At 53.6% G+C, this 111,705-nt stretch overlaps 6 protein-coding genes across 19 annotated transcripts; 3 read left to right on the top strand and 3 right to left on the bottom strand.

Moving 5' to 3' along the window:
* Positions 1-6,313: 6,313 nt before the first annotated feature.
* On the bottom strand, positions 6,314-8,597 carry MFSD5 (major facilitator superfamily domain containing 5). The gene is made up of 2 exons (XM_055337064.1): positions 8,435-8,597; positions 6,314-7,928 (listed from the first exon to the last, which is right to left on the bottom strand). The coding sequence occupies exon 2, from the start codon at positions 7,908-7,910 to the stop codon at positions 6,558-6,560; it is 1,353 nt and encodes a 450-aa protein (XP_055193039.1). The 5' UTR covers positions 7,911-7,928; positions 8,435-8,597; the 3' UTR covers positions 6,314-6,557.
* A 3,374-nt stretch (positions 8,598-11,971) lies between these two features.
* On the bottom strand, positions 11,972-15,801 carry LOC129517402 (sperm mitochondrial-associated cysteine-rich protein). 2 transcript variants are annotated; one of them, XM_055337211.1, is made up of 3 exons: positions 15,185-15,801; positions 15,029-15,101; positions 11,972-12,408 (listed from the first exon to the last, which is right to left on the bottom strand). In XM_055337211.1, exon 1 carries the CDS (start codon positions 15,799-15,801, stop codon positions 15,283-15,285), a length of 519 nt encoding a protein of 172 aa, XP_055193186.1. In that variant the 3' UTR covers positions 11,972-12,408; positions 15,029-15,101; positions 15,185-15,282. The 2 variants fall into 2 exon arrangements, with proteins under 2 accessions (XP_055193186.1, XP_055193185.1); XM_055337210.1 differs by having other exon boundaries at positions 15,029-15,801.
* Positions 15,802-22,271: 6,470 nt separating this feature from the next.
* RARG (retinoic acid receptor gamma) lies at positions 22,272-42,868 on the top strand. 6 transcript variants are annotated; one of them, XM_055336981.1, is made up of 11 exons: positions 22,272-22,503; positions 22,911-23,108; positions 23,514-23,580; positions 27,099-27,430; positions 37,881-38,029; positions 38,241-38,382; positions 39,001-39,161; positions 39,313-39,489; positions 39,837-40,041; positions 40,453-40,611; positions 41,578-42,868. In XM_055336981.1, exons 4-11 carry the CDS (start codon positions 27,247-27,249, stop codon positions 41,775-41,777), a joined length of 1,377 nt encoding a protein of 458 aa, XP_055192956.1. In that variant the 5' UTR covers positions 22,272-22,503; positions 22,911-23,108; positions 23,514-23,580; positions 27,099-27,246; the 3' UTR covers positions 41,778-42,868. The 6 variants fall into 6 exon arrangements, with proteins under 6 accessions (XP_055192956.1, XP_055192957.1, XP_055192954.1 ...); XM_055336979.1 differs by lacking the exon at positions 22,272-22,503 and adding an exon at positions 23,725-23,772; XM_055336982.1 differs by lacking the exon at positions 22,911-23,108.
* Positions 42,869-44,702: 1,834 nt separating this feature from the next.
* Positions 44,703-59,039, top strand: ITGB7 (integrin subunit beta 7). Of its 2 annotated transcripts, XM_055336855.1 has the most exons (16): positions 44,703-44,741; positions 49,642-49,772; positions 50,418-50,621; positions 52,361-52,562; positions 52,821-52,991; positions 53,642-53,883; positions 54,462-54,620; positions 54,880-54,975; positions 55,136-55,225; positions 56,126-56,272; positions 56,590-56,783; positions 57,083-57,306; positions 57,533-57,752; positions 57,900-58,108; positions 58,422-58,582; positions 58,818-59,039. In XM_055336855.1, exons 3-16 carry the CDS (start codon positions 50,421-50,423, stop codon positions 58,896-58,898), a joined length of 2,397 nt encoding a protein of 798 aa, XP_055192830.1. In that variant the 5' UTR covers positions 44,703-44,741; positions 49,642-49,772; positions 50,418-50,420; the 3' UTR covers positions 58,899-59,039. The 2 variants fall into 2 exon arrangements, with proteins under 2 accessions (XP_055192830.1, XP_055192829.1); XM_055336854.1 differs by lacking the exons at positions 44,703-44,741; positions 49,642-49,772 and adding an exon at positions 49,887-49,895.
* A 472-nt stretch (positions 59,040-59,511) lies between these two features.
* On the bottom strand, positions 59,512-69,662 carry ZNF740 (zinc finger protein 740). 3 transcript variants are annotated; one of them, XM_055336863.1, is made up of 7 exons: positions 69,528-69,662; positions 67,986-68,512; positions 65,216-65,365; positions 64,785-64,874; positions 64,187-64,310; positions 63,741-63,859; positions 59,512-62,794 (listed from the first exon to the last, which is right to left on the bottom strand). In XM_055336863.1, the coding sequence occupies exons 2-7, from the start codon at positions 67,992-67,994 to the stop codon at positions 62,705-62,707; spliced, it is 582 nt and encodes a 193-aa protein (XP_055192838.1). In that variant the 5' UTR covers positions 67,995-68,512; positions 69,528-69,662; the 3' UTR covers positions 59,512-62,704. The 3 variants fall into 3 exon arrangements, with proteins under 3 accessions (XP_055192838.1, XP_055192839.1, XP_055192837.1); XM_055336864.1 differs by having other exon boundaries at positions 65,216-65,397; positions 68,186-68,512; XM_055336862.1 differs by having other exon boundaries at positions 68,186-68,512.
* Positions 68,808-103,987, top strand: CSAD (cysteine sulfinic acid decarboxylase). 5 transcript variants are annotated; one of them, XM_055336857.1, is made up of 15 exons: positions 89,711-89,860; positions 90,114-90,250; positions 90,512-90,638; positions 90,708-90,798; positions 91,078-91,184; positions 91,586-91,701; positions 92,157-92,236; positions 93,158-93,212; positions 100,498-100,614; positions 100,691-100,755; positions 101,023-101,104; positions 101,494-101,693; positions 101,847-101,898; positions 102,170-102,259; positions 103,143-103,987. In XM_055336857.1, exons 2-15 carry the CDS (start codon positions 90,125-90,127, stop codon positions 103,314-103,316), a joined length of 1,482 nt encoding a protein of 493 aa, XP_055192832.1. In that variant the 5' UTR covers positions 89,711-89,860; positions 90,114-90,124; the 3' UTR covers positions 103,317-103,987. The 5 variants fall into 5 exon arrangements, with proteins under 5 accessions (XP_055192833.1, XP_055192835.1, XP_055192834.1 ...); XM_055336858.1 differs by lacking the exon at positions 89,711-89,860 and adding an exon at positions 68,808-69,037 and having other exon boundaries at positions 90,512-90,798; XM_055336860.1 differs by lacking the exon at positions 89,711-89,860 and adding an exon at positions 69,066-69,086 and having other exon boundaries at positions 90,512-90,798.
* The last annotated feature ends 7,718 nt before the right edge of the window (positions 103,988-111,705 follow it).

Below are 111,705 nucleotides of genomic sequence, written 5' to 3'. Positions count from 1 at the left end.
CATTATATGGTCTCATTCATTTGGGGAATATAAAAATTAGTGAAAGGGAATAAAGGGGAAAGGAGAGAAAATGAGTGAAAATATCAGTGAGGGAGACAAAACATAAGAGCCACCTAACTCCGGGAAATGAACAAGGGGTGGTGGAAAGGGAGGTGGGCGGGGGGTGGGGGTGACTGGGTGACGGGCACTGAGGGGGGCACTTGGCGGGATAAGCACTGGGTGTTATGCTATATGCTGGCAAATTGAACTTCAATTTAAAAAAAAAAAAAGGAGTTCTAGGGCTGCTTCCAGCTCTCTGCCTTCCGGCCTTGCTCTTTACATCAATTCCATCAGATGGATTGTGTGAGGATCCAGTGCTCCTTGGTGGGGGAGGAAGGGGGGAGGGTTAAGGGAAAACGTATTCACTGGGGTATTTCACCGTCTTTAATAGCTCACGTTTTTTGTTTTTTTTTTTTTTTTATTTATGATAGTCACACAGAGAGAGAGAGAGGGGGGCAGAGACACAGGCAGAGGGAGAAGCAGGCTCCACGCACCGGAAGCCCGATGTGGGATTCGATCCCGGGTCTCCAGGATCACGCCCTGGGCCAAAGGCAGGCGCCAAACCGCTGCGCCACCCAGGGATCCCTAGCTCACGTTTGTTAAGTAGTACTTCTCCAAACGTGCAGATTCGCTTGGCCCTCCGCCAAAGAACTCATTTCTAAACTCTGGTCTTCCAATTCACTTTTTCCTGATGGCCTCTACTGAATAACTTGTCCTTATCTATCATCATCTGGCTTGCTTGCTTGCTTGAAAGTTTTATTTAAGTGATCTCTACACCCAAGGTGAGGCTTGAACCCAGGACCCCGAGATCAAGATCGGCATGTTCTTCTGACTGAGCCAGCCGTGCACCCCAATCATCGTCTTGATTCATCATCATCTTCGTCATCATCAACCTCTTTTAGGGGCTCAGAATCTAGCAGAGAAGACTATTCTAAAAAACAGGGATCCCTGGGTGGCGCAGCGGTTTGGTGCCTGCCTTTGGCCCAGGGCGCGATCCTGGAGACCCGGGATCGAATCCCACATCGGGCTTCCGGTGCGTGGAGCCTGCTTCTCCCTCAGCCTATGTCTCTGCCTCTCTCTGTCTGTGACTATCATAAAAAATAATAATAATAAAAAAAATAAAAATAATAATAAAAAAATAAAAAACAAAGACAAGGACATCACCAAAGAATCTCAGTGTTGACTAATAATACTAATGTTGGTGCAAAATTACGTTATAGGCATTACATACCTATCTCCATAGGGTGAGGGACCCAACAGAAGTCTTGTCTTCCTAAATGACCAGTGAATACATCAATTCTCACACTACCTCATTTCTTCTTGTTTACACCTTAGCAATCAGTGCCTATTTACATGTGTGTAGGGAGTGTTCTAGGCCTTTCTTCCTATGTATTTATTACATCTACTTGATTCTACACTCCTTGAGGGAGGGCAGAAAATTTATCCTTTTTTATTCCTCTTCTTAAAGAGGTAGGAAGTTCCTTAAGTATTAAGATATTGATAATTATATTTTTTAAAGATTTTATTTATTTATTCGTGATAGACTCACACATACAGAGGAAGAGACACAGGCAGAGGGAGAAGCAGGCTTCATGCAGGGAGCCCAACGTGGGACTCAATCCCAGGACCCCAGAATCACGCCCCAAGCCAAAGGCAGACGGTCAACTGCTGAGCCACCCAGGTGTCCCTGATAAATATCTTAGATAAATATCTCAAGATATTGATAAATATCTGTGATAAATACTGACCAGTATGAACATGAGTCACAAAATTCAATCCCTCACCTGAGGCCCTAGCCTATAGAGACAGCACAGCATGATGGAAAGAACTTAGAATTTGAGTCTGGAGAGACGAGGGGGATTCTAGTCCCAGTTCCATTTTATGTGTCTGGGAAATGGGGATAGTAACATTACTACTTCCCAGGGCTTCTGCGGGCCTCCAATAGAATAGCCTGGAAATGCTTTCCACAGGCTGTAACAATGTTTTGCAGCCACTAAAGAAGTATGCCTTGTATGTACTGACAAATAAAGATGTCAGGTGCATGAATGACTCTATTGTCTTCCGGAGGATTTTAATTGTTTTAACAGAAAAAACGAGATACATTGTTATGTAAAAAAAGTTGCAGATGAGCATGATTCAACACTTTGATTCAATTTTTAAAAAAGATTTATTTTAGAGAGAGAGAAAGAGCACACACAGGAGCACAGGAGCACATGAGAGCACAAGGGGAGCACACAAGAGCACGTGGCAGAGAGGGGCAGAGGGAGAGGGCCTTAAGCAGACTCTGCACTAAGCATGGAGGCCAATATGGGGCTTGATCTCAGGACCCTGAGATCACAACCTGAGCTGAAACCGAGTCAGGCACTTAACTGATTGTGCCACCCAGGTGCCCCCGATTCAATTTTTATTAAAAACAGAAACAGGGATGCCTGCGGGGCTCAGTGGTTGAGTGTCTGCCTTCAGCTCAGGGCATGACCCTGGAGGCCTGGGATCGAATCCCACATCGGGCTCCCGGCATGGAGCCTGCTTCTCCCTCTGCCTGTGTCTCTCATGAATAAATAATAAAATCTTAAAAAATAAACCAACTGGCACACCTGGCTGGTTCAATCATTAGAGCATGGGACTCTTGATCTTGGGGTCATGAGTTTGAGCCTGGGACTCTTGATCTTGGGGTCATGAGTTTGAGCCCTATGTTGGGTATAGAGTTTACTAAAAAAAAAAAAAAAACTAATGTTAAATCTGTGGATTAGACTCCAAACATTTATTTTTTTAAAAGATTTATTTTTATTTATTTATGATAGACATAGAGAGAGAGAGAGGCAGAGACACAGGCAGAGGGAGAAGCAGGCTCCATGCTGGGAGCCCGACTCAGGACTCAATCCCGGGACTCCAGGATCATGCCCTGGGCCAAAGGCAGGCGCAAAACCGCGGAGCCACCCAGGGATCCCCGACTCCAAACATTTAATAGTCGTATGTAGAGTGAGGTTAAGGGAGCCTGTTGTTTTTTTACATTTTTTATATAAATCGTATAAATTTTTTTTTAAGATTTTATTTATTTATCCATGAGAGACACAGAGAGAGAGGCAAATACACAGGAAGAGGGAGAAGCAGGCTCCACGCAGGGAGCCCGATGTGGGACTTGATCCTGGGACTCTAGGATCATACCCTGGGCCGAACGAAGGCAGGCACTCAACTGCTGAGCCACGCAGGGATTCCTATTCTTTATATTAAACATATATTTCTGTATTTCATTTGATCATTTTACAATGAGTTCATATAACTTTATTGTAAAAAAAACTGTAAAGCAAATGTGAAGTATTTTTATGGCATTAGATCTAATCCCAAGCATGACAAATTTTTGTTTTATAATTCTATTCTGTGCTTCTGTGAGGAACCAGTGGCAAAAAATAATAATAAAAGAGACAGAGAACCACAGGGTTGGGGTGGGAGGAACAGTGATGGAGAGTAGAACCTCGACCTAGCCAAAGGGCTATGGCCATTAGCGGGGCATAGCCCCTCCTCTTCCTGAGCAGGGACTAAATTTCCAGGAAGAGATAGTCCTCCAGGTCTCAGAACCCAGCACCGTCCTCATGACCCAACCCTCCTGCCTTCTTGTCCACTGGCTCCTGGTTCCTCGGGATGTTTCTGCTCTCCTCAGGATCTCTTAAAAGTTCCAAATCAAATAATCATGCATCCAGCTGGATGGGAAGTCAGAGAATCAGGAGCCTCTTAGTGAAAGATGGTGGTGTGTATCAAGTCTGACACCACGCTGACCTTCCCACTTGAGGAAGAGGAAATGAGTTCAAGTGGAACATACTGACACCCTACTCAGCTGCTCACATACCCTGGAGTCGAATAGCTTGAGACTTCTATCTGGGCCAGGACCAAGGATAAACACTTCTGGGAATCACCCCACCACCAGGATGTGTTGGAAAGTTCTATACCCCATGACAGCCCCATCCGTTCACTCTCATATTCTGATCTAGTTAGGCTCAGCTGGACTGAAAAAGTTTTATTTATTTTGTTTGAAAAAGTTTTAAAATAAAATATAAAAGCAAACACTTATGTGGTGCTTACACTGTGGGCCAAGTGGTGTTCTGAGCACTTAAATACAATAATGCTTTTAGTCCTCAACAGAGCCCTATGAGGTAGAGACTATATTATCATCCTATTTCACAGATGAGGAAACTAAGGCACAAATTTGAACCCAGGTAGTCAGGCTCTGGTTCCCGGCTCTTAACCAGTTGCCGATACTGCCTCTTGGCAGAGCATCATAAGCGGTGTTTTGCAGGCAGTGTGCTCCTGGTGAATCAGTCTCACCTTTGACCTATATGGGCAGATACGAAAATGTGGACCAGATGGCTGAGGCCAAACACTCCTGGTCTCTTGCCCTTGTGCCAGGACAGGGCTTGGGATAAGGGAGCAAGGCTAGAGGGGAAAAGGCAGGTCGGCAAAGACCCAGGGGACACAGGCAGTACATGTCATAGAAGGAGCACTAGGTAGGCAGCAAGGAGCCCAGTTTAGCTTTGGCTTTGCCATTCACTTGCTTCATGCTCTTTATGAAAAAAAAAAAAAAATCAGCACCTACTAGTACACTGCATGGCAAACAGTAGGTGCTTAATAAAAATATATTTAAGACTGAATGGACAATGTGCAAGATGCCTTGGAGCTCCTAACACCCTGTGCATCTGACAGGAGAGAGCCTTCCCCACTCTTTATCTGCCACCAGCCCCTTTGGGGAAAGGTCAGCGGGGACAAAACTAAAGGAACGCCATTGGTCTGTCTCTTCTTCCTATTTCATTATCACTTAGAAATGTAGGGCCCCCTCATGCTTCCATCAGTAAGTAATCACTGTCACCCAAAAAACAAATCACTAACTAGGCTCTGGACTCTAGTCAAGACTCCCCAGATAGGCAGCTCTTGGAAAGCCAGGTGTGAGCTCACCCCTCTCCTTCCAGGTATTTATTGAGCACAGCCACGGGCAAAGCACCCACTACGGGTATATATCGGGGACACAGAGGCAGGAAGACAGCACTGGCTCCTGCCCTCAGACCACACTATAGAGAGAGATGGAAAGTCTACAAATAACTCTAAAATATGACTCGGTCCAGCTCAATGGGGCAGAAAAAGGAAGTGGGGTTTTGAAAGAGCCTCTCAGTCTCAAGATGGGGGGGGGGAGGTATCTGTTTTTCTGTACTTAACCTCAACTTCTATTCCCTGCAGTCTGGGTGGGGGAACTTTTTTTTTTCCCTTTCTTCACCGAATAGGGACTTGAGCCCCCTGCCCGTTCCTCCTCCTCCTCTGCCTCCCTGTCAGAACCGCATCCACGCTGCATTCCTGCAGCACCAGCTGATATTATCTCTCTGCACATGTTGAAACTCGCAGATTCCGGTACATCTTGCATCTTCCTGTCTGGAAGGTAGACTGGGACCTGGGGAAATAGTGTCAATCCCTTTCCAAAACGGGTGGATCCCCCATGCCAGCTCAAGCACATTCCAGGACATACCCTTGAGCCTACCCTCCCTTCATCCCCACCTTTCTTAAGACTGGCTCTCCTTCCCCTGAGAAGCCTGGGTTTTGGTGGGAGGAGGAAAGGGAGATAAAATCAGGTGAGGCAGGGAGGGGCCCACAGAACTGGTGTTCCCACTGGTACTGTTTCCTGCCCTGATGGCTTCCTCACCCTCATTCAGGCTGGGTGGGGAAGAATCAGGTCCAGACAAAGTGTCCCAGTCCCTCAGCCATTCACTGTTCTCTCCCCTTGGTAGTCCTTCACTTAGGTTTCATGGAAGGATACAGGACACAGGACCTGGTGGGAGCACGTGGTGTGGGACAAACGGTCCCTTCTGCCACAGAGGCAGAAGGCAGGTAGCATACGTGTGCTGAGCTGCAAGCTTGTTTCTGCAGGAAGGTTTCAGATTTGCCCCAAGGGGTGGTCACAGAGGCAACTCAAGCCCCTGGAATCTCTGTTCACCCCACCTGCTCCAGAGACTGTCTCACCCTGATTGTGGAGCAAGGGTCTTGCTGGGCAACTGGAGAGGGTACCTGTCCCCAGGGCAACAAGATATAGAAGATCCAGGAGCCTCAGGCAGTCCCCACCCATTTCAGCAAAGGGGCAATGCAACTGCTCTCGGTTTAAACTGGAGACAGTCTTGGAGACTAGAACTACAAATGCCTTTTGCTAATAAGCCCACCTCCAGCCTCAAACTCTCCGGCTGCCCACTCACCAGAAACTACTGAGGTGGGTGCAGGTGAGGATGAGCAACTCCAATCAATGGCCAGTTAAAAGTGTTTATTTTTAAATGGAAAGGGGAGAGGGAGTAACACAGAGGCAACTTGTGGCATCTTCTTTCCAGGCCATCACCCCCATGTACTCTCCAACCCAAAGCACTGGCAGGAGGGGCCCCAGGACAGGCTGAGGGCCCAGACAGTTGCAAAGTCTGTCACGGAGAGATCTGTATACCACCCCGGAGAGGTGGGATTCAAGAGTCCTTCCCAGTCCCCCTTGTCCTGGAACCGGGCTAGAGCTCAGGGGCATAGGGCTCCCCGGTGGGTGAGGGTACCCGCAGCTCAGCATTGTGCCTGACCACGGTGAAGAGTCCCACCACCGCCAGCAGAGCCATCACCATGACGGCAGAGCAGATGCTGAACATGTTCCGAGTGCCCGTTTTGTGATCACTGTCATGGAGAACTAGGAGCCCCAGGCAGGCCAGCAAGTGCAGGGGCACCCGGAACCAGTTGAGTACACCAGCTTGCTCTGTCTCGGGGATCACCTTTCTCCGCAGGAAGCTCATGCTGGGAAAGTACAGCCCACAGGCCAATTCGATAAGGAGAAAGGCTATGAAGGACTCCACTGGACTCTCCTGGCCTGGGCTGGTGGAGAAAGTCAACATGAAAAGGGAGAAGACAACGATGAGGACAGCAAGGGAGAGTAGGTGCATGGGCTGAAGGTGGTACCTCTTGGAGGTAGCAATGCGGTACAGGGAAGAGCCAAGCAGGCTGGCTGCCATGAAACTGGAGAAGACAATGCCCAGCGGAGCCCCATGTGGGTCCAGCACAGGCGTCCAGAGGAAGACAAAAATGAAGATGACGCTCTCAAACAGGGCTTGTATGGTGCCTAGCAGCAGCACGCGGCGGTCCGACAGGAGGCAGCGTAGGCCTCCAGCACAAGTCCTTGAGAAGGCACGCTGCCGATCATAGTTCTCTCCCCAGTTATGAAGGGCCAAGGCCCCAGCCAGAGCCAAGAGAGGGATGGCAGCCACAAAGGGCGCCACGGGCCCCAGCCCCATCCAGCAGGCCACCGCTTCAGCTGCCACACCTGCCGCTACAGCCAGCACATGGTTCCAGAAGGCAGCTCGGGCAAAGGTAGCTGGGATCCACTCAGCAGGGAAGTCGTGACGCTCCACGTGTTCATGGACGTACCAGGCCTCGAAGGCGGAGAAGAGCAGCGCTGTGGACAGCCCTCCGAGGGCTCGGCCCATCAGCAGCACAAAGTAATCCCAAGAGAGTTTGGTTAAGCAGCAGAGAGAGTAAGTGAGGGAGAAGAGGACACAGGACTTCTTGCGACCCAGCCAATCCACAAGGGAGGAGGCCACCAGTCCAAAAAGGACTGTGGAGGCAAGGCCGCAGACATAGAGGATGGCAATCTGCCCCTCCAGGAAGTGGTAATGCTGATAGAGTTTGTAGAGGTAGGGGGCCTGGAGCCAGTCAGCCGCCAGGGCCAGGAAGTAGACCTGATAGAAGTCCAGTTGAAACCGGAGGAAGGAGGGGTTGCTGCAGGCCCTTCCAGGGGGCTTAGCCCGGCATCTTGACAGCTCCAACCCCAGGCAGGAGGCCAGGAGGACCACAAAAGCAAGATAGGCAGTCACCAGCATGGCGGGCCCCCGGACGACCTAGGGGAGGAAGGGGGGTGGGAGTTACATCCATTGCCCGGGTAGCACTGCCAAGGGGCGGATGCCCACGCAGAAGCAGCTGCACCCGCCCCCCCGCCCCCCCCCCCCCCGCCACCTGCACTTCCCCGCCGCTCAGCTCCACTCCCCCGGAGCTCGGACCGGAGGGACCAGTTGGGTGGGTGGGAGGAGCGGCCCGCCAGGCCGGGTCTCCCGGGACACTGCGGGGCAGGGCGGGGCGAGGGGAGAAGGAGCATCCGCCCCACCCTTGCCCGGCGCAGCAAAGAGGGGGTCCCCTCGCCCAGCTCGGCCTCCGCAGGCGCGTCACCCCCACGCTCTCCGGGCCGCTCCACTGGGCCCCCGAGCGTCCCGCCCGCGCCGGCCTCCAGAGCCGCTCCAGGGTCACGCGCGCGCACCCCGGGCCCGGCCCCCCCCCCGCGCCCCCGAGCCCCAGCCCGGCGCCCCCGCAGCGCCACGCCTGCTCGCGCCTCGCCCCAACCGCGGCTCACCTGCTGCCCCGGGCTGCGGGGACGCCGCGGACGCGTCCGGCTCCAGGCCGCCCCGCCGCCCAGCCCGCTCGACGTCCGGCTCCGGCTCGGGCTCGGGTTCCAGCAGCGCGCCCGCCCCTCACAGCCCGCTTCCGGGAGCCGGGGAGGCCTCTGGCCGCCGCCATGATGGCCCCGTCACGTGACGGGGTGAGGCGCCCAAGCCCCGCCCCCAGGCCCGCCCAGGCCCCGCCCCCGCGCTCCAGGCCCCGCCCCCGGCTCCCGGAGGCCGCCGAGCTGGGTGGGGGCGGCGGCAGCTGGCCCTCCCCGCGGCCTTTCCGTGACAGCCGCTCCGACGACTCCCGGGTACCTGCGGCGCCGCCTCCAAATAAAGACCCACTTCCTCTCTCTCCTCCGTCACACGGGCAGTGCCGCAGCCCTGCAGACGCGCGGGCTGCCCTCCGCGGGCCGGTCCGCTGTAGCGCCCTGGGCCCCGACGTGGTGCGGCCCGGACACCTGGGGGAGGCGGTGTGGGCCAAGGACTTGGACTGCGGCCTGGGGACGCAGCCGGCCGAGGCCCCAATCCCCGAGCCGTCACTTACTGTCCCAATTTCTTTGCCTGCTGTCAGGGGGGAGCAGTGCCCGAGGAAAAAGGGCGAAGGGTCAGCCCGGTTGCTGCATGCCCACCTCTCGCCCCTTACCAGCTGTGCTCCCCTGGAAAGGTTCTTTCCCTTGTGCTCCAGATTTAAGAGTGGCTCGACGGCTTCTCACCTCACTGAGCCTGGAAGCCTAGACCTTCGTGATGACCTAGAAACCCTCTGTGTCGGGTTCTTCTGCCACTTCTCTGACTTTATCTACAATTCTCCCTCCAGACTTTTTTTTTTTTTTAAGATTTTATTTGCTTTATTCATGAGAGACAGAGAGAAAGGCAGAGACACAGGCAGAGGGAGAAGCAGGCTCCATGCAGGGAGCCCAACGTGGGACCTGATCCTGGATCCCCCGATCATGGCCTGAGCCAAAAGCAGGCGCCCAACCACTGAGCAACCCAGGCATTCCTCTCTCCAGACTCTTCCTACTCCATCTGTATTGGGGACCTCCAGGGCCTTTGCACACTGTGCCCTGCAAGGTTCTTCTCCCAAAGACCCACATGATTCCCTCCTTCAGCCCCTCGGGTTTCCTGTTCCAAGGTTGCCTTATCAGAGAGGCCTTCCCGGGCCATCCTGTTGAAAACAGCAACACGGCCACCTCCACTAGAGATGTACCTGCTGTCCTTCCAGCCTCATTCCCCTTTGCTGCCTTTTCTCCATAGCACTTAACACCATCTGGCACATTATGTATTTTATTTATTTATTATCTCTTCTCCCTAAAGATTTTTATCTATTTGTTCACTTGTGTTTCCAGTACTTAAAACAGTTACTGGGGTGGGGAGTGGGGTGGGGGGATGCACCTCGTTGGCTCAGTCAGAAGAGCACTTGCCTCTTGGTCTTGGGGGTGGGGTGGAAGTGGGCGTTCTAACCCCATTTGGGTGTAGACATCACTAAAAAAAAGAAATAAAGTTGAAGAAAAAACCCCAACAGTTATTGGTAAGTAAAAAGCATTCAATAAACATTTGATGAAGAAATGAATAAATTAATCTAGATAAATTAGTCTAAAAAGTGCTGGCCCCTATTAGCTGGTAATTCTCATCACTTATCTATATGCAGCTAAGCTCCGTTTTAAGAATTCCTGGGCTAGGACAGCCCCAGTGGCTCAGCAGTTTAGTACTGCCTTCAGCCCAGGGCGTGATCCTGGAGACCCAGGATCGAGGCCCAAGATCAAGTCCCATATCGGGCTCCGTGCATGGAGCCTGCTTCTCCCTCTACCTGTGTGTCTGCCTCTCTCTGTGTGTGTGTGTCTCTCATGAATAAATAAATAAAATCTTAAAAAAAAAAAAGAATTCCTGGGCTATCTGCTATAGATCAATTAACTGTCACAACAACCCATAAGGTAGGTACTATTATTATCCTTGAGAGTTGGAAAGGTTATATAATATGCCCAGAATCTCATGGTAAGAGGCAGAATTAGAACTGGGACCCAGATCTTTCCAGTTCCACTCTCATGTGGTTTCTGAGAAGATTAAATGAGTTTACTCATTTGCACAGGCGATTAGTAAATGTTGGTTTCCTTTATACTAAAGCTTAGAAGGCAGAGGGATTACATCTTGAGAAATACTTTTTTTTTTTTTTTTTTTAAGTAAGCTCCACCTGGGCGTGGAGCTTAACACAGGGCTTGAACTCACCACCCTGAGATCAAGGCCTGAGCTGAGTAAGATCAAGAGTCTGATGCTTAACTGACTGAGCTACCCAGACACTTGGAGGAATACTTTCTTGTAATAAACAACCAAGATAACCTACAAGTTCCAGAGTTTATTCCCAACTGGCAAACTCCTACAGAGTAGTAAGGGGCAATGGTAATGGTTCCATGGTTCCCATGCATTCATCTAGAAACACAAAGATTAAAAACCATGTTTCCCCAAGGTAATTCAGTGAATGAGAGGATAAGCAACCCAAATACTCTCCATCCTAGTCCTGGACTAAAGCTTCTTCGAACTCATGACACCTGTTTCTTTTGGGGAGGAGGTCATCCTGAATGAAGGCAAGAGTGGGGCAGGATGGCCTTACATTCCTGGCCTCTTTTCCAGGAGGGAGGCCAATTTTCTCCCATTGTTGAGCTGCATTTTGCTCAGAAGCACTTGGCAAAGAGACTTACAGCAAGATTACATTATTTTGGATTTTTTTTTTTTTGTCTTTGGCCTATTGTGGGACCTATTAAAAATGTGTTTAGTCTTAAGTCTCCCCTGTCCCCTACAGAACTGTGAAGCACAGCTGGGAAACATCCTAACATGGGAAATGTGCCAGCAGAAGACTGGAAAGGATAAAAGGCAGCCTGTGAGCACAACCCATCTCTAGGACATACTTCTAGTAGAGGGCAAGGAGGGCTGAGGTCTGTGTATTGGGGAGCCACAGGGGAAGTTCTGTTTTCAGGGAAGGTGGGAGAGTGCTCTGGGGATAACTAGGAACCCTGCTCACCAGAGGAGCATCATTTAAAACTTGTATTATGAAAGTGTTCAAACATACACAAGGGTAGAGAGTGTAGTTCTACAAACCCCTATATAAATGTAATAATATTAATTTTGTCACTTTGTTCGTTCTACTCCTTTCAGTCCCTTTTTATTTGCCAAAAATTTTTAAAGTAAGTATGTCACTTCACTCCATACTTTGACATACATCTCTAGGAAATAAGGCCCTTTTCTTACATAACCCCAAAGCCATTTTATATCCAACAAAATCAATACTGATTTCTTGGCATTGTAAATAACCAGTCCATAATTAAAAGGCTCTAAAATGCTCTTTTTACAATTGGATTGTCCAAATCAGGAACCAAACAAGATCCACATGCTCCATATAATAGTTGTCCTTTAATTATTCTTTATTATTATCCCCCCCCCCCCAGCCATTGACTAGTTGAAGAAGTTGGGTCATATTTCCTTGAAAAGTTTCCACATTCTGAATGTGTCTTCCTACTTTCTCACTGTGTCATTTAAATTGTTCCTCCATCCCTGATATTTCCTTTTAAATGGAGGTTAGTTCTAGAAGTTTGATTTGAATCACATTCAGGTTTTTTGTGTGTTTATTCCTTATTGTTTGGCAAGAGTCTTTCTTGGTGGTGCTTAGTGCTTCAGATTATATCACATCAGGATGTACGAAGTGGGTGGTTGTGCCCCTTTCAGTGGTGGTAAGATTCATCAGTGGGGTCAGGTGGTGACAGCTTGATTCCTCCATTGTAAAGTTCCCCATCAACCATCATCTTTGGTTTCCTCCATTCATGATTCTCCCTTTGATTAATTATTTCACTAAGAGTTGCAAAATGGTTTTTCTAATTCCATATTCCTTCCACATTAGCTGGAATTCTGCCGTAAATGAGAAGTTCTCTCCACCACTTAGAGCTATTTGGCTACCCTGGAATATAGTTTATATAGGACAAGCAACATAAATACTTAATTCTTTTTTTCCCCCAAAAAATCGTTTTATTTATTTATTTATTTATGATAATCAGAGAGACAGAGAGAGAGGCAGAGACACAGGCAGAGGGAGAAGCAGGCTCCATGCACCGGGAGCCGACGTGGGATTCGATCCCGGGTCTCCAGGATCGCGCCCTGGGCCAAAGGCAGGCGCTAAACCGCTGCGCCACCCAGGGATCCCAAAAATCGCTTTTTTAAAGTAATCTCTACACCCAGTGTGGGGCTTGAACCTACAAGCCCAAGACCAAGACTTGCATGCTCCACTGACTGAGCCAGCCAGATGCCCCAGTTCTTTTGCTTTTTAATTGCTAATATTCAGAATAAGAAGTTGGAAGAAGGGCAGCCGGGTGTCTCAGCAGTTTAGCGCCCCCTTCAGCCCAGAGCCTGATCCTGGAGTCCCAGGATCGAGTCCGATGTTGGGCTCCCTGCATGGAGCTTGCTTCTCCCTCTGCCTGTGTCTCTGCCTTTCTCTCTGTCTCTCATGAATAAATAAATAAAATCTTAAAAAAAAAAGAAGAAGAAATTGGAAGAAGCACCATTTTTAGAACGTTTGAGCTGGGCAGCCCCTGTGGTGCAGCGGTTTAGTGCCACCTGCAGCCTGGGGTGTGATCCTGGAGGCTCAGGATTGAGTCCCATGTCGGGCTCCCTACATGGAGCCTGCTTCTCCCTCTGCCTGTGTCTCTTCCTCTCTCTGTGTGTGTGTCTCTATGAATAAAAAAATAAAAATCTAAAAAAATAAAATAAAAAAAAATAAAAAATAAAAATCTTTAAAAATAAAAATAAAAAAATAAAACGTTTGAGCTTAGACCTGAGTAGGGATGGACGGCCTGGATCATGGATGGGGAAAGGAAGGACTATTCTGGTAGCTGTGTCCAGCCCTTGCTCACATCAGTGCTTAGGGCATGTGGGGACAGACAGACATTGGAGGACTCACTGTCCTGAATTTCATGTTGCAGTGAGATGGGCATGACACAGGCATGGTGTGCGGGTACCTCTAGGACCCCAAAAAGAGAGAGAGAAAAAGCCAGATATGGGGAGGCGAGAGAGATAAGAAGTGAAAGAAAAACAGCTAGATGCAGAAGACAGGGGGAGACAAGGACAAAAAGGAAAATAGAAATGAAAGAGATCCGGCAGTCCGGATGGCCCAGCGTTTGGCGCCACCTTCGGCCCAGGGCGTGATCCTGGGGTCCCCAGGGTCGAGTCCTGTGCCCCGCAGGGAGCCTGCTTCTCCCTCTGCCCCTCTCTCTGTGTGTCTCATGAATAAATAAATAAAATCTTAAGAAAAGAATCTTCAGGGCAGCCCGGGGGGCTCAGTGGTTTAGTGCTGCCTTCAGCCCAGGGCGTGATCCTGGAGTCCCGGGATCGAGTCCAGCGTCGGCCTCCCGGCATGAAGCCTGCTTCTCCCTCTGCCTGTGTCTCTGTGTCCCTCAAGAATAAATAAGTAGGGGGAATCCCTGGGTGGCGCAGCGGTTTGGCGCCTGCCTTTGGCTCAGGGCGCGATCCTGGAGACCCAGGATTGAATCCCACGTCGGGCTCCCGGTGCATGGAGCCTGCTTCTCCCTCTGCCTGTGTCTCTGCGCCTCTCTCTCTCTCTCTGTGTGTGTGACTATCATAAATAAATAAAAATTAAGAAAAAAAAAGAATAAATAAGTAGGTAGAATCTTTAAAAAATAAAATAAAATTAAAAATAAATCAGATGGGGAAATGGAGGGAGAAATAGAGAGATAGAGAAGAGGGAAAACTGACATAGAAACAAAGTTAGCTGAAGGCAGAATGTCCCAGGGACGCAAGGAGGAAGTAGGAATGGAGAGAGAATTGTAGGAAGACGGAGGAAGGGTAGAGAGAAGGCTACCCAGGGGTAGAAAGGAAAGAACAAGGGGCCCCAGAGGAGGAGGCTGAGGGAGAGAACACTGGAACAGACTAGTATCTGAGGACTTGAGGAATGAGGGGGGGCACTTGGGGGCTCTCGGCTTAGGGTTCAGTCCTGGGCAGCTTCCCCTGGTGGCTTCTCCAAACCCCCAGCCCCACCCCTAGGGACAGGGATTCTGAGCAGCCAAGTGGATGGGATCACTGGGAGCCTGGGTCTAGGGTTCCCAACCGCCCTTGTCCCCATACCGGAGGAGCATGGGTGTCACAGGTGGGGTTATTTGCTGGAAGGCTGAGGTCATGAAAGACGACATCCAAAAAAAAAAGAAAGAAAGAAAAGAAAGACAAGATATTCAGGCAGAGAACACCAGGTTCCTAGTAGCAAAGGACCATGAAGGGTGTCATAATATCCGGGGGGGCAAGAGCCAGGAACCCCCTGGTCAGCCTTCTCTTCTGGTCCAAGAGCCACTGACCGTCTTGGCCTGACTGAAGGTGAGAGGTAAGGGGTCCAGGGCCTCTTGGTCAGCAGGGACATGGGTGGAGGTCCACGGGGCAAAAAGGTGGCCTCTGGACCAGAATCCCCTCCTGCCCGTAGAGGAGGAAGGCACCTTGTCCATGCACACTAGAGGGGAGCCAAGAAGGCCCTCCTCCGGCAGACGCCGGCTAGAGAAGAAGCTGTCCAACGTGCTCACCTTCCGCTGCCGCGAGGGAGACTCTGAGAAGCGCTTTCCGTTCCAGAAGTCGCGGAAGAGGAGGCCCTGGAGCCTGCGGGACCAGAACCAGAAGCAGAGAGGAACACCGAAGCACATGGCCTGCTCTCAGGGCTGAGCGGGAGCCCCCGCCTCTACCTGTCCGGCCTCTCCTCCCTTCAGAGCTTCTGCGTCCCCAGGAAGCAGGTGGCAGGGAAGCTGGGGAGACGGACCACCTCTCAGGGGCCCAGAGCCCCCTAGACTATCAGACAGTGCCTCTGGGTGCTGCGCTGTCCCCTGAAGCGGGCGGCTGGGCCCTCGGAGCAGGGGTGGACGGGGCGGGGGCCCTGGCAGGCTGCCGGGCCCTCGGAGCATGGGTAGGGGGGGCAGGGGCCCTGGCAGGCTGCTGGGCCCTTGGAGCAGGGGTAGACCGGGCAGGGCGAGGCGCAGCAGCAGCTCAAGTGCGGACCAGAGCCCAGGACGCAGGAGCTGTGGGGACAAGTCCAGGGAGGACAGGCGGGGCAGGGGGGGCAGGAGCAGGTACAGGGGGGTCCGGGGAGGCCGGGACAGGAGGGGCAGGTAGCTGCATAGGAGGGATAAGCCGGGCAGGAGCAGGCGGGAGGAGGACAGCCAGGGCAGGGGCAAACACAGGCGGAGGGCGGCCCGGGCGGCCAGGGCGGGGCAGCTGGGGGGCCGTGCCTGGGGGGGCTCGGCGGCCGTGGGTGGGTGGCCTTCTGGTTCCGAGGCCCCAGGCGCAGGCCCAGGGAGAAGTCCATTCCCCTGCGGGAGCGGCCGGGCTGGGGCTTGGGGGAAGGGCAGGGGTGAAGTAGGCGGGGCGGGCGAGAGAGGCAGGGGTGGGGGCAGGATTAGACCTAAGACCCTGCTGAGCCTCTGCGGATCCTGCCGGGAGCTCCGACCTCCCCGGGCAGCCCTCCCCCTCCGGCGGCCCAGAGCAGAACCCTCCCGCCAGGTCTCCAGTCCTTTCTTCCCACTGTTCTTCTGCTGGGCTCCCGATGCTCTTTTTCTTTTCCCCGCCTGGTGACGGTCTCTCATCCCTGAAGTCTTCCCTTTTATTCAATCAAAAGGTTTCTCCTGAGTGCCAGGCACCTGACACCTGCCTCGGTGAGGCCCCCTGCCCGGATGCTCCTCCGGCCCTGACGGCCAGAAAGGCTGCCTCCAGCTCCCAGATAGCCAGCCCCCTAGGGATTTAGGGGGGCAGCGGGGGCAGCAGCAGAGCTGTCTGAGACCCTGAGCCAGGGATGTTGGCGAGAGCGGACGGTGGAAGGAGGATGCCCAGGTTCTGGGGATTTCCAGACAGGGCAAATCCCAGGTGTTTGCGGGGTGTGGGGTGGGGTGGGGGGAGCAATGCCCGGCTGTCTCTGGAAGACTGACAACCAGCCTGGACAATTATTATTTGAGGCCTTATCATGTATCAGGTAGTGAATAAGGCAGCTAAGTTTCCTCTTTTATAGAGCTCCCACAAAAGCGAGGGGTGGGGCAGGGTGGAGACCGAAATGAAACAGGTAAATAAACAAATAGGTGAGCTGATTTCAGAGCATGAGAATGGCTGTGAGAAATGCGGGGCAGACCTGATGAAAGGTGGCTCCCAGAGGTAGGTCCAGCAGGGGCGGCTAGCGGGCCCCCAGACAGTCAGGTATGACAATGCTTAAAGGTTCGGTGGGAAATAGCAGTCTGTCAAAGCCCAGCAGACCAGGGGAGAGCTGCCTGAGGCTGAATGGATCCCTGGTGGTTGGGCTGTGGAGAAAAACAAGACGGGGAGGGGATAAGGAATGTGGGAGGTTGCAATCTAATATTCGGTGGTCAGGGAAGGTGTCACCACGGAGAGGGGATATGTTAGCAAAGACCTGAAGGAAATGAGGGAGAGAGCCCTGGGTAGACCTAGTGGGAGGGCATTCAGCGGAAGGTTGAGCGAGGGAGCAGAAGGGGCAACCCTCAACCCTGGGGGGGGGGCAAAGGGGAGAGTCCTAAGGCACAGGTGGAAAGTAAGGCAGGGGCCCCCCACGCCAGGCCCCGGCTGGGGTTTGGACCTTACTCCAATAAAAGGGAAAATAGGGGAGGGTCTTAAGCAAGAAAGTCTATTGGTCTTCTTGGTCTCCCGCCTGCCCCTGGTTAGAAGGTTCTGCTTCCCTTGTAATTGGTGTAACCACTTTGGAAAACAGTCGGGCATTATCTGATAAATTGAGATGGCCCATAGGAACACTTCGACTCTTAGGTTTTGTCTTTGAAGTAAGCTTTACGCCCAATGTGGGGCTTGAACTCATGAACCCCAAGATCAAGAGTTGCATGCTTTCAGGACTGAGCCAGCCAGGCCCCCCTACCCGACTCTCAGTTTTACAGCCTGGAAGATCTCTTGCACGTATGTTCTGGGAAACGTGTACGAGAATGTTCTTAGCATTGTTTATGACAGGCATACTGAAAACAACTCAAACATCTACCAACAGGAGGATAACAACATAAATTGTGATATATTCTTTTTTTTATTTTATTAAAAAAATTATTCATTCATGAGAGACACAGAGAGAGAGAGAGAGAGAGGCAGAGACACGGGCAGAAGGAGAAGCAGGCTCCATGCAGGGAGCCCGATGCCGGACTCAGTCCTGGGACCCCGGGATCACACCCTGAGCTGAAGGCAGATGCTCAACCACTGAGCCACCTGGGTGTCCCTAAAAATCTTTAAAAAACAAATAAAAATTTAAAAATTTAAAAAATAGAGAAAAATAATTACCACGAAAGTCAGGATGGTGGTTACTTCTTAGGGGAGGGAAGGCATTATGGGAAGAATACATGGGAGCTTCTGGAGTGCAGGAAACACTATTTCTTGACTTGGATGGCAGTTAAGTAGGCACTTGCTTTATCTCAATTTATCTGTACCCTATTCATAATGTATTTATATATTGTGTACGGAAAGAGAAGATAAAGTACCATTTTATTTTCTCTGGTCCATGCCACCTTGTTCAGATCATGACGCCGAAGTCAGATACTTGCTGGTCCACACACCTATCTTTCCCACCAGATCTCAAGGAGAGGCAGCAACCTTCCCTTTATTTCTGATACCTATCAGTGCCTGGCATGAGGCGGATAATAAATGTTTGAATTGCACTGCATTGACGTTCCCGTCTCTCGTCCCATGGAGAGAGGGGCCGCTGCAGAAGAGGAGGCCTGCTGCGGTGAAGAGCGCCAAGACCCGGGTTCCCAGCTTAGCTTTGCCACTTCCTAGCTGTGTGATTTGGGCAAGCCGCTTAACCTCTCTGGTTCTTGGCTCCCTCTTTCGTGAAATAACTGCTCCCTTCCCGGCCTGCTGTGTGGATTAAGGTACATGCCGAGCACAGTGCTTGGAACACCGTGCTCAACAACGGATAGCTTCTAGACGCCCTGGCCCTAGCTCCGCATCTTTTCTTCAAAAGAATCTCCTAGAAGGGGCACCAGCCAGACATCAAAGATGGCCCCAGAGAGTGGGGCAACACCTTTGGGGGCGGCCCCTGGGGCCAAGGTGGAGCTGTCCTCTGGAAGAGTTGGCAGACTGGGGAGAGCCCGCTGAAGCTAAACTGATCCCGGGCAGTCGATGGGAGTTGGCAGAGGAGATAGGACACCAGGGTTCTGGGAGTTTCCATCCAGGGGAAGTCCCAGGTGTGGGTGCGGGGGTGCCAGGCTGGCCCTACCCAACACCCTGGCTCCAGGGTATGTGGGCCTGGGGAGGAGGAGGAAAGTGGGTCAGAGCAGGGCTGGAATTTAACCCCATTGGTCCCATGACCTCTTTGCCAGCTCCAGGGACTGCGCAGCCACAAAGAAGCCTGCTCCCTCCTCCAAAAGGCCTTCATTCCTTTTCCCTAGAAAGGAAGAACCTTGGCACCTCGGTGTCTGGGCATGAGGCACTGGAAGCCCCCCGGTGGATGGAGGACAGCTAACCCTGGAACCCCTGGATTGAGGCTCTGTACAAAACTGCTACGCCCACAGCCGCCCAGGACAGGCAGACCCCTGCAGCTCTCGCCTCTCGCCTCACCCTACTCCAGGCAACTGAACATGCTCGGGGTTCCAGGGAGGGGGCTGGTCAGGGCCAGACCCCGAGGGGGAAGGGCGCAAGGCAGAGCAGCTTGGAGGAGGAGGCTTTTCTGCCTGGTGAGGCTGTGGCTAGGCAAGCACAGGAATCCCTCATTCTGGGGGATTTGCCAACGGTGTGGGGCCTTGTTTTCTGTGTATAATCTGAGGCCTAAGCCTGTGGTTTCCTCTTCCCTATCTGTGCCTCTATTTCCCTTTCCAGAGGAGGAAATGAAGGAGTGGGTGGAATCACTCCAGGGTGGGGTCACCAGGTGTCCGCCCCCCCCCCCCACTTTGGCCATTAGGAGGTACTTATCGTCTGTCCCTTGAAGCATCTCCAAATCTGGGTGAGGAACAGGAATGGAGGGGCCCTCTTCTTTCCCGGGGAGGGGGCAGGGTGACTGGGAGCCGGGACCCTGTCCCAGGGCCTTTGCATATATTCTTTTGCTGCCTTCCTTTCTCTCCACTCTCTTCCTCAGTTTTGCCCAGAAGCCCCTCCTGATCTCCTTGGCTGGGGGAGAAATCCGTCTAATATTCACTCCCATCATACCTTACGCCTCTGCACGCTGGTTTATCACCTGCAATTTTGTGGATTTTTTGGTTGACATCTGACTCCTCCACCAGAATATGAGCCCACGGCAGCCAGAACCATACCTGGGTACTCCCAAGGTCTAGTACAGTACTAGACACGCAGTGGATAGTCAAGAGAGAAAAAAAAAAAGTTGTTGAATTAATGAAGGGCGCATGCTCAAGGAAGAAATCGCTAGAGTTGTTAGGCCAGTCCCCAGATCCTGTGTTTCAGACTCAAAGCCTTATTCTGTGTGGGGATCTGGGTGGCACTGAGGATGGTAAGGGCCTTCCACCCACAGCTTCATTCACCAAGAAAGCCAACAAACTGGCCATCGCCATCGGGAGAAGAGGCCTGGCCAAAGGGAGGGCATTGGGGAAGCACCTGGGGCAACGCCGGGGCCCCAGCCTCAGGCTGGCCGAGCGGGAGGAGGTGGGAAGGGAGGGCAGGAAGGGAAAAGAGAAGACACGTGTTGTACAAAACATGTTTTCATCACACCCTCCCTGGGTGCCCTGGCCTCCGAGCTCCGATGGCACTTCCATGCCTTAATGATGTCCCTGGGGGCTGTAGCGTAGCTCCCCCACCGCCCACAGACATCTGCCAGCCACCTCTGAGCCTGGCACAGGACGGCCCCCCCAGCACCAGAGTAAGCATGGGATGCTCACCCATTCAACAGTCCACTGGCTGGTGGGGAGAGGGGAGGGTGCTACTTGGGGGTCATGAGGCAAAGAAGCACAGTCAGGGCAGGTGGGTCAGGTGTCCTGTCCTCACAGTGTCCCCTTCTGGTCTTTGTGATGAGGGAAGCAACGGAAGCCTGGTCCTGCGGCCCCCAAGACATCATTTCTCCAAGTTGCCAGGGTGACCCAGTGGAACAACCACAAACAGAGCACAGGCTAGAAATAGGGATGACAGAAGGGAAGAAGAAATGAGGGGAGTTCTCTCCACGGCCTCCAGCGTAGGAGGCCCCCTTCCCAAGTCTCACCCCGGAATCCCTGGGCAGAACACCGGCTGCCTTTGCCTCGCAAGAGGGACAGAGGAGGAAGTTTGACCCCCTCACAATGCCCCACTTCCCAGATCCCCAGTCTGCTGGCTTTTTGTTTTGACTTCGGAACAGACCCCAGTCACTGGGTCCCGGGGAGGGCGGGGGCGGAGGCGCGGCGATCCCGAGGGGAGGGACGGCTCAGGGCGGGTCTTCCTGGGCATCGCCCCCTGGCCGGCGTCCTTGGCTGGGGACGGAGCAGGCCACCAGAAGGGAGGAGCCAGTTACCAAAGACGGATGGATGGACAAACACCCACCAGAGACAAAGACAGAGGCAGACAGACAGACAAACCAAAACAAAGAGAAGGGCAGACACAGATGGAATTTTGGAGCTGCTGACCCTTTCCAGCCCCTACAAGTGTTCAGCCCCCCCTTTAGCTTCCCTGTCTCCATCTGCTGCCCCAGCTGCACAGTCCTAGAGCTCTAGCTCTTGACCTCGACCAGCCCCTGAGCCCCTTTAAGAAGGAGAGGGGGAAAGTGCAGGGAGAGGAGATACCCAGCGGGAAGAGTGTCGGGGGTGGTGCCTGGGTGTGTGTCAGGATGCCCGGCCCAGGGCCAGGGAGGGAGTGGTGCCCTCGCCCGGTCATGAGGACAGGAGACTCATTCACTGTAAACCAAGTACAGATGTGCTGGGACGGGGAGGGGGAATTAGGGCCACTTTCGCAGACCGCGGTTGGGCTGGCCCTCCTCCCGCCAGCCACCAGGGCAGGAGGGGTTAACTTTGCAGCCTCCTGGCAAGATCCCTGCCACACAGGCGGGCGCCATCCCACCCCAGCCTGGATGCCTGGGTCCAACTCCCCGACACTTGCCCCTCCCACGCTGCTGAGTGCTGCTCCCAGGGTAACCAAGCAAAGTCAACAGCAGCCAGGCCACCTGGGGACGGGACCCTGGAGTACCTATTCCCAGCTCTTTCCACCCCTGGAGTGAAAGGGAGGGCCTTGTCTGCACCCCCATTGACGTCTCCTGTTCTCCTGAGATGGCCGCAGCAGCGCGCCCCTTCTCTCCCCCTCTCCATCACCTGACTCTGGCTACCAAAGGCGGCCTTTCCTAGGGGGGAGGACACCTGGCCCCCAGAGGGGTGGTGAGGACAGAGCAGAGTAATTTCGGTACGGAAAATGTGATGACGTGATCAGGAGCCCACGTCCCAGTGCTGGCCACCCTGGGAGTGTTACTGGGGAAAGGTCCTTGGGGTGCGTCTCTCCGGCCCAGCTGGGCCCCCTTTACTGCTCTCCTTCTCTCCTTTCTCACCCCCACCTTCGATCCCCGTGGGAGTGTTTGGGGTCCAGGCACAGAGCGTGGACTTCAGACCCCTCTTTGCCCCTCACTCTGCGGTAGAACGGAGACAAACCCCTGGGTTCCCAGGGTCCGGCTGAGAGTCTTGGTGGCCGGCGTCCCCGTGTCCCACACTGGCGCTGACCCTGGGCAAGCTCGCTCACGCACACCCCGAGTCAACAACACTCGTGGCGCATCTACCAGGCAAGCAGGCGCTGGTTGAGGCCGACACACACCCTCAGCTCGGGCTTTCTCCCTCACACCCAGCCCAAGGCTCCTCCCACCCGCAGCCACAGTTCCTCCTGCCCTCCTCACCAGCCTCTCCCTCTCCAGATCCAAGCCCCAAGGTGGAGACGACACTGGCAGCCAGGGACCCCGGCCCCCTCAGCGGGTGAGAGGAGGAGGTCGCCCAGCCCGGGAGCCTCAGCACCCGCACCCCCCATCCCACTAGTTAGAGCAGTTTGCTCCTGGCACCGAGGACCACCTGGGACAGGCCGGCGGAAGTGGAGCCCCCCAGGGCCTGCGGGGGAGGCTAAGCGAAGGGTAAAGACGGTGGCACCGGGGTCATGCCCTGGGGCATCACTGCGGCGCCTTGGCCTCCCCTCGGGAGGCAGCAGAGCCCGGCCTCGCTCAACCACGCAGCCGCGGACAACCCGGCCAGTGCCCTCGATGGCAGGAAGGGGAGAGGTGCCAGGGCAGGGTGGCATCCCGGGCCACGCCGAGCGCTTGGGCCTGCCTGGCCCGGCCTCCGGGGGGGGGGGGCGAGCCGGGAGGGCAGAGACCCAGGCGTCCCGGGCCGCCCCGCCCCGCCCCCGGCCCCGGGGCACCGAGGAGGGAGCCGGGCAGGGGCAGGCGGCAGGGGAGGGAGGAGCGAGGGCGGGAGGGGGAGGAGGGAGGGGGGTGGGGAGGGAGAAAAAGAAAGAAAATATTTTCCGTGTCCCCGCCTGCAGAGTCAGTGTGCGGTTTGGGAGAAAATGTGTCGGATATTTTGGGGCGGTCACGTGGGCGGGCGGGCTCCGAGAGGCCCCGGGACTGTCCCAGCCTAGAGCCCGCGCCCCCCCGGCCCCGCCGCCGCGGCCGCGACCCCCGCCGCATCCCGGGGCGCCCGACGCGACCGGGCCCGGGCTCGGCCCCCGCCTCCCGTGCAGGTGAGCCGGGCGGGGAGCAGGCCGGGGGCGGCGGGCGGCGGGGTCGGGCCCACGCGGGAGCTGCCGGGCGTGGAAGGGCCGCCCTAGCCGTCGGCGGGGTCCCCGAGCCCGAGCGGCCCCAGCGCCTCCTCCCGGCCGGGCCGTCGGAAGGGCCGGAGCCCGCCAGGCCCGGGGCGCCGCGGCCCGGAGGCCGGTGGACTGGGCGGGAGGGAGGGCTGGGGGCCCCCAAGGCGCGGCTCTGCATCCCGCCCACTCGTCCCGGCCGTGTGAGTCTTGGCCCCCTCGGGCCGGGGAGGGGGGTCCTCGGGAGTCCTCGCCCTCCCGGGGAGCCCAAAGCAAAGCGGGGAAGAGCAGGAGGGCGGGCAGCGACCTGGGCGCCCCCCTGACCGGCCTCTCTGTCTTCAGCGGTGACAGCCCAGGTCCCTCGGCCTGACCCAGAATGTAGGAGGGCATCTCTGCAGGTGGCCGGAGGGTAAGAGAACCGACGCCTGGTTGGGGGGGGACAGGGGAGCCCCAGGAGGAGGAGGGGTCTCTAGGGCGAGAAGCTGAGATGAGTGAGTCCAGGGAGGTGCAGTCCCTCAGGTCTGAGGCTCCTGCCCTTGCTGTCACTCCTCAGATGCTGCGTTGGAGTTGAGGACCACAGGAAGTGTCCCGTATCCTTGAGGCAAGGAGAGAAAGGAACGGGCTGGGGGGCAGGGGGCAGTGTGTGCAGGGTGCCTGGAGCTTGGGTATCCCAAATAGACACACACACACACACACACACACACACACACACACGCACATACACACACACACACACACACACAGGCGCATGCATGCTGTAGCTTAAAGCCTGGTAGGAGTACAGGGCACACACCCCCGCCCCGGCACACCCCCACCCCTGGCTCAGAAAGCCACCTAACTGGCACCTCCAGTTCCCCCCTCGGCCCCACCCTGCCCGTGCCCTCCATTGCCCACACACATTCCACTGGCATTGCCTGCCTGCCTGCCTCCTGGGCACTGCCCCTCCCTGGGGCCAGTGGGGTGGAGGGAGGGCACCTGGGGATGAGAGGTGGAGACTCAAGGGTCTGGACTCCCCCAAGGGTGGCACAAGGCCAGGGAAACCCAGGCCACCGCTGCCTCCTGGGGAGCAGGCTGGGGGCCCAGGCTAGAGCAGAGGATGCCTGGGTTCTCCGCCCAGGCTGGGGATGGGGTCATGGAAAAAGGTGGTCGTGTTTATACAGAGGGGAGGGGGGCAGCGGGTGGAGAGCAGCCGACAAGAGCAGCTTTGTTCCGGGCTCTAGAGCGGGCAGGGCGGCCAGGAGACGCGCCCCCCCCCCATCCGGCAGCCCCCTTCATCCATGCCCTCCCTCAGCTCCACCTCAGCCCTAAGAGAAGCAGCTTTGTAAGGGCCCCTTTACCCGAGTCAGCCCCACCTCCATCCGAGGTGGCATCTCTCCCTTCCACAGGTTCCCCAAAGAGCCAAGGCTTCTGGGGCCCTAGCGTAGGATTCCCTTTTACTCTGTACCACTGTCTTCCATCCCTTGGTGCCTTCCTCCACCCTGGACCTAAGACCTTTCCTTCCCCTCCCAGCCAGGGCAGGGGAGCCCGGGCTCAGAAACGGAGGACTCTGTCTCCTTCCCCTCTGCATCAACACTCAGCTCCCTTCTCTGAGGCAAAAGAGAAGCAAGCCCAGGGAGAGCTGGGCTGGCCTTCACTCATTGCAGCCTCACTCCTCAGTAAGGACCAGGAAGGAGACTGAGCATCCCTCTCTGGGACCCCGAGGTCCTCTTGCCCCACACCTGGAAGTGAGAAGCAAAGACGCTGGGTGCCGGAACCAGAGCCCGGGGGCCTAGTCGAAGGCAGTCTGAAGAAGATGGGGGGGCTCCAGTAGCTTCTCATCCTTGGCATCGGAGGGGTTAATCTACCTGGAATGTGGCCCAGCCTGTTGAGCTATGGCCCAGGGGCCTCTGGGGCCGGGACTCCTGGCTCCACCTGGGCTTAACTAGGGATGAGGACTTGAGGGACCAGGGGAAGGAAAAGGAGAAGGACCCTGGGGGCGTGGGACTCAGCCTTTTAAGCCTGGGGAGACACCGGGCTGAGGAGTTTGAGGGTACCAGGGGTACGCATGATGCCTCGTGAGGAGCAGGGGTTGCTTCACGCATCAGGCCTGAGTGAAGGGTGGTGATGTTGGGGTCTGAGTTTCTGTAACCTCCACGACAGCCTACCTTCAGGAGTTTGAAGGCCAAGGTAGATGAGAGATAGGAAAGAAAAAAAGGAAGGAAGGGAGGAAGGCAGGCAGACAGGCGAGCTGAGGTACAAAGATGGAGAGATACGGATCCTAGAAGCAAGGACGGCTGGAAAGAGATGCAGAAACGCCTGCACGACCCCTGGGCCTGCCCACCCCACGGTCTATATCTGTTCCACTCCCAGTCCTCTGCCCCTCTGTCCTTCAGTCCCTCAATCCGTGACGGTTCTGGCTGCTAGAGGAGGTGCCTAGGCTGGGGTGACTCCTTCCAACTCCCCTAGAGTGGGTGGTTCTGGGCCTCCTGGGAAAGTCAAACTTTCCCTTGTCCGAGGAGCATCGGGAGAGAAGGCACCTGCCCAGCCCTGGTGCTTTCCCGTTTCCTCTCTCCCTCCTTCATCTCTCCCTTCTCTGGCCTCCCTCTGGTTAAAAATCTCCTGGGGCAGGCTACCCTTGAGGGAGGGGAGACTGTCTGGGAGGGCTTCCTGGAAGCAGAGGGTTCAGAGAAGACGGAGAAAAGGAGATGGGGAAGTTAAGTAAGGTGAGGACCAGGAGAGGAGCTGCTCCCTGGCATCACACCTGGCACACAGCGGGGCCTCCATTCATACCTGTGGGTTTGAAGGAGAGTATGCAGGGCAGGTTAGGATGTGAGGGACACCTGGAGACAGAGATAGAACTGGGAGGGGAAACTGGAAGAGGGGCTATTGAGGAAGACGGAGCCAGAAGGAAAGGGCGAATACAAGAGAGCTATGGAGGAAGAGAAGGTACAGAGAGAAATAACACGAGACACACGTAGCATTTAATACGTGCCCTATATTATTTTAAACACCTTACATATGTGAAATCATTAAATCCTCACAACCACCTTATGCAGCAGGCCCTGTTATTCCCAACTGACTAATGAGGAAACTCAACTCTGCAAAGGGAGATTAAGTAACACGCCGAAGGCCCGACGTCCAGCTAGGGAGTGGTGGGGGTCGATTCAGGTAGCCCGGCTCGAGTCCATGATCCTCATCACTGGACCACAACTCCTCTCCAGAGACACGTAGGGCCTCAAAGTTACTTCAGAGATATGTTAGCTTTCCCCAGAGTGGTGGGGAGTTTAAATAGCTTTCTTCTTTTCTTTTCTTTTCTTTTCTTTTCTTTCTTCTTTCTTTTCTTTCTTTCTTTCTTTCTTTCTTTCTTTCTTTCTTTCTTTCTTTCTTTCTTTCTTTCTTTCTTTTTCTTTCTTCTTCTTCTTTTTTTTTTTTTTTTAAATTAAGTAAGCTCTACGCCCAACATGGGGTTTGAACTCCCAACCCTGAGATCAAGAGTTTCACGCTCTACCGACTGAACCAGCCAGGCCTCCCCAGAGTTTGAATCCTGGCTTCACCACTTAGGGCCTCGTGACCTTGAGCCAGTGACTCAACTTCGGTTTCCTCCTCTGTGAAATGGGAATCATAATTCCTACTTCACATTTCACAGGAATGACGTGAAGGTTAAGCCGAGTGTCTAGCACTGATGTGTTCAAGGGTCCCTTCTCAGCTTAGGGGTCCTCCCCCCCCCCTGGAGTCCTAAGACCTGAACTACTTTCCCCTTCCCTGGAGAGTTTTTCTCAACCTGCCTAAGCTCCTTCCCCTTCCTGCCATGTGGTGGAGGCCCCGGACCAGGGCAGCACAGATCTTAGAAACCTGGAGGGAAAAGGCTCCAAGGGGGGAGAGGGCCGCCGGCTTGGGGCTTTAGGGTGACCGGTCTCTTATCCCTCCCTTTCGTCTCTTTCTCCCTAGGACTCTTGGAGGCCCAGTGGGCAGGCCAGGAAGGGCGGGCACGGAGCCTCCCAGGCTGGGGCAGTGGGCATGGGCGGGGGCTGTGGCTGAAGACCTCCCCCGCCCGCTGCAGACCCCCGGGGATTCGGCCTCCCTCACCGCAGCTGCCATGGCCACCAATAAGGAGCGACTCTTTGCGGCTGGTGCCCTGGGGCCCGGATCTGGCTACCCAGGGGCTGGCTTCCCCTTTGCCTTCCCAGGGGCTCTCAGGGGGTCTCCACCTTTCGAGATGCTGAGTCCCAGCTTCCGGGGCCTGGGCCAGCCTGACCTCCCCAAGGAGATGGCCTCTCTGTGTGAGTCTCAGGGTCCTTGGGGGATGAGGGCAGGTGGAAACAGTAGGCCATTGTAGAAGGTGGGTGCTATAGAAAAGTTGGTGGTACCCCGGTTAGCACGGCTGGCGGGGTCGGGGGTCTGATCTAACGGAGTAGGTGACAGGGGTTGCAGGAGGGGGTTTGGACTGGTTTGCAAATGAGAGTTCTCCCGCCCAACATGCCTACAGTGTCGTGGCCACAGTGGCCTCCTGAGTCAATGGCAGGGGGAAGGCTTTGTATGGGCAGCCAAGGGTGGGCCTGGTGAAGTCTGAGGCTGCGTGCCGCCGTGAGTCTAGGGAAGCAGCCCGGGCAGTGGAGGAGTCTGGGAGGCCAGTCAGCCACCTGACATCGAGAGGTGAAATTGCTCTGAGTTAGAGACAGGCAGCACAAGAAGCAAATGAAATAGTGCCAGGTGCCCAAAGACGTGTGGGGTCAGGGACCCTCCTGCTGGTGCCGGGGAGGGTGGACGCGGCTGCAGAGAAGGTAGTAGCTCTTGCACCAGTAGTCTGGGGGAGGTGCAGGGGGTGTTCCAGAAGCATCCTCTCCTCCAGCCATGTGGGTTTTCGACTCCTCCCCTCCCTCTGGGTCTGGCATGGTGCCCACGTGCTGTGCAGATCCCTACTTGTTCCTCAGGCCTGCCCTCTCCGGGTTAAGCCTTTGAGTGCTGACAGCAGACAAGCCTTAGGCCTCTCCTCTTCCCTCTGGATCCCCTTTCCTCCTACTTCGTAGTTGGTCTTCTTGATCCAGCCATTCCAGGCCTGGGTGCCCATGACCTAGAGGGCCGGGCCGCTGGGTCCTGCGGGGCAAAGGGGCAGCATGTGAGCAGGTGTAGAGAGTCCTCACCTGGAAAGAAGGGGAGGTGATAAAAGGAGAGGCACAGAGAAGGGCAGAAAACCAGAGGCGTAGAGACAGGGAGAAAAAAAGAAAGACATCCTTTAGAGCTCAGGGAGAAAGAGGTGGGAGAAAGGGGGCCGTGCCTTTGGGGGGCATCCAGGGGGCTGTGTGGGTGTGTGAGGGGGTGACCAGATGGGGCTGGCCGTTCTGCTGGAAAGGGTGTGCTCGTCTGGAGAAGGTGTGTGTGCGCACCCGCGTGTGCAGACCATGTGCAGTTGCGTACGTCCAGCATGTCCTCGAGACTCTCCCCGCACGCACGGAATTCCAGTGCGCGCAACAAAGAGTCAGTGTGAGGAGGCGACATTTAATAGGGCTGCTGACGGTGTGTCTGGTGCTCCGTGAGACCGGCCCGTGGCGCGTCTGTAGACCAACAGGGGATATCTGGGTGGCACGCAGGTGAACAAGCGAGCACAAAGCCCCCCTTTCTGGAAACCTCAGCCCAGCCGGGCTTCCCCTACCTCATTTACACCCCATGAATCTGTCCCTGAGCCTGGGGAGGTAGGAAGAAACCACCCTCCCCCGTGAAAGTACTGCTTGCAGAGAACCCTTCAACTTGGTCCCTTGGGACTTGGTTTTCGCAGGTTTGGGAGCAAGGAGGGAGAGGAGGAAAAGGATGGTGGTGGGGGAATGCTGAGAGCCAGCAGCCAAGTCCCCAGGGAAGTTCTCCTCTGCCCTGGACACACTGGGATCAAGGGCAGGGATGGAAGTAGTAAGGTCAAGGCAGGGGAAGGGGTCACCCTGGGCTCTATCCCCTGGAGGCCACCCTGAAGGAGGGGGACTGAAAGGAGAGATCCAAGGGAGGAGCCAGAAGGGGCAGGTAGCTGGGGAGGGTGCGGCTGCTGGCAGTGGGGACAGGCCTGGGCAAAGAGGTGCTGGTGGGGTGGGGAGAAGGGGAAGGCTTGGGTCCAGACAGCCTGCATGGGAGTGGGGCATGCAGCACCCAGTGGTAAATGAGAGGGAGGAAGAGGGGAGAGGAGGGGATCCTAGAGGCTGGGAGACCTCCCACAGCGGGAGAGCCGCCGAGGGGTGAGAGTATAGTCTCTCATTTCTCTGACCCCGCTGTCCCTCTGTGCCTGGGGCCACCCAATGGAGAGGGCTTGGAGGCCTGTCTGATGCCAAAGCTGCACTCACCTTGAGTCTGTGTCTCTCTCTTCACCCCCCCTCCCTTAGTCTATGGGAGGGAGGGTGGTCCATGAAGGAGTCTGGAACTTCTCCCTGAGGCTGCCTCCTGGATCCTACTGCTGGGTCCCTAGCACCTTGGAGACATCCACGTTGAGAAGGGAAAGCTTGCTTCACCTCTTGGGGTTCTCCAGGGGCCTGAGTGGGTAAGGCAGGCATCTCAGAACCGTGTGGTGGGAGGGGAGGGGGACGACGGGGAGGGGGGCATGTGCTGTGGGGGCAAGCGCAGGCCTGTTTGCACGGGAAAGCAGAGGGGGTGTGTGTGTGTGTGTGCACGTGTGCCGCTGGGTGTACGAGCTCACACGTGTCCGCGAAAGCCCCGAGTCTGTGTCTCTCTGCGTCTCTGTGTTTAGGAACACTGGTGTGCTCTGTTTGCTTTGTCAAGACTGCAGGGAACAGAGTGGGATGGGAGGGAAGGGAAGCCTGGCCCTCTTCCCCCTCTTAAGGAGGCTGTCTGTGGCACTGAGGACCTAGCCCTGTTCATCCTCTGAGCTTGGTGGTGACAGTGTCCCTGGGGCAAGGAGCCCAGGCTGCACCAGGCTAAGTCACATGGAGAAACTGAGGGCAGGCTGGCACAGGAAGAAAAAGAGTTCTACTTGAAAGAAACTGAAAAAGACAGACTCCGAGACCTAAAGGAGGTGACGGAGAACTACCCAGGCGGTCGGTCGGCACAGCCAACAGAGGGAACCCAGACGCTGGGAGAGGAGGCGGCAGAAGGAGCAGGCGAGGGTAAGGGTGGCGAGCGGGAGCGGGCGGCAGCGAGGCCTCCTCCAGGAAAAAACCCCAGCCGACCGCCTCCTTCCCCTCCCCTCCGGTCTCCTCGCTCGGGCTCCAGCTCCAGGCCTACACAAACGGGGCTTTGATTGCAACAGGAAACCTCTCCGGCGGGGGGAGCCGGGCAAGCCGCCGCGGCTGGGGCCCAGGCTGCACCCCCCTCTCCCGGCCCCCTACCCAGTCCCAGCCCCCATCCTGCCCAGCGATGCCTGCACCCCTGCTTTGGGCCCCGTCCCTCATTCGCACCTCCCTTCTCTCTTTGGCAGCCCCTTCCTCCAGGGACCCCTCCCCGCTGCCCTTCAGGTGGGACTCTGAGTTAGGACTTACCCTTGGGGTGGGGCTTCTTGCTTTGACAAGCCCCCTCTTCACCTTTCTGAGGGAAGGTTTTGGAAGGAAAGGAGAATTTAGCATGAGGAATTCAGAGCCAGTGATCCTCCACCCCATCCAGAAGGTGGCAGGAGGGGGAAAGGGGGGGTGCGGAGGGGTTAGCTGTTCCTCCCTCCCCAGCCCCTCGTTGGCCAAACTCATCCTTTGCCAGGGTGGTCGAGGCTCTGAGGGGTGACCTGCAGGACTCTGGGCGCTAAGGGCCTTGTTAGAGGGGGAGGGGTGCGCTTCTCTTTGCCTCTGGGGTCTTGCCTTTTTGGGGCTCTGGCTGGGAGGGGTGAACCCTGGTGGTGGGGATCACAGATTGGGGGGGTGAGTCAGGCAGCAGCCCCCCCTCATACTCCCACCAGGCTGGTGGAGAACATCTGGTTCCCATGAAATGCTAGAAGGCTAATGGGTCTAATTGCTGCAATAAGGGCTGGGGGGACTTTGGGGATAAGAGGGGGCACTAGGTTCCCCCATCCCCTTACCTTCTCCTCAAGGCTGTACTAAGACCGGCTAGAATGGGGGGGTTGGGGTTGTCGGGAAGGGCGGGCCTGGCACTGTCCTGCCTCCTCCCTTCTAGGGCCCCCTCTCCCTGCAGTGCCTGGGAAACACACAGATGGGGTGACGAGGAGTGGGGTGCATCTGGTGAAGAGAAAGGGGGGCTACTGAAGACTCATGACTTCCTGGAGCCCTCCACCCCCCCCCTCCTGTGCCCCATTCCCAACCCCCCTCTCTGTGGCCTGGCCACTTCTGGTTCTAATTACCAACCAGGCAGGCCTGACTTAATTGGGACCTTTCAGATTTCGGAGGAGGAAGGGGGTGGTGGTGGTGGGGGGGGGGCCTGAGAGCCTGGAGTTGACTAATCAGAGCTCTTTCCCCCTGGTTTTGGGGGTACTTCCCATTTTATAGTTAATTGATTTTTTTTTTTAACGCTGCCCAGATTCTGATTCAGAAATCTATCCTCGCCCTCCCTTTTTTGGTGTGTGGGGGTGCTGGACTCGAACTGGGCATTCGAGGAGGCAGGGAAGCTCTCGCTGGGTCACAAGGCACAGCCCTTCCCACCTGGGCCGCACTTCGCCCCCCCACCCGGTCGGCCCAGCCCCCACTCCGCCCCTCCCCTCCCCTCCCCGCGCCCGCCTGCCCCTCCCTGCCCGCTCTGGCACCCCTTCCTGCTCTTTATTCTTCCAAACTGGCGCCCCCCGCCCGCGGCACCCCAGTGCGCCCCCCTCCCGGTACAGGAGATTCTTAGAAGAGCGCGCCCCGCCCTGGCGCAGCCGCGGGCGGGGGGCGGGGGGGGGCGGGCGCCGCTCCCGCTCCCCCTCCCCGCCGCTCCCGCTCCCCGCCGCTCCCCCTCCCCGCTCCCGGGCGCTCCCCGGGGGAGCCGCGCTGACCGGGCCGGGCCGGGCCGGGCGGGGGCGGGGCGGGGGCGCGGGGAGGGGGCGGTTTCCGGGAGTCGCGGCCGCGGGCGCTGTCCCGGGGCCAGGGTCCCCGATTCGGCCGGCGGCGAGGGCGAGCTCTTGACGTGGCCCGGCCCCCGCCCCCCTCACCCCTTCTCCGCCGGGCGAGGGCGCTCAGTGCCCGGAAGGGGCCACCGAGGGGGAGGGGAGGGCGCCGCGGCCGCGGGGGGTGCAGTGGCCCCAGGACCCCGGGCGGCCGACCCGCAGTGGCGGCCGAGGGGCCCCGGCGCTCGGGGGCAGCGGGCGCGGTGCGCGGCCTGGGGAGGGCGCGCTCGCCGGGGCAGGCCCGCGGTGGCACCGTGGGGGCGGCCGGGGGGCTTCGTGCTCCCGAAGCGCGGCGGGCTCGAGGAAGGGGACCCGCGGGGAGGCGGCCCGGGACGCGGCCGGGAGGGAGACTCGGCGGCGCAGGAGGGGGCGGGGGACGCGGCGGCGGCGCTGGCGACGGCCTGGGCGGGGCGGGGCGGGGCGGGGCCGGGTCAGGGGGAGGTGAGCGCGCCCGGCCCCCCGCCCCGAGGGGGGTTCCCGGAGAGTTCACGGCGGGAGCGCGCCCCGGCCCCGCGACCGGGGGCGGGGAGGACGGGAAGGAAGGAGGCGGCGGCGCGCGCCGAGCCGCAGGAATGTACGCTGCGGCCCCGGAGCGCGCGCGGAGGGGAGCGGAGCGGAGGGAGGGGAGGGAGGGGAGGGAGGAGCCAGGCCTGGGAATGAGGGGGCGGAGGCGGTGCAGGTCCCCGAGCTCCGGAGCGCGGCGCGCGGGGAACCTCCATGTTGCCCTCTCCGCCGTCTCCCCGACACCCCTGCCTGCACCGACTTGTGTGCAAAGAGTGGAGTGCGGGGGGGGGGGGGGGAGAAAACGCAAAAGGAAATGCGTGTGCTCGGTTCCTCCATTGCCCCCCCCCCACTCCCGACCAGGGCACGCGCCCAAGTGCAAATGCGTGCAAAGCCCCGGGGCTGTGGAGCCGGAACGCCTGCTAGCATTCCCCCGAGCTGGATGTGCCTGCACAAGCGTTTGTGCATCTGTGCGTCTGTGCATCTGTGCGTCTGTGCAGCTGCATGCACGCGCACTGTTGCATACTTGCAAATACGTGGTGCCTGCCTCCATCGATGCATGCACGGGTGTGCGTCTCGGCCGGCGCGCGCGCCGGGCGCGAGTGTGTGTAAGTGTGCGCTCCACTCCCAGCTCGGCTCCTCTCGGTGCCCGGCCCCCTTCGCGCTCCAAGCCCCACCCCCCACCCCTCCGGGCTCCGCTTTTACAAAAGGTCTCCCCAGTGTTCGCCGCCGAGGCGCCCAGAGTGAGCCGGACCGCGGCCGCTGCGGCAGCCCTGGCTTTGCGCCCCGCCCAGTCCCTTTCCCCTGCCGGGGATCCCCCTCTTCCCCGCCCACCCCTTACCCCCCATGCAGCCTGGCGCCCTATGCTAGCCCTCCCCCTCCCCCCCTCCAGGAGCGGGGCGCCGCCGGGGGAGGAGGGGGAATCGGCTGCGGGTCCGCGGCGTTCCTAGCACCCAGCTCCCCTCCAAGCCGGGTCGCGATGTACGACTGCATGGAAGCGTTCGCCCCGGGCCCGCGCCGGCTGTACGGGGCGTCGGGGCCCGGGGCCGGCTTGCTGCGCAGAGCCGCGGGCAGCTCCTGCTTCGCCGGACTGGAGTCTTTGGGCTGGCCTCAACCCGCCAGCCTGCAGTGTAGGTACCGGAGCTCCGGGGCGGGGTGCGGGCTGCAGGGGAGGCCGCGGCTCGCTCTTTGCGTGTGTAGACGCTGGAAGCGGGGTGCGAGCGGAGACTCTCCCCCCGTCTCTGCGAGCGGCGGGTGTGCAGCAAAGGGAGGTGCTGGCCCTTTAAACGTGGGGACCTCAGCGACTCCTTTGGGTGTGTGCAGTAGTGTTTGGAGCGCGTGTGGCTCTTGGGGTGGGTGTCTCGCCCGGAGCTGCGGTTGATGCCGCCCCAGGATTTCTGAGGATGGGGAGGGAGCGGGGTGCTCCTGCCAGCTCGCGCCCGGGGGGATACGGCACCCTAGGCCGTGGGTGGCGTTTGTAGGCTCCACGTGGGAAGTTGGGAGCGTGAAAAACACTTGCAGAGCGTGTGAACCCCTGGAGGGTGCAGCCCTTACGTGGGCGGTGTGGGTGTGGGCGTCGGGGGGGTCTCGCCCGTGGGCCCCGACGGCGTTGGCAGGTCCGCGCGGGGGGCGCGAGGCCGGGGAGGCGTGTGCGCTGCGCGGCCTGGGGGTCGGCGGGGTCGGGGAGCGCCGCGCACGGGGAGCATCCCGGGTGCGCCCCGCGGGCGGAGGGCCGGGCCCTGGCGCCCCTCCCCCGCCCCGAGGAGCCGCGCTGGGCGCTGCGTGCGGGGCAGGGAGCCGGGGAGGGGGTGGGGGCTCGCCCCAGGGCCACGACCTCCAGCTGCGCTCGGAGAAGCGAAAAGTTGAAGGCAAAGTCGGCTTCTGGGCTTCTGGGGCTTCTGGGGCTTCTGGGGAGGGGGGTGGCGCGGAGGAGGCAGCGGCAGGGAGAGTGGGAGCCCTGGGTCCCCGAATATCCATCCTCCCCTCCCTGTGAAATGGGAGATGCCAGGCCTGGGGCCCAGAACCCCTGTGCAGGGCGGTAATAAAAAGCTGGGGACTGAGAGGCAGTAAAAATGAAGTCCAGATGAGAGGCGGCTTTGAAGCCTGGGCCCGAGCGCCTGGCGGGGGTGGGTGCGGGGAGGAGCCGGGAGGGGCGCCGGGAACACCCCCGAATCCACCGGGGCTGGGAGCGCGCCGGGAGCCGGGGCGGGCGGGGCGGGCGCCGGGGGAGGGCGCGCGGGGTCACCGGGGCCGCCGACGCGCCCGCTCGCTGGCTCCCGGCTGCGCTGTTTACGACAGTGCTCGGCGGCCTTTTTTTTTTTTTTTTTTTTGGCTTTTTCTCCTCTCTTTTTTTTTTTTCCTCTTCTGTTCTTTTTTTCTTTCTCGGTTCTTTGCTTTCTGCTTTTCCTTTCTTTTCTTTCTTTCTTTCTTTCGGCCTTCTGGTTCCAGGGCAGAGCTGCTCAGGTTTATTAACAGCTCAGCCCGGAGACTAGAGGAGGGAGGTGGCAACCGGGAGACCGCACTTTGGGGTGGGGTGCGGCAAGGATTAAAAGTGTGGGGTCTATAGGGTGGAGAAAGCATGGGGCTGTTATTACTTTGCATCAAATCCTGGTGAATGCTTAACTTTCCTTTCAGTGCCCAATAGGAAGGGGAGTCGGGGGTATGTCGGGAGGGGTGCTGAGGGGGAGAGACTTGCCCGGGAGGGGTTTTGTGGGGGCTGGGGCCTCTATTCAGGAGCCTGGCGGTCCCTGGGACTTGGCTGGCAGCGTGTTTTTGCATTTCAATTTAGGACCAGTCATTTTGGCCTCTAGGGTCTTGGTGGGCTTCAGGCCTGCTCCCCACACTTTGAGAGAGGAAGCAGCTTAGACCCGTGTCTAAGTCAGGGAGGGAGCGAGCTCCCTCGTGCAGGGGGCCACGCGCCGCGTTCGCGGGTGTCCGCGGGTGTCCTGGTGCTGCGCTCGCAGGCCAGGCCGGTGTTGGTGCGGGCGCTGAGCTGCGCTCCTGCAAACGCGCGCTGGATGTTGTGTGGCAGCTTTAGGACTTGTGCGCCCACGTCCACGGAGTGGCTGGGGCGGGCGTGCTTTTCTGCCCGCCTGTGTGTCCCGCGGTGCCAGGGGCCGCTTGGGGTGAAGGAGCCCATCGGTAGCGCGTCTGCTTCTGGGCCCCGCGTGCTTGTTGATGTGTGAGAGCGACTCCGGAGAGGTGTGTGTCAGGTTGTGTCTGGGCTTCTCGGCCCTGTGCCTCGCAGCTGGGAGCGTTTACAGCCGGTTATAAAGAGTTTGTTTGAAGCTCCGCTCAGCCTGGCCAGGAATTTCCTCAATTTCAGCAATTTGGGCTTTAAAAGGAGAAAAACCTAGAGCCCACCCCCCTCCTCCGCAGCAGGGGCCCCTGCCTAGCCTGGGAGCAGCCTCCCGACGGTGGGGACGGTGGGGACGGTGGGGACGGTGGGGTCTCGGCCCAGGGCTGAGAAGGGAACCTGAGCAGGCTTGACCAGATTAGCCTTCTTGTGCGCTTCACCCCCAGATTGACCAGAGCCCCCGGGCTGCCCTGGGAGGCTCAGGGGGCAGAGCGGTGCCCAGAAGGGGTGACGGCAGACAGGAAGGGCCGTCCGGGGCCTGCTCCCTGCGGCCCCCAGGCCGTAATTGCCCGGCTCTGCCCCAGCCGTCGGGCCGCACCCAGGCCCTTTCGCAAGAGAGGAAATGAGGCAGCGCTCTGCGGGCAGGGGCCCCCCCTCCGGCTGCGGGCAGCACCCGTGCCCTGCTCGGCCCCCAGGAGGGCTCCCCGAGGCCTGGCCCCGCTCCCGCCGGGCAGAGCGGACGCGGGCACCTCCCCCCCACCCCGCCCGTCGCGGGGAATCTCACTCCGGCAGGATTCTTATGCTAATGGCGGGAGGGCTCCCCTCCAGGGGGGGGTGGAGCTGGCCCGACCCCGGCCTCCGGGGCTGCCTCCGGCCTGTGGCGGCAGGGGGCGGACGTCGGACCAGGTGGGCTGCGGCCGGTTAGGAGGAACCAGGTGCTCCCAGGTGGGTGCGTGGGCCGCTCCCCAGGGGGGGGTCTTAGCGCTTTCCCGCCTTGACGTGGGCCGCCTAGGTTTGGGCGCCAGGTCCGACAGGTTGAGTAGTTCCTAGATCTTTCCAGCCTCTGAAGATCAGCTACAGACCCGAAGCCCCGAGTCAGGAAGGGCCTCCTGAGCAGCCCCGGGACCCCTCTGAGCCGCGATTGGGAGTCTGGGGGGCACGTTTCAGGGCGAAGTGTGGAGGCCCAGAGTCCAGCGCCAGCTCCCCTCCCCCACGGGCCGTTTACCCGCCGGCACCTGACTTTCCTGCTTTGCTACACCCCCAACCGCGCTACACCCCCAGCCGCTCTGGACCTGAGACCGAGCAGATACCTCCGTCCCAGCTTCTCCGAGTCGCCGCCCGGCCGCCTCGATCTGGTCAGGGGACCCGAGAGCCTGGGCTCCGCCATCAGCTGGCAGGGTGGCACCGGGCTGGCCACTGCCCTCTCCTGGCCTCCGTCCCTTCAGGTGTAAAATGAGGATGTTGGATATCCTCTAACCTACTTTCCTGTGTCCCATGTGCTCCACTGCCTCAGTGGTTTCTGGGTAAAAGGACCCTGGCAGCTATTTGGGGAGTGGCCGGAGAGGGAAAAACAGGGGAATTATCTACCCCGCATTACTTGGGAGAAAACACTTGGGAGGAAACGAGGTCCCCTGGGGCCCACTGAGTACCCCAGCAGGTCGCTTAGCCAGGCGCTAGCTACAGGTGGCCAGTACTTGGCCCAGATCTGTGGCCTCATAAGGAGGATGGTGGGGGCTAGACTATTGGGTGGACCGGTGGGACAGGCAGTGATAAAGAGTGCAGGGCCACAGCCCATAACCCTTCCAGCTGCCCACTTTATAGCTGGGGAATCTGAGTCCGGGGACATTACCATCCAGGGTGGCCTTGTCCTGGAATTTGGGGAACGGAGCAGGATCACGAGGGCTCAGGCTGGCCCTGTAGTGCAGGAAGATGGCCAGGCTGCAGGAGGTGCACTGATGGTGGTGGCTTGGGGCTTTCTGGAAGTATTTACTCTAGGGCTGTACGACGACTTGAAGTCACTGGTGGGGATGGTGTTGTCACCTCTGAGCCAGAGGGAGAAGTAGGGATGGGGTGTGTGCTGTGAGGATGCCTGGAGATCGGAGGGGTCCCGACCCTCACGTCACTGCTTCCCCCCCAGCGGTGGAGACTCAGAGCACTAGCTCAGAGGAGATGGTGCCCAGCTCGCCCTCGCCGCCTCCACCCCCTCGGGTCTACAAGCCGTGCTTCGTGTGCAATGACAAGTCCTCTGGCTACCACTATGGGGTCAGCTCCTGTGAAGGCTGCAAGGTGTGTGAGTAGTGGGGGTGGGAGCATAGGGCCTCTGGTCCGGGTGGTGGGGGAGAGACCCGAGTGAGCAGCTGTTGCTGTGGGGTGGGAGGGGCTGCTGCCCACGGAGGTGGCTCCTACACTAGCTCGGGCTGGGGCAACCCTGCAGGCCTGTGAGAGGCTGGTACTCCCAGCAGCCTGCTTCACTGCCCACCCCCACCCCCAACTCCAGGGCTTCTTCCGCCGCAGCATCCAGAAGAACATGGTGTACACGTGTCACCGCGACAAAAACTGCATCATCAACAAGGTGACCCGGAATCGCTGTCAGTACTGCCGGCTGCAGAAGTGCTTCGAAGTGGGCATGTCCAAAGAAGGTGGGCCCCGGGCCTGAGCGGGAGCCTCCTGTCCTTGCGGGTCATGGCTGCCTTCTCCCCACTGACCTCTGAGACCTGGCCCGCCCCGGGGTGCTGCCTCCACCCTGGCCAGGCCTGTGTGGTCTGTGCCATTCACCCGGGAGGCCCCACCCCTTGGGTTCTCCCTCTCAGAGCTTAATCCTTCCTGTGAATGAATGAAGGGGGGTCGCTGGCTCACTTGGACCTCTTTCATATGGGGAGGTTGGGGGGGGGCTTGCCAGTCCCTCCCCTGCTCCCAAGACTGAGCCTGAGGTGGATCTGGGGCACCCCCCCCTCCCCTGCGCCATTGTGCTGCCAAGGCTATAAGTGGATATCCTGCCGCCTGCATATCCTGCCCCCCCTCCCCAGCTCCTGCAGGGTTACAGGAAGGGCAGGATGGAGCCAAAGGGCTTGGGGAGGGAGCAGGGGCTGCAGGCCCTGGGTGGGGCTGGAGAGAGCCAGCCTGGGAATGGGAGCTAATGTGCCAGCTAGGGAAACTGAGGCAGTGATAAGGAGTGGACACGTGACAATTGGGGTGAGGGGGGTATCAGAGGGAGGTTCTGAGGGTCCTGACCCTCTCCTTGCGCCTTCACCTTCAAGCTGTGCGGAATGACAGGAATAAGAAGAAGAAGGAGGTGAAGGAAGAGGGGTCGCTTGACAGCTACGAGCTGAGCCCGCAGTTAGAAGAGCTCATCACCAAGGTCAGCAAGGCCCATCAGGAGACCTTCCCCTCACTCTGCCAGCTGGGCAAATACACCACGGTGAGTCCGGCGAGGGCTTTGGGGACGAGGTCGGGGTTGTAGGGGGGTCACAGTCCGGTGTCAGGACGAGGAAGGGCAGCAGTGCAGAGGGCAGAGCCTGGGGTCTGGGCAGAAGGAGGCCTCAGCTTGCCTTCCGACCTGCCCTCCCTAGAACTCCAGCGCAGACCACCGGGTCCAGCTGGACCTGGGGCTCTGGGACAAGTTCAGCGAGCTGGCCACCAAGTGCATCATCAAGATCGTGGAGTTTGCCAAGCGGCTGCCTGGCTTCACGGGGCTCAGCATTGCGGACCAGATCACTCTGCTCAAGGCTGCCTGCCTGGACATCCTGGTGAGTGGGGGCCTGTCTCCCGACACGCCTGACCCCGGGGGAGCCCGAGGAGTTGTCCGCACAAAGATTTCAGTGTCTTCCCCACCCCTGTCTGGTCTGGGCCTCCCCAGATCCCCTCTAAACCTGAGTTGGGTTCTTTGGGTCTTACCCCCACCCCAAGACCTGCTCCTGTGCTCCTGGACGCCCTGCGTCCTTCCGATTTCTCTTCCCTCCCCAGCTTTGGATCCTCCACCCCCCGCCGCCCTCCCTGCGCCTCCTGCAGGTTGCCCTCCTTCGGGCCTCCCCACCCGGTAGGTGCTCCTGCCCAGACAGACGCAGCACCCACCCCTCCCCCTGCCCACCTCTAGATGCTGCGGATCTGCACGAGGTACACCCCAGAACAGGACACCATGACCTTCTCCGACGGGCTCACTCTGAACCGGACCCAGATGCACAACGCGGGCTTCGGGCCCCTCACAGACCTCGTCTTTGCCTTCGCTGGGCAGCTCCTGCCGCTGGAGATGGATGACACGGAGACAGGGCTGCTCAGTGCCATCTGCCTCATCTGCGGAGGTGCAGGGGCGCCCCCTGGCGGTTACTCGGGCTCCTCCCCCCACACCCCACCCCGGCCCTCTGACCTGGCTGACCTCGCCCCTGCCCTGTCCACAGACCTCTCAGGCGCAGCCCTGAGCATGACGTGGACAGGGGGGCAGAGCAGAGGGAGAGCAGAGGAGACCCCATGTAACTGGTGCACCTGCACCAGATAAGGGGTCCGGGCAGGAGCGGTTTGCCAGAGGGGAGAAGGTGCAGGGCTCGGGGCAGGGGAGGTGGCCTGGGTAGGCTCCCGAACGACAGGCAGAGGGCTGATGGGACAGATTGGGGGCCCCGGGGGGGGGACCCTGGAGCAGGGTCTGGGACTCGGCCGCCTGTCACCGTCTCCTTCCCACCCCTTCCTCTCTCACTGCGCTGTGCTTGTCCCTGTAGACCGCATGGACCTGGAAGAACCAGAAAAAGTAGACAAGCTGCAGGAGCCGCTGCTAGAAGCCCTGAGGCTCTACGCCCGCCGGCGGCGGCCCAGCCAGCCCTACATGTTCCCAAGGATGCTCATGAAGATCACGGACCTCCGGGGCATCAGCACCAAGGGTTAGTCACGAGGGAACCTCTCCTCTCTCCTTCGGGACCTGCTGGTCTCTCAGGTCAGGCAGGCGGGTAAGCAGAGACCAGAACAGAGAATCAGGCGGTCTACGCTGGAACCCTAGGCCTGCCGCATGCTCGTGGGGAGACTTCAGGCAAATTCCGTCACGTACTGAACCTTGTTTTCCTGTTTGTAAGCGGGGCTATACGTGGACCGACCCCCTCAGTTACTGTGAGGGCGGAGGGAGCTAGCACCACAGCTTAGAACTGCTCAGAATTAAAAATGCAATTCCTCAGGGCGCCTGGGTGGCTCAGGCAGTGAAGCGCCGCCTTCCGCTCAGGTCATGATCCCAGGGTCTGGGGAAAAGGCCCCGCGTTGGGCTCCGTGCTCGATGCACAGCCTGCTTCTCCCTCTCCACTGCTTATGCTCTCGTGCTCTCTCTCTCTCTTAAATAAATGGGTGAAATCTTAAAAAAAAAAAAAAAAAAAAAAGGCAGTCCATCGGCTGCTGTACCTGCATTTCAGGTGCTCAGTGGCTAGTGAGGATTGTATTTTACGAAGCAGATAGTTCCATCATCACAGAAATTTCTGTTGGACCGTGATGGTTCAGAAGGATGCTTGGCAGGTAGGGGCTCGGTACATGTCAGCTGTGATTATAAAGATGAGTAAGAACAGGCCTGGGAACCACCGGCTGGCCGTGGACATGGAAGGTGGAGTGGGGTGCGCGGGGGGGTGCACTGGCCACGGGCCCGGTGTGACCCTTGAGGAGACCACCTAAAGGATGGGATGGGTGGGCAGCAGACTGGCCGAGGAGGCAGGCGGGGTGGCCCCCAGGACCCCTGGAGTCAGGAGACGGTGACCTGGGACAGTGGTGGCCGGCTTCTGCCGGGAGCCCCCTGGGGGAGAGGTTGGGGAGGTGGCCTCAAGGGGGCCTGGGCTTCTGCTCCCCTGAACCTCTTTGTCGCTCTGTCACAGGAGCAGAAAGGGCCATTACCCTGAAGATGGAGATTCCGGGCCCGATGCCTCCCCTAATCCGAGAGATGCTGGAGAACCCCGAAATGTTTGAGGACGACTCCTCGCAGCCTGGCCCCCACCCCAAGGCCTCTAGCGAGGATGAGGTTCCCCGGGGCCAGGGCAAACGGGGCTGCAGCCCCCCGCCTGACCAGGGCCCCTGACTTCCCCTGCCGTGGGGGTTGGGGCTCCAGGCAGCAGACTGACCATCTCCCAGACACCGCCAGTGCCCGGGGGAGGACCTGCTCTGCCCTCTCCACCCCTTCCAGTGAGCTCCTTGTTTTTGCCAAAGTTTCCAGGGGTGCCTCTGTGTTCATCCCCTTCCTGCTCCAACTGGCTCCCTCTCCAGTCTCGGGGGCCTGCCCTGTTCCCACCGGGAGAGAGGGCAGAGGGGTGAGCCTCAGTGTGGACTCCCAGATCTCAGCACTGCCCCTCAGACCCCAGGGTCCCGGGCTCCCCGGGGCAGGAGGACGACCCTGCCGGTTCTACAGCCCCCTCCTTTGCCGGGTGCTTAGGCCTCTGGGAGCCAACAGGAACACTAGAGACCAAAAAGGGGACGTAGGGGGAGGGCTGAGCCCACCCTCTTGCCCCGGGCCTTGGTGCCTCATGCACCTGCCGGATGCACGCTGCCCTCTGTGCCCCCTCGTCGCACCAGGTCGGGTTGGGGCAGGCTGGGCCCTGCATTTCTCTGGGGGCCAGAGGGTGAAAGAGACAGATGCAGGTCCACTGGGCACAGTTTGCTTGGGCCCACAGTTGACCTTGCGGCCTCCGTTACGAGCCCCTCCCCCAGCCCTGTCATGTGCCTTGGGCTTCCCCTGCCTCCCATCTCAGCCACCGGGGCAGGGACCCTCCTACACTACAGAGGGGCCCGGGGACCCCTCTCCCCCCTAGTGCCTTCCCCCCTTGATCTCCAGAGCAGCTTGGCCCAGGGAGGGGGGGGTGGACGCTGCTTAGCTGATCCTTCCCTGACCCAGAGGAAACCTCTATTTATTTATTAGCTTTTGTTTACACCCTGGACTTGACCCCTTCCTCCAGGGGTCTTGGGAGGGGGAGCCCAGGGCCCCTGTGACCCCTCCCTTCTTCCTCCAATCCCCAGTTTGTATTTAGCTGCCAAATAAGATCCCCACTGGCTCCCCTTTTTCTCTGGGGGGGTCAGGGTGCTGTCTCCTCCCCTCTGTTTACATCTCCCCTCCACCCCGCTGTATCGCATATTGCTGAGTTTTCTATTTTTGCAAAATAAAGTGATGGAAACTCATGACATGTGGCTTCCTCTGGGAAGTGGTAGGGGCAGTGACCCGGTGAGGAAGGTGAGCTCCTGATCTGGATTTTGCAGCTTTCCTAGGGAAACCAGGGAAATGGGGATGAAATGCGCCTGGGTGAGGATGGAAGGAGGGTGGGGAAAAGGAAGCCCACAGGGGCCTTCCTGGGTGTCTGGGCCTCCCACAGCCACCAGGTGTGGTTCTCAGATTGGACCCTATGGACCTCTGGGATGGTGTGAATGGGCCCAGAGGTCTTTAAGCTGCCCCACACCCACGGTGGTGTGTGTGTGCGCCTCTGCCCTCCTCTGGGGAGGGGGTTCACTGAAGCTGCACTTGGTTCTCATGAGGGTCTCTGGGCCCAGAGGAGAAGAAGCGCAGCTTGCATCTGAGTTACAGTGCTTCTGTGTTACACCAACCCTTTCCCATTCTAGGACCCCACTATCGCCTTGGAAGTCCCTCCCTCTGTTCTTTCTGACCCTTCACCCCATGACCCCACTGTCACCTTCTGTCCCAGTATCTCTCCTTGCCCCTGTGTGCCTTACCTCTGCAACACCCCATCCTCCGCGCACTGCCTGTGGCCTCTACCCCTGTGCCCCTCGCCCTCTGCACCCCCCACCTTCTTCCCTGGGGCAGCGCCCTGCCTACCTTGTGCCCGGCTTTCTTCACCGATGATCTGTGCATGAGAATGGGAGAGGGAGCTTGAGGATGTGGGAGTAGGAGAGGAGTGGGAAAAGCAGAAGAAGAAAGTGAAAGAGGCTCTGGAGGAAACCACAGGGCCTGCTCAGGGCCTGCGGGAAGGAGGGGTCATCGCCATGGTAACCCCTCCTGGTGGGGGAAGGGTACGAGGTAGAGGTAGAGGTCTGGTGGGCTGAGGCCGGCTGAAGAGGCCCCCAAAGCCCCAAGGGCTCCCCTGGCCCTGCCACTCCTCCAATCCGCCTGCTGCTCACTCCCACCCACCCACAGGTGGGCACTGGCCTAGGGGCCGTGGCTTCTCGGTCCCTGCTGCGCCCAGGGGCCCTTGGGGGGGCGTCCCCCGGCCTCTCCCCTTCTCTGCTCCGTCCCCAGCTTCCCAGCTCCCGCACCCGGACTTTCTCAGCCTCTCGCTGCTCCCCATCTTTCTCAGCCCCCGAGCCTCTTCCCAGGCCTCGGGTGGGCCGGGTCCTCTGGGGAGCCACTGACGTGCGCCACCTCCTTTAGTTCTCCGCAGCGCTCGCTTGGTTCCCCCGGCGCAGGAAGGTCAAGTGGCTCTGGATGGGCTCGGGGACCGGGCCAGGGGCCGGGATGGGCTCGGGCGCTCCGGCTCCACAGCCTGCGGGTCCAGCACCCACCGGTACCCCGGGCATCAGCTTTTCAAAATTAGTGCGCATGGTCCCTCATCCCCCCACCCCTACTCTCTGCCCCCCTATCCCACCCCTGTAGGAGGAAGTGGAGATGGCACAGCCTCTTGGGGAGCGGGCAGCCCTGGATCGAAGCCCCCCAGCAGCCAGTGGCTGGCTCTGTGGCCTTGGGCAAAGACTTGTATTTCTTGCCTCTGGGCCTCAACATCTCCCTTTCCTCTTAGCCTCTACATCTGTAAAACTGGGGGGCTGTGTCCTGGGAAAGGTACAGCAAGGTGATGTGCCCGGCGGGTGATAGGCGCTCAGTAGGCAGCCGAGCTTCTTGCCTTCCTTCCAGATCCCTCATTGTCATCATCAACCCCCTTGGCTCAGTTCCACCCCCTCGGGCTCCACCTTCTCCTAGGTCAGTTACCCCACCACCCCGAAATCTCCTCCACCCCACCCCAGGGCGTGTCACTTCCTCCTCTGCAGCCTCCCAGATCAGTACACAAAGGCCACCGCTGCTGGAGGAAGGGCTGCTCTGCACGCACCTGTGAGTACCAGGGCACAGCCCTCCAGCCTCCTCTCCTCACTGGCCCAACCCCCACCTGCTCCCCATCTTCCACGAAAGAGGGTTCCAGGGGAAAGAGGGTTCCAGGGGGCTCTGACCTGAGGATGGACACCCAGGATCTGGCTGAGACTTGAGAAAGGCTCTGAACTCCTTTCTGCATTCCTAAGATCCTCATCCTAGTTCCCTCCTCTAGTTTCTCAAGCTCTCCCTCCCGTCCGTCTCTCCTGCATGGGTTTCCCAAAAGTGGGGCCGGAGGGAGGCAAAGAAGGTAGGGGAAGCTGCTATCATGTGAGTGCCCCCCACGTGCCAAGGATTATGTCAAGGTAGGGCTCTCCCAACATGACTCCCCAGCTCCTACCCCTGCTGCCTGGTGGCTGGTGCTCGGCTCAGATCTGCCAGTGGCACATGGTGTGGATACCACAGTCCTGGGAGACCGTGGCCCAGGGGCTCAGTTCTCTTCCCTCCCCGTGCTGCTGAGCGGGCAGCAGAGGATTCCACTTGGTTTGGGAGACCTGGTGGTTGGCGAAATGCTGTTTCTCAGGTGCTGAGGGGATGTTAGGGTGTATGTTGGAGTCAGGATCGAGTCCAGGAAAATGAAAATCATGGAGGGAAAGAAGGGAAGACTGAAGAAGACCCCCGTCCCGTCCCGCCCCAGAGTGGAGCCCACTGGAGCTGGTGGCGAGAAGGCACAGCTTCTGATGCTGATGGTGCCTGGGTTGGAAGGGAGGGAAGTGGCAAACTGAGCCTCACCTGTCTTGGTCCCTGTTCGCTGTGTGGCCATGGTGGGCAAGTCACTTGCCGCTCCGGGGTTCAGGGTTCCATTTGTAAAAAGAGGGGGATGAAGTAGACAATCCTGCTGCTCTATGGTTAGGATATGAGGGCAAAGGAAGTAAAACAAAAGAGCTGTAAAGAAGTGGAGAAGAGAAAAGCAGCAGAAAGATGTCATCAAATTTTTGAATGGGTGGGGGTGGCGGGGAAGGGGAGGGAGAGAGAGATGAGCAGAAAGAAGCGGCAGTTCATGTATCCCCAAGTAAGGAAGGAGGAGGAAACCTGCGAGTAAGAGGAAAATTGGGGAGTCCTGTGCAGGGAGCCCCAGGGGGCTCCCTTTAGGGAAGATGAGAGGGTTTGAGATCTCTGGGTTTGTCTAATCCTGGGGGCCCCACCTGTGACAGATGAGTCAAAACTTCAAAACTGGGTTTTGTGCTGTAGCATCTCCAACCTCCTCGACCACAGGCGTGCAGAACAAGCGGGGCTGAGGTTACAGAGGCTGAGCCCTGGGCTGGCCTCGCACAGACGTGTGGCTCAGGGACATATATACACTGCACCTGAGGTCTCAAGTGGTGGCAAGCGGGGGAGGAGGACAGCTGAGGTAACCACGTGGCACCCCACCCCTTCCCCACACTGTGTAGAACATCAGTCTGAACCTAGGCCCAGGCTGAGGGGGATGCGGATGCTCCAGGCCAGAGTTAGCCGCCCTCTCTCACACACCACTGGCGGGAATATACCTGGCCTAGCTGCCAGAGAGGCTATGTCAGGAATATCGCCAACATTACAAAGGATACCTATTTCTTGGCCCTACAAATCCTCTTCCAGGGATTTATCCTACAGATTCACTTGCACACATGTGAAATCTTCATGGCAGCTTTAGTGTTTTGTTTTGTTTTTTAGGATTTTATTTATTTGAGAAAAAGAGAGAACAGAGGGAGAAGCAGACTCCTCGCTGAGCAGGGAGCCTGATGCGGAGCTTGATCCCAGGACCCCGGGAGGGTCCTGAAGGCAGATGCTGAGCTGACTGAGCCACCCAGGGGCCCCTGCAGCATTCGTTTTAACAATGAACAATTAGATAACAATTTAAATCCCCATGAGAGGGGATCCCTGGGTGGCTCAGCGGTTCAGTGCCTGCCTTTGGCCCAGGGCATGATCCTGGAGACCCGGGATCGAGTCCTGCGTCCGGCTCCCTGCACGGAGCCTGCTCTCCCTCTGCCTGTGTCTCTGCCTGTGTCTCTGCTGTGTCTCTGCCTCTCTCTCTCTATCATGAATAAATAAATAAAATCTTTAAAAAAAAAATCCCCATGAGAGACTGCCATCCATCCATGCAATGGAAACCTATACAGCTGTGAAAACAGAAGCAAGTTCTTTACTTTCTTGAGTAACAGGATCTCCAAGTAGTTAAAAGACAAAGAAAAGGGCAAAATGGTGTGTATGGTAGAATTGTGATTGTAGGATTCCATCATTAGATTCTACCATTTGAGGAGTATATATACTCACATTGGTTTGTGTGCATGAACAATCCCTAGAAGGACTGTACACAATAGGAGATCATGGAAAAAGATGGTCACTTAGTTGGAGTAAGGTGTGCAAATAAATGGGAGGTTGGGGGATAGGAGTGGGACATTCTCACTATCCTAATGTTCTGATTTTTTAAAAAGATTTTATTTATTCATGAGAGACACAGAGAAAGGCAGAGACCCAGGCAGAGAGAGAAGCAGCCTCCATGCAGGATGCCCGATGTGGGACCCAATCCTGGGACTCCAGGATCACGCCCCGGTCCAAAGGCAGGTGCCAAACCACTGAGCCACCCTGGGATCCCTGATTAATGGAATTGAGCATCTTTTTTCTGCACTTGTTGGCCATTTGTCTATCTTCTTCAAAGAAATGCCTTCTTAAGTCCTTTGCTGTTTAAAAATGAGGTGGTTTGGGATGCCTGGGTGGCTCACCAGTTGAGGGCCTGCCTTTGGCTCAGGGCGTGATCCTGGAGTCCCAGGATCGAGTCCCACATCGGGCTCCCTGCATGGAGCCTGCTTCTCCCTCTGCCTGTGTCTCTGCCTCTCTCTCTGTGTGTCTCTCATGAATAAATAAATAAAAACATTAAAAAAAATGAGGTGGTTTGCCTTTTTGTTGTTGAGTTGTAAGGGTTCTTTATATATTTTGGATACTTACCAGATAGATGGTTTGCAAGTATTTCCTCCCTTTCTGTAGTCTGTCTTTTCATTCTCTCCATAGTGCTCTTTGATGCACAAAACTTTTCTATTTGCACATTTATATTTTCATGAAGTCCAGTTTATCTATTTTTTTAAGATTTATTTATTTATTCATGATAGACACAGAGAGAGGGAGAGAGAGAAAGAGAGGCTGAGACACAGGCAGAGAGAGAAGCAGGCCCCATGCAGGGAGCCCGACGCGGGACTCGATCCTGGGACTCCAGGATCACACCCTGGGCTGCAGGCGGCGCTAAACTGCTGCGCCACTGGGGCTGCCCATGTTGCTTGTGCTTTTGATGTCATAGCTATGAATCCATTGTCAAATCCAAGGTCATGAAAATTTACCCATTTTCTTCCAAGAGTTTATAGTTCAAGGACTTACTTGGGTCTTTGATCCATTTTCAGTTAATTTTTGTATATGTTGTGAGGTAGGAGTCCAACTGCATTCTTTTACATGTGGATCGCCAGTCATCCCAACACCATTTGTTGAAGCTTGTTCTCTCCTCATTGAATAGTTTGGCACCTTTGTTCAAAAGCATTTGGCCATAAATGGACGGATTTATTACTGGACTCTCAATTTCATTCCATTGATCCATATGCCTACACTTATGCTAGCACCGCACTGCCTAGATTACTGTAGCTTTCTAGGAATTTTGGAAGAAGTGCGAGTTCTTTCCAAGATTGTTTTGGCTGTTCAGGGTCCCATGCAATTCCGTAGGAAGTATAGGACCAATTTTTCCATCTCTGTAATTAAAGGCCATTGTGATTTATCTTTTTGATTTTTTGATTTTATTTTTTTTTAAAGATTTTATTTATTTATTTATTCATGAGACACAGAGAAAGAGAGAGGCAGAGACACAGGCAGAGGGAGAAGCAGGCTCCATGCAGGGAGCCCGATGTGGGACTCGATCCCCGGTTTCCAGGATCACGCCCTGGGCCGAAGGTGGCACCAAACCTCTGAGCCACCCGGGCTGCCCTCTTTTTTATTTTTTTAAAAAAAGATTTTATTTATTTATTCGTGAGAGACGGGGGGGGGGGGGCGGGGGGCAGAGACACAGGCAGAGGGAGAAGCAGGCTCCATGCAGGGAGCCTGATGTGGGACTGATCCTGGGACCCGATCCCGGGACCCCAGGACCACACCCTGGGCCGAAGGCAGGCGCTAAAGCACCAAGCCACCCAGGGATCCCTGTCTTTTTGATTTTTTAAAAAATATCTAGTTATTTATTTGAGAGAGAGTACGTGTGTGTGTGAGAGAGAGAGAGAGAGAGAGAGAGAGAGAGAGTAGTGGGGAGGGTCAGAGGGGGAGAGGGACAGACAGGGAGAGAGAGAGAATGTGAGGCAGACACCCCGCTGAGTGCAAAGCCAGATGTGGGGCTCAGTCCCACAATCCTGAGATCATGACCCGGCCCTAGCTGAAACCAAGAGTCAGACACTGAATCCACTGAACCAGCCAGAAGCCCCTTAACTTTTTGATTTTTGAAGCATGGCTATGGCTTGCCTATTCGAATTTTTAATTAATACGTTTTTAAAAACCAGAAATTTGCTTCGTTTTCCCTAGAGGTCATTCCAGGAATTACCCTGCCTTCCGGGTCTTCCTTCAGCGTACATTTACTTTGTGCAAAGTACAGGACGGAAAAAGACTTTACCCACCTGGCTCGCCTTCCTCCGTTATCCCGGACCTTTAGGAAGTTTTCTTATGGCCTAATCTTTATGCCCCTCGCTGCCTTCCCTGCCTCTTTCCAATACTCCCTCGTCAGCTCCAGCCTTCCTTCCTCTCGTTCCTATTTCCTGACTTTCCTCCCTTAAATTTAGCACCTTTGACCCTCTTCCTTCACTTAGAATCCAAGATTATGAAAGCTGCAAAGGCCGTCGATTACTTGTTCTCCTCTGTCTCTTTACAGATGTGGAAGCCGAGGTCCAGGGGAACAGCCTGACCTGCCGTAGCCAGTGAGTGACCGAGGCAGGACCAGAACCCGCTGTTTCCTGTCCGGTTATTCCCGCTGTGGCTTGGAGTCCTGGTGAATAGACCTGGGTGGGTGTAGGCCTGAGCGCTTCCAGGCCCAGTCCCCAGACCCTTGTTAGGCCATTTTGCCCACCTTGGCCTAGTGAAGTCTGCACACAGGAGGGACTTCTCCCAGGCTCCCACCCAGGCATGGTACCTGACTCTTCCTGACATTTTAAAGAAACTGCTGAATCCACAGGAAGGCTGTGAGGGGAGATAAAGAATTGGGATTTAAGGGGGAAAAAAAAAAGAAGAAGAAGAAGATGAATTGGGGTTGTGGGCTCCCTGTCCCCCTTTGGTAAGCTCTGTGCCCAAGGTGGGGCTTGAACTCACCACCCTGAGATCAAAGTCACCTGCTCTACCAACTAAGCCAGCCAGGTGCCCCGGAGGTAGTTTTTTTTTTTTTTTAATGATAGTCATACAAAGAGAGAGAGAGAGAGAGGCAGAGACACAGGCAGAGGGAGAAGCAGGCTCCAGGCACCAGGAGCCCAACGTGGGATTCGATCCCGGGTCTCCAGGATCGCGCCCTGGGCCAAAGGCAGGCGCCAAACCGCTGCGCCACCCAGGGATCCCCCGGAGGTAGTTTTGAGAGTGACAACCACAGGCTAAGTTTAGAGGACTGAGACTTTGGAGGGCCTCCCTAAGGGCCCTCGTGACCCCGATATTCCATTGCAGGCCATGGTGGCTTTGTTAACGGTCCTTGTTCTCCTGCTGGCCCTGAGGAGAGGGGAGAGTGAATTAGATGCCAAGATCTCCTCCGCAGAGAAGGCCACAGAATGGAGGGATCCTGACCTGTCCCTGCTGGGGTCCTGCCAGCCTGCCCCCTCCTGCCGGGAATGCATCCTCTCACACCCGAGTTGTGCGTGGTGCAAGCAACTGGTAAAGATGGGCCTGTGGCCTTTGAACCCGGTGTACGTGTTTGTGCAGAACAGAGATACGTGTGTGATTGCGTGAGCAAATGTGTGATTTTCTGGGTGCACTCTGCAGTCCCATGTGTGAGTTTGTGCACATGGGACTCCTGTGTGTGACTGTGTGTGCGTGTGTGTGTGTACACATGCATGCAAGGTTCTGTGTGTATAGGTTTATGCATCCGTGTATTTGTGTGTATATGGAGAAGAGTTGTGACCATAACTCTGGAGCTGGAACTCACGCTCGTGTGTAGGTAGAGGGAGCCGTGGTACATACACATGTGGGAAAGTGCATTTGTCAGCTGGGCTGCCAGGACAGCATCCCACAGGCTGGGTGGCTTAAGCAACGGGCACCTGTTTGTCACAGTTCTGGGGGCTAGGCATCCGAGATAAGACAACAGCCCATTTGGTTCCCGGGGAGGGCCCTCTCCCTGGCCTGCACACAGGTGTAGACCAGCTCTTTGGTGCCTCTTCTGATAAGGGCAGCAATCCCAGGGCGCGAGGGTTCTCCCTCCAAGCTCTCACCTAACCCTAATTTCTTCCCATTTTCAAATGCCGTCACATTGGGTGTTAGTCCCTAGCAGAAAGTGGGTGACTGGGTTTCTGAGTCTGTGTTGGGGCGCGCGCATGAGGTTCCCAGGTATGTAGCCGCCTGTGGCTGGGAGAGCAGAGGGAGGAGCTGGGAGCCGGTGGGCTTTGGGGAGAGGCCGAGGCTGCCCTGGTGGGCGCTGGGGAGGCATGTTTGCCCGGCTGGTCAGGGCTGCTCTTTGTGCCTCGGGACAGGGCCCGGGGGTGGGGTGGGGTGCCAGGGCCTGGTGGCTGCCTGCACATGAGCCACCACAGGGCCCCAGGCAGAGGGAGAGCTGGGTGGGAGAGGGGGCAGCCCCCTGAGACAGGCGCCCTGGGAGTCGGGTGGCCAGCAGGCAGAGCAGGAGGTGCCAGGCCGGGGCCTGGGGACACCAGGCTTGTGTCTGCCTCCTTGGGTATCTGGACCTACCGCGGGCCTCAGGACCAGTGGAGCAGCCACTGTAGGCATTCCCTCCCTCCGGCGCCTCCCAGCCCCCAGGTACCCCGGGCGGGGGAGGGAGGGCCTGGTGGGTCCCAAGACTGAAGCTGGGCCTGAGCCTGCGGGCAGGTTGGACGGGAAGCCAGGCTCCTCCTCCCCTGGAGGTAGTGAGCGCCCCCCCTCCGCCCCCCCATCGCGGTAGGAAGTCTGTGGCCCTGGAGGGGGGTGTGTGTAGGTGCTGGGGAGGGGGGCAGCGGTGGGTGCTTGAGGAAGTGGGCTGCGACAAGGACGTGTGTGAGACCGCCGGGCGGGAGGGGAGGCATGGGGGCTTGGGGAGCTGCCTGCGAGGTGAGGGCTGCTGGGGCTGGGGCTGCGGGTGCGGCGGTGGGTGCTGGGGGGATAGGTGCTGCTCGAGGGGGTGTAGGTGCTGGGGAGGGGGCGGCGGCGGTGGGTGCTGGGGGGTTAGGTGCTGGGGAGGGGAGGGTAGGTGCTGGGGAGGGGGCGGTGGTGGGTGCTCTAGGAAGTGGGCCGTGATCAGGCCCGGGGGTGCGGGGTGACCGCGGGGCCGGGAGGGGAGGCCTGGGGTGACAAGGACGTGTGTGACCACCGCGGGGCCGGGGGCGGGGGCCGGGGGCGGGGGCCGGGGGGGGGGAGCTGCCCGCGAGCCGAGGGCCGCGGGTCCCGACGCGCCTCCCTTGGCCCAGAACTTCACGGCGTCGGGGGAAGCGGAGGAGCGGCGCTGCGGCCCCGCCCAGGAGCTGCTGGCCCGCGGCTGTGCCCCGACGGCGCTGGAGGAGCCCCGCGGGCGGCAGGAGGTGCTGCAGGAGCGGCCGCTGGGCTCGGGCTTCCGCGGCGAGGGGGCCACGCAGCTGACGCCGCAGCGGGTCCGCGTGGCGCTGCGCCCCGGTGAGTGGGGGTATGGGGGGAGGATGGGGGGAGGATGGGGAGGATGGGGGTGGGGGAGGATGGGGAGGATGGGGGAGGATGGGGAGGATGGGGGGCGGGGGGGATGGGGAGGATGGGGGGCGGGGGGGATGGGGAGGATGGGGGGTGGGGGGATGGGGGAGGATGGGGGTGGGGGAGGATGGGGGGAGGATGGGGGGTGGGGGAGGAGGATGCCCCCCCCCCCCCGGGATCCCGCTGCTGAGCCCCCGCCCGCCGCAGGGGAGCCGCAGCGGCTGGCCGTGCGCTTCCGCCGGGCCGAGGGCTACCCGGTGGACCTGTACTACCTCATGGACCTGAGCTACTCCATGAAGGACGACCTGGAGCGCGTGCGCCAGCTCGGCCACGACCTGCTGGTGCGGCTGCGGGAGGTCACCCAGTCGGTGCGCATCGGTGAGCGCCCCGCGCCCGGGCCGCCCGCCCCGCCCCGCCCCGCCCCGCCCCTCCTGGGCGCGGCCTCGCGCTCCGCCGCCTCCTCCCAGAGCTGCCGGCCGGGCCCGCAGGGACTCCCGAGGCTGCGGGCGCCACCCGCGTCCGCCCAGGGCCGCGCCCCAGCGACCCGCCCCCGCCCCCGCCAGCCTCAGCCCCGCGTCTCCCGCCGGGACCCAGTCGCCGCTGCACCCTCGTCCCCCTGCTTTGCCGCCGGCTGCACCCTGCACCCTGCGCCCTGCGCCCTGCACCCTGCGCCCTGCGCCCTGCACCCTGCGCCCTGCGCCCTGCGCCCTGCACCCTGCGCCCTGCACCCTGCGCCCTGCGCCCTGCGCCCTGCACCCTGCGCCCTGCGCCCTGCGCCCTGCGCCCTGCACCCTGCGCCCTGCGCCCTGCGCCCTGCTCTCCGCCTCGGGACACCCTGCTCGACCTCCACCTGGCCCGCTCGGGTCTCCGCCCCCGCCCCCCGCCCGAGCCCCTGAACAGCCCCGCCCTGCCCCCTCGCCCCGCCCCGTCAGCTCCCTCCTGCCCTGACTGTCCCGCGCCCCGCAGCGGCCTTCCACCTGCCGCCGGCCGGTGACCTCTGGCCCAGCCTTCACCATGCCCCCTCCCAGGCTTCGGCTCCTTCGTGGACAAGACGGTGCTGCCCTTCGTGAGCACGGTGCCCGCCAAGCTCCGCCACCCCTGCCCCACCCGGCTGGAGCGCTGCCAGCCGCCCTTCAGCTTCCGCCACGTGCTGTCCCTGACCGGCGACGCCACAGCCTTCGAGCGAGAGGTGGGCCGCCAGAGCGTGTCGGGCAACCTGGACTCGCCCGAAGGCGGCTTCGATGCCATTCTGCAGGCTGCGCTCTGCCAGGTGAGGCGCCGCCAAGGGGCCGCAGGCCGAAGCCCCGTTTGGGGCCGAGACTGCCACCCCGGGTCGGGCGGGCCCAATCCTAGGGAGCCCTCTGGACTACAGCCTCCGTGGTTGGCATATTTATTTTAACAATTTCCTGGTGGGGATCCCTGGGTGGCGCAGCGGTTTGGCGCCTGCCTTTGGCCCAGGGCGCGATCCTGGAGACCCGGGATCGAATCCCACATCGGGCTCCCGGTGCATGGAGCCTGCTTCTCCCTCTGCCTGTGTCTCTGCCTCTCTCTCTCTTTCTCTCTCTCTCTCTCTCTCTCTCTCTCTCTCTCTCTCTCTCTATCATAAATAAATAAAAATTAAAAAAAAAAACAATTTCCTGGTGGATTAGAGTGAAAGATTGCAAGGGAGAGGCAGGTTTTCCTAATTCACGAGGAGGCCTCAATGAACCCAACCCCGCCTGGATGGCTGGGGAGCAGAGGCGCTGCCGGCCCGGGCACACGCAAGCTGACTCCGAACGAGGCTGGCCAACCTTTGGCTCCTAGAGCCCGGGTGCACAGCCTACCTCCACCCCACTCCCCCCGCCCCAGGAGAAGATCGGCTGGAGAAACGTGTCCCGGCTGCTGGTGTTCACTTCAGACGACACGTTCCACACAGCTGGGGACGGGAAGTTGGGTGGCATTTTCATGCCCAGCGATGGGCACTGCCACTTGGACAGCAACGGCCTCTACAGTCGCAGCCCAGAGTTTGTGAGTCCCTGCCCTGAGTCACAGCTCCTCTGCCCCGAGGACCCCCACCCCAGCCTTACCAGTGACCACCCCGCAGCTCCTCCTCTCCATGTCCCCCCGCTGCTCGGTCACCCCCCGCCCCAGCTCCTCCCTCCTCCTGCTGAGCCTCCAGGGTCCCACTAGCTGGTGGAAGCCTGGTTCCTGGACTTCCCGCGCATTTCCTTGGATGGTGTTTGGGGGGGACCTGCGGCGCTCACCTTGTCCCCTCTCCCGTGCCCAGGACTACCCCTCTGTGGGCCAGGTAGCCCAGGCCCTGTCCGCAGCAAACATCCAGCCCATCTTTGCCGTCACCAGTGCCACGCTGCCTGTGTACCAGGTGAGAGCCCGCTGAATGCCACACCTTCCCGCCTGGAGCCTTTCTCGGCTCCCTCAAAGACCCACGCTCCTCCTCCCCGAAAGCCCCCCCTGCAGACCCCCAGAAGCCCACCTCCCCCGAACTGCGACCCACCATTGCCCCGGACTCCTCAATAACCCAGGAGCTGAGCAAGCTGATTCCTAAGTCCGCAGTGGGGGAGCTGAGTGAGGACTCCAGCAACGTGGTTCAGCTCATCATGGACGCGTACAATGTGAGGGGCTGGGCCTGGGCGAGCGCGGGGACGGGGGCACCGGAGGGGGGTCCGCAGGCTCTCCGTAACAGGGCCCTCGCTCTGGCTCACGTCTGTAGAGCTGAAGCGTCTGGCTTGCACAGAGCACGGAGCCCCGCTCGGGGCCAGGAAGGAAAGGAAGGTTCACTGAGCTGCTATCTCATGCCACGCGCTGTCCTAGCGCACTTGCCGTTTGCCATCTCGTTGACCCCCCTAAATCCCTGTTGGCTGACGATTATTGCCCCTATTTTATAGATGGGGCTACAGACACAGAGGGCTGAACGACTCGCCCAGGCTCATGCAGATAAGGGACGGAAGGGCTGGCACCGGTGCCCCTAAGTCCGCCTGGAGCCTGCCTTCGCTAAGCTTACAAATAGTTCAGAGATTCTCTTCACGGGAACCATAGGATTTTACAGGTAGAAGGAACCGCAAAGATCCACCAGGGTTTCTTGGGCTGAGGTCTTATCCCTGTAACCATGCCACAGGCTTATGACGGGTCATGGCCTCAACCCACGGCGAGAAAATCTGCGGCAGGATCCAAGTGCTCAGGACAAACTCCCTCGGAAGACTCTGCCCTTGAGCCCCTCGTGGGCTTAGGCCATATACCCTGATCTGGGGTTTGAGAAGCAGCCGCTGCGCGGTGGTGCCAGTGCCTGTGTCCCCGCCCCCGGCAGGGCCCTTGCTGCACTGACCCATGTGGTCCCTCGGGGTGCTCACACGTCTTCCTGCAGAGATGCCTCCCGCCTGGGCAGCCTGGTGGGGGCGAGGGGCCCCAAGGCGGCCCAGGGCAGGGTTAGGGTGAAGGTTGGAAGGGCTGGAGAAGGCACGAGGTGGGGCGGGAGTCCTGCCTTCACGTGGTTACTCACTGTCTCCCTTCCACAGAGCCTGTCATCCACTGTGACCCTCGAACACTCCGCGCTCCCTCCTGGGGTCCACATCTCCTATGAGTCTCTGTGTGGGGATCCTGAGAAGAGGGAGGCTGAGGCTGGGGACCGCGGCCAGTGCAGCCACGTCCCCATCAACCACACGGTGAGAGCCGGCCCAGACAGGCCCAAGGAAGGAAGTGGGGGCGGGGGAGGGAAGTGGAAGCCGCAGGAAGAGCTGGGGCAGACACAGAGAACAATGCAGAGGCATGGGGTAGTCCTGGCGTCCTCTGGAAAGGCCTTCAGGAGCGGCTTCCTCCAGGGGGGCTCTACGAGATGAGTGTCAGCATGACCCTCTCCCTTAATTTCCTAAGGACCAAGGTTCTGGATGATGAGTGGGTTTGGGGCGTGCGTGTGTGCGTGTGTGCGTGTGTGCGCGCACGCACAGGATCTTGAGTCTGATTTCTGCCCACGCGTCCTCAGGTGAACTTCTTGGTTACTCTCCAAGCTACCCGCTGCCTCTCAGAGCCCCATCTTCTGAGGCTCCGAGCCCTTGGCTTCTCAGAAGAGCTGACTGTGGAGCTGCACACCCTGTGTGACTGTAACTGCAGCGACACCCAGCCCCAGGCGCCCCACTGCAGTGACGGCCAGGGGCTCCTGCAGTGTGGGGTATGCAGGTGAGGCCGCCTGCTGCCTTCTCCCCACGTGGCTCCCAACACGCCCGAGCCCGGTATTCCTCCTCCGTCTTCTGTCCCCCACTGGCGTCTCTAGACCTCTTGTTCAAGACGCCACCCTGACTCACCTAAAGCTTCCCGGGCGTGCCGAGACCCTTCCCTCCACACTTCAGCCGCTCATCTCCCTCCAACTCTTTTGGGATCTTAGGCTTAGAGGATCTTGGGGAAGATGGGTCAAGGGATGGTCAGACCCACCGCTCCTCCCCTGGTTGTGCTCACCCTGCCTCCTCCTCCCCTCCCAGCTGTGCCCCCGGCCGCCTGGGTAGGCTCTGTGAATGCTCCGAGGCCGAGCTGTCCTCCCCAGACCTGGAGTCTGGGTGCCGGGCCCCCAACGGGACAGGGCCCTTGTGCAGCGGGAAGGGACGGTGCCAGTGTGGACGCTGCAGCTGCAGTGGACAGAGCTCCGGGCCTCTGTGCGAGTGTGATGATGCCAGCTGTGAGCGACACGAGGGCATCCTCTGTGGAGGTACCTGCGGACTTTGGGAGAAGGGTGGGGTCACAGTGGGTCCCAAGGCTATTTCGGCTCTGGAACTTCATGGCCCAAGGGCAAGTATCAAAGTTTCTGGTGTAGGAGCTGGAGGGGTCTGGCACACTCGGGAGGGAACTGGACGCACAGGAACAGCCCATGGTGGTGTGTGACACCCATGAGGAGTGAGGAGTATGGTTGTCACCCTTTGCGTGGCTCTCCCCAGGCTTTGGCCACTGCCAGTGTGGAAGGTGTCACTGCCACGCCAACCGCACCGGCTCAGCGTGCGAGTGCAGCATGGACACGGACAGCTGTCTGGGTCCAGAGGGGGAGGTCTGCAGCGGGCGCGGGGACTGCAAGTGCAACCGCTGCCAGTGCCGGGACGGCTACTTCGGTGCCCTCTGTGAGCAGTGCCCAGGCTGCAAGACATCATGTGAGAGACACAGGTGAGCCTTGGGTCTTGCAACTTGGGAGCAGGGGCCCAGGGGGTGCGGGGGTCGGGGTGCGCGGAGCCGCTCCCACCTGCCCCCTCCCTGCCCTGTGGTGCGAGCGACTGCTGCCCAGCTGGTAACCTGTTGGTGTCCACCGGACAGGGACTGTGCTGAGTGTGGGGCCTTTGGGACTGGTCCCCTGGCCACCAATTGCAGCGTGGCTTGCGCCCATTACAACGTGACTCTGGCTTTGGTCCCTGTCCTGGATGACGGCTGGTGCAAAGAGAGGACCCTAGACAACCAGCTGCTGTTCTTCCTGGTGGAGGAGGAGGCCGGAGGCATGGTCGTGTTGACAGTGAGACCCCAAGAGAGTAAGTGGGCAGGGATGCTGTGGACACACCACTGGGGGCCCCGAAGTTCGACGGGTAGGGCCTCAGACCTGGGTTGGGGAGGTGACGAGGGGAGGAAACCAGGCCAGGAGCTGAAGCAGAGCAGGGAGTCCAGGCAAAAGCGGAGGCGATGGGCCAAGCGGACAAGGCTAAGGCCCTGGGCCCTGAGGAGAACCTTGCACCTTGCTGGGTCCTTGTTTTAATGACAAGCGAGGCTGGGAGGCTGGACCCGCTACGGGCAACCGTCAGTCCCCGTGGCCGGGCCCCCAGAAGTCCGCGTGGTTTCCTCCCGCAGGAGGCGTGGATCACACCCAGGCCATCGTGTTGGGCTGTGTAGGGGGCATCGTGGCAGTGGGGCTGGGGCTGGTCCTGGCTTACCGGCTCTCCGTGGAAATCTACGACCGCCGAGAATTCAGCCGCTTTGAGAAGGAGCAGAAGCACCTCAACTGGAAGCAGGTGGGGGCTGCCTCCTACCCCCCAGGTCTTCCCTGGTTAGGACCCCCTGGCTCGCCGCTTCCCGCCCACCCCCAGCCTCGACTCCTTTCACCTCGGCCCCCCCGCTTTGGTCCATGTCTGCTGTGCCCTACGCCCTGCTCTTAGGGCGCTGCTCGAATTCCAGGGTGGCCCCTTGGGATCAGACAGAGGAGCAGCCCTGGGGCTTTTCCTCATCATTTCTGCCCTTCTTCCCCAGGAAAACAATCCTCTCTACAGAAGCGCCATCACGACCACGGTCAACCCCCACTTTCAGGAGACAGGGAGTCTCCTTTCCTGAAGTGGGGGAGAACACTCAGGACTCCTGAGGAATGGCTGTCACCTACTTCATCCCCTGAGGGACACCGAGGGGCCTCCTGCTGCAGCCTGGCTTCCCTCCTCACAAGGAGTGAGGCGTAGCCCCTGCTGCTCCCCGAACACAATAAAGTCTTCCCCCCAGAGCACAGCTGTCGTCGTGTCTTACCAAGGCCAGAGCAGGCTGTGGAGCCTGGGCCTCAGGAAAACCCAAGTGCATTCCTCCCCCTGCCACCTGAGGCCAGCGAGTCTACCTGACGGGCAGGAAACTCAGGTGGCTGCCGGGGGTGGGGCGGGTGGGGGGGCAGCAGGTGGAGGTGGGCTGCTCAATCCTCAGGTAACGTCGACCTAGGCTACAGAGCCACGCTTCGAGCAGCTCGCTGCTACCCTAAACTCCTCTGTTCTGGCGGGCAGGGCTTTGGGTTTTTCCCCCTTACTCAGAAGGGATACCCTGTTTTTACTTTCCTTTGTTGCTCTTCTGTGGAGGAGTTTTAAACTGGTGGTTTCCAGGATGCTGGACGTTTAGGGTAGTTATGTTGGGGGGGGGGGAGGCAGAAAACCACTTTGGCCCCAAAGTAAAAGCTTTCCCAAAAAAGAGATAGTATGTAGAAAAGCCCCATTTTCTTTTTATTTAAATATCCTAAATATATCACGAAGGAACATACACTGCACTTTAATGGTAAAAAGATACAAGTTTATAACATCTTATAAAAACTACCATTTAAAAGTGATCTTGTTCATTTGATATTCCCCTCCCCCAATAGCAAAATAAGTATATTAAAAAAAAAAAAAAAAGAGAGAGAGAAAGAGAGAAGAGGACAGAGAGGAAGAGTAGGAGGGATTGTTAAGATAAAAGCCCCAGGACTGCAGCAGAGGCAAAGAGCATCTGGGGAGAGGGTTAGAAGTTGTGGCGGGACCCCACGTCTCATTTAACCCTCCAAGGTCAAGCCATAGGGCACAATCAGTAGCTAAGTGATGAAAGAGGCTGCTGGGGGCTGGACGGAGAAGAGTTGGGGTGCAGGGAAGGGCAGGGCTGGTAGGGCCCGGTCCAAGGGCCCACCCAGAACTGGTGCTACTCCCCCAGACCCCCAAATCCCATGTCCTGGTCTCTGAGAGCCTGCCCTCCCTCCCTTTCCCTTCACTCCAAACGCACCTGAGGCATCTGTCCAGTGCTAGGCCCCGTCAGCTGAGGAGGGCGGGGGCCTTGGGCCCAGGCGCCTCTGCAGCGCTTAGTCTGTGGCTTCCCTGGGGTTGTGAGGGGGCTCCTGGGCCCCCTGGGAGGCTGAATCACTCCTTTCACCTCTTTGCTCCTCTCTCCTCACACATCCTTGGCCCCAGCAGCTCAGCACCTGGACGACTGTACCACCACCTACTGCTCCTGAGTTCCCCCCACACCCAATCCTTGGCAGGGGTGCTTCTGGTATGGCTCTTTATACATCTGCGCACAAACTGCCTCTCCTCCGCCCACCCCGGCAGGAGGCTGGGGCCGTGGGGGTCCAGGGCGCACCGTGGCCTAAGCACACATCTGCACACGTGGGGGCATAGGTCACTCACGGGATTTTCTCCACACACACCCCAACCCTAAACAGATTAGCTGCAAGTGGCAGGGAACGAAGCCTCCTATTTTCAAAAGTGCTCGTGGGAGAATAGTTTTGTAGATGGAGCTTCCCTCCAAGAACGTATTCCCAGAAGTGAAGGGTCAGTTCCAGCCCCAGCCCCAGCCCCAGCCCAGCCCTCACACACAGGAAGACACCCTGCCTGCGGGGACCACAGGACTGAGGTCTAGGTTCTGGACCGTATCAAATGGAAGTGCCAGCACAAAGCTGCAGAGCACAGGCAGCAAACACGCGCCCCATGTCTCTCCCAAAGGATCTCAGGTGCCATTAGGGAGAGTCTGTAGGGTGCCACGCCTTTCTTTTTCCCTGAAATCCTCACATTTCAGAGGTATAGAGCCCCCCTCCCCCGCCCTCCCAAACAGGTAGCAGCCGGGAGCTTTCTGCTGCTGTTCCCTACACCTTCCAGGAAATGAAGTCACACCGCCTGGAGCTGCCATCCTAGATCCCCACCGACAGCATGGTCAGGTTCACCAAGCCTCCATGATTACTCCCCTCTCCAGGTCAGGGCAGGCCACAGTGGGGGCCAACCAAACCCCAGAACCTTCCAGAGCAAGGTTTTTTTTTTTAATTTCACTTTAGAAAATCCATGTTTACAAGCTTTGGCTCGGGTTAAACACCCTAACCAGCCTGCTGAATCAATCCCAAACCACCCTCCAAAACAAAGCCCTTCACTCCCCTAAATCGAGTTCCTCAGCTCCTTCTGGGACCTCAAGCACCCTTCAGATTCGGTGGTGGTGGTGGTGAGGGGCTGTTTCATGCTCATCCTCCCCTGAGCTGAGGGCCAGAGAAGGGTTTGGCTCAATAATATGCCATCTCCAAACACAAGCACACATGTGAATGAACACACTCATGTATGCACGCACACGCACGCTCACACACACACTCACACACACACCCCTGATCACTTTTTTGGGGGTGGATAGGGTGGTGGTGTTGGGGCAGAGAGGAGCAAAGAACGTGATTAAGAACAAAACCTACAACAGGTTTCTTCCTGTCCTTTCTCTGCAGCACCCCTTTCCCCCCTAATTCTTGGTTGGGTAGGGATGGCCATTAAGAAGGAAGCGAAGATCTTATTCTTTGGAACCAAAGGCCACACCCTATCTCCTCTACCTGAATACAGTGATAGGACTTGGGCAGGGAGAGCAGCTCTCGCTGCTCAACAGTCATGTCAGGGGACACCAAACTCCTTTGTTTCTTGCTGCTCAACTTGGGACTAGTCTCAGGTTGTTCCTAAGACGACACAAGGAGAGACAGCCCCACTTTGATATCCATGACTACGCGCTCAACACCTCTGTCTGGCTCAGGAGTCAATGGCAGCGAGGTAGCCACACACTATCTCCAAGATCGAGTGCCCAAGAGGGCATGGAAGGGCTCCGTGGGCCGTTCTCACCCAAGTTCCCTCCACAAGGCACTTGAGCTGACCCCATCAGGTACCGGGTGGCCTGGCCATTGCAACAGCCGTGGGCATAGCTCTTGCTTGTCCCCGGGGGAAGTAAGAGGTACCTGCCCACTCTAGTTGGACCCAGCCCTTGTCTGCTCCTCCCGCCATTCTTCCTTCTGTCCCTACAGTGTATAAGGAGACCAATGCAAACTCAGCTGCCATCCCTGATACTACTCTCCTTCAAACAGAAGGTGAGGTGCAGGGCTGTGAACACTGAGGATCAACTGCAACCAAAAACTCAATTTTGGGGAGGGCTGGACCAGCCATAGTCCCTGCTTTGACCAGGGCTCTATGCCTCCATATTACCTGTATCCACAGTGTAGCTGCTAAAATTGCTTTTGGAAAAACAAAAACAAGAACAGAACAAACAAACAAACCCCTCTCCCCAATCCTTTCCATGTCAGCTGCCAGCTGGAGTCCAAGGTTGTGGGAGCCACACCAGTCTTGGTCCTGTACCTTCAGTCCCCACCTATAACCTCAGCCAAGGGTCCAGGGACTAGCTTCCCTACCCAGGAATGCTGGAGGAACGTCCCCGAGATACTCGTAGTCTCAGATTATTTACAGAGCTGAGGCTCTGAGGCCGCTGTCCCCTGATGCACTCTTCTGGTTTCCTGGGTCCACTCCTCCAGGAGGGGGACAGGTACAGACGGGGTGGTGGTGGCACCATCACACCAGAGAGGGTGCGCTCTTCGGTAAATTCTTCTCATCACTCCCACCACCCAGGGCCCCTTGCGCCTATAGAGAAAATTGCCCGTCGGAAGTCTTGGACTGGCACCCTTGGCACATCCGTTTGTGTCTGAGTAATCGATCTGTCCGAGAAAAACACTGAGAAGAAAGGAAGGATTAAGTGTTGAGAGGAGAACCTCAGCTACCTGCTGGCTAGCTCTGCCTTCCCCACACGGGGGCCGCATCCTGTTCCTCAGGCCCTCAACAAGTACGCAGACGGCAGGAGCACACAGTGGTTAAGAGCACAGGCTCTCAAGTCTGAGTCCTGGCTGTGCGCCCTTGGCCACGGTATCTATCAGCACTCAATCTGGACACTCATCTGTAACGAGGCTAAAAGTACCTTCACAGAAGGGCTACATCATTCATCCAATATTTATTGTCTGTCTCAAGGCAGGTACAGTTCTTGGGGCTGAGGATAGAGTGGAGAACCGGAGGGGCAAAAATCTCTGCCTCATGGAACTTCCATTCTAGCGTTTTGAGATTCAGTGTAAGAGAGTGGAGCAAAGCATCCAGGAAATGTTAGCTGTTATCATTTCTCATCTTTTGTTCGTGTCTTGTTTTGGTCCTCTCACACTCCCATCAGATCAGACACTGAACCCCCCCAGGGCAGAGAGCGTCTTTCTTCTTCCAGGTGCACCAGCTCTGAAGTCTGACTGAATCCTGCCTCTGCCCTCGATCTACTGTGTCCTTAGGAACTAGACTCTCTTTGAATCTCAATTTCCCCCAAAGCGAAATGATGGCAACACAGCAACTTTATGGAGTTAACACGAGGATTAAAAAAATAATCTATGTCAAATATGCTCTCATAGTGCCTCGTGCAGAAGTACTCAAGAAATGCTGCTATTGTTGTGACCATGATTCCCACGGCCCCTCCCCAAAAACAGTAGCATAAGGCTGGACAGATGCACCTCACCCCGAGGTAGTAGGTCTATGGTGGCCAGGAGTGTGAGGTGGCTTCCTATCGGGCAGAGGATGGCGGCTAGCCCCGGTTCTCGGTGAAGGAAATGTTTGTTGTGTGGGGCGGATGGATGACACGTGAGCTTACCTGATGACAACGTTCGCACTGGTAGGGCTTTTCGCCACTGTGCACACGCTTGTGACGCTCCAGGTGGTACTTCTGGATGAAGCGCATATCACATATATCACACTCAAATGGCTTCTCACCTGGCCCAGGTGGAGAGAGAAGTTAGTATTAGGAGGTACACAAGGCAGGGACTTCATTCCAGCTATTTTCCCAGAAATGTTTAATTCTTAGTAATGTGCAGACACCTAATTGGGAAAGGTCCTCAAAGCTGCTGGTCTCAGTGACACTAGAAATCTCTCCAGCTAATTCACTCACCTTCTTCCTCTATTTCTCATGCTCAGCCTCTGAAACATTTTTTAGTATGTGTGCTGCCGAAGTGAGCACATCGGCCTCTAAAAACAAACCCAACAAGAGCTGCACACAGACACTAAAAACTACAAACTACTGACTATGAGCAAAAGACTTACCAGTATGAATAAGGATGTGCCGCTTCAGGTGGTAACTGCTCCTAAAGGCTCCAAAGCAGTGTTCACAAATAAAATTTTTGGGAATCTTTACTTGAAAAGAGCCATTTTGTTCCACTACCACCACCTAGGGGCAACAATCAGGCATGTCATAAGGCTATCCCCTCAGCCTCCTCTCGGCCCCCATCCTACTCTGGGTCAATTTCCAGTTGCTGGACAAAGTAATCTTTCTGATGTTGTCATCTCCCTCATCCCTAGAGTTAAGAGACCCTCTGAGGCAGGAGGCGGGCATGGGCAAGCTGTCTGCCCATCAAACCCAACACCTCCGAATGTGACCTGAGGCTGGGGGGGCGGGGGGCACTGCCTGCCCTTTGCCACAGGATCCCACGCTTCCCTGGCTCCTGTTCCTTCACCAAGGATGTTCCAAAGAGTGCAGAGATCAAAGACCAACGCGGTCTATGGAGGAAATCAGTGACACACTCACTGGCTATGAGTGACCAAAACATCTAGGGAAAACTCCAGGTTGAACCACAGAGGAAAGAAGAGGAGGATTAACCCCATTACCAAATGGTACCAGACTGGGGATTACCCCATTACCTGCCTTTTTAACAGTCTTCTTTGAATGAGAGGACTCAGCCAAGCTGTCATCATCTTTGCGACTCCGGGACTTATCACTGTCTTTTCGGTGGCCCTTTTAAAACAAATCAAAGCTAAGCTCACGGTCTAACTCTGCACACAAGACAGGAAACCAAATGCTGCTTGCAGACAACTTCTAAATGAGAGTAACCACCTGCCCCAAAGGTTTAGAGACGGTATTCATCCATTTCCTAAGTGCTATGGTGTTAAGAGGTTAGAGATAAAGAAAAGTCCTTCCTTAGCTCTCTAAAATACCCACATTCATTCATTCCCCAGCTGGATCCCTTTTTCCCACTTCCCTAAACAGAAGCGCTGAGAAATCAAAGCTTGGCATCTCCTGGCAGAGAGCTTGGGCCACCCGACCCCCAGGTGCCACGATGGACTCAAACGCTGTACCTGACTTGAGCACCTCAGCACATCAGGGCTACCTGCCCGCTCTCCATTCTCGGCCTGCTTGCTGGCAATCTGGCTCAGCATCATCTTCTTGCTGGCTGCAGTAGGAACCAAACTCACACCTGCTAGGCCTTCACAAGCCAGGAGACTTGCCTAAGTTGAAAGGAGATGAGGTGTCAGGTCACCTGGCAGGGCAGGGCAAAAACAGGCTGCCATCTTCCGTAGAACTACCTTACACACCCAGCCACAAACAAACTGCCTCCCTAGGGAGCATCCCTCTTCAAGAAACTGCTTCCTTCAAGAGTCCTCCCTAACTCACCTCACCAGGAGTCAGTTGTTACTCATCAGCATTTAGATATACATCAAGTCAAAAAAGCCAGGTATCATGGACACTTTGGTCATTAGCAGCAGTGTGGTAGGGACAGTGTGTCAACGTGTTACTAGGTACTTCTAGGCCCTGTGAATGGGCAGGAGGGTCGGCTAACCCTGCTGAGCCATGGAAATGGGAGAGCAAACCTTCCTCCTCTTTTTAAGATTTTATTTATTTATTCATGAGACACACACACACACACACACACACACACACACACACGCACGCAGAGACATAGAGGGAGAAGCAGGCTCCACACAGAGAGCCCGACGTGGGACTCGATCCTGGCACTGGGATCAGGCCCTGGGCTGAAGGCAGATGGTCAACTGCTGAGCCACCCAGGGATCCCCATCCTTCCTCTTCTCAATAGCAGCTTCAGGGGCCACTTATGATGGGCGGACCTCACTGGTGCCAAATATATATTCTATCAGGTCCCATAAACATGCTTATCAGCAAAATTAGGTCAATTCTCCCCTTAGATTTTTATGTTTCCTAAGCGTCATCAATTATAACGGGTACGGAAATTAAATCACTTGGAAAGATTTTACCATTGAACATCACTTTCTCTTGACCCCCAAGGCCATTTATCTGTGTGCAAATCCATATATACTGTTTTCCATATATAATCCGTTTTATCCATTTTCACATTCTCTACTCTATGTACACCTTAAAAATTACTGAAATAGGAACGATTAAAAAAATTTCTTTTCATGGCTATATTCTCCAAACTAACTTTGTTTAGACAGCACTAGAGAATGTACTTTTCTTATTCAGAAAAAAAAAAAAAATTTTTAAGAAACACTAAAGAAATAGTTGATCAGTAAACTTCCATAAGTGATTTTATTTAAAAAAATTCCTTTTGGGAAAAAAAAGTAATAAAAATAAAAAAAGATTTCTTTTAGAAATTCCTTTTAGTATATCCTGGGACCCCCTCTCTCTCCTTTAAGGACTTTGGACAGAAAGGTCTAGAGGTGGAAAGTTTAGTTCTGCTGTTTCACCATGTGAGCTTGGCCAAATTACTCCACCTCTTCAGATCTCATTTTCCTTAAATGCAAAGTGTTTATGAGAGCATCTACTCTTGCAGGGTTGATGAGAATGAAAATAAGATACAAATGTCTAGCAGTACCCAGTACAAAGTTAGTGATTAGTGAAAGGCAGTCTTCTCAGAACAAGAGTGAACAACATGATGCCATGAAGTGGGTTGCAAACAAAGGAAGAAGAAACCGAAGGGCTCCTAATCGGCATGAAAAGGAGGAAGCTATGCATGTGGCTGGAAGAAAGCCAATTATACTATAATCAGGCTGTCATCCTGGTGAGACTAGTAAGGGAGGGTCCCTGGAAGAAAGCTGGGAGCAGCTCTGAGGATGCCTGCACATAGCTTTGCTATCCACACTTGAAACAACCTAACAGATCATCCTGTCTCTCCAATCCATCCTGTCCCCTCACAATTGCACTGATCTGACATTACTCTTAACGTTCTTCAGAAAGCTCCCATTCTTTACAGAATAAAGTTGAATTCCTTAGCAAGGCATAAAAGGCCCTTGGGTTATACTTGTACTTCTCCAGGAAACAACTCCCTCATCCTAACTTTTCCCTCTATCACTAACTATCCTATCCCCATAACCCGTTTAAATTTTTTTTAAAAAAGATTTTATTTATTCATGAGAGACACACAGAGAGGCAGAGACACAGGCAGAGGGAGAAGCAGGCTCCACGCAAGGAGCCTGATGTGGGACTGGATCCCGGGGCCCCGGGGTCACGCCCTGGACTGAAGGTGGCACTAAACCACTGAGCCAACAAGGCCGCCCCCCATAACCCCTTTAAATTCTTTCCTCCTTAATTAGCCAACTACCCACAGTACTCCTAACCTCATCACATTCTCCTATGCCTCTAAGTCTCTGCGCATGCAGTTCTCCTTGTATGAATGCCCTGTTCTGCTTGTTTATCTAGCAAAATCCCATGCATTCTTCAAGCTTCATCTGCTTCTTTTCATCCAGGCAGAGGTACCCTTCTCTCCTCCACAGTGTACATACCTTTATTATTGCACGTTTCTTCAATCAACAGATCCATTGATTTTCTACTGCTAACCAACCAGTATGCAAGGTATTGTGAATATAGAGATAAATTATAGACTGTCTCTCCATTTCCCCCCACCCCAATCCAACTAGCCTGGAAGCGTGCTGGGGACGGGGACGATCTTATTCATCTTTGTATCCCCAGCACAATGCCTTGCATGTAACAGGAGCTCAATTAATTCCCGTTGGGAAAAAAAAAACAAAACAAACAACCGAAGCATTAACCACACTGTTCACTCCTTCATGCCCCTCAGCACTCAACGTACCAAGTGTAAACTGAGCAGTTTTACAAAAGTCCCATCAGTGCCTGTGATGCAGAATAGCCTACCTCCTTCATTTGACTGGAAGCTCCCTGAAGGCAGGGGCTGTGGCCTGTCTCCTTTCCTTCCTCTAGATCTCCCCCTGGTGCTTAATACAGAGCTCGGCTCACTGGGTTGGTCAATATGTTGACTAAGGCAGCATTCAAGAGTGAAACTGCAAACACGCTTCCCAGTGATCTTGAAGGAGGAGGATTCTATAGCTTTTTACCTGAGCCATGCTGATTTCTCACTTAATGTAACCCAAAAGTTCAGGAGTTTCTTGGTCCACCTTTCCTAAGACACTGTTGTGTGAAGAACTGTCACCAAATCACTGTAACAACTCCTTCGTGTCCCTTCAGTCCCGCTGCCATAATGAACTGCCTTTGTCTTCAAATAGAACTTAGTGTCCTCCAAGGGGGGGGGGGGAGAAGATAGAGGTTCCAAGAATCCCTGGACTCTGCCTGGCTCCTGTCAATGGTCTGAAGAAACAGGCGGCCAGTCTTGGGCTTTCCAAATGAAATCTTCTCGTTGAAGTTTCACGCTCTGTTTCAGAAACCTGAAACCACAAAGGGAGACGGGGCTGTTAGGTGCAACATTCTCAGGCCAAAGGACGTGCGCGCGGTAGGCTGAACTTTTTTGTTGTTGTTGTTTTCGTCTTGTTTTTGTTTTTGGCTGGGTGCTCTCTGTGAACCTCAGAAAGAGGACGTTGGTCCAAGCAGAATTTTCTTTCTAGGTCAGGAGAAGAAACTGGTCTCCAGGGCAAAGAGGAGCTGCCAACGGGAGTAAAAGCGACCAGGGGGCGGGGGGGGGGGGGGGCAGCTCATGGAGGAACTGCAACAGGCCCACGGCTTGGATCTGCCTTTTTACGAAGAGAAGGGGGCGGAGGCCCTTCGGGGCTTTTGTGTCGAGTGGGCCGGGCCGCGAAGCTCGCACTTTATTAAGGAGGCCAGCACCGGGGGGGTAGAGAAATGCTCGGAGGCGACCTCCGGACGCTCGCTCGCTCGGGCAGCCAGGCAGCAGCCCGACTGGCAGGGTGCGCCGGGCCGGCCCACACGTGCGCGCTCCCCGAGTCGGCCCGAAGGTACGGAGACTCGCTGCGGCGGCGGGGAGGCGGGCAAGCGGGCAGGCGGGTAAGCAGGCGGCAGGAGGCAGGCGGGCGGGCGGGCATGCAGGCAGGCGGGCAGGAGGCTGGCAGGAGGGAAAGCAGGCAGGAGGCAGTTGGGCAAGCAGGCAGGCAGGCGGGCGGGCGGGCAGGCGGGCAGGAGGCAGGCAGGCCGGCGCCGCGCGTCCCCTCCTCCCCCTCCCCTCCAGCCGCCCCGAGGAGGAGCGCGCCCGCGCCCGCGCCCGCGCCCCCGCCAGGCCACCCCCTCCGCCGGCCGGGGACGCGGCCCTCCAGGCGGGCGGGGGGCGCAGCGCGCGCGTCCCCGGCTCTCCCGGCGCTCCCCGGCCCGCCCCGGCCGGCCCCCTCCCGCCTTCCCCTCCCCCTCCCGCGCGGCGCCCCACGGCCTGCGCGCTGCCGAGGCGCTGCCGCCCGCCCGGACGCCGCCGCGCTCCCCGAGGCGCGCCCCTACCTGCCGGGCGCGGCCTCCCGCGGCCTCCCCCGCCGCGCGGCGCCTCCTCCAGGCCCCAGCGCCCCGTGCCAAGCCTGGGGCCGCCGCTGCCCTGCCGGGACCGAGGCAAGTTTACAAACACCAACCCGGGGCCCGTTTCCCCGGAAGCACTTCCCCCTCCCCCGCGCCCCCTCAGCCGAGCAGCGATATCCACTTCCGGGCTCGGAGCCGGGGACCGGCGGGAGCAGCCAGAAAGGGGGTGAGGCCGAGGACGCTGGGAGGGGGCGCCGCCGGCGAGGGGGCGGGGCCGGCGCGCGGGAGGACGGGAAAGGGGGCGGGCCGGCGCCGCCGCGCGTGCGCCGTGCCGTGGGCGCGCCCCTCGGCGGCCATCTTGGCTGAGGGCAGGAACGGAGACCGTCAGGCGACGCGCGCCAGGTGCGCTTGGATGGTTCTGCTAGGTGGGTCGGTTAAGGCTCGTTGGGGACGCGCCTTGGCCTCCCTCGCTCGCCGACCTGTCGCATCTGACCCTGTCGCTTCTGAGCCTGGGCCGTCCAGTCGGCCGGGAGGAGTTAACTTTCTGCGGGGCCAGGCCCCCGAGGCGACCCTGGGTGCCCCACCGCGCTGCGCCAGCCCAGGCCTGCGGGCGTGCGGCATCGCCTCCCCGGCGGGAGGACGCCCTGGGGCCCCGCTCAGCGCACGGTCAGCTCCATCCCAGCCTGAGCGCCGCGGCGGCGCCTGTGTCCGCGCTAAGAAAACGGAGACCGTGACCTCTCCTTAGGGTCTCCCACCCCCGGCTGTTGGGGGCAGGCCCCGCTAGTGATGGACTGTGCCAGGTGCTCCTAATGGAAGGAGTTGTCGGTTCCGTTTAAGGCCCAGCTTCTGCTGCAGGTGCTGTCAGGCTGTGGGATTAGGAAAACACCAACTGAGATGTCTAAAGAAAAAAAATTAAATTATGGGAAAAAAAAAAAAGAGGCATTCCCAACTATCCCTTTGTGCACGGGGTTCGTTTCCCCCAGCGCTTTGTGTTTTGAGCCGTTGACAGCAAATCTTTGTGCTCTTAGACTCATGATGAAATTGATGAAATAGAGAAATGTTATCAGAAATAAATTTTTTTTAAGGGTTTTTATTTGTTTATTGATGAGACACAGGCAGAGGGAGAAGCAGGCTCCATGCAGGGAGCCCGACGCAGGACTCGATCCCAGGACCCTGGGGTCACGACCTGGGCTGAAGGCAGGTGCCCAAGCGCTGAGCCACCCGGGCTACCTTGAAATAAATATTTTTTATTTTTTATTTTTTTTGAAATAAATATTTTTAAAAAATTAGTTCATACTTATCTTGACAGATCCTGCACACACGAAAGAAAAGGCAAGAAGTGTGAAGTTTTTTCTTCTATTATCCTGTGCTTCTGAAGATAGTCACTCTTATCAGTTTGGCAAATGTACCTTCAGGTCTTTTTCTATATTCATACAAATTTTTTTTTTTTTTAATTATTTACTCTTCTTTTTTTTTTTTTTTTTTAAGATTTTATTTATTCATGAGAAACAGAGAGGAGAGAGACACAGGCAGAGGGAGAAGCAGGCTCCATGCAGGGAGCCTGAGGCGGGACTTGATCCCAGGACCCCGGGGTCATGCCCTGGGCCGAAGGCAGTTGCCCAACCGCTGAGCCACCCAGGCTGCCCCGAAATAAATGTTTTTAGACTTTTTTTTGAAATAAATATTTTTTTAAAAATTAGCTCATATTTATTTTGACAGATCCGCACACACAAAAGAATAAAAGGCAAGAAGTGTGAAGTTTCTTCTTCTATCCTGTGCTTCTGAAGATAGTCACTTTTATCAGTTTGGCAAATGTACATTCAGGTCTTTTTCTATACTCATACAAAATTTTTTTTTTAAGTTATTTACTTTTTTTTGAGAGAAACACAAACAGGAGGGAGGGGCAGATGCAGATGCCGGGCTGAGCAGGGAGCCCAATGTGGCTGGATCCCAGGGTGCTGGGATCCTAATCGGAGCAGAAGGCAGATGCTTCACAGATGGAGCCACCCAGTTGCCCCTTGCATAAATTTATTTTTCATCCAGTGTATTTATTGAGCACTTTCAGTGCTGGACAGAAGTGTTAGATTGTAGACATCTAAGTTCTTTAATATTTTAACAATTGTGTAATATCCTAACTTATATTTGTACTTGGATTTGTTCAGACTCATCCTGATGAAGATTTAGGTTACTTTTGTTATTTTGGCTTATAAACAATGCCATAAGGAACATCTTCATATGGTTATCCTTTTGCATTAGTAGATTCATAGATAGGATACGTGCGTTTTATTTATTTATTTTTAAGATTTTATTTATTTATTCATGAGAGATACACAGAGAGAGAGAGGCAGAGACACACACAGGCAGAGGGAGGAGCAGGCTCCATGCAAGGAGCCCGATGTGGGACTCGATCCCAGGTCTCCAGGATCACACCCGGGCTGCAGACGGCGCTAAACCGCTGAGCCACCCGGGCTGCCCTGATACGTGCGTTTTAAATTTCAGTCAAGGGCAGCCCGGGTGGCTTAGTGGTTTAGCACTGCCGTGGGCCCAGAGCCTGATCCTGGAGTCACGAGATCAAGTCCCACATTGGGCTCCCTGCATGGAGCGTGCTTCTTCCTCTGCCTCTCTCTCTATCTCTCTGTGTATGTCTCTCATGAATAAATAAAAATCTTTAAAAAAAAATAAATTTCAGTCAATTCTGTAAAATTGAATTTCAGTTTGTAATAATTTACAGGCTCACTCAAACAGGAGTGAATGTCCCCATTTCCTGCAACATAGCAATACTGGATACTATGAATTTTTAGTGGAGTTGCCAATTTAATAGATGAAAAATAGTAATTTTATTGCTTAAATTTGCGTATCATCAGTAGTGGAATTGAGCAACCTCTGTTGCATCTTCTCTAAGTTATATTAACTTTTCTTTTGTCATATGCATTTAAAATACTTTCTCTTAGTTTTTTGTTTATCAGCCTTTTCTTTTTTACAGCAAATCATGCTTTACAGGAAATTATCTGAAACATTCCTATCAAAAATAGAAATAAGATAAGAATGTTTACCATTGAAGCTAATATTTTACTGGAGCTCTTGGCCACTGAAAAGTCTCATTATTTTTTCTTTCTTTTTCTTTTTTTTTTTTTATTTATTTGTTCAGAGGCGGAGAGAGAGAGAGGCAGGCAGAGAGGCAGAGACACAGGCAGAGGGAGAAGCAGGCTCCATGCAGGGAGCCCGACATGGGACTTGATCCCAGATCTCCAGGATCACACCCCGGGCTGCAGGCGGCGCTAAACCGTTGCACCACCGGGGCTGCCCTTTATTTTATTTTATTTTATTTTATTTTATTTTATTTTATTTTATTTTATTTTATTTTTTTATTTTTTTATTTTATTTTATTTATTTATTTACTTAGTCTCATTATTTTCATATGATATATTCAACTAGAAAGATTGATTGACAAAATACGAAAACTAGTGAGTTCAGTATGTCCAGATATGAAATTAACAAAAATTGTGTATATAAAATATATGAACAGGGATCCCTGGGTGGCGCAGCAGTTTAGCGCCTGCCTTTGGCCCAGGGCGCGATCCTGGGGACCCGGGATCGAATCCCACGTCGGGCAACCGGTGCATGGAGCCTGCTTCTCCCTCTGCCTGTGTCTCTGCCTCTCTCTCTCTCTCTCTCTCTCTCTCTCTTTCTCTCTCTCTGTGTGACTATCGTAAATAAATAAAATAAAATAAATAAAATATACCAACAATGGCATCCATAAAAATGTGAGATAAATAATCTCACAATAAGAATATTACTACATTTCTAGGGGTGCCTGAGTGGCTTAGTTAAACGTCTACCTTTGGCTCAGGTCATGATCCCCGGGTCCTGGGATCAACCCCTGCACTGGGTTCCCTACTCTTGGGGGAACCTGCTTCTCCCTCTGCCTGCTGCTCCCTCTGCTCGTGTGCTGTCTGTGTCAAATAAAATCTTCTTAAAAAAGAAATTCAGGGAATCCCTGGGTGGCTCAGTGGTTTAGTGCCTGCCTTTGGCCCAGGATGTGATCCTGGAGTCCTGGGATCGAGTCCCATGTCGGGCTCCCAGTATGGAGCCTGCTTCTCCCTCTGCCTCTCTATGTCTATCATGAATAAAGTAAGATCTCTTTAAGGAAGAAAGAAAGGAAGGAAGAAAGAAAGAAAAAGAAATTCAGACTATTTTAGTGAAAGACAAAAAGGTCTTGGTTGAATGGAGAGTTTTACCATGGCTGTGAATAGAAAGACTTAATTTTGTAGAGATGTGAGTTTTTGCTATCAATTAAGGGGAGTTCTAATTAAAACAGGACCTTGGGGGATCCCTGGGTGGCGCAGTGGTTTAGCGCCTGCCTTTGGCCCAGGGCGTGATCCTGGAGACCCGGGATCGAGTCCCACGTTGGGCTCCCGGTGCGTGGGGCCTGCTTCTCCCTCTGCCTATGTCTCTGCCTCTCTCTTTCTCTCTCTCTCTCTCTCTCTCTCTCTATGTGACTATCATAAATAAATAAAAATTAAAAAAAATAAAAAAAATAAAACAGGACCTTGTGGGTAGCCCGGGTGGCTCAGTGGTTTAGCGCGCCACCTTCAGTCCAGGGTCTGATACTGGGGACCTGGGATCGAGTCCCACATAGGGCTCCCTGCATGGAGCCTGCTTCTCCCTCTGCCTCTCTCTCTCTCATGAATAAATAAAATCTTAAAAAAAAAAAACAAAAAACAAAAAACCAGGACCTTGCATGGAATTTAACCCAATATTAAAATTTTCATGGAAAAGAATAATTGCAAGGAGAGCAAAAATCACTTTGGAAAACATGGAATGGGTAAAATAATGAGGGGTGGGGTAAAGCCATGAGTTATCTTTAATCACTTTATTTTTTTATTTTTTAATCACTTTAATGGTGTCTTTCTTTACACAGAATTTTAAAAGTTTTATGTAGTCAAGTTTGCCTGTGGCTCTGGGGTTTTTGTGACACTACCTCAAGATTACAAAAATATTTCCCTGTAGTCCCATTTGACGTTCTTATAGTTGTATATTTTCAGCTTATGTCTTTATCTTAGCTGCAGTTTATTTTTGTGTGTGGTGAGAGGTAGTAAGAAATGCCAGACTTAAAAGTAACCAGTAATGTAGTGGGAGAGGTACTAGCTTAGAATTCAGAAAATCAGAGATCTTGGCATGTTCTTGTGTCACCTGTGTAATCTTGGACAAATTAACTCTGAACTGATCTCTGGTCCTCATCTTGAAAACCAGAGTGAATAAATAAATACCTTTCAGTCTGATTTCCAGCACTACTGTGAGGATCAAATGAAGTCATAGATGAGAAGGCTTTTTTTAAAAAAAATTTTTTTTTTTGATGAGAAGGCTTTGACAGAGAAAAGTCCCTTTGCAAATCTTCTAAATTATCATTAATACAGATTTTTGGTCTATGCAAATCAAATGTATGTAGAATGCAGCATTATTTTTTAGTACCTGGAAATAGTTGGTCAATTCACCCAGATGTTTGTTGAGTGTCTTTGTGCAAGACCTTAAGGGAAGAGAGAGGAGAGTGGGGAGGATGAAAACTAACATTTTTTTTTAAGATTTATTTATTTATGATAGACTTAGAGAGAGAGAGATAGAGGCAGAGACACAGGAGGAGGGAGAAGCAGGCTCCATGCTGGGAGCCCGACTTGGGACTCCACGTGGGACTCGATCCCGGGTCTCCAGGATCACGCCCTGGGCTCAAGGCAGGCGCTAAACCGCTGAGCCACCCAGGGATCCCCGAAAACTAACATTTTTTTTTTTTTTATGATAGTCATACAGAGAGAGAGAGAGGCAGAGACACAGGCAGAGGGAGAAGCAGGCTCCATGCACCGGGAGCCTGACGTGGGATTCGATCCCGGGTCTCCAGGATCGCGCCCTGGGCCAAAGGCAGGCGCCAAACCGCTGCGCCACCCAGGGATCCCAAAACTAACATTTTTTTGAGTGCTTTTTTTGTATTTAGTGCTTTCCTTAAAGATAAGTGTTTAACCCCCAGGGATTTACAATCTAGAAGGAGGAGAAAACACTGTACACATAAGGAGAATTGGTGCCTTTATGGATGTGGGTATTGAGTCTGTGGAATTTGTGAACAGGTAGATAGGATGGAGGTCAGTGTGGTCATTTTCTAACTAGAAGCCTGGCCGAAAATGCTTTAAGAAGCAACTGCCCTGATTTTTTTTTTTTTATGCCTACAGGCAGGTTTCCTCCTGTGTGACCTTCCCTAACTTCTGTGGCACAGTTCTTCCTCTCAGGCCCACCCTATCAGTTATTCAAATAGTATTGTAATGATTACTGATTAGTCTTTTCCTGTACCAGCTCTCTATTGCTTTAAGTCTGGCATGTTTTCTCTTTGAAGGCTGCCCTGGGCCAATTGAGCAGAATTAGCCAGCCCTGCCTTTCTTGGTGAACATTCCACTCCTTTGTGGCAAGTGCGTCTGCCCACCTCCCTACTGGCCTGTTAGCTGGAGGGCACAGGGCAGACACAGTGCCCTCCCTCCCCCCCAGGTAGTGCCCGTGCCAGGGATAGATACTGAGTCAGTGTTTGCTGAGCTAGATAAACCTGTTCCTCTCTCTCCATTTGGGCTGCGCAATAGAAATGAGCAGCATAGGGCTACTTTTGTCACCAGTTAGACCTTTTTGATAAGAGAGAGTGGATTGGGGACTGGGAAAACCACATGATTGTACGAGGGCCATTCTTGAGCCTGGTGGTTTGTATATTTTGGAGTTTTCATTGCCCCTTAACCTCCTTAATCTTTCTTGTCGATCAAAAAATCCTTTAATTACGTGAGTAATATGAAGTTATATACAATTATAAAAGTATAGGTAGATAAATAAGAAAATTAAAATGGTCTATAATTCCAATAGCCAGTAATAACCATACTTAATATTTTGAAGGCTTTTTCCATCTCTTTCAGTCTTTTGAAAAATGCATGGTGATTCATACCTGCTAATAGGTATGAGGTTTCTCTTTGGGATGATGAAAATGTTCTGAAATTAAATAATGTGAACAATGCACAACTTTGTGAGTATCCTAAAAAAAAAAAAACAACAACCCACTGAATTATACAATTTAAAAGGATGAACTTAAAAAAAATAAATAAAAGGATGAACTTTATGGTATGTGAATCATATCTGAATAAAACTGTTATTCTTCTAAAAATGCTTATAGATACAGTGTTGTCTTTTTGTGAACTAAGAGAAAGTTGCAGATATCATACTCCTTTTCTGTGAAATGTTTCAGTACGTTTTCTCAGAATAAGAATATTCTCTTACGGGATCCCTGGGGGGCGCAGCGGTTTGGCGCCTGCCCTTGGCCCAGGGCACGATCCTGGAGACCCGGGATCGAATCCCACGTCGGGCTCCCGGTGCATGGAGCCTGCTTCTCCCTCTGCCTGTGTCTCTGCCTCTCTCTCTCTCTCTCTCTGTGACTATCATAAGTAAATAAATTAAAAAAAAGAATATTCTCTTACATAACCATGGTACAATGATCAAATTAAGGAAATTGAACATAGAATACTAATATTTATGATGCCATGCACAGTCCGCTTCCACCAGTTGTTCCAATAATGTTCTTCATAACAGCATTTTTTTCTTCCTCATCTGGGAGCTGATTTAAGTTCACACATTCCTTTTGATTGTAATGTCTCTGTTTCTGGAACAGTTCTTCAATCTTTCTTTGATTTTCATGACATTGATTTTTTTTTTAAGATTTTATTTATTTATTCATGAGAGAGAGAGAGAGGCAGAGACACAGGCAAAGGGAGAAGCAGGCTCCTCGAGGGGAGCCCAATGCAGGACTCAAACCTGGGACTCCAGGATCATGCTCTGGGCCGAATGCAGATGCTCAACTGCTGAGCCACCCAGGGATCCTGATGTTGACATATTTGAAAAATAACAGGTTAGCTGCTTTCTAGAATGCCCCTCAATTTAGATATATCTGTTTCCTCACAATTAAATTTGGATTATGCATATTTGGCAGAAATGTAACAGGAGTGCTATTGAGTCCTTTCAGTGCCTCACGTTAGGAGGACCGTATGTCAGTCTGTTCATTATTGGTGATGTTGCCTCGATCACTTGGGTAGGGAGGTGTCCACCAGGTTTCTCCACTATAAGGTCACCATTTTCCCTTTGAAGTGTTTTTAAGGAAAAGAATTTTATAACATAGCCCATAGTAAAAACGTGAAGGTTTAGCCACGTTTTACTGTGTGCTGATGTTTTTGAATGAGAGAGAAAGATGTAACAATATTTGAAGTTTATTATTATTATTATTATTATTATTTTTATTTATGATAGTCACAGAGAGAGAGAGAGAGAGAGAGAGGCAGAGACTCAGGCAGAGGGAGAAGCAGGCTCCATGTACCGGGAGCCCGACGTGGGATTCAATTCCGGGTCTCCAGGATCGCGCCCTGGGCCAAAGGCAGGCGCCAAACCGCTGTGCACCCAGGGATCACCAATATTTGAAGTTTAAATGAAAAGGAAAAAAATTAGTGAAGGATGAGGAGACAGGAAATCAATCAAAATCTAAGTTTGAGGGTAGCCCCGGTGGGTCAGCGGTTTAGGGCCCCCTTCAGCCTAGGGCGTGGTCCTGGGGTCCCATTGAGTCCCACATCAGGCTTCCTGCTTGGAGCCTGCTTCTCCCTCTGCCTGTGTCTCTGCCCCCCCCCCCGTCTCTCTGTATCTCTCATAAATAAATAAATAAATAAATAAGTAAATAATCTTAAAAAGAAAAAAAGAATCTAAGTTTGAGTAACCAGTAGAAGATGGTGCGTTTCATCAAACCAGGGAACCTAAGAATGAGAGCAGATTTGAGAGGGCTGAGATGGAGTTTAAATTTGGGCCTACTGAGTACGAGGTGCCCATGAGACTTCTAAATTAGGCAGGTGGCTTCTCGGACCTGGAGTCAGGAGAGAGGTCTGGAATGGGGGAGCTACCAGCAGGTAGCCCTAGGGACGGATGCGATTGTCCAGAGGGTGGTGCAGAGTTCAACAGGTAGAAGAGGCACTCACAGGGCCCCGAGGGCGCGGGCCTCTAGCATTTGCGGGAGGGCCAGAGGAAGGTGAAAGTGTGAAGGCAACTAAGAAACGGCAGGCGGTAATCATATGGAAGCCAGTGAAGTCAAATGTTTCTGGGATAAAAGTGATGTGTGTCCATCGGATTCGGTGGAGGACTAAGGAAAGCGTGAGAGGAGGGAAGGTAAAAATGGAGTGGAGACCTTTCTTTTCAGAAGGTTGGCGGTGACGAGAAGGTGGCTAGACGGGGAATGGGTGACAGGTTCACACAATTTTTTTTTAAATTTTATTTATTTATGATAGTCACACAGAGAGAGAGAGAGAGAGGCAGAGACACAGGCAGAGGGAGAAGCAGGCTCCATGCACCGGGAGCCCGACGTGGGATTCGATCCCGGGTCTCCAGGATCGCGCCCTGGGCCAAAGGCAGGCGCCAAACCGCTGCGCCACCCAGGGATCCCCAGGTTCAAACAATTTATTTATTTTTTTTTTTTTTTATTTACTTATGATAGTCACAGAGAGAGAGAGAGGCAGAGACACAGGCAGAGGGAGAAGCAGGCTCCATGCACCGGGAGCCCGACGTGGGATTCGATCCCGGGTCTCCAGGATCGCGCCCTGGGCCAAAGACAGGCGCCAAACCGCTGCGCCACCCAGGGATCCCAGGTTCAAACAATTTAAAACACTATGAGAGGTAGTAGGAAGGAGAGTTGAAGAAATGAGGGGGGATAATGAGGACATCCCCGAGGGAGGAGGAGAGGACCCTTTAGGCCAGTGGCTCCGACTGGGTTATCTACAGGACCAGGCAGGTAATGCGGATGAGTGAGGTGGACTGGTGTGGACTGAGGCGAAACCAATGCAAAATTTTGAGGGCTAATGTCCAGTGGCCTTGTGACGAGAGTTTACATCTCCACCAGGGCCATGAGGTTTGCGGCGCCCGCCTGGGGGAGGAACGTACATCCTCATCCCGCTGCTCTGGGGTGTGCCCTGGTCAACAGGGTGGGAGCACATGGGCCATATCCCAGGGAGGAGCAGAAGTTTTTTTTTTTTTTTTAACATTTTATTTATCCATAGAGACACACACACACAGAGGCAGAGACACAGGCAGAGGGAGAAGCAGGCTCCATGCAGGAGCTTGATGCGGGACTCGATCCCGGGTCTCCAGGATCACACCCCAGGCTGCAAGAAGCAGCTAAACCGCTGCACCACCAGGGCTGCTCAGAAGGTTTTCTTTTTCTTTTCTTTTTTTTTTTTTTTGCCCAGAAGTTTTAAGAGTGGATGGTTTTCTCTGCCTTTTGTGCATTTCCTTCTGCCTTGAGAACATTGTGTCCCAGGTAGGGGCTGTTCCTTCAGCCTAGGTCTTGGAATAAAGGTACATGAATCCGAATTCTGGCCAACCACACAATCAACATAAACCATGAAAGAGAAAGAAACTTCTGTTGTTGCCAGCCAGTGGGATCGTGAAGCCATTAGTTACCACAGCAAAACTGATTGATGCAGCTGTTCAACTAACATAAAACCATACTAAGATATCATTTTTTACTGCTCAAACTGAAAACATGCAGAAGTTTGACAGCATACTCTGCTACGGAGGCTAAGAACGCAAGCACTTGCATACACCGGTACGACCTCCGTGGATGTTGGCAATCCTTATCAAAATTACAAATGCAGTGGCTATAATGAAAAAGCTAATAAGTCTGCCAAGGATATGGAAAAATTAGAACCCTCATACGGTACTGATTGATGGGACTGTAAAAATGGTACCAGCACCTTGGAAAACGGTTTGGCTGTTCCTCAAAACGTTAGACTTCCCGTATGACCCAGCAAATCCACTACCAGGTTTGAACCTAGGAGAATTGAAAACATGTACCCACACAAAAACTGGTACATGTATATTCATAGCAGCACTGTTCACAATAGCCAAAAAGTATATACAATCCAAATGTCCTTTCGTTGGCGAATAGTTAAATAAAATGTGGAATATCCATATTACGGAATATTATTTGGCTATGAAAGGGAATGAAGTACTGATAATGTGCTTTTTTTTTTTTTTTGGTAATATGCTTTAACATGGATGAACCTTGAAGAAAACGTTATGATCAGTAAAAGTAGCCATGTCTTCAAAGGAAGGTCATATTTTGTATGGTTCTGTTTATATGAAATGTCTAGAATAGGCAACTCTGTAGAGGCAGAAAATAGGGTAGTGGTGGCTGGAGGCAGGGATGGGTGGGTGGATGGGCAATGGAGAATGAGGAGTGGCCACTAAAGAGTTTCTTTTTGGGGGGGTGATGAATTTGTCCTGGAATTACTGGTGGTCATTGTGCAATTCTGTTACTATACTGAAAAACCCCTGAAATGTATAATTTAAAGGGTTATGTTTTATGGCGTGTGAATTCCACCTCAATAAAGCTGTTTGATTAAAAAAAAGAACATGGGGATCCCTGGGTGGCGCAGCGGTTTGGCGCCTGCCTTTGGCCCAGGGCGCGATCCTGGAGACCCGGGATCGAGTCCCACATCGGGCTCCCAGTGCATGGAGCCTGCTTCTCCCTCTGCCTGTGTCTCTGCTTCTCTCTCTCTCTCTCTGTGACTGTCATAAATTAAAAAAAAAAAAAAAAGAACATGGATGTTCTGTATGTACTGATAAAGGATCACCTGTGTATTGTTAAGTGAAAGCAAGGTGCAAATCAGTGATCATATGCTATCCTTTGTGTGAAAACAGAGAAAAATAGGAATATATATCCACATTTGTTAGTATTTGCATTAAAGACTCTAAAAGTTGGGATCCCTGGGTGGCGCAGTGGTTTGGCGCCTGCCTTTGGCCCAGGGCGCGATCCTGGAGACCCGGGATCGAGTCCCACGTCGGGCTCCCGGTGCATGGAGCCTGCTTCTCCCTCTGCCTGTGTCTCTGCCTCTCTCTCTCTCACTGTGTGCCTATCATAAATAAATAAAAATTAAAAAAAAATATTTAAAGACTCTAAAAGTTACCCAAAAAACTATTAGAGGGGATCCCTGGGTGGCTCAGCGGTCAAGCGTCTGCTTTCTGCCTGGGGCGTATCCTGGAGTCCTGGGATTGAGCCCCATGTCAGGCTCCCTGCATGGAGCCTGCTTCTCCCTCTGCCTGTGTCTCTGCCTCTCCCCCCCACCCCCACCGTGTCTCTCATGAATAAATAAATAAATTCTTAAAAAAAATAAAACATTAAAAAAATAGATTAAAAAAACAAAACATTAAAAAAAACTATTAGAAATTGTTACTTGTGGGGATGGAGGTGGGAATGGGGTACATGGAATGGGGTGGTAATTAGACTTTTCACCATTAATATTTTTTATATTTTGATTTTTGAGCTACCTGAACATATTGCTTACTCAAGAATTTTTTAAAAATGGAAAGAAAGCATAATGAATGCAAAACTACAATAATAAAAAGGGGCAACTCCAACTACAGGTGATCGTTGCTATTTGTTAATTCAGACTTAGTATTGTTCGGCCTTCCGATTTTTTTTTTCACGAGAAGCTGGAAGTTTCAGTATTAACAATTATTTTTAAAAAGCTTTATTTATTTTTTATTATTTTATTATTTTTAATTATTTTTTAAAGCTTTAAAACAGCGTATTAAACTTGAGATGGAAGAGGTGAGTCGGGTCTCAAAATGGAGGGCCAAGATCCAAAGGAACCAGAGCAGTTGAGAAAACTGTTTATTGGTGGTTTGAGCTTTGAAACTACAGATGGTAGTTTAAGGGAACATTTTGAAAAATGGAGCACACTTAGAGGTTGTGTAGTGACGAGAGACCCCCAACAAAACATTCCAGGGGTTTGGTTTTGTGACTTACCCTTGTGTTGAAGGGGTGGATGCAGCAATGTGTGCCCCACCAACGAGGTTGTTGGGCGTGTAGGGGAACCAAAGAGAGCTAGTTCTAGAGAGGCTTCTGTCAAGCCTGTGCCCATCCAAGAGTGAAGAAGATTTTTGTTGGTAGTATTGAAGAAGATGGAGGAGAATATAATTTGAGAGACTACTCTGAAAAGTATGGCAAGATTGAAACCATAGAAGTTATGGAAGACAGAGTGGAAAAAGGAGAGGATTTGCTTTTGTAACTTTTGATGACCATGATACAGTTGATAAAATTGTTGTTCAGAAATACCATATGGGCATAACTATGAGGTGAAAAAGGCCCTGTCTGGGCGGCCCCGGGGGCGCAGCGGTTTAGCACCTCCTGCAGCCTGGGGTGTGATCCTGGAGACCCGGGATCGAGTCCCACGTCTGGCTCCCTGCATGGAGCCTGCTTCTCCCTCTGCCTGTGTCTCTGCCTCTCTCTCTGAATAAATAAATAAATCTAAAAGAAAAAAAAAAGAAAGAAAAGAAAAAGGCCCTTTCTGAACAAGAGATGCAGTCTGCTGGATCACAAAGAAGTCGTGGAGGTGGAGCTGGCAATTTCGTGGGATGTGGGAGAAACTTCGGAGGTGGTGGTAATGTTGGCCATGGTGGAAACTTTGGTGGAAGAGGAAGCTATGGTGGTGGAGGTGGCGGCCGCTGAGGTGGTTATGGAGGAGGCGGTGGTGGGTATAATGGATTTGGAGGTGACGGTGGCAACATGACAGTGGTCCTGGTTATAGCAGTAGAGGAGGCTCCGGTGGTGGTGGACCGGGATATGGAAACCAAGGAAGTGGAGTTGGTGGTGGAGGATATGATGGTTACTCTGAAGGAGGAGATTTTTTTTTTTAATTTTTATTTATTTATGATAGTCACACACACAGAGAGAGAGAGAGAGGCAGAGACACAGGCAGAGGGAGAAGCAGGCTCCATGCACCAGGAGCCTGATGTGGGATTCGATCCCGGGTCTCCAGGATCGGGCCCTGGGCCAAAGGCAGGCGCCAAACCGCTGCGCCACCCAGGGATCCCGAAGGAGGAGATTTTGGAGGTAACTATGGTGGTGGTGGGAACTAGACTGATTTTGGAAACTACGGTGGACAACAGCCATCAAATTATGGACCCGTGAAGGAGGGCAGTTTTGGTGGCAGAAGCTCGGGTAGTCTCTCTGGTGGTGGTTATGGATCTGGTGGTGAAAGTGGTGGAAAGTGGTGGATATGTAGCAGAAGGTCCTAAACAATTTCAGAAGAAAAGGGCCACAGTTCTTAGCAGAAGAGAGAGCCAGGATTGTCAGGAAGGCTGCAGGTTACTCCGAGACGGTCGTCCCGAATGCATTAGAGGAACCGTAAACATCTGCCACAGAAGGAATGATGATCCGCGGTCACAGAAGCGACTACAGCTTCAGCCGGAACCCTCCTTGTTCAGGACTGTCATAGCCACAGTTTGCAAACCGTGCAGCTGTTGGTTAATGCAGTGTGGTGTCAGGTGTAAATTCCTGAGGTCTTTTATCTGTTGCAGCTTTATCTTTTACATGAAGTATATTGGCCTGTAAACTGTGGTAGTGATATCATACAGGAATAAAAAATTAAGGAATTTTTAACTTGGAAAAAGAAAAAAAGCTTTAAAGGAGAGGTGCCGGGCTGGCTCCGTTGGTAGAGCATGTGACTCTCGATCATGAGTTTGAGCTCCACTTTGGGCATAGAGATTACTTAGGAAAAAAAAAAAAAGACAAAACATGCTATGCAAACCAAACAAAATCACCTCTGTGCGGGAGAGTTGGCTCACTGGTGACTTTGCTCGGACTGTGAGTTTCATGAGGGCAGGGCTGTGGCCTTTTCTTCTTCTTCTTCTTTTTTTTCTTCTTTTTTTAAATTTTAGTTTATTAAGTAAGCACAATGCCCAACAGGGTTTGAACTCTCAACTGAGCCAGCCAGGTGCCCCAGAATGCTTGGCACATATTCGATACTGAACAAATATTGGAAGAAGGAAGGGAGGAAGAGAAGGAAGAAGGGGGTGAGGATCCAGGGAGCAGATAACAAAAGTCAAGTGCTTTTATCCTCTGAATGTGGTTACTACCCTCATTACAGCCCTTTGTATTCCCCTCACCTCTCTTCTGTGTTGGAGGTGGTTTATTTGGTTTGATTCTCTGTCTTTTGTCTATGACCCAGTTTTGGTTCATTTGTTCATTTTGTTTAACCTCTGGAAGCCTTTGGATCCTCCACTATTCTAAGACGATATTATAATCTGTCTTCATATTGGTCATTCAGTGGATCCTTTTAATTTATGCTTCTGTTCTATAAAGCTTTCTTTGATTTCTTTCCTCCTTTTTCCCTTCCATTTCTGAAACTTCTGTTACTTGACTGTTGGGCCTTTGGGATTGATCTAGAGTTCTTTTCTTTGTCCATCTCTTTATATTTTTATCTTTTTGTGTGATTTTCTTGGCATCGTTTTATTTCTAATTTTTCATTTCGGTTGTATTTTTAAAATCCTAGAGTTTCCTCCTGTTCTCTGAGTATTCCTTTTTGAGGGCGACCTATTTTTTTATGAATGCTGTATCTTCTGGAAATTTTGAGGCTTGCTTCTGCTCCCTACATTCTTCCACCGAATGCTTCCCCCCCGCCCCCCCCCCGCCCCCCAGCTTGCCTGTTTTTACCCCTGTGGTTCAGGCTAGGGGCTTTCCTGTGGTGTCTGGTAATCTCTGGCTGGATGGCTGCTCACACTGAGGCATGTTGGAAGGCCCAAGTGCAAGGCCAGGCCATATTGACTTGTGGGCACCACTGACCAGGTGATCAGGTGAGAACTGAAAGAAGAGCATTAGGAGGTCTTTTCTCTAGGGTTTTGGAAGTCAGTTTTTCCAAGGAGGAATGCTCTAGCGTCCTGGCCCTGGAGGGTTTACCCCTGGCCACCGGTTCTGAATGCTGGTTAGGAGACAGGAGTTGATTTGATAGTCACTTCCTTCTAATCCTCCTATACTCAGTGCAGTGCCTCATACTCACCTGCTGTGCCTCAAGTCTCTAAGTCCTGGCCTCCCTAAGTCCCACCCTACCTGTTTCAGTTTCTTTAGAAAACAAGTCTTTTTGCTTCTTTGGAAGTAGGAGGAGAGGAGGGGGGTTGCCTAACTAAATAGGTAGGGGAGAAGAGCCAGGGTCTAATTGTTCCTTATACAAACTTCTACAACCCCTTCTTGCCTTCCAAGATTGCTAGTGTTTCCGATTCCTGAACCTTTCTGGGTTTCTGCCCCAAGAGCCAGCTTGTTTCCCATTTGCTTAGCCTTCTGTGGACATACCGGTTTTGACTTTCTGCCATGTGCTAGACCAGTTGCCACTTCTCATCTGCTTTCTATCTTCTGTGAGTATTGACATCTCCCATCTCTTGTCTCTCTTCTCATTTGTTTTTTTCTTCCGAATTTAAAATTCCACTGATGTAATTTTAGTAGTCTTTCAGGGAGGAATAGTGGTAAACGTAGGTGTTTAATCTGCTGTGTTTAATTGGAATGAGCCCAGAGACCATGAATTTGTATCAATTTGAATGGTTATCAGTGGATATCAGTTTGAATGGTTGGATGGCTTTTGCTAGCAAAATCTAGCAATCCTGGTGGATTTGGTAAGAGAAGGGCTCGCCAATTGGATTGGGTTTTCACCAGGTGGATTTGGTGGAAGGACCAAAGGGCTGGAGAGTTGAGGATTTTGCACAAAGAGTGGTTGAAACAACAGAACATACAGTCTAGGTTGCATAAGAGGAGAAAAGAAAGATATGAGGGAATTGATGGTTAGAGGAGTTGATGGGCTAGAGATCCCATGAAGTCGGAAGAAACTTGTGGATTTTTTTAACAAACCCTACTTGGTCTTACCAGCATCTTCTCAGCCAGGGGCTGAAGCCCTGTCCCTAATCCATTCATGTTTCTTTGCTTTATTGTTCTATCTTGCAGGTTAATGTCCTTTCTTTTAAAAAGAAAAACTCTTGGGATGCCAGGGTGGCTCAGTCGATTGGGCATCTGACTTTTGATTTTGGCTCAGGTTGAGATTATGACCTGAGCCAAAATCAAGAGTCATGGGATTGAGCCCTGGATTGGGTTCCACACTCAGCTCAGAGTCTGCTTGAGGTTTCTGTCCCTCTGCCCCTCCCCCTACTCCTGCTCTTGCACATTCTCTCTCTCTCTCTCTCTCTCTCTCTCTCTCTCTCTCTCAAATCTTTAAAAAAGAAAAGAAACCTCTTTGCAGGCAGAGGCTCTTCCCTCTGTCTGGTACCCAGGGCAGGACTCTGTATGGGGAACAAGGGTGGCAATGTCTCACCTCTCTATTTATCCCTGGAGAAAACTGGGGGTGTTCAGAGCTCTCACCTCCAGATTTCATTTCTGAGCCATGCCTGAGGTGGAATAGATGAAGAAGGTCCTGGGAGGATGAAGTCTTCCCTACAGATCCTTTATTTGGAGCTTTGGGAAAAGCGTCCCTCCTGCTAGCGATCTCTGTTTGCTCACCAGTTGTTCCCTCTTGCAACCTGTTTTCTATCCCCACTGCGACAGAAAAGCCTCCCCTGGCCTACTTGTCATATCTACTGGCCTGAGTCCTATGAACACCAGCAGATGCCTTGGAGTTTCTCTCTTGAAAACCCCTTAATTTACAGAAACTAAGACCCTGGGGTGTCCTCACTCCTGGTCCAGTGTTCTTTGCACTGCAGCAAATTCAGTGCCTGAGAGGCACCTAGAGGCAGTCAAGAGTGATGGTGAGGAACAGGGGCTTCAGAGCCCAACACGCCTGGGTTCAGACCGAGCTTGGCCATGTGCCAGCTGCATGATCTGAGCCAGTTATATACATAGCATCTCTGGAATCTCCGTTTAAAGTGGGTAATACGGGATCCATCCTGGGTGGCGCAGCGGTTTGGCGCCTGCCTTTGGCCCAGGGCGCGATCCTGGAGACCCGGGATCGAATCCCACGTCGGGCTCCCGGTGCATGGAGCCTGCTTCTCCCTCTGCCTGTGTCTCTGCCTCTCTCTCTCTCTGTGTGACTATCATAAATAAATAAATAAAAGTGTTAAAAAAAAAAGAAAAAAAATAAAGTGGGTAATACGCTCGCCCTAAACAGTTGTAAGATGATAATGCATATCAAGTACTGAGCGTGGCATGTGGTAAATGCTTCGTTGGTACTTGTCTTTCTTTGCTTCTCCTCCTCAAGCCTCTCTGCCCAAACACCCCACTGCCGTTACCCCTCAGGTGAGCGAAAATGACACTGATGAAGGATTGACTCTTTCATTCTCAAGGCCTGGGTCAGCTCCCCTATCTCCCCCAAACCCAATCTACTGAAGAAAAAGTTAAGGGTTGGATCACTAGGGTTCCTTGAACTAGCCTGGGGTCCAGTGGCTGCCAACAGTGGATTATAGGAGAGCAGCCCACTTTGAGGAAGGTTTCTCTTTATGGTTCTTTGATCCTCTTCCCCACTCATTTGGGGGCTTCCTGGACTTTGGTGTTTTCCCCTCTCCCTGGCCATCTCTCTGAGCATTTTCTCCCATGGGAAATGGAGCCCATCACAAGGCTTCAGCTGTACCCCGACTCTCAGATCTGCTCTCTTCTAGCGGCTCATCAGAGCTTTGGGCCGACCTCCTCATTCCTCAGTCCTTTCCTCCCCACACCACCCTTATCCAAATTGTGGCTTGCTTCTTGCCTGGTTTACAGCAACGCCCTGTGCATGCTGTACGCTGTGCCTTACACTGGTCTGAGCACCAGTTTCATCACATTATTCCTTGCCACCGAGTCTTTCAGTGAGTTCCTATTTTCTTTTTCTTTTCTTTTTAAGATTTTATTTATTTAAAAAAAGGATTTTATTTATTAGAGGGAGAGTGAGCACAAGCAGAGGATGGGCAGAAGTAAACTCCCCGGGGATGCCTGGCTGGCTCAGCATCTGCTTTTGGCTCAGGATGTGATCCCAATCCTGGGATCGAGTCCCACATCGGGCTCCTTGCAGGGAGACTGCCTATCCCTCTGCTTGTGTCTCTGCATCTCTCTGTGTGTCTCTCAGGAATTAAAAAAAAAAAAAAAAAAAAGAATAAGTAGTAGACTCCCCGCTGAGCAGGGAGCCCCACTCGGGGCTCAATCCCAGGGGCCTGAGATCATGACCAGAGCTGAAGGAAAGATGTTTAACCGACTGAGCCACTGAGGCGCCCCAATGAGTTCCCGTTTTCTGCAGGATAAAATCTAGATCCTTGGGCCTGGCTGGCACTCAGGGCTCCCCAGAATCTCCTGCAACTCTGCCCACCTTGCCTTTGCTCCAGTCTCATCTTGCAGACCTCCCTCCAGCCAGCCAGGTGCCTTCCCTGACCTTACATCAAGCCATACCTCTTTCCCCTGTTGGCTCATGGCATCACCCTACCCCCAGTGCCTCCCTCCCTCCCTCCCTTTTGTTAATCTCACTTCTGCCCACTTTCAAGATTCGGCTCCAGTCCTGCTTGCAGATCTTCCCCAGCCTTTAGCCGCCATCTGCCATCCGTTTCCTCTTTTCCTCAATAGCATACGGGGGCAGCATTCAGCCTGTGACTGTTGCACATGCATCTGTGTCCTCCCAGCAGACAGGGAGGCTCTTTCTGTCGCCTGCAACCTGTCGTGAATGCAGTTGGTGCTCATTTCAGATAACGCTTTGTCTATATTGAGCACTCTCAGCCTGCAAGGCACAGGATTCCACTTGTTAAACAAAATGTTTCCTCAACATAACCCCCTTTCCTTCCTGCTCCAGGAGAGGGCTTTAGAAATGAAGATAGTTCTGGAAAGCCCTCTCTGGGGGTGGGGATGCAAAGAGACAAACCATTTCTTTTCTTTTTTTTTTAAGATTTTATTTATTTATTCATGAGAGACGCAGAGAGAGAGGCAGAGACCCAGGCAGAGGGAGAAGCAGGTTCCCTGCAGGGAGCCTGATGTGGGATCCGATCCCAGGACCCCGGGATCACACCCTGGGCCCAAGGCAGGCACCAAACTGCTGAGCCATCCAGGGATCCCCGAGACAAGCCATTTCACCTCCACCTATCTCTCTCTGGCTCCCTCCCCCTGTGTCTCGGGGTCATTGGCAGCAGTTTCTTGCCCCTCCCCTCCCCTCCCCTCCCCTTGTCTCCTGTCCAAACATTCTGCACGTGGTGGCCAAGTCCCCTCTCCAGCCCTCTGATTCACAGTGGTTCTTCCTGCTGGCTGCTCTCTCAGCCCTGATGTTAATGTTTTTGCTTTTCATCTCGTTTCCCCCTTCTTCGAGCCAGCTAATGATTATTCAGGGACTTGTCTCATCCAGCCGTCCCCTATCCCTAAGTTCTCTTTAGGGCAAGGGTCACGAGAGTGATCTCATGGCCATGTGACTGCTGCCTATACCTCACCCCCTCCGCTGTCCTGATCCTAACACTCTCAAAAGCTGGTTGTGTGCCCTGCCTCCAGCCACCTGAACGGAGACCTGAGTGGGAAGGTAAGCCTCTGGTCCTTGCCTTAGGCAGGCAGTGGCCACGAGTTTCCAGCTGCTCAGCTCCCGCTGCCTCTTTGTTCCCCACCTGTTGCTGCTCACTGACTTTCTCCCTGGGCACCCGCTTGCCCTTGTCTGTGCAGTGAAGGCTGGGGCGGAGCTGCAGGCGGCCGGGCCCTGCTGTGGCCGTGGGGTCCTGGCCGCCCGGGCCCAGGGGATGCGCAGGCTGGGTGGGGAGTAACTCCGGCTTTGCTCACAGATTTCCTCCTGATGGCTGACTCTAAACCACTCTGCTCCCGTGACGGGGACCCCATGGCTGCAGAAGCCTTGCTCCGGGATGTGTTTGGGATTATTGTGGATGAGGTCATTCGGAAAGGGACCAGTGCCTCGGAGAAGGTGGGTCCTGCCCCCTCCTCCCGCCCGCGTGCCCGGCTCTCAGCTCGCCTCCTGCCACAAGGCTTCACCCCAGAATTCATCACTGTCTCCCCGTGCGCCTCGGGGCCGCGTCCCGGGTCCTCCTGTGTCTGTTGGCCCTGGTTCCCGAGTTGCTTGGGAGGCAGCGCTAGCGCGTTGAGTGCAGATGCACACGGCTGGGGCAGCCACGGGGTGGGGGGGTTCCCCAGGCCCAGGACCTCCTCCCCTGCCCCCTCCCGCCAGGTCTGCGAGTGGAAGGAGCCCGAGGAGCTGAAGCAGCTGCTGGACCTGGAGCTGCGCAACCAGGGCGAGGCGTCGGAGCAGATCCTGGCGCGCTGCCGGGCCGTCGTCCGCTACAGCGTCAAGACCTGTGGGTGCGGGGCCGCGGGGGGCTCTGGCCTGGGCGCAGCCTGGCGCTCAGCTCCGGCTCCTTCCCCAGGCCACCCGCGCTTCTTCAACCAGCTCTTCTCGGGGTGGGACCCGCACGCGCTGGCGGGGCGCATCGTCACCGAGAGCCTCAACACCAGCCAGTGAGTGCCCTGGGGCCTGGCCCCCACCCTGCGGCCCGGGGAGGACGGTTCGGCTGGCAGCGCCGCTGGCACATCTTTCTGCTCATCCCCTCGGGCTCCTTTCTCCCAGCTTTCTCAGGCCTCCTGACCCCAGTGTCTCCTCCCTGTCCGTCCCTGGCTCCGTCCTGGCTCCTGGTCGCCAGCTCGTCCTCCCTGGCTGTCCCCCCTCCTGGCCCGCCCCCCAGCCTGGCCTGGGCAGCCCCCCTCCGCCCGCCCTGCCTCATGCCCGTCTCCCGGCAGGTACACGTATGAAATCGCCCCCGTGTTTGTGCTCATGGAAGAGGAGGTGCTGAAGAAGCTCCGGGCCCTGGTGGGCTGGAGCTCCGGGGACGGGGTCTTCTGTCCGGGTAGGTGAGAAGGAGCGGCCCCCTGTGGCCCTCGCAGGGTTCCTCCCCCGGCCCTCTTGCCCTGTGCTGGCCGGGAGGGGCGATTCCTCTTTGTTTCCTCTCCAGCTGGGCTCGGGCCAAACCGGGGAGAAGCTGCCCAGGCCCCTGTATCCTCGTGTTTGCCAAACAGCCGTGGGATCAGCCCTCCAGTGCCTGCCGGGGAGGGGAGGCGCTGTCCTGGGTCAGCCTGGGATCCGGAGGGGAGCGGTCGGGGCCGCCTGTCCCGGGTCATCGCAGCCGTCCCGGAGCCCCGGAGCTTATCACTCGCGCTGCTTGAGCCGCTCCCTTGGGTGGAGAGGTCGGGGCGGCCAGCTCCGGTTTTGACCCGCTGCTCCTCCCTCTTGCCGCCTTCCCTGCGACAGGTGGCTCCATCTCCAACATGTATGCTGTGAACCTGGCCCGCTATCAGCGCTACCCGGACTGCAAGCAGAGGGGCCTGCGGGCCCTGCCGCCCCTGGCGCTCTTCACGTCGAAGGAGGTGGGAGGAGGCTCAGGCCTACCGCGGGCTCCTGACTAATGTCCCGCCGCTGAGCCTCCCTGCCCCTACCCGTCGCCGGGGCCAGCCTGCCCCAGCCAGAAGTGCTTCCTTCCAACCAGGGGGCTGGGTCAGTGCTCCGTTCCCCTTGCCTTCTGTGTGGGGAGCAAAGGGACAACGAGTGCCACACCCTTTCTACTCCCAGTGTAGTCTGTGGACCAGGAGCATCAGGAGCACCTGGGAGCTTGTTGGAAATGTGCAATCTCAGGCCCCACCCCAGATGTACTGAGTATGATCTGCATTTGAACCAGAGCCTTGGTGATTTGTAGGCGTGGGAACATTCGAGAAGCCTTGGTCTACAGGCTCATCTGTTGCGGCTCACACATTTACCAGTCTCTCTCCTCCCTCCCTCTGCCCTCTCACCGCTAGCCTAATCTGCCCTTTGCCTTCCTCCACAGTGTCATTACTCCATCAAGAAGGGAGCTGCTTTTCTGGGACTCGGCACTGACAGTGTGCGAGTAGTCAAGACAGATGAGAGGTAAAGGCCCTTCTGTTCACATGGCTCAGACCCAGCCTGGCACAGTGTACTTCACCACTGCCAGGAGCTCTGGCCTCGGGCCCGTGCCCCAAATGGGTTTGTCTCCCCTCTCTGTTTCTTCTTCTTCTTTTTTTTTTTTTTTTTTTTAAGATTTTATTTATTTATTCATGAGAGACACAGGGAGAGAGAGAGGCAGAGACCCAGGCAGAGGGAGAAGCAGGCTCCATGCAGGGACCCCGATGTGGGACTCGATCCCAGGACTCCAGGATCAGGCTCTGGGCTGAAGGCAGATGCTCAACCACTGAGCCACCCAGGCATCCCTCTCTGTTCCTTCACAGGTTGTCCCTTCTGCCTACTGATGCCTACTGGAGCCCCTGAGATCTATTTACCCCTCTAGGGAAAAAAAAATCAACATTGTGGCCTCTGCGTACCTAGCCCCATGTTATCCTACTCTCAACAGTTGTGTCTTCCAGCTGAGAAAACCAATTACTTCTTTACCCACTTGGTTTTCTTCTCTATTTTTCTTTTATTTTTTTTTCTTTTTTATTTTTTTATTTATGGTAGTCACACACAGAGAGAGAGAAAGAGGCAGAGACAGAGGCAGAGGGAGAAGCAGGCTCCATGCAGGGAGCCCGACGTGGGACTTGATCCCGGGTCTCCAGGATCACGCCCTGGGCCAAAGGCAGGCGCCAAACTGCTGCGCCACCCAGGGATCCCTCTATTTTTCTTTTAAAAGATTTTATTTATTTATTCATGAGAGACACAGAAAGAGAAGCAGAGACACAGGCAGAGGGAGAAGCAGGCTCCCCGCGGGGAGTCCGATGCGGGACTCGAGCCCGGAACTCCAGGATCACACCCTGGGCAGGAGGCAGGCGCTAAACCGCTGACCCACCCAGGGATCCCCTCGGTTTTCTTTTCTAGAGGGAAAATGATTCCTGAGGATCTGGAGAGGCAGATCGGTCTGGCCGAGGCTGAGGTAAGTGAGGGAGGGGTGCTGGGGCAGTGGAGCGGGGCCCCTTGGTCTCTTCTTGGAGGCTCCTCTGGGCTCTCCCCACTGAAGAGCTCATCCCTCTTCTTGACCTCTGTGCCCATGTCCCCCATGGGCGGAAGTGATCAGGACACTCTGTGCTGCTCTCAGGGGCTTTGCTGAGACCCGCAGGCGGGACCAGACCCCCGGGGTCAGGGGCAGGCCCGAGTCACGGAGTGGAGTCCCTGGGCAGCACCAGCAGGGAGTATGTTGGGGCCCTGAGTGTAGCATGGAAGGTTTCCGTGAGCTGCGCGGCTCCGTGCAGGGAGAGCTCAGGAAGGTGTGCCAGCCGGCAGTGAGGACGGCGGGCTTTGGGCAGTGGGAAACGCGGAGGCGCCCTGCACGCTCGGGGCGCGTGGAAACTGCTGCAGCCATCTTGAAGGGCATTTGGCACTCTCCATGCGACTTTTTCTTTGTGTCTGCAAGGATTTTAAATTTTGTTTTTGTGTGTTTTTTTTTTCTATGCAGCGATAGCACTTTGTGATTGAATTTTCTTTTTTTTTTTAATTTTTTTTTTTGTGATTGAATTTTCTCAAGAATTAATGTTGTTGAGTATCTCTTACTGCATTTCTTTGCTATCTTAATAGTTTCTTGGTAAATCGGATGTCCAAATGCTTTGCCCATACATACACACATACACATAAATGTGTTAATCGAAGTACAGTTGACACACAAATGTTCCATTTGGCTCAAGTGTACAACTTAGTGATTCAGCACGTTTGTGTGACAGTATGCTCACCACAAGTGTAGCTGCCATCTGTCACCATACAATGCTATTTCAGTATCATTGACTATATTCCCTGTGCTCTACCTTTTGGCACTATGTCTACAATATCTCTTTTTTTTTAAGATTTTATTTATTTATTCATGAGAGACAGAAAGAAGGCAGAGACACAGGTAGAGGGAGAAGCAGGCTCCATGCAGGGAGCCCGGTGTGAGACTCGATCAACCGCTGAGCCACCCAGGCATCCCTCCACAATATTTTTTTAAGGTTTTATTTATTTATTTATTTATTTATTTGGGGGGAGAGAGAGCGCGCACGTGCATGCCCACTTGTGGTGTGCAGTTCAGTGGTTTTTAACAGAGTTGTGCAACTATCACTACAATTAATATCAGAACATTTTCATCACCCCAAAAGAAAACCTTTAGCCATCAATCCCCAATTTTCCCCAGACCTCCTACTAGGCAGCACTAAGCTAGTTTGTCTCTCCATGGATTTGCCTATTCTAGATTTTTTTCATGTAGACGGACTTACATTATGCATGGTGTCTTGTGATGAACTTCTTCTACTTAGCATGCTGTCTTCAAGATCCTCGTGGTAGCGCGTGTCACTACTTCATTCCTTTGATCGCTGGATAATATTCCATTGTATGGATCTACTGTATTTCATTTATCTGTTCATCAGTTGATGGACATTGGGGTTTCCACTTTTTAGCTATTTTGAGTAATGCCGCTCTGAACATTTGTGTACAAGTTTTTGTGTGAACACGTTTTTCCCTTTCTCCTGCTTATATACCTGGGGACAGAATTGCTGACTCACGTGATAACTCTGTATTTAACTTGTGAAGAGCTACCAGACTGTTGTTCAAAGTGGCCATGCCAGTTTCCAGTCCCACCAGCAGCGTATGAGGGTTCCAGTTTCTCCACATCCTCACCATCACTTGTTATTTCTTTCTTTCCTAGTTTGTTTGTTTGTTTGTTTTAAAGATTTTATTTATTTATTCATGATAGACACACACACACACACACACACACACAGAGGCAGGGACACAGGCAGAGGGAGAAGCAGGCTCCACGCAGGGAGCCCGACGTGGGACTCGATCTCGGGTCTCCAGGATCAGGCCCTGGGCTGAAGGTAGTCGCTAAACTGCTGAGCCACCCAGGGATCCCTCCTAGTTTGTTTCAGTCGAAGTATGATTTACATAAAGTGTAACGTTAGGTTCAGGTGTACAACATACTGATTCAGCAGTTCTATCTCTATAGTACCCAGTGCTCACCACAATAAGTGTTGTCACCGTGCGTTATTAGAGTATTATTGACTAGATTCTTTTTTTTTTTAAAGATTTTATTTATTTATTCATGAGAGACACAAAGAGAGAGAGAGGGAGAGAGAGGCAGAGACACAGGCAGAGGGAAAAGCAGGCTCCATGCGGGGAGCCTGATGTGGGACTCGATCCGGGGTCTCCAGGATCATGCCCTGGGCTGAAGGCGGTGCTAAACCACTGAGCCACCTGGGCTGCCCTTGACTAGATTCTTTATGCTGTACTTTCATCCCCATGACTTATTTTCTAACTGGAAGTTTGTACCTCTTAAGCCACTCTATTTCACTCATCCTCCCCCAACCTCCCCTTTGGCAACCACCAGTACCAACTTAGCCAGCCAGGCGTTCCCTCTGCCCATTAAAAAAAAAATTTATTTGACAGTGAGAGAGAGCATAAGCAGGAAGAGCGGCAGAGAGAAAAGCAGGCTCCCCACTGAGCAGGGAGCCTGACACAGGTCTTGATCTCGGGTCCCCAGGATCATGACCTGAGCCAAAGGCAGACACCCAACAAACTGAGTCACTCAGGTGTCCCCCCCCCCCCGCCCAAGCCCATTTTTAAATTGGGTTATTATTATTATTTTTTATTTCTCTTTTTTATTTTAGTGGGTGTGAAGTGTTGCCTCACTGTGGTTTTGATTTGCATTTCCTTAATGACTAATGATGTTGAGCATCTTGTCATGTGCTTACTGGCCATTTTTATATCTTTGGAGAAAAGCCTATTTGTATACTTTGCTTAGGTTTTTTTTTAAGATTTTATTTTATTTATTTATTTGTCTGTTTGTTTATTTATTTAAGATTTTATTTATTTATTCATGATAGACATAGGGGGAGAGAGAGGCAGAGACACAGGCAGAGGGAGAAGCAGGCTCCATGCAGGGAGCCTGATGTGGAACTTGATCCCGGGACTCCAGGATCACACCCTGGGCCAAAGGCAGGCGCTGAACCGCTGAGCCACCCAGGGATTCCCTAAGATTTTATTTACTTATTAGAGAGAAAGAGAGCACAAGCAGGGTTAGGGGCAGAGGAAGAGGGAGAAACAGACTCCCCACCAAGTGGGGAGCCCAAAGTGGGGCTTGATCCCAGGACCCTGATATTATGACCTGAGCCAAAGGCACGCACTTAATCCACTGAGACCCCCAATGCCCCCCTTTGCTCAGTTTTTAATTAGGTTGTCCTCAATTATTCTATTATAAGAGTTCTTCATCTGTTCTAGATATGAGTCCCTCATTAGATATGTGACTTGAAAATGGCTTCTTCCATCTTGTAGGTTGTTTTATCACCTCCTTGATGGTGCACTTTGAAACCAAAAGTTTTAAATTTTGGTGAGGTCCAATCTTTTTTTTGTTTGGTTGCTTGCATTTTTGGTGTCATATATAGGAAAGCTTTGTCCAGCCCAAACTCATGAAGAGTTACTCCTATATTTTCATCTAAGAGTTTCATATATTTTTTTATTTTTTAAAGATTTTATTTATTCATGAGACACACACAGAAAGAGAGAGAGGCAGAGACACAGGCAGACGGAGAAGCAGGCTCCCTGCAGGAAGCCCAATGTGGGGCTCAATCCTGGATCCCAGGATCATGTCCTGAGCCAAAGGCAGATGCTCAACCGATGAGCCACCTAGGTGTCCCTCATATATTTTTAAAAAGATTTTATTTACTAATTACAGAGAGTGAGAGAGAGAGCACGCATGAGCAGGGGGCAGGGGCAGAAGGAAACCCCCCGCTGAACAGGAAGCCTCACGAGGACCTTGACCCAGAACCCTGAGATCATGACCTGAGCCAAAGGCAATGGCTTAACCAACTGAGCCTCCCAGGTGCCCCAAGTTTGTGTATATATATATATATATATATATATATATATATATATATTATTTATTAATAAAAAGATCTTTATTTATTTATGAGAGACACACAGAGAGAGGCAGAAATATAGGCAGAGAGAGAAGGAGGCTCCCTGCAGCGAGCCTGATACGGGACCTGATCCCTGGACCCTGGGATCACGTCTTAAGCTGAAGGCAGATACTCGATCACTGAGCCACCAAAGGCATCCTGAGGTTGTTTTTTTTTTTTTTTTTTTTTTTTTTTTTAGACTCTATTTATTCATGAGAGACACACAGAGAGAGGCAGAGACACAGGCAGAGGGAAAGGCAGGCTCCATGCAGGGAGCCCAATGCGGGAGCCCAGCCCATCTCTGGGCTCCAGGATCATGCCCTGGGCCGAAGGCAGGTGCTAAACTGCTGAGCCACCCAGGGATCCCGCATCCTGAGTTCTATATTTTTGAAGTTTGTTTTATTTTATTTTATTTATTTTATTTTATTTTATTATATTTGTTTGTTTATTTATTTATTTATTATTTATTTATTTATTTATTTTTAAGTAAGCTCTATGCCCAATGTGGGGCTTGAACTCATGACCCTGAGATCAAGAGTTCTATGCACTATTGACTGAGCCCTCCAGATGCCCCAAAATTTTATTTATTTATTTCCCCCCCCCAAATTTTATACTTTTAATCCTTACATTTAGTTCTATGAACCATTATGAGCTAATTTTCATGTATGATAAGTATTCCTTTTGTATGTGGATATATAGTTGTCCCAGCACCATTTGTTGAAAAGAATACTCTTTACCCCAATGAATTATCTTTTTCTTTTTAAGGATTTATTTATTTATTTATTTATGGGGGGGGGAGGCAGAGACACAGGCAGAGGGAGAAGCAGGCTCCATGCAGGGAGCCCGACGTGGGACTCGATACCAGGACTCCAGGATCACGCACTGGGCCAAAGGCAGGCGCCAAACCGCTGAGCCACCCAGGGATCCCCCCCAATGAATTATCTTGACATCTTGATGAAAATCAGTCGATTATTGGAGCACCTCAGTGGCTCAGCTGGTTAAGCATCTGCCTTTGGCTCAAGTCATGATCCCAGAGTCCCAGGATCGAGGTCCATATAGGGCTCCCTGCTCAGCGGGGAGTCTGCTTCTCCCTCTGCCCGTACTCTCTCTCTCTCTCTCTCTCAAATAAATAAAATCTTAAAAAAAAAAAAGAAAGAAAATCAGTTGATTGTAAATGTGAGGTGGTGTTTCTGGATCTGGATTCTTAATTCTGTTCCATCCATCTGCACGCCTATACTATAGACCACATTACCTTAACTAAGATACCTTTGTTTGTTGTAAGTTTTCAATCAGGAATTGTGAGCTTTCCCACCCTGCTCCTTTCCTAGATGGTTTTGGCTATTCTAGGGCCCCTAAATTTCCATATGAATTTTAGGATCAGCTTGTCAATTTCTGCTTCGAAGCCAAGTGGGATTTTTTTTTAAACTTTTTTTTTTCCTTAAAGATTTTATTTATTCATGAGAGACACACAGAGAGAGAGAGGCAGAGCCACAGGCAGAGGGAGAAGCAGGTTCCATGCAGGGAGCCCAATGCGGGACTCGATCCTGGGACTCCAGGATCACGCCCTGGGCCGAAGGCAGGCACTAAACCGCTGAGCCACCCAGGGATCCTGCCAAATGGGATTTTGATAGGGATTGTGTTCAATTGGTAGATCCATGAACATGGGATGTCTTTCCATTTCCATCTTCTTTGGTTTCTTTCAACAATGCTTTGTAGTTTTCAGAGTATATGTTTTGCACTGCTTTTGTTAAATTTATTCCTAAGCATTCTCTCTGATGGTCTTATAAATGAAATTTTCTTTTCTTTTTTTCTTTCTTTCTTTTTCTTTTCTTTTTTCTTTTTTCTTTTTTTTTAGAAGAGTTTATTTGTTTCAGAGAGAGAGCACTAACAGGGGTGGGAGGAGCAGAGGGAGAAGACAACTCCCAGCTGACAGGGAGCCTGACGCAGGCCTCCATCCTAGGATCCTGAGACCATGACCTGAGCAAAAGGCAGACATTTAACCAACTGAGCCACCCAGGCGCCCCAAATGAAATTGTTTTCTTCATTCTATTTTTGGATTGTTCGTTGCTAATGTGTAGAAATACAGTTGATTTTTAAGTCTTGATCTTGTACTCCTGCAGACTTGCTGAACTCATTTATTAATAGTTTTTTTAGTGGATTCCTTAAGACTTTCTAGTTATTATATTATGTCATTCAGAAGTAGAGATAGTTCTGCTTTTTTCCTTTCCAGTCTGGATGCCTTTTATTTTATTTTCTTATCTAATTGCACTGCTAGAACTTCAGTGCAATGTTGAATAGAAGTGGGGAGAGTGGCCACACTTGTTATGTTCCTGATCGTAAGGGGAAGGCTTTCAGTTTTTCAGCATTGAGTATGATGTTAGCTCTGGGTTTTTTGTAGTTGTCCCTTATTAGGTTGAGAACATTGCCTTCAACTCCTAGTTTGTTGAGTATTTTTATCAAGCGGGAGTGTAGGATTTTGTCACATGTTTTTCTGTGTCTATTGAGATGTGTTTTTTCCCCTTTATTCTGTTGATAAGTGTGTATTACATTAATTGATTTTTGGATGCTAAACTGAGCGTGTTCTCCTGGGACAAATCATTTTGTCATAATGTATAATTTTTTCATATGTTGCTAATTTTGGTTTGCTAATGTTTTATAGATTTCTATACCTATGTTCAAAGAGATATTATCTGTAGTTTTCACATGATGTTTTGTCTGGTTTTGGTATCAGGCTAATACTTGCCTCATAGGATGAATTCAGAAGTGTTCCTCTTTTGTTTTTTTTTTTATTTTATTTTTGTGAAGAACTGGTATGAGTTCTTTTTTAAACATATTACAGAATTCATCAAAGAAGAGAGGCAGAGACACAGGCAGAGGGAGAAGTAGGCTCCATGCAGGGAGCCCGACAAGGGACTCGATCCCAGGACCCGGGATCACGCCCTGGGCTGAAGGCAACGCTAAACCGCTGAGCCACCCAGGCTGCCCTGTAGTAGTTTTTAAATAGCATTTTGATCTTCCAGTAAAGACACTAACATTTTTTGAAAGTGTATGAGCTTTGGAAATAGACCAGCAGACTGACCTAGGATTGGAATCCATCTCTGGAGCTTCAGTTGGGGGCTAACTTTGTTAATACCTCTGAAGCTTAGCACCTTTGCCTGCAAATTAAATGGGATAGTAGCGTGTTGAGAGGTTGAAAGGGCCCAGGTCAGGGATGCAGTAAGAGTGTAGAGATGGCTCAGCCCCGGGCTCTGGGTAGCTTTTTAGAGACCTTCACAGTTTCTTTCTTCTGCATTTTTGCCGCAGGGTGCTGTGCCATTCCTGGTTAGTGCCACCTCTGGCACTACCGTGCTAGGGGCCTTTGACCCCCTGGAGGCAATCGCTGACGTGTGCCAGCGTCATGGGCTGTGGCTCCATGTGGATGTGAGTGAGACTTGGGCCTGAGGGTGCGGTGGGCTGAACCAAGGCCAAGGCCCATGTTGTTCCTTTTACTCCACAGGCTGCCTGGGGTGGGAGCGTCCTGTTGTCACAGACACATAGACATCTCCTGGATGGGATCCAGAGGTGCATATGGCCACCTGCTTCCTGAATCCCACCCTTCAAATCCTTGGTCCAGAGAATAGTCCTGGACTAGGGAGCTTCTGACGGCAGTGAGGGAAGGAGGTTGGCGGGAGGGGCGTTGGAGAGATGATGGAGAGATGATGGAGAGGGCTGAGAGGTCAGAAGTCCCTCTCACCGCTGAGACGAAAGCCCCTTTACTGAGGGTTTGGTAGAGGAGGGGTCTCCGGTTGAGGAGCAGCAGCTGACCCGGCTTTGTTCTGCGCACCCCAGGGCTGACTCGGTGGCCTGGAACCCCCACAAGCTGCTCACAGCGGGCCTGCAGTGTTCAGCTCTTCTTCTCCGGGACACCTCGGTGGGTCGGCTCACCCTGGACCTCTGTCTTTTTCTCTGGCCTACCTCAGAGAGGGTGCTGGCCTTGCTGTGCCCTCCCCCCTGCCCGCCCCGTCCGAAGCTACGTATCCGTGACCACCTGCAGCCCTGGAGTGGCCCCCCCCCCCCCCCCCCCCCCCCCCCCCCCCCGCCACCTGTCTGCAGGCAAAGGGAAAAGCTCCCAGCTTGATGTAAGCCAGGGATCCTGGGCCGACCTTGGGAAGAACTCTGGGAGAAACCCAAAGGGGCCCAAGTCGGCGGCCAGCGCCCCCGGTGCCGGGAGGAACGGGTGGGCTGAGCTAAGGAATGGCAGGTGCAGCTCTGGAGGCAGCGAGGGGGTCTGACAGGCCTCCTCCCCACTCCAACCTGCAGAACCTGCTTAGGCGCTGCCACGGGTCCCAGGCCAGCTACCTCTTCCAGCAGGACAAGTTCTACGACGTGGCTCTGGACACTGGAGACAAGGTGGTGCAGTGTGGCCGCCGGGTGGACTGTCTGAAGCTGTGGCTCATGTGGAAGGCGCAGGGCGGGCAAGGGCTGGAGCGGCGTGTCGACCAGGCCTTTGCCCTTGCCTGGTAGGAGGGGGGTGTCGGAGGTCCTGCCCCCGCCCGCGGCCCTGCGCCTCACATTTCCCTCGCCCTCAGGGTCTCTTGGCTCATTGTCGGGGGCTCTTCTGTTTCTGTGGCTCCGCTTTTCCTCCTCTGTGATTTCTCCCTCTCGGTGTGCAGGTACCTGGTGGAGGAATTGAAGAAGCGAGAAGGATTTGAGTTGGTCATGGAGGTAGGAGCGAGTCTGCGCTCTTTTGCGGCCCGCTCCCACCCCCACCCCCCTACTCCCCCACCCTCCTACGCTACTCCCCCCACTCCCCCACCACCCCTACTCCCCTCTACCCTCCCACCCCCCACCCTACCACTCCCCCTCTACTCCCCCCTACCCCCCACCCCCCCACCCCTGTCCATCCCACACGCAAAGCCCTCAGGGGGCAAGAGGGCCAGTGAGGGGGGCAGCCCCCTTCCACAGCCCGCACACCTTGTCCTCCTGTTCCTCCCAGCCCGAGTTTGTCAATGTGTGTTTCTGGTTCGTGCCCCCCAGCCTGCGGGGGAAGCAGAAGTGCCCGGATTACAGTGAAAGGCTGGCCAAGGTAGGCGCTCCTCTGGGCTCCTCGGAGCCCACTTTAGGGAACTGCTGCCTCGGGCTGCTGCGGGCTGTCCCTGCCCCCTGCTGGCGAAGCGGCTGGCCTCCGAGGCTGGTCTTGCTCTGAGCTGGGGGTGTGAACTGGGAGACGCCACCAATTTGTCCTCATTTCCGTGGGGGTGGGGACAGGAAATAAGGTATGTTTCTGGAAAATGGAAAGAGGACCGAGAGGGATGTCCTGGGAGAGGTCACCAGTGTGCAGTAGTGGCCCGTGGGAGTTGTGCTGGGAGCTCGGGGCTGGGGCCGGGACAGCCAGGTGAGGCCTCACTCCCTGCCGCGGAGCAGCCCTACAGCCCTACAAGGCCGTCCAGACGTGGCCTCCCGGAGGGAAAGGAGCTATGTCATGTCCCTAAGGATAGATTGGTGCTAGGTGCCGCAGATAATCTGGAAGGACAAGAACGTTCTTGCCCTTAAGGAGTTATTTAGAAGAGCAGAGTTGCCTATTTGAGACCAATATGTTTGAGGCAATCTTGTGAATTGTGTGTTAGATTACAGGGTGCAGATCGCAAACATCCCAGGCATTCAGAGAGGGGAGAAGAAGGTGTCAGGACTGTCCAGGGCTAGAGGGTTAGACGAAAGCAGTGTTGGGAGTCAGGGAACAGTCAGGATTGGGAAAATGGCCCATGTGACAACTTGGAGATAGGTAGGATGGGAGTAATGCAGAGGCTGGAGAAGGCAAGCAGGTGGGATGTAGTGGAAAAGGTGACCTGGGGCCTCGGGAGCTGAGCGATGAGCCTCCCTGGGAAAGGTATGGCCGAGTGAGAAGGAAGTGCACCTAGGGGACCTGCCTCCGAGGCTGCTGCTGGCAATTGTCTCCACCTCTTCTATAGGTGGCCCCAGTGCTCAAGGAGCGCATGGTGAAGGCGGGCTCCATGATGATTGGCTACCAGCCCCACGGGACCCGGGGCAACTTTTTCCGCATGGTTGTGGCCAACCCCGCGCTGACCCGGGCTGATATGGACTTCCTTCTCAACGAGCTGGAAAGGCTGGGCCAGGACCTCTGAGCTTCCGCCTCACTGCTGGCCTTGGCACCCACCTCCCCCTCGCTGTCTCTGTGCATTCGCCTGTGCTCCCAAGGACAGAGTGACCTTAACAACATTTGAGTGTGTTGACCCGCTAACTCTCCTATGAAATATTTGCCATTAGGAAAATATTTAAATAAACTAACAGTATATCCATATGATGGAATGTTTCTCTGCCATTAAAATTATACTTACAAACAAGATTTTTATTGATAGGAAAAAAATAATGTGCTACTGGAAAAGCTGGAAACAAGACTTTGTGTATAGTAATATCTGAGGGTGTTCGAACATACATAGGAGAAGATGGATAGAATGAAATATGCCCAATGTCAATAATTTTCCCTGGGATGGGATTATAGGCAACTTAAAATGAACATTTCTAGGGATGCCTGGGTGGCTCAGTGGTTGAGCGCCTGCCTTCAGCTCAGGGTGTAATCCTGGGGTCCTGGGATTGAGTCCCACATTGGCTCCCTGCAAGGAGCTTGCTTCTCCCTCAGTGTGTGTTTCTGCTTCTATTATCTCTCGTGAATAATTAAAAAAAAATCTTTAAAAAATTAACATTTCTAAACCTTTTGTGTTTCCCCCTTTTATTATGTAATGAATATACATTACTTTTATAATAGGGAAATAATAAAGTTAAAATTTCGATTATATCATTTTAGTATGTTTTAAAGTTTGATACCTTTCAACCAAATAATAGAAAATGTGATTTTTTTTTTTTTTTTTTTTTTTTTTAAGACAAGTGTAAGAGGGATGCCTGGGTGGCTCAGCAGTTGAGCATCTGCCTTCGGCTCAGGTCATGATCCCAGGATCCAGAATCAAGTCCCAAATCGGGCTCCCTGCAGGGAGCCTGCTTCTCCCTCTGCTTGTGTCTCTGTCTTTCACTCTGTGTTTCTCATAAATAAATAAGTAATATCTTAAAAAAAAGAAAAGCAAGTATAAGAGAGGATAAAAATGGGAAACTTTTTTCTCAGATCTATAGTAAGAGAGGAAAGACCACATGTGAAGTAGCTCTAAATTAACTATACTTCAGTGGCATTGAAAACAAACTGGGTACTGATTATATGTTGAGACCAGAGCTGTGTCCACTTATCACTCTCGAAAAATCCTCACACACAAAACAAAGGAAGAATTTTCCTTCTTGTATAGGTGTGCCTGGCTGGCTCAGTCAGTAGAGCATATGACTTGTGATCTTGGGGTTGTGAGTTTGAGCCCCACAGGAGAGATTTACTTACTTAAATATATACATACATAAATTTTTTTAAGAATGGATTTTCCTTCTGTAATTTGAACAACAGAAACCAAGCTAAAAGAAAAAAGAAGAAAGAAAGAAAGAAAGAAAGAAAGAAAGAAAGAAAGAAAGAAAGAAAGAAAGAAAGAAAGACGGGATCCCTGGGTGGCGCAGCGGTTTGGCGCCTGCCTTTGGCCCAGGGCGCGATCCTGGAGACCGGGATTGGAGACCCGGGATCGAATCCCACGTCGGGCTCCCGGTGCATGGAGCCTGCTTCTCCCTCTGCCTATGTCTCTGCCTCTCTCTCTCTCTCTCTCTCTCTCTCTCTGTGTGTGTGACTATCATAAAATAAAAAAAAAAAAAAAAAAAAAAAGAAAGGAAGACCCAGCAACCAGACATCCATTTTACACTTACAGTCCTGGGCTGGTGTTGCTTTTCAAGTCATTTTTGGGGAAAGAGGCCATTAGCTACACAAGTTATTTGCTTGGTTTTGTTTTGTTGTCCAAGGTTTATTGAAGATAATTACAGCAGGAAGATTCAAATGGCTCCATGTGGTGTTCTGAAATTCGTCTCAACTCTAGGCTGAGTGACCTGCCGTTTGGACAGACCACCAAAGTCTGAGACCCTCAACATTTCCTCAGTGTCAGGTCTGCCTTCCTGATCTCCTGATCCGGGGCTGAGACCTCAGGAACGTAATTCTCTCACCTTTCTCCCTCTTCCTCCTGCGGCTTGATGGAGACCCCTCTCACTGGGCCTCTCTGAATCTGCTCCATCTGCCCTGTGACAGCCTGTTCTGTCGTGGAATTTCCTGCCGGGGAATGACGAGGCCTCCTTACACGTGTGCTTGTTGGTGTGGAATCGATGCCCAGGGGCATGTACTGCTTCTCAATGACCACCCGGCCCACCTTCTTCATGCCTTCCGTGCAAGCTCAGCCCACATTGGTGGGCCTGGTAAAAGAGGAAACAGCGCTGCACAAGTTATTAAGGACAAGTGGCAAATCTACTGGAACTTTCTGTTATTTCCAATTCCTGAAAATACCATTTATGAAAACAATAATGTGGTCATGTAAAAATCATCCAATGTTATTTGAAGAGGCAAATACAGACTGTTCAAACCATAGTGAAAGAACATCCAAATCGTAGACCCAAGGCAGCCCTGGTGGCTCAGCGGTTTAGCACCGCCTTCAGCCCAGGGTGTGATCCTGGAGACCTGGGATGGGGTCGCACGTCCGGCTCTCTGCATGGAGCCTGCTTCTTCCTCTGTCTCTCTCTCTGTCTCTCATGAATAAATAAATAAAATGTTTAAAAAAAAAAATCGTAGACCCAATTCTCTTGACCATTTGACAGGGGGAAAAAGCCTTTCTATTCATAAATTACTAATAATTCCCCCTATAAACTTATTTTCCCACAAATGCTATTTGACTTCTTCCAAATAATAAAATTGTTTGAGGTTGTTAATAATTTGAACTCTAAGCCCTATTCTTTTTTTTTTTTTGAAGATTTATTTATTTATTTATTCATGAGAGACACACAGAGGCAGAGACACAGGCAGAGGGAGAAGCAGGCTCCCAGCTGGGAGCCCCATGTGGGACTGGATCCCTGGACCCCAGGATCACACACTGAGCTGAAGGCAGATGCTCAACCACTGAGCCACCCAGGTGCCCCTCTAAGCCCTATTTTTAAAGAGTTCTATATATCTGCAAAATGTCTTAAACTTTGTGGAAAAGACAAACTAAAAAAAGATCTTCAACTCAAAACAAAGCTAGAAAGCAAAAACAAAACCAAAATCTCCAAGATCCTTTAATCATCTCAATCTGAGAAATATATATTTTTTTTCCTGAGAAATATTTTATTTATTTTTTTAAAAATTTTTTTTTAATTTTTATTTATTTATGATAGTCACACAGAGAGAGAGAGAGAGAGAGAGGCAGAGACACAGGCAGAGGGAGAAGCAGGCTCCATGCACCAGGAGCCTGATGTGGGATTCGATCCCGGGTCTCCAGGATCGGGCCCTGGGCCAAAGGCAGGCGCTAAACCGCTGCACCACCCAGGGATCTTCTGAGAAATATTTTAAAGTGAAGATCAGAAAGACAAGACCCGGATTCAGTTAATTACCAGGTTTTCTCCAGCTTTATGAGCTGATGCTTCTATTCTTCTATTGTGTGGAGTTTTTTTGTTTTGTTAAATTAGCTCTACACCCAATATGGGGCTTGGAAACTCACCACCCTGAGATCAAGAGTCCCACTGAGCCAGCCAGGTGCTCCTACTCTCCTATTCTCAGAGCTCAACCTTTAAATCTCTGGACACAGTGTGGCAGTCTCCTGCTTCCTCTCTCCCGTCAGCATTTACGGAGCTCCTGCTGTGTGTAATTCCTTTCTCTGCCTTCAAAGAGTTTAAGATTTAAGTAGTCCTCCCTCTTTGGAGGCCTGTCCCTGCTTCAGGGCCTTTGCACCTGCTGCCCCCTTTTGGCTCAAAGTTCATCTAACATAGTTCACTCCCTTATTGACTTTATTTATTTATTTTTTTTTAAAGATTAATGGGAACTATTTCTTTTTTATTTTTTTAATTTTTTATTTATTGTTTATTTATGATAGGCACACAGTGAGAGAGAGAGAGGCAGAGACATAGGCAGAGGGAGAAGCAGGCTCCATGCACCGGGAGCCCGATGTGGGATCCGATCCCGGGTCTCCAGGATCACGCCCTGGGCCAAAGGCAGGCGCCAAACCGCTGCGCCACCCAGGGATCCCCCTTATTGACTTTAGATTTCTGTTTAGATGTCACCTCCTTAGTGAGGCTTTCCTTGAATATTCTACTTAAAATACATTTTCCCCTTTAGTTCTTGTGCTTCCTATTCTATTATCTGCCCTGTTTTTCTCCACGGCATGTGTAAGTATCCGGCATAGTCTATATTTCAGTCTATCTATCTATCTATCTATCTATCTATCTATCTATCTATCATCATCTATCAATATATTTATTTAACTTTTTTCTGTCTCACCCAACTAGAATGTAAGCTCTGGGAGCATGGATTTTGTATCACTGCTTCCTAGAATGGAGTCTAGTACTTCCTGGATGGGTGATGTTGAGTGAATGGTTAACGGGCTCCGGGTAGTAGATGACTTGCTGTCAGTCACGGGGCTGAGTGAGTGGTGGAGTCAAAGTCGAATTTAGATTATCTCCCTCCAGCACTTACCCATGGACCTAGATGGCTTCTGTTGTCACACGTACATAATTTATAGGTGTGGGTGTCAGGGCCGTTTTATTATCTATATGCTGTGGATCTGCTGCTTTCAGGAAGAATGAAGAATGAAGCCACGTGTAAGTTTGAATACCCATCTTGCCCTGGGCCTGGGGAAATCGTATTTTCATCAAACAGGAAACAAGAATGTGGGGAATACCTACCTAGGTGAGTTGCGTGTTGGGATAGGTTTTGTTTGGTTTGGGGTTTGGTTTTGGTTTACAGCAGTCAAAATACTCAAGTGGCCAGACTCCACAGGCCTGGGGAAAGAAAATGGTACCTTCACAAGTAGGCCATGGGCTGAGGAGCTTAAAGCTGGGTGGGGCACCTATGAGATGGCAACTCTTTTTTTTTTTTTTTTTTTTAAAATATTTTTATTGGGCAGCCCGGGTGGCTCAGCGGTTTAGCGCCACCTGCAGCCCGGGGCGTGATCCTGGAGACCAGGGATTGAGTCCCACGTCGGGCTCCCTGCATGGAGCCTGCTTCTCCCTCTGCCTGTGCCTCTGCCTCTTCTCTCTCTCTCTCTGTGTGTCTCTAGGAATAAATAAATAAGTAAAAAATCTAAAAAAAAAATAACAGATTTTATCTGTTTCTTTATTTGTGAGAGACAGAGAGAGAGGCAGAGACATAGGCAGAGGGAGAAGCTGGTTCCCCATAAGAAGCCTGATGTGGGACTGGATCCCAGGACCCCGGGATCAGGACCTGAGCCAGAGGCAGACACTCAACAACTGAGCCCCCTGGGGTGCCCCTCTTATCACTCTTTTATATGTGTACTATAACTTTTTTTTCTGAACCACTTGAGAATTGGCTTCAAACAACATACCCCTTTATCTCTGAAACTGCATATTTCCTAAGAACAAGAATATTATTTTAAATATTATTTTAAATAACCATGGCCCAATGACCAAATTCAGGAAATTTCACACTGACACTGTACTTTAAAGTCTACATTCCAAAATTGTCAGTTGTCCCAATAGTGCCCGCTCAGGCATTTTCCTTCTCATATGCGAACCCAGGCCAGGATCATGTGTCACCTTTTGTGGTCATATTTCTGCTTCCTTAAACTAAAGTAAACTAAACTTAACTGAAATGGTTCCTCAGCCTTCTTTGTCCTTAATGACATTGACCTTCTTAAAGAATACAGGCCAGTCATTTTCTAGAATGTTCATCTATTTGTTTTTCCTGATGGTTCCTCTTGGCTGGATTCAGGTTCTGCATTCTGGGCTGGAACATGACATAAATCATGTGTGTTCTTTTCAGGGAATGAAAAGCCAATGCCAAGGCCCACAATGTCCATCTGCTTTTTATTGGTGATGTAATTTGATCAAGGTGTTTTCTGGTTTCCCCACAATATAGTTACTATTTGCAACTAATACACAATCTAGGAGGAGACATTCTGAGAATACACCAATACCCTGTTCTGCTTGTGCTTCCCCACCTAGACTTACTATCCTCTCATGATCCTTGCCCAAGCCAACTTTCTTTTTTTTTTTTAAATATTTTTGTCATTTTGCAGTTTATTTATTTATTTATTTATTTATTTATTTATTTATTTATTTATTTATGATAGTCACACAGAGAGAGAGAGAGAGAGAGGCAGAGACACAGGCAGAGGGAGAAGCAGGCTCCATGCACCCGGAGCCCGACGTGGGATTCGATCCCGGGTCTCCAGGATCGCGCCCCAGGCCAAAGGCAGGCGCCAAACCGCTGCGCCACCCAGGGATCCCCCAAGCCAACTTTCATCATAATGTTTGCAAAATGGTGATTTTCTGACTCCAACATTCCCTCCACTTTTATCATTTGGCATTCACCTACAAAGGAGAACCCTCCCTTCTCCTCATTCATTCATTCAATGATTAACTATCGAGATGGGCCTTTGTTTTATCCAGTAAGTTATAATCCATTTCTATCCTTGCTTATTTTAATGCTCAAATTGTACCACTTTTGACCGTAAGAAGCCCCATTAATCTGGCTCCCATGTCCTTTCACCATGACTTTTTTTGTCTTGGCACTGCCTCTGTTCCTGGCACAACATAAATGTTCCAGGCTTATCTTGTGCTTTCTCTGCTCCACTTGGAATCAGCTATGTCTTCAAGTAACCCGGTTTCCTTTCCCTGGAGAATGAATGGCATTTAGAATCTACAATCTTGGGGCACCAAGATTGGTGGGGTGGTTCAGTCGGTTAAGCGTCTGACTCTTGATTTTGGCTCACATGGTCATCTCAGGGTTGTGGGATTGAGCGCTCTGTGCTCAGTACCAAGTCTGCTTATCCCTCTCCCTCTGCTCCTCCCCCCACCCTTCACACATGTTCTCTCTCTCTCTCTCTCTCTCTCTCTCTCAAATTAATTAAGTAATTAAAAAAGAAAAGAAACCACGATCTAGGCACCAGGTATGTTCATAGCTACTGGATAGATCTATGGACTTTTAAAATTTAAACTCACATCCTTTTGGATCTTAATTGTGCTAAGGGAAGGAAAAGGCCAGAGCTTTATTTTTTTTTTTTTTTTTTTTTTTTTTTTTTTTTTTTAATTTTTATTTATTTATGATAGTCACACACAGAGAGAGAGAGAGGCAGAGACACAGGCAGAGGGAGAAGCAGGCTCCATGCACCGGGAGCCCGACGTGGGACTCGATCCCGGGTCTCCAGGATCGCGCCCTGGGCCAAAGGCAGGCGCCAAACCGCTGCGCCACCCAGGGATCCCAAGGCCAGAGCTTTAAAGGGAGAAGTGATGTTCCTTCCCCTGGGAGATACCACAGGTGCAACAGAGAAAATGGGGTGATAACCTAGGATGGTAGGTGGGGAGTGAGGTACTGAATTGGGGTGCTTGATTCTTTCTTTTCTTTCTTTTTTTAGAAATATATTTATTTATTTATTTATTTATTTATTTAATATTTTATTTATTTATTCATGAGAGACACCGGGAGAGAGAGAGAGGCACACAGGCAGAGGGAGAAGTAGGCTCCCTCCATGCAGGGAGCCCGATGTGGGACTGGATCCTGGGTCTCCAGGATCAGGCCCTGGGCTGAAGGTGGTGCTAAACTGCTGAGCCACCAGGCTGCCCTTAGAAAGGTTTTTAAATGTTAAATGGAGTACTTGGAAGGTTGGGCTTTGTATAAAGAAGGCAACATTCTCTCAACCCCTGGTTTAGCGTTGGCATTACAAGTGTCATAAAATATTAGGTCTTGGAGTTGAAAGGCCTGTACAAGTACTCACTTGATACAACCTTGGCTTTAGGCAAATTTTTTAACCTGTATTTTATAAATAAGGCAACTGAGGCTGGGCAAAGCTAAGGTTCTTGACAAAGTCACAAAAGTATCTGTTAAGCAGAAGATATAGTTTATACTAAACAAATATCATTTGCTTGTACAAGCCACCGTCTCTTTAATTGTATCCCCCCAGTGCAACCATTCTGCACTTTCTTTTCTAGATTGACATTTTGTCAGTTCTTTTTTTTTTTAAATATTTTTTTTTCCTTATTTATGATAGTCACACAGAGAGAGAGGGGCAAGGCAGAGACACAGGCAGAGGGAGAAGCAGGCTCCATGCACTGGTAGCCCGACGTGGGATTCGATCCCGGGTCTCCAGGATCGCGCCCTGGGCCAAAGGCAGGCGCCAAACCTCTGTGCCACCCAGGGATCCCAACATTTTGTCAGTTCTTGAGATCCAGTTTCCACATGTTAGAGGAATCCAGTAGTCTGATGGCCTAGTTTTGAAAAAATCCCTGAAGTTCATTTTTAGCAAATTCTCCGGTGCCAACATAATTAGCTTGCACATTTCCTTAGTTTGTAGCATGTTATTTTTAGTTTTTTCCTTGTAACCAAATACATTTTAAAGTTGGATGAGAGGGTTTAAGCGTTTTTAGTGTCAGCTGGAGGTGTTTTGGTGCTGTTCCTTTCTGCCA

This window comes from Nyctereutes procyonoides, unplaced genomic scaffold (genome assembly GCF_905146905.1).
Source record: "Nyctereutes procyonoides isolate TBG_1078 unplaced genomic scaffold, NYPRO_anot_genome, whole genome shotgun sequence".
Lineage (NCBI taxonomy): Eukaryota > Metazoa > Chordata > Mammalia > Carnivora > Canidae > Nyctereutes > Nyctereutes procyonoides.
This window is presented reverse-complemented; position numbering and strand designations above follow the sequence as displayed.

Coding starts and splice junctions, on each gene's coding strand:
- RARG (XM_055336982.1), top strand. CDS start 27,247: ATGGCCACCAATAAGGAGCGACTCTTTGCGGCTGGTGCCCTGGGGCCC. Junction 39,490..39,836: donor CTGCCTGCCTGGACATCCTG/GTGAGTGGGGGC, acceptor GCCCACCTCTAG/ATGCTGCGGATCTGCACGAG. Junction 40,042..40,452: donor CATCTGCCTCATCTGCGGAG/GTGCAGGGGCGC, acceptor TTGTCCCTGTAG/ACCGCATGGACCTGGAAGAA.
- LOC129517402 (XM_055337210.1), bottom strand. CDS start 15,801: ATGGACTTCTCCCTGGGCCTGCGCCTGGGGCCTCGGAACCAGAAGGCC.
- MFSD5 (XM_055337064.1), bottom strand. CDS start 7,910: ATGCTGGTGACTGCCTATCTTGCTTTTGTGGTCCTCCTGGCCTCCTGC.
- CSAD (XM_055336858.1), top strand. CDS start 90,125: ATGGCTGACTCTAAACCACTCTGCTCCCGTGACGGGGACCCCATGGCT. Junction 90,251..90,511: donor GGACCAGTGCCTCGGAGAAG/GTGGGTCCTGCC, acceptor CCCTCCCGCCAG/GTCTGCGAGTGGAAGGAGCC. Junction 91,185..91,585: donor GGACGGGGTCTTCTGTCCGG/GTAGGTGAGAAG, acceptor TCCCTGCGACAG/GTGGCTCCATCTCCAACATG.
- ITGB7 (XM_055336854.1), top strand. Junction 54,976..55,135: donor CCACGCTGCCTGTGTACCAG/GTGAGAGCCCGC, acceptor TCAATAACCCAG/GAGCTGAGCAAGCTGATTCC. Junction 56,273..56,589: donor ACGTCCCCATCAACCACACG/GTGAGAGCCGGC, acceptor ACGCGTCCTCAG/GTGAACTTCTTGGTTACTCT.
- ZNF740 (XM_055336863.1), bottom strand. Junction 64,875..65,215: donor TGCTGAGGTGCTCAAGTCAG/GTACAGCGTTTG, acceptor TTGTTTTAAAAG/GGCCACCGAAAAGACAGTGA. Junction 64,311..64,784: donor CAAAGAAGACTGTTAAAAAG/GCAGGTAATGGG, acceptor TGTTGCCCCTAG/GTGGTGGTAGTGGAACAAAA.